We start from the raw sequence: 144,179 nt of genomic DNA on the forward strand, positions 1-144,179 counted from the left end.
TATTTAGAATTCAAGGCACACTTAACCAGCATGGCTACAGCAGCTTTCTGCAGCGATACTCCATCACATCTGGTTTGCACTTAGTGGGACTAGAATTTGTTTTTCAACAGGACAATGACCCACCACACCTCCAGGCTGTGTAAGGCTTATTTGATGAAGAAGGAGAGTGATGGATTGCTGCATCAGATGACCTGGCCTCCACAATCACCCGACCTCAACCCAATTGAGATGGTTTGGGATGAGTTGGACTGCAGAGTGAAGGAAAAGCAGCCAACAAGTGCTCAGCATATGTGGGAACTTCTTCAAGACTTTTGGAAAAGCATTCCAGGTGAAGCTGGTTGAGAGAATGCCAAGAGTGTACAAAGCTGTCATCAAGGCAAAGGGTGGCTATATTGAAGAATCTCACATTTAAAATATATTTAAACACTTTTTTGGTTACTACATGATTCCATATGTGTTATTTCATAGTTGTGATGTCTTCACTATTATTCTACAATGTAGAAAATAGTAAAAATAAAGAAAAATCCTTGAATGAGTAGGTGTGTCCAAACTTTTGACTGGTACTGTATGTCATGGAAAGAGCAGGTGTTCTTAATGTTATGTATACATAGTGTATACAGTGCATTCGGAAAGTATTCAGACCCCTTCCCTTTTTCCACATTTTGTTACGTTACAGCCTTATTCTAAAATGGATTAAATTGTTTTTCCCCCTTATCAATCTACACACAATACCCCATAATGCACATTTATTACAAATAAAAAACGGAAATATCACATTTACATAAGTATTCAGACCCTTTACTCAGTACTTTGTTGAAGCACCTTTGGCAGCGATTACAGCCTTGAGTCTTCTTGGGTATGATGCTACAAGCTTGGCAAACCTGTATTTGGGCAGTTTCTCACATTCTTCTCTGCAGATCCTCTCAAGCTCTGTCAGGTTGGATGGGGAGTGTTGCTGCACAGCTATTTTCAGGTCTCTCCAGAGATGTTAGATCGGGTTCAAGTCCGGGCTCTGGCTGGGCGACTCAAGGACATTCAGAGACTTGTCCCGAAGCCACTCCTGTGTTGTCTTGGCTGTGTGCTTAAGGTCATTGTCCTGTTGGAAGGTGAACCTTCGCCCCAGTCTGAGGTCCTGAGCGCTCTGCAGCAGGTTTTCATCAAGTATCTCTCTGTACTTTGCTCCGTTCATCTTTCCCTCAATCCTGACAGCATGATGCTGCCACCACCATGCTTCACCATCGGGATGGTGCCAGGTTTCCTCCAGATGTGACGCTTGGCATTCAGGCCAAAGAGTTCAATCTTGGTTTCATCAGACCAGAGAATCTTGTTTTCATGGTCTGAGAGACCTTTAGGTGTCTTTTGGCAAACTCCAGGCGGGCTGTCATGTGCCTTTTACTGAGGAGGGGCTTCCGTCTGGCCACTCTACCATAAAGGCCTGATTGGTGGAGTGCTGCAGAGATGGTTGTCCTTCTGGAAGGTTCTCCCATCTCCACAGAGGAACTCTGGAGCTCTATCAGAGTGACCACGCTGTAACATAACAAAATGTGGAAAAAGGGAAGGGGTCTGAATACTTTCCGAATGCACTGTATACATATAAACAAAAACAATATCTAAAGAAATCCTCTCTCTCATACACACCCTAGAGTAATTTGACAGTATTTCTCTTTCTCAGATCTTAAACATGTTCAAATCGTAATAACTTTCTGGACCAATATATATAAAAACTATATCTGAAGAAATCCACACACACACTCCTAGAGTATATTATACAGTACAGTGTTCAAATCCAATGCACGTCAATGGAGAGTGAGGCTTGCTACAAATTCTAAGATGTTTATTGTCACACACCGGATAGGTGCAGTGTAATGTGTTGTGTTACAGGGTCATAGTAGTACAGCACCCCTGGAGCAAATTAGGGTTAAGTGCCTTGCTCAAGGGCACGTTGACCGACTTTTCACCTTGTTAGCTCCTGAGTGGCGCAGTGGTCTAAGGCACTGCATCGCAGTGCTAGCTGTGCCACGAGAGATCCTGGTTCGAATCCAGGCTCTGTTGCAGCCGGCCGTGACCGGGAGACTCATGGGCAGCGCACAATTGGCCCAGTGTCGTCCAGGGTAGGGGAGGGAATGGCCGGCAGGGATGTAGCTCAGTTGATAGAGCATGGTGTTTGCAACGCCAGGGTTGTGGGTTCAATTCCCACGGGGGACCAGTATGAAAAAAATATATATATTTATTCACTAACTGTAAGTTGCTCTGGATAAGAGCGTCTGCTAAAATGTAAATGTTAGCTTTGGTATTCAAACCAGTGACCTTTCGGTTACTGGCCTAAAGCGCTAACCCAAGGGGGGGGGGGGGGCACTTCAATCCGGCCCGTGAGCCATTTTTAAAATGTATTAAATATGATTATATTCGGGTTACGATTTTTGGCCTAACATTACTCATTCCATGATATACAAACAACCTCCAATAGATGGCGTTGTAGCCTAGCAGCTCGCTCTGTATTTGGGCCTACAGTCAGATTCAGAATGCGCTCAGTCATCATAGCCATTTCATTGCTTGACGACTTTTGACGTGAAAAATGAGTGCTGAGAAAATGAGAAAAGTGGACTCTGAACGTCGTATGTTTAAAGAAGAATGGACAGCAAAATACTTTTTTACTAATATTGGACATAAGGCTGTATGTCTGATATGCCAAGAAAGTGTTGCCGTTTTTAAGGACTATAATCTCAATCATCATTTTTCAAGCAAGCATGCTAACTACGCTAGGCAAAGAAGGCCTCAAAACTTGCCACAAACTTAAAAGCCCAACAAAAATACATTTACTAACCGGTGCTCTACTCAAGACTCCGTAACTAAGGCAAGCTACGTAGTAGCACATAAAATCGCAAAGCATAGCAAGCCTTTTGCTGAAGGGGAGTTTGTGAAAGAGTGTATGGTGGAGACTGCTGGTATACTTTGTCCTGAGAGTAAAAGCCAATTCGAGAAAATTAGCTTATCGCGCAGAACCATCACCAGGCGTGTGGAAGTGATAGGTGTGGAGCTAATCTCCGAGTTGAAGAAAAAAGCAAATGGCTTCAATCTTTTTTCTATAGCACTGGATGAGAGTGCTGACATCAGAGACACCGCTCAACTTTACATTTTTGTCAGAGAAATAAATTAGAACTTTGAAATAACAGAGGAACTTCTTGCGATGGAATCAACGATGGGAACAACCAGGGGCTCTGACTTATATGACAGGGTGTCTGCCTGCTTGGAAACAATGAATCTACCGTGGAGCAAACTGACAAACGTCACAACAGATGGATCACCTAATCTAAACGGTAAAAACATTGGCCTACTAAAAAGATTACAAGACAAAGTAAAAGAAGAAAGCCCTAAGGAGGAATTGATATTTCTTCACTGTATTATTCATCAGGAAGCCCTGTGTAAAATTGTGTTAAAGCTGGAAAATGTTGTAAAAGTGGTTGTAAAACTTGTCAACTTTATACGGGCAAGGGGGCTTAACCACTGTCAGTTCATTCAGCTGCTCAATGACACAGAGGCAGAGCACCAGGACTTGTTGTACCATTCAAATGTGCGCTGGCTAAGCCTGGGAAAAGTATTTCGCTGTGTGTGGGAACTGAGAGGGGAGATAGGTATGTTCCTTGATGCGGTCGGTAAAGCTGACGACTTCTCTGAGTTGAAAGACACAGACTGGCTGGGCGACTTTGCTTTCGGTGTGGACATATTGGGGCATCTGAATGATCTAAATGTGAAACTGCAGGAAAATTGTGTTTTTGTGCATGAACTGTATTCCAACGTGAAAGCATTCAAGGCCAAACTTATGTTGTTCTCCAGACAAATGAGCAGCCGGTCTCTCGCTCATTTTCCGACACTGGCCGCACTGAACGCGCCCACATCGCAGAGGCGCACTGAGACATACAGTAGCACTTTGATCGACCTGCATGCTGAGTTTTCCCACCGCTTCTCAGACTTCACCAATATTGAGACTGAGCTGGAGATTGTATCATGCCCCCTGTCTTTCGACAGTGAGAAAGCAGCACCAGACACGCAATTGGAGCTCGACATCCAATGTGACAGTGCTTTGAAGGAGAAGTACAAAACAGCAACAATAGACCAGTTCTATGGCTCACTGAATGAAACAAAGTTTCCAAACATTAAAAACCACATCCAAAGGATGCTTGTGTCGTATATGATGAATGGTGGCAATTATCGCTGTCAACAAAGAGTTCGCCATACTGCATCGTGTTAGAGGCTTTTATTAAAATCACGAATCTACAGCATAGATACAGACTCGCGATGTCCGGAGAACGGCTCCCAGATTGATATGGCCGTTCTGTCGTCTCATCGTTTACCCCCTATTTATAAACAATGCAAAGGGAGGGGCTACTCCCTTCTTCTGGCCAATCACCAGTCTCCCCTCGGCCGTCACCCTCCAAGCGGCACATTTCAAATAACATCATAAAACATCCCCCCCTTTGGCCTGAACAACCAACATTCCATTTCGTCATGAAAAACATTTAACAAAGGCATAATCTTCAGATACGATATTCCCCCCTTTCGAGACGAAATAAACGTCTCGAAACCAAACAGAATAAGATTATGACTATTAACCATTTATCTCCTTGAGTATCTTTAACATTAAACCAAACACATTCTCCTCTAGAGTGTAAATACCTTTCTTATGAAATATGAATAACTGTTGATGAAGTGTGAACACATTACTATGAATTATGAATAACTCTTTATGGAGTGTAAATACATTACTATGACATATGAACAACTGTTTATGAAGTATGAACACATTACTATGAATTATGAATAAATCTCTATGGAGTGTGAGAGCGAAAAACTGTCCAGCAGCCATCCATCCATATCAATCAAGACAGTAAAATTCTCTCACGGTCCCTCTGCCCCCAGGCAACCACCGTCGGTACTCCAGATAACCTCATAACTCATGTAAATGCATTTGAAACTATGATGTAATGAAATACCCATGTAAACAAAATCCTATCCATAAATATCCACTCTCAGGCTGGTCAACCCATAGGACCTGAAAGGGAATCTCTCCCTGCTTAAACCTTCTGTCCCTAACCCCATCGAAATAAACAAAAGCATCTAAGATCCTCATCTGCATTTAATAACATCAAACATCATTCTACTAAAATCAATACCTAAGAATATGACACAATTATGTATTACACATCAAATATGTCTATATTTCATTGCAGACACTGGAATGTAGTCCACTACACTTCATCTCCCTGTAATGTCCTCTTCCAATGGACTTGTTGATGATGGAATCAGCCACACCCTCCTTGTTTCATCTCCTCCAGTCATATTGTCTTTGTTTGAGTATTCCAATCTCCACATGTTCTCCCAAATGCCTCTGGAAGAAAAAAGAAAAAGACCAAACAGTATCTTTCCCAAAAAACACTTTCAAATTAAACATCACTATCCACTAAGACTATAAAACTGATATATAAATGATGCATGAATCACATAAACCCATTCCCCCCTTGATTCATAAATCATACTAAAATCATACTAAAAAAAAAAAAAAACAATTTGAAAAATCATAAAATAATCCAAAATGATATTTATCCCTCAGTTCCACTTGTCCATCTTTATCCAGATCAGGAACAGTCCACACCGGCATCTGAGTGTTGTCTCCAGGCACCACTTCTCCAACCTATCTCAATCTCATAACTTTCTCAAAAGTCAGTACAAACATCACACAGTGTTATCAAAGCTTAAACTAGAATCTGACCCATCACTGCCCCTACTGGCCTAATTGATCTTGCAACCAAATCCTTTCAAATGCATCCCTTATAATGCATCTATAACCCCAGTGATATTATCTGAACTATCTGGACTCACAGGATAACTAATATTTATCAATTTATCTTCCCAAATGTTACACCATACCATGAATGAAGTCCCCCCTTCTCCCTTAAACTTATTCTTCAATGATAGGCTTGAAGACTATGACATGTCGCCATGTGTCTGCTAAATGACTAAAATGTAAATGTAATGTCACCCTTTTAACCCTAGAGTTAGCTGTGTCCAATGCTATCCCTCTTATAATGGTAAAACCTCATATGGAAGCTTCAACGTTGACCTGTAACAACATCCTATAGGGTAAGAATATACTCTATCATAATTTCCCCTTATCCTCTAAAATTCCCATAGTCACATTGTCAGTCAAAAGCTAATCTTTTAACCATCAAAGTCCTGCTCTTCTTACTACCTGATATATAAAAAGTAACCTATTATTTGTCATTACTACCCTTAAGGTCATGCTTATCCAAATTTATCATACAACATCACCCTGATCTTCCCATAAACATACCCCTTACCTCATATGTTTTATTAGAGCAAAAACAACTTTTATCCCTCAATATTTCACCTGAATACTTCAGAGTTTGCAATTACCTGATTTTACTTTCCCTCTAACCAATGCTCATAGGGTAATCCCTTCACCCAAGAACACTTAAACCCTACTGTTTTGACAACAACATTATTTTATCTGTCAATGACTGTTGCCAATTCCACAGTCATGACAAAGCTCAAAACTGACCCACACCCGACAGAGGCTGCGCAACCGTCTAACAGGTTCGGGATGGAATTCTCAACAGACATGGACCCTCAAGATTCCCCACTGATTCTACAGAATGAGTTAATCTATCTCTAATTTCCACAACAGAGGAACGAGCAGCACTGATCAGATGCCCCCCCCCCCTCTGTCATCAAAATCAAAAGACCTCATCCTGCAGCTTCCATGATGAATCTCTCTTCTCCATTTCAGATTAATCTATATTGCTCTCTACTACTATCTGCTCTACTTTTTTAACCCTATTCGTAGTAACCTGAACCCCTGAGTCTCTCTTGCTGCCTCCTTTAATTTCAGAAAAGTTGTTGTCATCCTTCCTACATTTGCTATTACCATCATATCATTAATCCCTTCCCAAAGTTACCATTAACGTTGTGGATTTAGTTGATGAATTAAAACCCTTAATTCCCTCTAGTGGGAAACTACCAACATCCTATTCGATTATTCCCTGTTGGAGTGACTACTGTAATAAACTTATCCTTAACTCCCTCTGTGACTGTGGAAAGTTTTACAGACTTCAAATCTTCCGTTATAAGCATCACCTTACAAATTACATAGCCCTTTAACCAATAATTCTTAACCAGAACAACTTCTAATGCTTGCACTAGATAAGTACACATATATTCTCCCTAACCTTTCTCGGTAACGTTACGCAAAATAATCCCTTATTTGAGTAGGTGCAACAGCTCCTACTTCTGATCCTGCTAACAATACTTATCCTCCCTAATTATCTCTCTCTCTCTCTCTCTCTGTGAAAGAACAGTTATCATCCTAAATGGCATATTATAATTATTATTCTCCTAACCCTCATACCAGTATTTTCCCCCTATAATTGATGCTGGACCCTTAATCAAATGCGCTATATTTATGGCTTTAATACCTATCAATGTTGAAAGAGTTAAATTACTTCTCCCTGTTGTTCTAATAGACGGAAGTGTTAATGTCCTTATTTTTACTACCTCATCCCTAGTTTTCCCCTAAGCTCTGAACTCTTTCCTTGTACTTCCATCCATCACCCCTAGTGTCACTTTTTCCCCCTTTCAGTTCTACCTCTAAACTTTAAACCTCCTGATTATAACAAAATACACCTATAATGACCTTGATCTCCCTACTGGACAGTGTCATTCATTACTGTTCTCTCTCACTACTAACTTTAAAACTTAGCTTACTGTCTCAGAGTTCCTTCACCCCTAGTTCTCCTAACCTATTTTAATCTAATCTTTTCTCTCATAACATTTAAAACCTTTTCCCCTGACTTATTGACAAAATCTCTTACCACCCAATTTTAGAATATGTGATTGGGAAAGTTCCCCACCTGCTTCTGACTCATTACACACAGACTTGGCAAAACCGACTAAACACCTTTTATCCTAACCTCAAATCTCTTAGTGTAAGAATGTAACCCAAAATAACAGTCACCCCTATTAACTTTTCAGACAGACTGTCTGACAGTCGTCTAGTGGACATCTTATTGTACAATTCAATTCTCTTCCCAACACTACAATAACAGTATCTTCTAATATTAGTACTTTAAGAGTAATTACTACCTCAAATCCCTATCCTAAGTAGTTATCAATTAGTGAGATGTTTAACCTCTTTAGGCTGAACACAGATAAGTTTTCCCCTATTCACTATCACTTCTAATGGCCGGTGGTTTCAACTGTTAGCTATTTTCTCTTCTTCTCTAATCGAGGCTCTCAGCAATGCACCCCTTCCGGATATTCTCGGCACTCTAGAATATTTAGTGTTCACCTGAAGCACCGATGATCTTCACTTGCTCGTTGATCTTCCTCTGTTTCTTCTTCTCCAATTCTGTGTCTGTCCAGAAACTGACAGTCGATATGGAACATCTGGTCCCCCCTTGGTTGGTACAATTGCCTTTGATATTGTTCAGTTAAAGCTGTAACAGTGATTGTTGAGTTGATTCACTCTGATTCTTCATAACCAACACTTCTTTTCGTCTTCTCCACCACCAGTTATAAGTTGTATTTGATAGAGTTTTCTTCGTCCTGTTCCTTCTCGTCGTTGACATATCAGTATTCTTCAAACGGTTATCTTCTAAGTTCTGTTCTTGAAATATCATCTTCTTACCCGTGGCCTTTCCTTTAGCCTCACTGTATTATTCTTTTCCTTCAATTCTTGAGGTCTTCATCCAGTCGTGTTACTTCTTCCATTTCTCCATTTCGTCTTTCCTCTCTTGTACCTTCAACTTTCATCAGAGATCAAATCTCTAGTATCCATTTCTTCTTTCCTCTCTTGCCACTTCCTTCTGATCACAGAGTCACCTCCACCCATGACCTCTCATCATCATCATCCTCTTCTCCTTAAGTTCCCAGACATCTCGGTTTTCTTCCGTCTTCTGGATTCATCTTCATCGTTGTTTCTGCTCGTATTCGTCTTCATCTCTGATGCCATAATCACCCTGCTGGATGATGTCTTTCTGCTGAATCCATATGTGAGAAAGGTGTACTAACTTCTGCCATTAGTCTCTCCTAACACTACTCTAACCCTACTTTGATTACTTTGATTAAAAAAAGGACTATTTTACTCAATTTTCCCCTATACCAAGCCCTTTATATTCCTTTATTGTGAACTATCCTATTTTAGACTTATATAAGTTATATAGACTTCCCCCCTGTAATTCTTAATATACCCTAAACAAATCCATTAACCATCCTGAATAATTAACCCCAATTCCTATTCCTATGTCACCAATATCAATTAGTGTTGAGTATATTACCACAACCCATCAACTGCCAGTAAATGCAAGTTAGTCATCTTCAGACTAAAATACCCCTAAACAAAGCCTTTAACCCCTTGCTCTATTAGCTTTAATTATCATAAATTTACAGAAGAATCCTCAATCCATCCTGGATTCCCAACACATCTGTAATTAAACCCCAGTGATGCACATAGCCTCCAAAATGCAATTTTTAATGAATCAGTTTGCCACGCCTATGCGAAATGGTCACAACATCACATATCCTGTTAGGGAAAGATTTTGTAACCATAATCAGTACCAAAACCTTTTTGACTTGATCCTCTGCCACGTGACGTGATCACTTCCTGTATCTCCTCGCTCCTCTCGCTTAGCGTTCCTCTCATATGACAGAAGAACAAAGACACAACATAACATTTTAGTCGTTAATGCAGTCACTGAGTATTTCCAACCATTCAATATTCGTTTGTTCTACATGATTCACTGTAAGACTTTAACTCAGGACTAATTATAGATCGCCCAAAAACCTTTTGCTTTCAATCCGTCATTTAATTATTTAATTCAATCTATTATAATCCGTTATCCTATATTTAATTTATAAATTCAATAGGCTACAAAACAAGTTTCATCTTTAACCAATCGCAGTTTAAACTAGTATCATCGTGTTAAAATCTCTTTATGCGTATTTGTTCCGTCGTCTGTGTTCCTCTCCCTGCAGTTTAACCAATGTGTTGTTTTGCAAAATCCCACGCATGCGCAAATATCATTTATTACATAGATCGCTCCAAAATATTTCATTTAATTTTAATCGTCTTTTAATTTAATTAATTATACTCCGTCAACATATATTTGATTTATAACTTTACCACATCTCGCCAAATAGTTTCCCGTTCGAACAACAGCCGTTTAACACCTAAGAGATTTTTTCCCAAAATCTCTCTTATTCTGTGACTATTATCCCTTGCCGCGTCACATGGGACCTATGACCCTTACCCATAATGCCGTGCTTTGTAGGCTTAGCACATAACCACATGTTGTAGTTTTTAGCCCCGTAAAATCACGCATGCGCAAATATCATTTTAACCTCATACTTGAGTCTCAGCATCCCCTCATGGTGCCGTAAAACAAAACGTTCCCTAATCTCGTGCCATAAACTCCAACTCCCACGTTTGGTACTGTAGTGTCGCAAAATTAAACACATGCGCATACCCATTCCTCAATACAATTTCACCGTGGAAGGAAGATTCTCTACTCTCTCTCCCCAAACATAATAACAGTCCAGCTGTAATTCCCCATTTCCCCCTTATAGTCAAACAACATTTAACAGCGCTCACAAAACATACCACCTGACTTACAGACAGAGACAAATTTAAGAGACTTTAATCCATCGCAATGGAATCTCTAAGGATACGTTAGCATGTAGCACACAACACAATTAGCCTTTAGCCTCTAGCCTTTAGCTTAGCCTAAGGTACACCGTGGCACAAAACACAATTAGCCGTTAGCCTTAAGCATTAACATCAGCATTTAGCCACGATGTACCACGTAGCATGAAACACACTCCCATTTAGCCTTGTAGCCTTAGCCTCTAGCTAACGGCAGCCTACAACATGTAACAAACCCTGCACTGCCCTATCAAGTTTAACATATTTATCCTACCGTTTTTGCTACCGGGACTAATGACCATTACACCGAGAAATCAGACCCAATCAAACACCCCGTCGGACGAGAGTCAAATCATAATTACAATCAGATAAACCCCATGAATCCGAGCTCTCTTTACAAAAAAGAAACCCACCGTCCACCCATTCTATCGTGTAAACGGATTTGTCGGCCCGACATCTAAAATGGCCCCCCCTGGAGGTCTTAAGTGGTACAGTGCCCTAAAGAATGCGCATATCTGCCTTAATCGTCACTTCAATACTTAAATCCTACCGTTTCATGCTCTAAAAACTCCCAATTATCTGCCGTTTCCCCTGGGATAAATTTTAGCCGACTCTAGTTGACCAGCAACAACGCCACCGAGGCCGGGTCATAATGGAACATCCCCTCAATGTACACAAGTCATATCCAATCTAACAAACTCCGAAGCGGTAAGAACTCACCCTTTTTTTCCATGCCTCAGAGAGAGTTAGGCCGGCGGTTGACTGAAACAAGGAAGAGACGCAAAACCCAGGCCCCACGTTGGGCGCCATTATGTCGTATATGATGAATGGTGGCAATTATCGCTGTCAACAAAGAGTTCGCCATACTGCATCGTGTTAGAGGCTTTTATTAAAATCACGAATCTACAGCATAGATACAGACTCGCGATGTCCGGAGAACGGCTCCCAGATTGATATGGCCGTTCTGTCGTCTCATCGTTTACCCCCTATTTATAAACAATGCAAAGGGAGGGGCTACTCCCTTCTTCTGGCCAATCACCAGTCTCCCCTCGGCCGTCACCCTCCAAGCGGCACATTTCAAATAACATCATAAAACATCCCCCCCTTTGGCCTGAACAACCAACATTCCATTTCGTCATGAAAAACATTTAACAAAGGCATAATCTTCAGATACGATACTTGTTTTATTCGTGTCCACATATGTGTGTGAACAAACGCTCTCAGTCATGAATTACAACAAATCCCGTCACAGGTCAAATTTAACAAATGACCACTTGTCAGCTGTTCTGAGAATTTCTACATCAAAGATGACACTAGACTTTGATGCCCTTGCCAAGAGAGGTGACTAGACCCATTGTTCACATTAAGACTCAAATAACCGTGACTGGGGTAAGCAAGGATTATGCTTTTTCATGGTGATGGTTATGCAGTGAGAATGATCCAACAATGCACTTGGATACAGGTAATAACTAATCAGTCAGATTTGGGCTGAGGTGACTGGATGACTGTAATGTATGGCTCACAATGGAGATGTTAATTGTCCTTAATATGCTTTCAAAAACAGACCATTCCAAATGAAACGGATGCTCTTACCATATGTTTCACTCAAACTTTAGAATAGTTTTATAATATATATATCTATTTTTAAGTTAGCATATTGTGACTGTAAGTTTGATTGTACTTTACAAGGGTAGAGATGCAGGATATGTGTGTGTGTGTGTGTTTGACTGTGTCTGTGATGTTATAAATTATATCAATTTTGTGAAAAATGTGTTCACAAAAAACAAGGGTAGAGATGGTACAAGGGTAGAATTGTTCTGCAAGCATATGTACACCTACAGTACACTAGTAGTTACGTGTCAATGTGAAAATGAATAAAGACTTCACATGTTTTGTCACGCATATTGTATGTGGCCCTTCAAGTATTCATTAGTAGGAATCTGACCAATGAATACACCCCTGGTCTAGAGACCTTCCCTGTCTCTTGTCCACACTCCAGTCCACACAGAAAAAGAAATGACATGGCAAAATAGGCATCATGGACAGGACGGGTCAGGTTCAGAACATTGTGACACAAACAACTCTCCCAACAAATCACAAGGCAGACATGGCAGAATGTTGCGATTCGAACCCAAAGTTTGCAGGCAAAACCTTGGCAGTGTTTTTAGTGAAGGTAGTTGATGCAAACTAGCCACTTCCGAAATGCACACATTTAAAATAACCTATGTGATCTCCATGTTGTTAACTACTATTTTGTATTTTATTCAAGCCTATAAGGTAGTTCCTCTAGACCAGCCAAACTCAACTGGCGGACCGCGGTCCGGGTCCGTACCCAGAGAAGGGTAAATCCGGACCAGACAACATCGCATTGTGTTATATAAAAGTCAATACATTATTTTTAGACAGCTTTTTAAAAATCCACCGGGCGCAGCGGCCTCTTTAACTCAGCAAACTCTATTTCTCACGCTCTCTCTCTCTCTCTCGAAGCAACGCACACCTCTACTAGTGCCCTGTCTAATCCAATCGCGTGGTTATATGCAATACAAGAAACCGCGTCTTACCCAATCACATTAATCCAAATATCCTCCGCGGAACCTTGAGACAAGCAGGCAGAAAGAAACAGAAAGATTTGACCGTGGTTCAACTGTAAATATCACAGATAGAAGGAGCTTAGTTACTAGTATCTTTGTTAAAATGGCTTGTTCCTAAAAAAAAAGTTGACTCTGAAACCGTATATTCAAAGACGAAAGGACGGAACAGTATTTATTCATTCTCCCTGCAACTATCACAAAACCAATGTGCCTGATATGCAGTGAGTCCGTAGCTCTTGTGAAAAGTGCCAATGTTAAGCGCCATTATGACACCAGGTATAGTAAATTAGATCAGACATATTTCCCTGAACACAGAGGTGAGAACAAACAAGATTAACCAACTCAAATCCCGATATGAGAGGTCCACCAAAGTCCTTGTCAATTCCCTGACAGCCCAACAACGTGAAATGGAGTGTTCACTGAGGATAGCATGGGTTTTGGGAAAACACAAAAAAACATTTTCAGACGCTGAGATGGCAAAAGTATGCATGCGTGAAGTTGCTGACACCTTGCTTGAAGGTAAACAAAAAGATGAGCTCAGGGAAAAGATCAAACAGATCCATCCCACTGTCAGATTCCACAGCAATGAGGAGAACTGAAATATTAGCTTAAGATTTAACTTAATAATATAATAATAATAATATGCCATTTAGCAGACGCTTTTATCCAAAGCGAGAACAACTTGATGAGGCCATTCAGAATGCACCATGCATTTCATTAGCTGTGGATGAATCAACAGATAACACTGATAATGCCCAGCTTCTGGTGTTGGTCAGATTTTATAATGAAACAAAGAAGGAATTCTGTGAGGAGCTGTTGGGCTTAACAAATCTAGAAGCATAAACACAGGGAGAGGATATCCATGAGGCCATCAAAGGGATGCTGACAAAAAGGGGGATAGATCTGAAGTCAGTGGTCTCCATCACCACAGATGGAGCTCCAGCCCATGATAGGACAGATGGAGCTCCAGCCATGATAGGACAGATGGAGCTCCAGCCATGATAGGACAGATGGAGCTCCAGCCATGATAGGACAGATGGAGCTCCAGCCATGATAGGACAGATGGAGCTCCAGCCCATGATAGGACAGATGGAGCTCCAGCCATGATAGGACAGATGGAGCTCCAGCCCATGATAGGACAGATGGAGCTCCAGCCATGATAGGACAGATGGAGCTCCAGCCATGATAGGAAGAGGGAGGGGACTGGCTGCACGTTTGAAAGAGGACCACCTTGACCTGACATCTTACCGCTGCATCATCCATCAGTCTGGGAAAAGAGTATTCTGACGTCATTACAACAATGATGAAACTGATCAACTTTTTGAGAGCAACATCATCCCTTCAACACCGTCTGCTACGAGGCATTCTGACAGAGGCCAATGCCAGTTTTGATGACTTACTACTGCACAACAATGTCAGATGGCTCAGCAAAGGCAGGGGTTTTGGAACACTTTTGGGCCATTCAGGAGGAAATCAAAGCTTTCTTATCAGAGCAAAAGAGTGACAAGGCAACTCAGTTTTCTGTTTTTCGAAGATGAGGAGAAGATGGAAACAGTTGCATTTTCGACAGACATTACATCACACCTTAATCAACTGAATGTTAAGCTGCAGGGACGGGACAACACAGTGTGTGGTATGATAACAGCAGTCCGGGCTTGTCCGAAATGATCTCCAGGGAGAACTTCCCCAATCTCCTGGTGCAAACGCAGGGAGACAAAGACGTTCCCAACCAGGTTGATTTCATCCAGAAGCTGATGGAGAACTTCAAGGTTCGCTTTGATGACTTCACTGTTGGAAGAGAACTGCTGTTGCTCATCCAGAACCCCATCTTGGTCACAAATGTGACAAAGTTGTCAGAAGAAGCTAAACAGATCTTCAGATGGGTAGATGTTGCATCACTGCAAATGGAGTTGATTGAGCTGCAAGAAAATGTGGCTTTGAAGGAGCCGGCTGGTGATGGTGACCCTGTCACTTTCTGGGGAAAGATGGTGCCTGCAGCTGATGTCCCTGTTGACAAGAAACTGGCTCTAGACATCCTGACCATGTTTGGATCCACATACAGCTGTGAATCAGCCTTCTCCACAATGAACTTTATTAAAAAACAAATACCGCACCAGCTTCACCAATGAACACCTGCACCAGTGTCTCAGAGATGCTCTCACACCATTTTTGCCAAAGTTCAAAGCATTGGCAGGAGACAGAAAGTGTAATTTCTCTCATTAATACAGGGCAAGGCCCAGAGGGACTTATACGTGAATATTGCATGGCCCACAGTGACGTTCTGTGCATTCAGATTATTATTTTTGTTCAACTCTCCTTTGTTCTCCAGAAAACACACACTTTATTTAAAATATATATATATATATATATATTCAAGGCCCATGTACAATGGTTCACAGTGCACATTTTGCATAGACAATTATGCAACCACTTTTGTTCTTCAGCTATGTTGATGCAATGTTGCACCTGTTTACATTCGAAAGTTGTAATTCATTCAAATTCTTAGTCTCATTTAATGTATATTTTTTATAACAACATGTTTCCTAAGTCATAGATGATTGTGTTTGTTACTACGCTGTATCACAGCGCCGATAAAGGACGATATCCATCCGGACCTTTGCCACCTGGGAAATTTGTGTCACTGGACCTTCTCAAATAGTAGTTGAGTACCCCTGCTCTATACCAAAAGAGAGTCCATCATTGAGACCCGATCCTGGGCCTTTTCTCGTTTGGGGAAAAGTCCGTCCTGGAAACCGATCGATGAGTGTGTCAATTCGTTAGTACGGTCCTCCTTTTGGAGTTTTGATATCTGCCACACCCCCTTTGAATTAGCTGTTGTATTGTCAGAGGAGATCAGCATGCTACTTATCCTTTTATCTATAAAATGTCGTGCACAACTAACTAAATTAGTTCGAATCACTTTACAGATTTATTTTGGGATCCACCCCATTTCATACAAGCGCATTTTCATCCACATTCACTCTCCTTGATTACCTTTAACCTTTTGTTAAAGGAGGCGAGAGGACAGAGAGAGAACGCACGAGTTGAGCAAATTTAATTGCGGAAAAAGGCCCTAGTCACTGGGAGAATTTCAAACGGACTCCCATTTAAACACATTTACATTCACATATTTACAGAAAAATCCCGCAACAAATATCCTTTAAGTGCAGATAGAAAATAGGATGACAAAAAGATGGAGAGAGAGAGCTCAGTGCTTCAGATGTCCTGAGTGACATTCCATCATAGGGACAATGACTTGCTTTGCGATAGAAACAACAGCAATGTGGGTTTTACATGTTTTTATTGATACCAACATAAAGCTGAAATGACTGAAATGTAAACGGGCGCATTTTGAGAAAAGTTACAAATGGGCAATGCATAGACAATATAAATAAGTGAAATCCATGTTTTTATGGACCATATGAACCCACTTCCCTACCTCCTCCCACAATCCCAAATCCTGAGGTTGTTCACACAAGGGAGAAGGCGCACACACAAGGGAGAAAGCTTATCATTGCCACATATGTTGCAAAGCCTTCGACTGTAATTACAAACTAGACAGGCATGTGAAGAGTCACACAGGGGAGAAACCTTGAAGATATAATTCTAACTGACAAATTGTAGTGGATTGGTAAGTGCTCTCCAGAGCACTGTTTACACACCTTTTTCTATTTTGGGAATAGCTTTTACACCAAGCGTTGTTTACATAAGTGTTTTATGCTACTTGCTGCCCATCAACTCGATAGGTGTTCATTCTTCTTTTTGGCCACTACATTAGATGGGATCCCTCAGAAAGCTCATGGTGCTGCTCTCGTGGTGTCCATGTGCTTTCTGAGGGATCCCATCTGAGTAAAGCATTTGCCACAGATGTTGCAAAAATGTGGTGATTTAGATCAGAAGCTGCTACAAAGCGTTTTCCACACGCAGGTCACACATATGATCACTCCCCTGTGTGAGTCCTCATATGCTTTGTTAGACTTGACTTTTCATGGTAGCATTTGCCACAATCACTACAGCAATGTGATTTATTTCCTTTGTGAGTCCTCATATGGGCATCCAGGTATCCCTTGCTGTTGAAGCATTTGCCACGTTCATGGCAGCAAAAAGGTTTCTCCCCTGTGTGAGTCATCATATGCGTGGTTAGACGTTGCTTTACTTTGTAGCACTTGCCACATTCATTGCAGCAATATGGTTTCTTTCCTGTTGGTTTCTTTCCTGTGTGAGTCATCATATGACTGTCCAGGTACTTCTTGGTTTTGAAGCATTTGCCACATTCATGGCAGCAATAGGTATTCTCTTTAGAGTGAGTTAACTGGTGGCGTTTTAGAACATTAGAATACATAAAGGATTTCTCACATATAGGGCATTTAAATGATTTCTACCCTGTGTGAATCCTTATATGCCCTGTTAGACTGGGTTTTTCTCTGAAGCGTTTGCCACATTCATTGCAGCAATATGGTTTTTCCCCTGTGTGATTCTTCATATGACTGACCAATAGGTTACGCACTCTGAAGGATTTGCCACATTCTTTACATGGATGGTTTCTCCCCTGTGTGAATTCTCAGATGACTTTTGAAATCGCTTACCCTGAAAAAGCATTTACTGCACACAGGACATTTGTGTGATTTCTCCGTGTGATACTTCATATGAACGACCAGCAATCTCATACATCTGAAAGATTTGCCACATTCTTTACACTGATATGGTTTCTCTGTGTGCATTCTCTGATGCTTATCCAAACTGCTAATGCTAATAAAGGATTCACTGCACACAGGACACTTGTGTGGTTTTTCCCTTGTGTGAATCTTCGGATGAACGGCCAGGTATCTCTCGGCAATAAAGGATTTGCCACATTCTTTGCACTGGAATGGTTTCTCCTCAGTGTGATATCTTTTTATATGAATTTTTATTGGAACTGAGAAAGATTTATTGCACACGGGACAACTGAACGGTTTCTCCCCTGTGTGACTCCTCATATGCCTGTCTAGTTTGTAATTACAGTCAAAGGCTTTGCAACATATTTGGCAATGATAAGCTTTCTCCCTTGTGTGTGCCTTCTCCCTTGGGTGAATTCTCTGATGTCTTATTAGAAGGCTTGATAGTTTAAAACATTTACTGCACACGGAACACCTGAATGATTTCTCCTCTCTGTGAAATTTCTGGTGTTTTTTTAAATGTATTGCTCTGATAAAGCCCATACTGCACACACAACACATGTGAAGCTTCTTCCCTGTGTGAGTCCTCAATGGTGCTTTCAGCTCACTGGTTGTCTTAGCCTTTGTGCAGATATAAGAACTTCGTCCTTGCTTTGCCAGTGTCTTTAATCTTAATAGTAGTTCTTCACTCTCCTCCACATCAAGAGTTACAATGATTTCACTCTTTACTGCAGAACAGTCTGGATTTACTGCAGAGAGAAGCGGAGAGTCACGGGTCAGTTCTGATACTCTGTAGTCCTCTCCATCAGGTTCTGTTTTCATCACTTCAGTTGGGTTGGTGGGTAGAGAGTCCATGTTGCTGTCCTGATCACATTCACTTTCCACACAGGGAGAGGTAAAGATGAACTCTACAACCTCTGTGGTACCAGATTCACATCTTTGGAACTGCTCTTCCTCCTGAATGGTCCTGAGCTCCTGTTCCTCTGTAATCGGTGTGGGCTCTGGGTCCTCCTGCCCCAGACTGGGGCTCCCCTCCTGCTCACAGTGCTGCTGTGGGCTCTGGGTCCTCCTGCCCCAGACTGGGGCTCCCCTCCTGCTCACAGTGCTGCTGTGGGCTCTGGGTCCTCCTGCCCCAGACTGGGGCTCCCCTCCTGCTCACAGTGCTGCTGTGGGCTCTGGGTCCTCCTGCCCCAGACTGGGGCTCCCCTCCTGCTCACAGTGCTGCTGTGGGCTCTGGGTCCTCCTGCCCCAGACTGGGGCTCCCCTCCTGCTCACAGTGCTGCCACTCAGGGGGAACATCCTCTTCAGGGAGAGTTGGCTGCAGGGGGTCTGAAGAGATTGAAACAAACACATTCACATTACTCTATGCCCTGCTGAGATTAAAGGCCCGTGCAAACCACCAAGAATGCCATGCAGTCAAACGAGGGAGAAAGTTAAATTTACTTTAAAAAGGTCCAATGCAGCTGTTTTTATTTCAATATCAAATCATTTCCGGGTAACAATTAAGTACCTTACTGTGATTATTATTTACCATTTTTAATTGAAAACAAACAAAAATAGCTTCTTAGCAAAGAGCAAATAGCTTTCCAAATAGCTCTTACACTAAATGGGCATTATAATCATTTTCACAATATTTATTCCAACCTCATTGTGTGGAAATATATATTAAACACAGAAAAATCACGTTTGTGACTGAACTGGGCCTTTAACGTCTAAACCCAGACTCTGTCTACTACTATTACTAGTATGACTAATCCTAGACTACTAGGGCTGCGTTCATACAGGCAGACCAATTCTGATGTTTTTTTTTTGTACAGATTTGTTGTTGTTGTTGCATTTTAGCTAACCCTATCCCTTTTTCTAACCGTAACCTAATTATCCTAACCTGCTACATTAATTATCCTAACCTGCTGCGTAAGTTCTTCTAAACCTGCTACAGTGAGGGGAAAAAAGTATTTGATCCCCTGCTGATTTTTGTATGTTTGCCCACTGACAAAGACATGATCAGTCTATAATTTTAAATGGTAGGTTTATTTGAACAGTGAGAGACAGAATAACAACAAAAAAATCCAGAAAAACGCATGTCAAAAATGTTATGAATTGATTTGCATTTTAATGAGGGAAATAAGTATTTGGTAGGCAAAACCCTTGTTGGCAATCACAGAGGTCAGACGTTTCTTGTAATTGGCCACCAGGTTTGCACACATCTCAGGAGGGATTTTGTTCCACTCCTCTTTGCAGATCTTCTCCAAGTCATTAAGGTTTCGAGGCTGACGTTTGGCAACTCGAACCTTCAGCTCCCTCCACAGATTTTCTATGGGATTAAGGTCTGGAGACTGGCTAGGCCACTCCAGGACCTTAATGTGCTTCTTCTTGAGCCACTCCTTTGTTGCCTTGGCCGTGTGTTTTGGGTCATTGTCATGCTGGAATAACCATCCACAACCCATTTTCAATGCCCTGTCTGAGGGAAGGAGGTTCTCACACAAGATTTGACGGTACATGGCCCCGTCCATCGTCCCTTTGATGCGGTGAAGTTGTCCTGTCCCCTTAGCAGAAAAACACCCCCAAAGCATAATGTTTCCACCTCCATGTTTGACGGTGGGGATGGTGTTCTTGGGGTCATAGGCAGCATTCCTCCTCCTCCAAACACGGCGAGTTTAGTTGATGCCAATGAGCTCGATTTTGGTCTCATCTGACCACAACACTTTCACCCAGTTCTCCTCTGAATCATTCAGATGTTCATTGGCAAACTTCAGACGGGCCTGTATATGTGCTTTCTTGAGCAGGGGGACCTTGCGGGCGCTGCAGGATTTCAGTCCTTCACAGCGTAGTGTGTTACCAATTGTTTTCTTGGTGACTATGGTCCCAGCTGCCTTGAGATCATTGACAAGATCCTCCCGTGTAGTTCTGGGCTGATTCCTCACCGTTCTCATGATCATTGCAACTCCGCGAGGTGAGATCTTGCATGGAGCCTCAGGCCGAGGGAGATTGACAGTTATTTTGTGTTTCTTCCATTTGCGAATAATCGCACCAACTGTTGTCACCTTCTCACCAAGCTGCTTGGCGATGGTCTTGTAGCCCATTCCAGCCTTGTGTAGGTCTACAATCTTGTCCCTGACATCCTTGGAGAGCTCTTTGGTCTTGGCCATGGTGGAGAGTTTGGAATCTGATTGATTGATTGCTTCTGTGGACAGGTGTCTTTTATACAGGTAACAAACTGAGATTAGGAGCACTCCCTTTAAGAGTGTGCTCCTAATCTCAGCTCGTTACCTGTATAAAAGACACCTGGGAGCCAGAAATCTTTCTGATTGAGAGGGGGTCAAATACTTATTTCCCTCATTAAAATGCAAATCAATTTATAACATTTTTGACATGCGTTTTTCTGAATTTTGTTGTTGTTATTCTGTCTCTCACTGTTAAAATAAATCTACCATTAAAATTATAGACTGATCATTTCTTTGTCAGTGGGCAAACGTACAAAATCAGCAGGGGATCAAATACCTTTTTCCCTCACTGTATATATATATATATATTTGCGAGAAAAAAAAAAACATATGGAGGATTGGAAGTGATGCAGACAATTACATTGATGGAAGTTACAATCTATCTGCAATATTAAAGCTGATCTACCCCCCCCCCCCCCCCAAAAAAAAAAAAACTACTACAGAATGAGCACAAAAACATGCTATGATTTGTTGATATTTATTAAATTAGTGAAATTGTGGATATATGTTTGTCCTGGCTAGATGTAGCCATCTAGCTTGCTTTCAATACAACCTGGCTGGCTAAAATCTCTGCTAGCTCACGTTAGCTAGCTAGCTAGTATTCGAGGGCTGACTGTTCTCATAAATGTTTATGTGTAGTGCAAAAATAAATGAAAGATCCAGCTATGTTGGTAATTAAGTGTCATGTCTCTAGGCGGCATTCTGCCTTCTCCCTACAGTTGTCAGGGATTAGCTTCGCCCACGACTGGCTCATATGAACTACAATCCCGACGATGTGTTTTAAAGTTTAGAAACGTCAACAATCATTGCTTGCGATATGGCTTTCGAAACATATCTCCCTTATCTTTCATCAGCGAGAAAGAATCCTTCAAATAACAAAGATACACTTACTGTAGCAGTTACAGATCCATACAGCTATCGGTGCCTCCATCCGACGAAACTACACTTCCAGAGTTACTCTTAAGCCTCGATTACACCGACAGTGTCATTGCGTTTTGGTACACCAGAAGTACATTCAATTCCAAAGGAACGCTGCCCTTGCCTTTCAGCATTGCGTTGCAGAAGCAGTGTGTTCTGTGTTCAATATGGTGCATATGTTGGATTTATCCAATGTATGTATCAAATTGCATGCGAAGACTTGACAGAAATGGTAGCAAAAGGTGAATGTTGAACTTTATTTTTTAATATAATATTTAATTGTTCCTTTTTAAAAATGTAAAATAAAATTACACTCTGAAAACAAACTTACAGACACACCCAAACAATGATCTCATCTGCCCAGACCCACATGCTCCCCCACCCATCCCCAGTGTCTGCATTATTGTTTGCCACTTGGCCTTAAATTGTACCAATTTGTTTTCCTCGGTCACCCATGCTTTTTCAATATTTCAATAATAAATCATTATGTTTTTTAAATTGTGTCAATGATAGCGGATAGATTTTTTAGTATACGTTTTTTCATTCTGAGTGATGAGAAGAGAATCGTCCAGCCTATTTGGTATCTCACTGCACCCCCATATGCCATATCTTCAAATATGCAGACAGACGGATTAAAAGTAAATTTACATTGTAATACTTGACAGCCAACTTTCTAGTTTCGCCCACAACCTCTGGACATTATAGCATTCCCAGAAAGCATGGATTATTTTCATTTATATATTTTATATGCATGCTTCTTGTAATAATAATAATATAATAATAATAATTGTACATGATTTAGTATTTTTATTAGTATGTTATATATTTACAATGTTACTTCTTTCATTACCATGACACTATTGCACTGTGTGAGAAGACTGCAAGTACATGACAATAACATTAGACTTGACTGGGTTTGATTTGTAGTCACTAGTGGATCCACGTGACCAGGACTGCCCTCGTTATCTGATATATTTTGCACACACAATATTTTACAGTACTTTTCCAAATGAACATGGCATCCAATGCAATATATATATACACAATATATATATAAATAAGTAGCGATAGGGAGTAGGCATGCAGCTGGCTTGATGCTGAAACAGCGTCTTGGCTCCGACTAGCAGCTGTAGCGTCGCCGTTCGGGAGAAGGGCGGGTGGGCTGCGTGAGGAAAACAGCACGGTGAACGCGGGCTATATTACTATAACACCATTGTCATAGTAAGAGATTTGATGCACCTGTAGTGTACAACAGCAGAATTCCCCTTAGACGTTCGTTCTCCATCTTTGAACTGGAGATTTCATCCTGGTACTCTGCTATCGTCTTTTCCACTGCCCTGAAACTCTCACCAGCCTCTGTTGTTAATCGTTTCTAGTGCTCCTCTGCTACCTTCTTTCCCACTGTCCCAAATAATTCAACAGCTGCTGCTGTTAATCGCTCGGTGATAAACACATTCAACTGCTGTACTTTAAACATTTTGAGAAAATGTTAGGTACACTTCAGACGCTCATAAACAAATCCATTGAAGGTAGTCGTGTTGACCGCGGGCGCAGAGAATCACTTCCTGAACAAGTTTTTTGTATTGGCCTTCAAAATATAAAATAATCAAAAACATTGATTTATTCGAAAATATTAATAAAATTATTGTTATGTACAAATTCACTTTTATGTTGAACGCTTTTTAATTTGAATACAGGAAGTGACGCATTTTGGTTTTCCACCAAGACTTCCGGCTGAATTGTAACGTATTTAAAAATGGCGCTACCCGCTGTCACTCGTGCGTTCTTTGCTAATAGGAATCAAATAACACAATGTATGTCAGAGGGCTCCCGCAACCTGTCTTTAGGTATTCGAGTTCATGCGAGGACACAATCATTGCAATGTCTGAAAATGGCGAGTTCTCAATCGAATGCTGTACATGCTACTGTGCACCGAAGGTCACAGCTATTCCGCAGCTGCGAAAGCAATGGTGATGAAAACAGCCGTGCTACTAGTAACTGGACTTATGCAATGTGGAGTGGAATTGGTAAGTAATTGTCATGTTAGATATGTAAAAATAATCTTCCCTAGTGGGTGTCATTGTCAGTACATGAAATTGCTACCAAGAGACTATCATCGATAATGTTTTACATTGATGTATGTGCATGTGATTTGAATAATTGTGAGTACTTCAACATGTCATTACAAGAACGTGGTTAACGTTCATAACAGGTCATTTGAGTCATTGAGTGACCTAAATGTTCTGTGATATACATTCCCCCCTCTCATTCGTAGCGTTCTCTCTCTTCAGCAAAGCTGAGGAGGACACCAGAACTGAGGCCCAGAAGAAAGAAGATGAGATTATTTTACTTTTGAAGAGAGCCAAGGTAGCTAATTGTCATTGATGCTGGCAACTCCTCAGTACAGTTTCTACCTAGAATCTTAATCTAAACAAGAGAAGGACAGTACCATGCAACTGTATTTGCCATGAGATGATATGCAATGTTGTGAATCTAAGTGTCATGTCATATCAATTTAACAGCATTTTAATTGTATCAATTCAGACCCAACTGTTTGACATATCTGTCCTAGACATTATGTTTTGACTAAGTGTCATATGTCTTTACATTTGATGTCTGAGTAACATTGGTGTGTGTTGTTAAAGCTCAGTATGATGCGGGGGCAGTTGCATGGAGCCAATGGATTCCTCCACCAGGCCATCGCACTGGCCCACCAGACTCACAATACACAAGCTATCATCTACACCTACAGTTTGGTAAAAGCCTTGACTTTTTAACAGGAGGTTTTTAACTTGTTGAAATGTGCTTCAAACCCAGTGTTATTAGCCTACACAGTGAACTTGTGGGAACAAGTGATTGACTGGACTTATTTGACATGTGATTGGTCATGTCTTTTGCTGTGCATTACAGAGAGAATTTAAGTATCGCAGCCTCTTGCAATAGTGATATTGAACACACATCGATCCATGTTGCGATAACGATAGTTTTGAGATATCGTTCAATACACTTTGATGGAGTAAGGTGTAATGTGCTTACTCAGGAATTGTTGTAAGCATATTGAATGTAATGCCACAGTTGGCATAGAAACTCAGACGTACATCATTATTGTTGTTTTATTTTCCCCGGTCTCTACAGATGGCGAACCTTGCCTATGTCCAAGGTCAGCTGGATAATGTGAGTAACAGCAGAGGTCTCCACTTTCTCCACTCTTTCTCCACTCTTCAGTGAACCCCCCCCCCACCTGCTGGCCCACTTTTGGGATTTATTTTTAATGGTACACTCAGCAATATGACAATGTCACTCACTGCGGGGTGGCTTCCTGCTTATCGAAATCCAGAACATGAACAAAGTTCAAATCTGCAGGGAGGACTGCCACTATTGGCGCTTCCTAATGTGTGTATTCTTCAAAGGAGAAGAACCAATAGGGGAAGTATGGTCATTTTTAAATCCCATTTTTGTTGATGTCTGTAAGCTGGAGGTGAAGATGATGTCATATTGCGGAGTCTACCTTTTGAAACCATTCAGTTGTACTAAGCTCATGAGGCATTCATAAGTATATTCTTCAAGAATCAGTGGTACATCATTCATTGAAATGACCATTGAGCAGAGGTTAATTTGATAGATTGTACCTTTTTAATGTTTTGAGCTGTTTTGCCGACATCCAGTGACCCCTGTGCTCTTCTCCCCCAGGCAGAGAAACTGTTCAAAGCATCCATGAGTTTCATGTTGTCCGGAGGAACACCACAGGTGAGGGTTGGTCGTGTGTCTAAGTAAGAAGTTAATAGCGTGGTAAATATATTAAAATGTACGCACGCATTACTGTAAGTCGCTTTGGATAAAAGCGTCTGTTACATAGCATAGATTATTTTATTAATAGTAGAGAAATAGAATTGTTGTGACGTGCCTATTGTAGCAGCTTTCTGATTTTGAAATGAACAGGACAATCTGTAATTTGACCATCCATCTGACGAAAGAAGGACTGTCTGGAATAAATAGTATTGGGCTCAGCTCCGTCTATACCAAAACCATTGGCAGTGAATTGTTGTGGTGCGTCGTTGTCCAGACACTCAATGCTATATTGCTACTTCAGTCTTTTTCTCTCTCTCCGGTTCAAAGGATGACAATGGGGTTATTGAAATGTCCCTGAAGCTCGCTACCATATATGCCGGCCAGAATAAGTAAGTGGACTTCAAAAGTGGATGTCTTCATGTGGGTTTCAATGGACGTTGGCGCAATTGAATCAGCTTCACGGTTTAAAGCAACCAAATTAGTTCTAGTGGTCTTTACCTCTTAAATAATGGACATCATTTAAAGTAGGAGACACCGTTGCATCAAATTCCCTTTGATGCATCATTTAATAAAATGCAGATACGTTTCTGATAGGAGCCAGCCAGCTTAGTTGATGAAGAGTATTCAGCATACACCATTTAAAGAGGATCTCTAGCCAAACCCAAGGTTTTCAGTTGAGAATGTTTTTTTTCCTGCATTTGGTTGTAGTCCTGTATTATAGGACTACATTTCCCAAACCACCCTCAGGTTCTACATACCATTTACAAACTCTAACCTTTTTTTCTTTCTTCTCAGGAATGACTTGGCAGAGACTGGTTTCAAGTTTTGCATTGAATCCCTTGAAGCCAAGTTGGAGAAATTCAAGGAACTTCCTGCTGAGGAGCAATCAGGTATCTAACGACCAAACCTTCAAATAGTTATAGCTTTAATAGCATAAGATTGTGTGTGTGATTCTGGATGACAAAATCATTATGTTGTCATCCAGAGTCACATGTATTTATTTTCCAAGCTAAATCACAATATATTACATACAGCAGGTTTGTAAAGGACCAAAGAGTTTGGTCTGCTTAGTGTTTTAAATTTTTGCCATTGAAAAAATATCACAGCCCTAATCAGGATCCTCCTCTATATCCTATCCAACACTGCTTGTGTGTGTGTGTGTGTAGGGCACAACGCTGTCTACTAAAAATGCATATCACTTGACTCAAATTTGCCTGTAGCTCACATCATTATCACAAATCTAGGATGACATTTGACTCAAAACGGCATGGTCTTGGTCTGACCCGCAAAGCAACTCACACATCTTTAATGCTAAGAAAAATGTATTTTTATTTATAAGATGCAGAAAGAAATGAAGGTACAATCTATACCTTTATTATTTATTCGCCACAGTAATTAATTGTAACAAATTTGAAATGCAAGCTTCATAAGTAAATTATCAATTTCAAGCAATTTTGACATGCCAAAAAAGGCCTAAGCTAGTAATTGTTGATTGACATATTGCTGTTCCAATCAGAGGGCAGAGTGTGCCTTTCACAAGCCAGTTGGTTGCATGTTTTCTTTTGCAAGGCCGATGCTGCAGCTACTGTTTCTTGCTGTGTGGAGAGTAATCCACGGAGACTCTGTGCCACAAATTTCAAGTCATCAGATAATTTCAAGTCATCAGTCTTAAATCAAAGTCGAGTCTTGAGGCTCCAAGTCAATTCTCAAGTTGTATTTTATTTTCTATCAAGTCTCAAGTCAGACTCGAGTCCAAGTCATGTGACTTGACTCCACAACTCTGGTACGTTCTAATCGTCACTGTAGGAACAACATCTTCTATGCACTTCCTGGTGAACCAACCCAGAGACAGTCAGTATATTCCTCAATGTCATTCCTAGAGGCGGCTCGGAACATATCTCAGTCCGCGTGATCAAAACAGTCCTGTAATATGGATTACGATTGGTCAGACCAGCGTTGAACAGACCTTTAACATGGGTGCTTCCTGTTTTAATTTATGCCTATTGGCAGGGAAGAGCCGAATGGAGGCTGATTTGCCAAAGGGGTGATGGAGGGCTTTCCATCCATCTCAGTATAAAGAATAACACTGATCCAATGTATTATTCCCGCGAGTGAGGCAAGAGATGTGTTGGTGGAATTTTCCTTATATTTCCTTTGTTAAAGTCCACAATGGATGCGGCCTTGAGATATGCTGTTTCCAATTTGTTCAAAGTCCTGTGTAATTCTTCAAGTGCCAGCGCGGTGTCTGCTTGTGGGGGGGATGTACACAGCCGTGATACAAACAGCTGTAAATTCCCTCGGGAGATAATGGGGTCGGCATTTGATCGTGAGCTATTCTCGGTCAGGAGAACAAACTCTTAAGGCTTTGTACATTCCTAAAATCACACCATGAGTTGTTGATCATAAAACATCCTCTTCCGCCATTGTTTTTCCCCGCAAAGCTCTTTTACCTTGTCCGCGTGATGTACGGAGAACCCTGTAGGCTGTATAGCCTGATCAAGCTCCTCCCCCGATAACCAAGTCTCTGTGAGACAGATTATATTTAGTGTCTTGTAAATCTGGTAGGAAATCAGCGCTCTGAGCTCACAAAGTTTATTGTCCAGGTAATATAGTAGAAAGGGGAGGGTGGTTTAATCAGACTAGAACTCCAGCTCGCCTTCCCCTCTGGCGGCATCTTTTTGGAAAAGGGCTCCTGTAATCAATGGAACTGCTTTGGGTAGTCTAGACAAGAGTATCCCCCGCCGGTAAGACTAATTTGTGGTGAGTAATCTCGATCTGATGTCCAGAAGTGCTCGTCGGTGATAGGAAATAATACTATAAAGTTTTAAAAAAATCACTAAAGTAATCAAAAGACTGCAAAGTTGTCAGGGAGCTAGCAACAGGGCGACCATCGTCGGCGCCTTCTTGTTGTAAAAGCCAGTCCATTGTACTGTTCAGTAAACAACAGACTGTCAGTTCATTGTAAAGTGTAGACCTCCATCTTCTCTAGCTGTGTTGGGCCCTATGGTGTCTTCTCTCTAGTCTAGACTGTGTCTGCGCTGTCCTTCTGCTCCTTTTTTTTGTGTGTAAATGTTGTCCAATCACAGTATTTAAACCCCCAAAATATTGTCCATCGGTAATCCGTGACCGCACAATAAGCACATCACTGCTTCCTGTCAACTGAATTTCTCTCCCAAGTCTCAAGCAGACTGTAGTAGTTTTTCCTCTAGGACTTTCCATGCGCTTTGCTCAGTCCCTTTTTTTTTTTACTTTTCATTCTTAATCCTTCCTAAACAAGTCCCCACCAATGACGGGCATTACCATTTGCACAATGCAGCCACAACCATGCTTGAAATGATTGAGGGTGTGGCCTGGCTGGTCTAGTGGTCCTGTCCCGGGCACACATTATGTACCGTGTTGGCATAGCCTGGAATCCGGCCTACTACCCTGTGACATAGAAAGGGGATATCTTTCCTCTCGCACACTCTGGTCAATCAAATATGAAAATGTAAATAAAGAGGGCGACGTTATCTTCTGAAAAATTTTGTAACCTTGCTTTAGTATTGTGTGCATTCAACTTGTATGACCTTTTTGATATTGAGCTTGCTCGCTGACAGCATCCATGCTCATGTTTCTCTCTCTCTCTTCAGAGGAGTTGCGGAAAGAGACCCGGCTCCTGCTGGGCCTGACCCTGGACTCCCACGCCCGCTACATGGCCGCCACACACTGCCTGAGCCAGGCGGTGCTGGACTACAAGCGAGCTCTGCTGATCTGCCAGGAAGAGCAAGGAGAGACCCACCCCCAGGTACAAGGAGAGACCCACCCCCAGGTACAGGGAGAGACCCACCCCCAGGTACAGGGAGAGACCCACCCCCAGGTACAGGGAGAGACCCACCCCCAGGTACAGGGAGAGACTCACCCCCAGGTACAGGGAGAGACCCACCCCCAGGTACCAGTTGTCAAATGTTTAGTCATTCTAGTCAACGCTGCCTGAAGAAGACTGATGTAGTCGAAATGATTTGCAGTTATGCGTCCTGATGTTTTGTAACCTGTAGGGGGCAGTTATGTGTCCTGATGTTTTGTAACCTGTAGGGGGCAGTTATGCGTCCTGATGTTTTGTAACCTGTAGGGGGCAGTTATGCGTCCTGATGTTTTGGAAACTAACTTCATCTGCTCCTACTTTAATGTATATATTTTTTTGTATATTAACTGGAAATTGTTTTCTGCTGTCCTGTCTACAGTCCTTGGTGCTGCTGAGTGACCTGGCCACCATCCTGGACCTGCAGGGTCGCCACGACGAGGCTCTGCCCTTGGTGAAGCAGGCTGTGGAGCTGAGCAGAGAAGCCGGCCACCATGACCAGCACGTGCTGCTGGGAAACATGGCAGGCGTCCTACTGCACAATGGTAAGGAGGGGTGAAGATGAGGACAACCTCTAGGAGGGCCTTGGTTTCCTCTTTCCTCAACACAAGCCAGTTTTCAGTATCACAACATGAGCTTTTATTGTGAATTCTCTAAATGTAATGTAGCTCAGTTGGTAGAGCATGGCTCTTGCAACATCAGGATAGTGGGTTTGATTCCTGGAACCACCCATGAGTACAAAAAAAAAAAAATGGTTGCACGCATACAGCGGAACAAAAAAACGTTGTTGGGTTACGATGATCGCCGGTCATGGTGAAAAAAAGTAACACTCCCTATAGGCATACTTTCAATGTATTTTTCCATAAAAGGTGGGTAAACTGTTGAAAAAAAAAAAAAAAAAGAAGTGGGTAAACTGTGTTTACTTGCGTTTACCCTCCGTTACACCACTGCATGCATGACTAAGTCTCTTTGGATGAATGTGTCTGCTAAATGGCATATATTATATCTCTATGCATGTTATCCCTCTGACACAGGTCATTTTGACGAGTCGATGCAGCTGCATAAGTAACTGTACAGATATCAACACGAATGAATAACATTTAGTTCAAGGGGGTACAGTGAATACTTTTTACGACTGTTGATATCAGAGAACATGTCTGTAGTGTTCACTAGGGCGTGCAACAGAAAACGCTTCGAAGCGTTTTTTGCATTTCAGGTAGTCCCACCTGTTTTTCTTCCGTTTCGTGCCAAATGAACACAATCGTTGTCTCTTGTGGGTTTTCCTCCTTGTCCAGATCTGTTTGAGGAGTCTGTGAAGCTGTACAAGGAGGCTCTGGCCCTGGCCCAGTCTGCAGGAGATGAAGAAGCAGTGGAGCAGATCCAGGAGGGGCTGAAAGAGGTGGGCAACAGGAGGAAAGCACAGAAGGCGGAAGCCGAAGCAGCCAAGAATAAGACCGACTGACCCAGTTGGATCAACTAAACTAATATTAACACAACCCCAAGAAATCTCTCTTAACTAGTCTGTGCTTGCAGAGCTGAAGGGACCTAAATCCGATTGGTCGGTGTAAGCGCAAATTATGTAGTACAGGGCGTTTAGCTCAGGAAGAGGAGAAAAGGCAATAACACTGTCACATCACAACGGATGTCTTGAAAACAGTTTCTTACAATGGGCATGTAACAATTTAATCTGTGAAACCCCGGTGATGTTTTTTTGTCTGTATTGTGTGAAATCTCACTCCTTCAATGTGGAGTCCGTTTTGCTGTCAGATTGGCTGAAGATGTAAGGGGAACGCCTCAGGGCTAAATTAAGAAAGTCCATGGCCAGAATTCAAGCAAAGGTATCTTGTCGACAAGCGTATTGCACTTGACTTTTAAATTATGACTTTATATTTACGTTTGAGCTGGCATCTGCAGCGTTTGTCATGAATGCGATCTCTCCACGAACGTCGGGGGAAATGCCTTTTAAAAGGCACATTGTCGACAGTGCAGTGCGATTGATGGCAATGTGTCTTTGTTTGAATTCCATCCTGAATGATGGCGCCTTAGCAATGGCAAGTCATCAGACTGTCTGAATTACTATAAATGAAACCGTGTAAGATATGTAAATGTTATGTGTGTGTATACAAAACAATTGTATATGGGCTGGAATATGACATAGGACTTAACTGGCAGCTTTGAGTGAAATGCCAAATAAAGAATGTTCTTGTTTTCCCTTTGTGTGACAAACAGAGATACACTACCGTTCAAAAGTTTGGGGTCACTTAGAAATGTCCTTGTTTTCGAAAGAATAGCATTTTTTTTGTCCATTAAAATAACATCAAATTGATCAGAAATACAGTGTAGACATTGTTAATGTTGTAAATGGCTATTGTAGCTGGAAACGGCTGATTTTTTTATGGAATATCTACATAGACGTACAGAGGCCCATTATCAGCAACCATCAGTCCTGTGTTCCAATGGTATGTTGTTTGCTAATCCAAGTTTATCATTTTAAAAGGCTAATTGATCATTAGAAAACCCTTTTGCAATTATGTTAGCACAGCTGAAAACTGTTGTGCTAATTAAAGAAGCAATAAAACTGGCCTTCTTGAGACTAGTTGAGTATCTGGAGCATCAGCAACTGTGGGTTTGATTACAGGCTCAAAATGGCCATAAACAAATAACTTTCTTCTTAAACTCGTCTGTTCTTGTTCTGAGAAATGAAGGCTATTCCATGTGAGAAATTGCCAAGAAACGGAAGATCTCGTACAACGCTGTGTACTACTCCCTTCACAGAACAGCGCAAACTGGCTCTAACCAGAATAGAAAGAGGAGTGGGAGCACAACTGGGCAAGAGGACAAATACATTAGTGTCTAGTTTGAGAAACTGACGCCTCACAGGTCCTCAACTGGCAGCTTCATTAAATAGTTCCCGCAAAACACCAGTCTCAACGTCAACAGTGAAGAGGCGACTCCGGGATGCTGACCTAGGCAGAGTTGCAAAGAAAAAGCAATTTCTCAGACTGGCCAATAAAAAGAAAAGATTAAGATGGGCAAAAGAACACAGACACTGGACTTTTTCTTTGCAACTCTGCCTATAGTTTTGATGTCTTCACTTTTATTCATGTAGAAAATAGTAAAAATAAAGAAAAACCCTTGAATGATTAGGTGTTCTAAAACTTTTGACCGGTAGTGTATTTATATACAGTACCAGTCCAAAGTTTGGACACACCTACTCATTCAAGGGTTCTTCTTTATTTTTTACCAGATACTGACTGGTTTTCTGATCCACACCCCTACTTTTTTTTTTTTTTTTTTTAAAGGTATCTGTGACCAACAGATGCATATCTGTATTCCCAGTCATGTTAATTCCATAGTTTAGGGCCTAATTAATTTATTTAAATTGACTGATTTCCTTATATGAATTGTAACTCAGTAAGATCTTTGAAATTGTTGCATGTTGCGTTTATTTTTGTTCAGTGTAGATTAATGAATGAGTAAATGGCTTAGTCTGTGAGATGACTTGTATGAAGTTAATCTGACTGCTAGTCAGTAAATAAGCGTACCTACAGTGTAGTGAGTATGCTAGTCTTAAATGTATTGTATTAAAGTTATTTTGTAATATTAGAGTTGATATGATTTCAACTCCTCCAGGACTATAAACTAATTTTCAATGAATCCGAGGCAGGGTGCTCCAGAACCCTAAAGATAAAGCCAATGGCTGTGGGTCGGGATTTTTTTTCTATTTTCGATTAACGAAGGCCACAGTTGACGCACCAGACCTTCCGAAGCGTTTGGTGGAAGTGTCTTTTGAACGGGATTAGGCTTCATGTTGTGTTTGATGTGAAGAATGGCAGATCCGTGAGTGTAAAAGTGTCAAAAAACAGGCCACAGCTCAGCTCCAGATTTTCAAGAAGCAGTGTTGTTATCGCCTCTGCTATATTCATTAATACTTTTATTGTACAATATTTTACATGAGTCGTACAAACAGAACAAGGCAGAAGCAACTCGATACAAGGAGAGCTGTAATTTCACTGAAAGGGACTGAAAGGATGAGGATGTGTACATTCTTCTGGTATCGATGGTACAGGCTCATCCAAAATGTATTGAACACCCCTCCAAATTTGACCAAGAAGATGATCATTGTCTACAATATGGAACGTAGACTTAAAAATGTATAACATAGACACCAGGTATAAACAGGGCTAGAGTGACTTGGTTGTGCTCCAGTCAGAATACAGAAAGTTGCATTTCTGGCAAGCCCACAATGCAACTCAGACATCCACTCCTGTATACAGTGTGGACAGGACATGTTTGACCCCAAAAAAGGTCAACGGAGGTACCGACCAGTTATGGCAACTGAGTAACAAAGATTACATTTGATCAAATTAGTTTAACATTCATCATACAACAACATGCCAGCACATTGATTTTGATAAAACTGGACGGTTATACATCAGAATCAAGTAGATATTACAACGTAAGCAGTATCTGATAATAGTTAAAGCGGAACAGAACCCACAATGGTTTAAAAAAATCCATGGCATGAAGTGTCCTAAATGAATGCTGGCTTACAAATGGAAATTGAGGCTCATGCATGTATACAGCCCAACACGGGAGCTCAATGGCAACTAAAATTGCATTGAAGTTGGTTTGTGTAACACTAGTTCAGGGTTTCCCAAACTCTGTCCTCTGAACCCCAAGGGGTGCATGCTTTGTTTTTTGCCCTAGCATTACACAGCGAAACGCAAATAATCAACTAATCATCAAGCTTTGATTATTTGAGTCAGCTGTGTAGTGCTAGACCAAAACGTGCACCCAGGGGGGGTCCCGAGGACAGAGTTTGGGAAAACGCTACCGCTAGTGTATAGGGAGGCACTTGGGCTTGATTGCAGCTAAAATATGGATTAATAGTATGTCATGCATGTATAATGAACCATACAGTCAACAAGCTAAAATCTGAGGTAAATAATTAGCAACTACATTTCCATAGTGTAGCTTATCTGATTGAAAACAAAGTTAAAAACAATATTGACCTTTCAGCAAATGCAAAACACCAAAATTAATATTCCCATGTGGATCCATATAACAGCTGTCCATCCAGACCAGAACATACAGCAACATGGGAGGGGCATGTTGCAAGTTATGACTTAAGAAAATGACAATTCATAGTTCAAAAGGTACATTTCTCATCAGCGAATTGAATTCAGAAGCTCTTGTATGCCTTTCCACTGAAAGACATTAAGGACAGAGACAAAATCTTAAGATCGGTCGAATGATGATCAGATCAATGAGGCAGAAAACTGTATGAATTCAAATTGTGAGGCAAGTCTTCCTCGCAGCATGATAGGGGATAAGGTTTTCATTCTTTGAAAGAGAAACACAGCATAGCGTGTTAGGGATTGCTGGCAAATTATTCTATTGTCTCCAGTTTTATAAACAGAGCTACTTTCACAGGTTCAATGTCTGATATATAATAAGGAAGATCTGCAGTTAACCCAGACTTTCCCTGCAATTGAGCAAAGGTGTTAGGTCGGCCCCAAACACACAAAGGCAGAAGTAGTGTTTGGTTTTACGGTATCAACCCAGTGGACAATATTTGGCTCATGGTGTCTTTATGACTTCTGGTTGTTAACTAGTTTTCTGGTTGAGAAGATGTCATATAACCAGATTACAACCAACTGGTCTCTGTTACAACCAGGTAAAGTAAGAAACCGAGAAAATGTTTTCATGACAAGGTAAAGACTTAATGGGAAAGACGGTATATTTTGGTTGCAGTTTGGTCAGAAGCTATATTGCAACCAGATGAACACATTATTTAGTTTGCTAAAAAGACGTTAACAAAACATCCTTGTTCCATGATGTCAGTTTTGCCTGCCGGGAACACAGTCTCCTCAGAAACGGTGATGGTCATAGAGTGTGACCTATGAAAGACTAACACTTGCGGTGAGGTGGTCATGATTGGAAAGTAACAAAGCAATACAACATGCATGCTAATTTTGTGCATCTTGTTTGTAGCCTTATAAGATTAAAACATCCTGGGTGATATACATACGCAGCGTAGCCTCGCACTAACAAACAGTAACATTTGAAAAATAATCATTGCGATTGAATTACGCACATTTTAGTGTTATGTGCTTCAATGCTGGTTCAATAATCTGTGCTTTCTCAGACGTCGCAAAAGAAAAGTTACAACATGCATAAGGGAACGGCCACACCGAGACTAGGGTTGAATGGCGAGAACCCGGTTACCGCCCAAAACCACTCCCTTTTCCCGGGATAAATAACTGAGAAACCGGTAAATTATAATAAATTATTTATATGAACAGCATGGCGTGAATGGAACCGTTAAACGCAATGTCTAAATCTGTCTTCTCTTCGGCCTCTGCATGATGAATCAACGCTCAGCGTGGGGACAGACAACCCATCAGTAGATATATATATATATATATATATATATATATATATATATATATATATATATATATATATATATATTGCAGCTTCAGTTTTAAAACAGCCTATCACTCGAATATCGTTGCTTTAAAATCAGTGCACGCGCGAGCACTCTCACAGTCTCTCTATCAACTCCATTCAAATTGCATCCAAAATAGATCCTGTTCTAGATTGATATATAGCCCTATATATAGATGTCCTAGCCTACCTCTTTCAGGTAACACATTCACTGTAGTATTAGCCTTATATTTAGCTAATGAATGATGGGTTATGCATAATAAGCTTCTAACTTATAGCCTCTGTCTCTTGCGCAACACGCACGCACCTGTGCTCCACTGGCCTCTCTCCTTAAAAAAAAACGCTCCTTAGCTCTTGGAGTCCAATGCAGAAAAAGCTACACCAGAATACCTTGCTGGACATGTTTTTTTTGTTGTTTTTTTGCATTTCTTATACCAATAGACTATTCAAAGAGGGACACAAGCTCTTGTTTGCTTAACGGTAAATACAGCAGCCAGTAAAACTCGTAGGTAGTTTGAAAGAAGAGCGAAAGCGCGATGTCGGTAGGCTATAGCAGTTATTTATTCAGACCCATAACCATTCAGTCTTCATGAAGAGAAGTGAAAGCCTTCTGCATCTAATTCTAGTCCTGTTATATTCAAGGATGTCATTAGAATGATGAAGATAAGGACAACAAAACGTATTTCATTTAACTGTTGAACGCGAGGAAGGAATGAAGCAACAATAGAGAGAGAAAGAGGTTGGCTAATAACATTAGGGGAAATATTATGAAAAATATATGCGTCAGTCTACTAATTATACAAATAGGCCCTATTATATTTCCAAATTAAAATCAAATTTGCTAGCCTATACTGGTAACTTTGTAGGCAGCATGTGGTGCACCAGAGTCTCATGGTTTGAACGACGTGCGTAATTCCAGTCCATATAATACAGTATAATACAATACAGTAAAACAGTTCACTCACAAATATTAGCTTACTGGAGCTAGTTTAATTTATTTACCCAAAACAGCATATAGCTAGCTACATCTATGGGCTTTTATGTTTTTCTGTCGTGCTTAATGTGCAGTAGCCTACATCGTATATGTATTGGATAACGGCACAAGCATTTGGGCTTTTTTGTGCTCGGGCTCATTAAATGTCTTTAATGTAGGGCTCATAAAATGTCTTTAATGTATGGCTCATCAGGCTCAGGTAGCGTCAGACTTGAACTTTCGATCGAAGCGCTAATCAAATCCAGACACAGGCATATTTATACACTTTATAGTGCTTTTGAATGACACTTACGGTTTTGGCGGGAAATACCGGGTTACCCGGGAGAAAAGTGATTTATTCTCAGGATGGAACATTTGTAAAATACCGGGAAAATATTCAACCCTAACAGAGACGCATGAACACGGATAAAATGTATAGGCCGTACATCCTTGTCCGTTTTTGTCTATCATAAATTTAACTAATCCCTACTTTTTTGGGACGAGATGCATATGTACAAGGCAAACATATTGTGAGTTTTCTTTTGGCCGGACAATCATCTAAGTTGTCATTCATCCTGCAGAGGATGACTACCACTGAAAAACCATTGGCTCAATTCGGAATCTTCGGACACAAAATCTCAACGTGTCTGCCCTACCCTCACCCTGCATGGTATTGCGAGTTTTATATATACATTTTTTTTTTTTATGGGGTCACTGCCAATGCTGCGCTGCGTATGTAAAATGGAGCCCATTGGGTTATTATTAAAGGACACGTTAATAAATATGGACAAAATTGTAAAAAAATTATTGGCATTTTGAGACAGTAAAAGGCCTCCTTAATGCAGCAGTAATGTTGAAGACCTTCATGTTCCTCGTATTGCTTATTCTCTCTTGCTATACTCTTTCAATAGATATTCTAAACAAGGCCATTGACATCATCTGTGCTGAGAGACTGAGGCATTGAAGTGACCAAACATAGTAGCTCTCCTAGCGTAGTGTTATCTGGCTTGAGTTGGTTGGCACTTCTGTTTAGTAGAAAGAGAGATCACTTCTGTTTTGAGACAGCCTTTCTTGATGCTTTACATCTGCCACACAGACTGAAGCTCTGACTTGGTTCTCTTCCCTTACAAGCAGCACCAAAAAAAAAAAAAAAAAAAAAAAAAAAAAAATTATGCCCAGACTTAAGTCTGGCATTTCATATTTCATTTTGACCCTCTTAAAGTTCCCTCACTAATTTCCCAGGGTCCAGGCTCCAGATCCCCCTTCGGGGCAGCAGCAGGTGTCTCGGTACTTCGTCACTATGCCAGGGAAGACTCCTCCAGTGGCGGCCTGGACCAATGCTTACACAGGGCGTCTTCCAGAAAGCCTGCCAGCTTCTCACAGTCCTCCTGAAGAAACGAGAGACAGGAACAAAGGGGTTACATTAGGGACAATATTTGGTTGCACTTTATTTTAAGGTACAATGACCAGGTATTTACTAAAATGGGACCTGGTAAAATGGTAGTTACATAGTAATAAGCTATCTATAACACGTTTGATTCTTTGGGATTCATTCAAATAAGTCCCACTAGGCACCATTTGGTACCAGGTAATTATCAATGGTGTCAAATTCTTCAAAGTAATAACCAGAAAAATGAAAAATACTTAAGTATTGTTGTTTTGTATTGATATCTTATGTATAAATATGACAGATTCAAGGCTGGCCTGGGTTGAGTTTATTTCATCCCTGTCTTCATATCCACTCCACTTACCTCACTGATGAAGGCGAAGTAAACCAGCTCACTAGCCAGGTCTTTGGCGCTGTCAGCTAAATTGGAAAACACAAACAGCCACCACAAACCTTAATATATAAAGCTCCTCAACCAGTCCTACAGTTAAAGGGTCCCCTTTCACTCCCATAGATTTCTTTGCTAGCAGTTGCTGATGTTTGTAGTGGCTGTTTAAAGAAAACCAAAACACAAGATTCCAGTTTTTCCTGGCCCATAGACTACTTTCAGGGTGAGGAAACATCTAACATCAAATAAAATCCTGAACTTCCCCTTTAAAACTGCAAGAGATCTACTGAGAGTCACTTAATAATAAGTTCTGAATAATCCAAAAGATGGCGCTGTATATCTGCACTTGTAACAGCCCTTCTGTATATTGGCATGTGGTTGTTAATTACCTAGTAACTGATACCAAGCAGAGCAGAAGAACAATTTCTACTCTATGCTTTAGTCTAATTAACCTTCTTGTCTGCTTTCAATTACAGGTGGTCCCCTATTGTAATGAAATCAGTTTAGCTAATGTTTTCCCTCTATGTCCTGCTTTAAACTGTACAGTTGTCCAAATGCATTGTAACTTAGAGTTATATGTTGATCCACAGTGGAGTCTTAGCCTAATTCCATAAGTTAGTGACTGTTTCTTTTTACTGTACGACACATTGCCCTGTCAAGAACATGAACTCCAACCGTGCCACGTTACACCACAAGCTGTTTTTGAAAGGTCTCCGAAACCAGTTTACCCAGCCCATAGGACCAGAAGTTGCACTTATATCCTCCTGTTTGGTTAATATGACGTCAAAAAAAAGGTACACAATAACATTACAATAACTTTGTGGAACGTTGGATTGACTCACTAGGCAGCACATCACAGTTTAGCTGGCGTTGGAGCTTGTCGTCCATCTTCAGGAGGAGAGAGAGCTGCAGTCAAAAAGAGAGAATTAAAAGTTTAGGAAATGTATTTTATCATTCCTTGCATATTTTTATTTATTTAATTGGTTTTATTAGCTGTTATAAAAAGAGAGGTGCGAGTGCGCACTGGGTCAGATTTGAACCAATGCCAACTCTCGTGCATACTGTATGTGAGTGCCTGGGTCTGCAGCACTAACCACTAGACCACACAAACCATGGCCCCTAACCACTAGACCACACAAACCATGGCACTAACCACTAGACCACACACAAACCATGGCCCTAACCACTAGACCACACAAACCATGGCCACTAACCACTAGACCACACAAACTAACCACTAGACCACACAAACCATGGTCACTAACCACTAGACCACACAAACCATGGCCCCTAACCACTAGACCACACAAACCATGGCCCCTAACCACTAGACCACACAAACCATGGCGACTAACCACTAGACCACACAAACCATGGCCCCTAACCACTAGACCACACAAACCATGGCCCCTAACCACTAGACCACACAAACCATGGCCCCTAACCACTAGACCACACAAACCATGGCCCCTAACCACTAGACCACACAAACCATGGCCACTAACCACTAGACCACACAAACCATGGCCCCTAACCACACAAACCATGGCCCCTAACCACTAGACCACACAAACCATGGCCCCTAACCACTAGACCACACAAACCATGGCCCCTAACCACTAGACCACACAAACCATGGCCCCTAACCACTAGACCACACAAACCATGGCCACTAACCACTAGACCACACAAACCATGGCCCCTAACCACTTGACCACACAAACCATGGCCCCTAACCACTAGACCACACAAACCATGGCCACTAACCACTAGACCACAAAAACCATGGCCACTAACCACTAGACCACACAAACCATGGCCACTAACCACTAGACCACACAAACCATGGCCCCTAACCACTAGACCACACAAACCATGGCCCCTAACCACTAGACCACACAAACCATGGCCCCTAACCACTAGACCACACAAACCATGGCCACTAACCACTAGACCACACAAACCATGGCCCCTAACCACTAGACCACACAAACCATGGTCCCTAACCACTAGACCACACAAACCATGGCCCCTAACCACTAGACCACACAAACCATGGCCCCTAACCACTAGACCACACAAACCATGGCCACTAACCACTAGACCACACAAACCATGGCCCCTAACCACTAGACCACACAAACCATGGCCACTAACCACTAGACCACACAAACCATGGGCCCTAACCACTAGACCACACAAACCATGGCCCCTAACCACTAGACCACACAAACCATGGCCCCTAACCACTAGACCACACAAACCATGGCCCCTAACCACTAGACCACACAAACCATGGCCACTAACCACTAGACCACACAAACCATGGCCCCTAACCACTAGACCACACAAACCATGGCCCCTAACCACTAGACCACACAAACCATGGCCCCTAACCACTAGACCACACAAACCATGGCCCCTAACCACTAGACCACACAAACCATGGCCCCTAACCACTAGACCACACAAACCATGGCCACTAACCACTAGACCACACAAACCATGGTCCCTAACCACTAGACCACACAAACCATGGCCCCTAACCACTAGACCACACAAACCATGGCCACTAACCACTAGACCACACAAACCATGGCCACTAACCACTAGACCACACAAACCATGGCCACTAACCACTAGACCACACAAACCATGGCCCCTAACCACTAGACCACACAAACCATGGCCCCTAACCACTAGACCACACAACCATGGCCACTAACCACTAGACCACACAAACCATGGCCCCTAACCACTAGACCACACAAACCATGGCCCCTAACCACTAGACCACACAAACCATGGCCACTAACCACTAGACCACACAACCATGGCCACTAACCACTAGACCACACAAACCATGGCCCCTAACCACTAGACCACACAAACCATGGCCCCTAACCACTAGACCACACAAACCATGGCCACTAACCACTAGACCACACAAACCATGGCCCCTAACCACTAGACCACACAAACCATGGCCACTAACCACTAGACCACACAAACCATGGCCCCTAACCACTAGACCACACAAACCATGGCCCCTAACCACTAGACCACACAAACCATGGCCACTAACCACTAGACCACAAAAACCATGGCCACTAACCACTAGACCACACAAACCATGGCCACTAACCACTAGACCACACAAACCATGGCCCCTAACCACTAGACCACACAAACCATGGCCACTAACCACTAGACCACACAAACCATGGCCCCTAACCACTAGACCACACAAACCATGGCCCCTAACCACTAGACCACACAAACCATGGCCACTAACCACTAGACCACACAAACCATGGCCACTAACCACTAGACCACACAAACCATGGCCCCTAACCACTAGACCACACAAACCATGGCCCTAACCACTAGACCACACAAACCATGGCCACTAACCACTAGACCACACAAACCATGGCCACTAACCACTAGACCACACAAACCATGGCCACTAACCACTAGACCACACAAACCATGGCCCTAACCACTAGACCACACAAACCATGGCCACTAACCACTAGACCACACAAACCATGGCCACTAACCACTAGACCACACAAACCATGGCCCCTAACCACTAGACCACACAAACCATGGCCCCTAACCACTAGACCACACAAACCATGGCCCCTAACCACTAGACCACACAAACCATGGCCCCTAACCACTAGACCACACAAACCATGGCCACTAACCACTAGACCACACAAACCATGGCCACTAACCACTAGACCACACAAACCATGGCCCCTAACCACTAGACCACACAAACCATGGTCACTAACCACTAGACCACACAAACCATGGCCACCAACCACTAGACCACACAAACCATGGCCACTAACCACTAGACCACACAAACTAACCACTAGACCACACAAACCATGGTCACTAACCACTAGACCACACAAACCATGGCCCCTAACCACTAGACCACACAAACCATGGCCCCTAACCACTAGACCACACAACCATGGCGACTAACCACTAGACCACACAAACCATGGCCCCTAACCACTAGACCACACAAACCATGGCCCCTAACCACTAGACCACACAAACCATGGCCCCTAACCACTAGACCACACAAACCATGGCCCCTAACCACTAGACCACACAAACCATGGCCACTAACCACTAGACCACACAAACCATGGCCCCTAGACCACACAAACCATGGCCCCTAACCACTAGACCACACAAACCATGGCCCCTAACCACTAGACCACACAAACCATGGCCCCTAACCACTAGACCACACAAACCATGGCCCCTAACCACTAGACCACACAAACCATGGCCACTAACCACTAGACCACACAAACCATGGCCCCTAACCACTAGACCACACAAACCATGGCCCCTAACCACTAGACCACACAAACCATGGCCACTAACCACTAGACCACAAAAACCATGGCCACTAACCACTAGACCACACAAACCATGGCCACTAACCACTAGACCACACAAACCATGGCCCCTAACCACTAGACCACACAAACCATGGCCACTAACCACTAGACCACACAAACCATGGCCCCTAACCACTAGACCACACAAACCATGGCCCCTAACCACTAGACCACACAAACCATGGCCACTAACCACTAGACCACACAAACCATGGCCACTAACCACTAGACCACACAAACCATGGCCCCTAACCACTAGACCACACAAACCATGGCCCTAACCACTAGACCACACAAACCATGGCCACTAACCACTAGACCACACAAACCATGGCCACTAACCACTAGACCACACAAACCATGGCCACTAACCACTAGACCACACAAACCATGGCCACTAACCACTAGACCACACAAACCATGGCCACTAACCACTAGACCACACAAACCATGGCCCCTAACCACTAGACCACACAAACCATGGCCCCTAACCACTAGACCACACAAACCATGGCCCCTAACCACTAGACCACACAAACCATGGCCCCTAACCACTAGACCACACAAACCATGGCCACTAACCACTAGACCACACAAACCATGGCCACTAACCACTAGACCACACAAACCATGGCCCCTAACCACTAGACCACACAAACCATGGTCACTAACCACTAGACCACACAAACCATGGCCACCAACCACTAGACCACACAAACCATGGCCCCTAACCACTAGACCACACAAACCATGGCCACTAACCACTAGACCACACAAACCATGGTCACTAACCACTAGACCACACAAACCATGGCCACTAACCACTAGACCACACAAACCATGGCCCCTAACCACTAGACCACACAAACCATGGCCCCTAACCACTAGACCACACAAACCATGGCCACTAACCACTAGACCACACAAACCATGGCCACTAACCACTAGACCACACAAACCATGGCCACTAACCACTAGACCACACAAACCATGGCCCCTAACCACTAGACCACACAAACCATGGCCACTAACCACTAGACCACACAAACCATGGACAAGGAAATGTTTTATCGTGCAATTATTTTTGTATAGTTATAAAAGCTCGGACTCTTTTCACATTTCAGCAACAAATCTTTCTTCCTTTTAAAGTGTAAGTTCTGTAGATGAAAATAAACATGGGCCAAACTCACATGACTTCTGGTACCTTCATCAGCGAACTCTAAGTTACAATGCATTTGGACAACCTGTACAGTTTAAAGAAGGACATAGAGGGAAAACATTAGCTAAACTGATTTCATTACAATAGGGGACCACCTGTAATTGAAAGCAGACAAGAAGGTTAATTAGACTAAAGCATAGAGTAGAAATTGTTATTCCGCTCTGCCTCACAGACGACTCACAAACACACTATTTTAGTGCCTAAGTGTCTTGCTTAAGGGCACAACGGCAGAAGATGGTACCATCTGGTATCTAAAACCAGCAGCCTTCCGGTTGCCAGTTAAAGAGACTGTATAGATGTTAATTGTTTTTCCGCAACGTTTTGATTGGGTGTTGCCTGTATGGTTCATATACAGCACATATACTATAAAATGCTTTTATTGACTGGCCCGGGATTTGAACAAGCAACCTTCTGACTACTGGTCTGCCTCTCTACATGCAGCCCCTCGTATTGTGGTTACCTTTCTGGTCTCCATCTCCTGGGGCTCTGGGCTAGGAGTCTTCACCGTCTCCATGCGCTCCTGGAAGATGGACAGGGTCCGGGGCATGGTGAGGCCCCGCTGGAAGTTCATCAAGGGATAGATCCCATTCCTAGTGTATACGCACAGAAAGAGCCAATCCAATCCAATCAATTGAAAAACAGACTAAATGAGTTAAGTCATGTGATGTACAGTCTTTACTTTAAATACTAACTAAATGCCACAGTCAGTATGAAAAGGGGAAAGGGAAAACAGTCCCTTGGAAAATCTTATAGACGTAATTGAATTGAGTTTTTTTTTTTTTACATTTAAGTCATTTAACGGACACTCTTATCCAGAGCGACTTGCAGTTAGTGAGACAACCACTTATCACGGTCATAGTAAGTACACTTTTTTCCTCAATAAAGTAGCTAGCCGCAAAGTCAGAGCTAGTAAGGGGGAAGTAAGGGGGAAGTAAGGGGGAAGTCAGAGCTAGTAAGGGGGAAGTCAGGGGGAAGTCAGGGGGAAGTCAGGGGGAAGTCAGAGCTAGTCAGGGGGAAGTCAGGGGGAAGTCAGGGGGAAGTCAGGGGGAAGTCAGGGGGAAGTCAGAGCTAGTAAGGGGGAAGTCAGGGGGAAGTCAGGGGGAAGTCAGGGGGAAGTCAGGGGGAAGTCAGGGGGAAGTCAGGGGGAAGTAAGGGGGAAGTAAGGGGGAAGTCAGAGCTAGTAAGGGGAAGTAAGGGGGAAGTCAGGGGGAAGTAAGGGGGAAGTCAGGGGGAAGTAAGGGGGAAGTCAGGGGGAAGTAAGGGGGAAGTCAGAGCTAGTAAGGGGGAAGAAGTCAAGTGATATAGTTAACACATATGAGATGGCAGCCATCAGAGCAGAGGGTTCTAACATCCAACTGGAAAGTAGGACAAACCTAGGATTAAGAGGTTTACTATGTAGATCATATCAAATTTCGTATTTAAACCAGGCGAGTCAGTTAAGAATAGATCCTTATTTACAATGACGGCTGGCAAGTGGCGAGGAACAAGTGCAGCGCAGTTGGTAGAGCATGGCCAGGGTTGTGGGTTCGATTCCCACGGGGGGCCAGTATGAAAAATGTATGTACTCACTAACTGTAAGTCGCTCTGGATAAGAGCGTCCGCTAAATGACTAAAATCTAAATAAAATAGTGGACAACTCTAATAAACACAAAATGTATGTGTATAACCATCCAATTACAAAGCAGATAAGAGATGGAAAGAGGACACGACTGAATGCCAGTTGTTGGCGCAAGCTGCCCAGGTCCGATCTGGATCCAATCATAGGTCATTTGATTTGTTTATATCAGATATATGAGCTGCAGATGCACACCCATAACATTTGATGATGTGCAGACCAAAAGCAATTAGACTAAATTAGATTACCGTAATCAACAAAGGTTTGGGTACACAGTTTATTCCACCTTTAAATTGCATCCCTCCTTCCTATGCTTTATTCCTTCTTGAAAGAAAAAAAAAAAAAAGCACTGGGGTAAATGCCTAGCACACCAGGCCCTCATTGTCTGAACAGGATCCAGTCTTGATGGACAATATCAAATAAGAGGACCACAATGGAAATAAGCCTTTAAGGGCTTTATTCTGTTTATATCCTTGATCATTATGAATGTATGTAACGTCGTCTCCGGCTGGAGCAGCCTTCCACTTTTAACTATAAAATAAATTAAATCAAATGACCTTTGACCCAATATGTCCTCCAGCGCCCACACTTACTTGACGTCTTCCAGGAATTTGTCCAGTTCTAGCGGGGAAACATTAGAGTACCTTTAGGAAACAATGAGAAATGTGACAGCATGAGTACTATCAACAAATCACCTCAATCAATCATACAGACCTTGGGGTCTCTGCCTGGGGACAGGTTTTGCTCGATCCTTACTTGATCTCCACCCCGGGCCGGTCCCCATGCTTGATCTCAGCCATCACACCATTGGGGTCGAAAGTCCTGGTCTTCTCTTCTAGGCAGTTATCATGAAGCTGATCTGTTAAGAGGGAGTGCATTTAAGACTGCCGTTATGTGATTCATATGGAGACTTTATTTCATTTTATTGACCTCTAGAAGAGAAATCTTCAACTTTTTTAATGTGACAGAGTCAAAGGGATATTTGACTCCTAACCTGAAAAATAAATGTGGGATTGTATTCACAGTGGACTAATTAACAAAATCCTAAAACATTGTATTTGTGACCCCTTTCAGAAAGCTGGGTGTGTGACAGATGTCACTACTTCACAAGAGAGGCATTTGAACATTAAAAAAAAAACAATTTTTCCCCCTCCATATAAATGCATTTTTTTTGCAAAAGTGCCTTTTTGAGCATGTGAACTTTTATGTGCCATAACAAACTAATCTGTAAATATAAATACAAAATGTGAAATCACGAAGCTGTTCAGACGCTGAGAAAATGCCTAGCCATGATTGGTTGAGATAATGAGTGGGCTGGGACATTCACAAGAAAGGAGTCCATTCTGTCACTCAAGGCTTGTCTGTCAAATGGCGCATCCTGCTCTCTGCTACCGCGGACATTACAACGATCCATTGGATTTAATCATATTTTCCATCATGGACTCCATGCAAAGTGTAGCTACAGCTTTCAATACCAGTGTTGTCCTGAATACTGCTGCTGGTATCGACACAGCTCTGTCTTCTGGGGCTAATGCAGTCTGGACTGGTTGAAGCCGAGTGGGAAGGATCATTTTGAAAGTGTTTCAGTCTGCCGTGAATCATCATAATCCATACACCGGTAAGAGTCTACAGTTAAAATTCCAAGATAATAACGCATGTGCATGATGTAGCTGTCTCAACTATATCAAAAAGTAGTTTTCATTGCTAGCTATTGTTAGCTATATAGCTAGCTAGCTAGCTAGACAGCTGCATACAGGTACCGTTATAGATTGCTTCGTCCCTCAACGAGCCATTGTTTACAGATGGCTCCTTGCGGGACGAAGCAACGTTATAGCCAGCTAGCCAGTTGCATTCTGCTGTTAAATGTTGATTGCTGATGTGCTAAGCTATAGATGACATGATGATAATATTTGTCATGTTTTCCAGTTTAACTAGCGAACTATCGAAAATAGCCACTGTGGTGCGAATGCTAATCAAACCCCATTTTAAGTGATAGGGACACATGCTAAGTTGGCTAGCTAGCCACAATGACATGATAGCTAAATAGCTAACGTTAGCTAGCTATTGGATTATATAGATTGAAGTAATATTTTTGCATGCTCAACTAGCTGGCTAGCTAGATGAATTCCATTTACATCTAGCCAGCTGGTAATTAAGAATCTAAATGTTTGCTAAATCTAGCTAAACTCAGCAAAAAAAAGAAACGTCTCTTTTTCAGGACCCTGTCTTTCAAAGAGAATTCCTAAAAATCCAAATAACTTCACAGATCTTCATTTTAAAGGGGTTAAACACTGTTTCCCATGCTTGTTCAATGAACCATAAACAATTAATGAACATGCACCCGTGGAACGGTCGTTAAGACACTAACAGCTTACAGACGGTAGGCAATTAAGGTCACAGTTATGAAAACTTAGGACACTAAAGAGGCCTTTCTACTGACTCTGAAAAACACCAAAAGAAAGATGCCCAGGATCCCTGTTCATCTGCATGAACGTGCCTTAGGCATGCTGCAAGGAGGCATGAGGACAGGGCAATACATTTCATAAATAAACTGTGAGACGCCTAAGACCGCGCTACAGGGAGACCGGACGGACAGCTGATCGTCCTCGCAGTGGCAGACCACGTGTAACAACACCTGCACAGGATCAGTACATCCGAACATCACACCTGCGGGACAGGTACAAGTTAGCAACAACAACTGCCCGAGTTACACCAGGAACACACAATCCCTCCATCAGTGCTCAGACTGTCCGCAATAGGCTGAGAGAGGCTGTACTGAGGGCGTGTAGACCTGTTTTAAGGCAGGTCCTCAACAGACATCACCGGCAACAACGTCACCTATGGGCACAAACCCATAGGAGGTGGAGGGTCCGTCATGGTCTGGGGCGGTGTGTCACAGCATCATCGGACTGAGCTTGTTGTCATTGCAGGAAATCCCAACGCTGTGCGTTACAGGGAAGACATCCTCCTCCCTCATGTGGTACCCTTCCTGCAGGCTCATCCTGACATGACCCTCCAGCATGACAATGCCACCAGCCATACTGCTCGTTCTGTGCGTGATTTCCTGCAAGACAGGAATGTCAGTGTTCTGCCATGGCCAGCGAAAAGCCCGGATCTCAATCCCATTGAGCACGTCTGGGACCTGTTGGATCGGGGGGTGAGGGCTAGGGCCATTCCCCCTAGAAATGTCCAGGAACTTGCAGGTGCCTTGGTGGAAGAGTGGGTAACATCTCACAGCAAGAACTGGCAAATCTGGTGCAGTCCATGAGGAGGAGATGCACTGCAGTACTTAATGCAGCTGGTTGTCACACCAGATACTGACTGTTACTTAGCACCCTAGCTACCAGTAAAGTAGGCTGGTACGAGTACACTAAATGATTAATTAGCTGGATAAACCTATTATAAATCAACTTTGGCACTTAGCTTTTTCATTCAATTAAGCCGTAATTAGTTATAAAACAGCCACAGTATTATGGAAATGTTTACTTTTGCGGTTGGAGCTCGTGATAGGTTGTCACTAGTTACGACAGCCTCAATGTAAAAATAGGCTATATCGTAAAAGATAATGAAAACAAAAATGTGTTTGTTGATCTTAATTTAAGGTTAGGGTTATGCATAAGGTTATCAGTGTGGTTAAGGTTAGGTTTAAAATACGCTTTTAAGAAGATAGTGTACAAATAGGCGGCACACAATTGGCCCAGCGTCGTCCAGGGTAGGGGAGGGAATGGCTGGCAGGGATGGAGCTCAGTTGGTAGAGCATGGCGTTTGCAACGCCAGGGTTGTAGGTTCGATTCCCACGGGGGGCCAGTATGAAAAAATAAATAATGTATGCACTCACTAACTGTAAGTCGCTCTGGATAAGAGCGTCTGCTAAATGACTAAAATGTAAAAATGTTCAGGGACACATTATTCAATAAGATTCAAAGTCACATGTCTGTGGAACTTGTTCAGTTTATGTCTCAGTTGTTGAATCTTATGTTCATACAAATATTTACACATGTTAATTTTGCTGAAAATAAACGCAGTTGACAGTGAGAGGACTTTTCTTTTTTTGCTGAGTTTAGTTCTCTTGTAGTGTCTGCATTGCCATTGTTGGGCTGGAAGCAGGTTAACGCCTCAATCACACCGACAGTGTTTACGTTTTGGTACAGCAGAAGTACATTAATTTCCAATGGAACGCTGCGATTGCCTTGCAGTATTGCGTTGCAGAGGCAGTTCGTTCTGTTATGGTGCATACGTTGGATTTATCGAACGTATGCGTCAAACCGTATGCGTAAATGGGTTGACAGAAATGCTAGCAGAAGGTGAATGTTGAACTTTTGTTGCACACGTATCCAGATGATGCAGCGTACTATTTTGCGCAAGACACTGTCAGTGTGATTGAGGTGTAAGGCTTTGAACACACGACTGTGTCATTACGCAAAATAGTATGCTGCATCATCTAGATATGTGTGCAACAAAAGTTCAACATTCACCTTCTGCTATCATTTCTGTCAAGCCGTTTACGCATACAGTTTTTGATGCATACGTTCGATAAATCCAACGTATGCACCACACAGAGCGCACTGCAACTGCCTCTGCAACGCAATGCTGCAAGGCAATCGCAGCGTTCCATTGGAAATGAATGTACTTCTGGTGTACCAAAACGCAAATGACGCAGTCGGTGTGTTGGAAGCGTAAGTGTGTACGGGGCATTTTAGTACCGCTGTAGTATTCAACAGGCAATAACAAGCTATGGGACATTAATTAATTATTGTTTTAACCCATTTCTGGAATTTGTCTTCCAGCGGCTCTCTGCCACCAAGGAGATGATCGAGGGTGAACAAGCAACACTTCAGGTATTTTGTCTTTTGTACTTTGAGCTTATTGCTTGAACTTGGGGGTCAATTAATGTTATTGCTGGTATTCAAAACATTTTAATGTCTTGTCTATTTTTGTCTGCTTTCCTCCTTTACAGCTTTAATTGTCTGGATCCTGGTTTTGCTTTCACTCATTGCTGTGCAATATTCACCTCCTTCCTCCCAGAGATGTGAAGGCATACCCCAGACTGGACACAACCCGACAAACATATATTTTTGAGAAGATCAGGACTTTTGCAATGAAAAAGCCATGGACATTACATGTCCTTATTCAAAGGGCAGGACAGAAATATGCTCTCAGGCTAGATTCCTTTGTTCATATCATACATAACCTGAACCAAAGTTACTCAAAATGATCTTACGATATAGGCCTAGGTCTAGATTATGTTTTTACCTTTTGTGTAGGCTACTATCTTGCACTACCTAGCACTTGAAGTTAATAAAGTATTTTGTTTAAATCTTTGTTTTTTTAAGCACTACCTCACTGCTTTAGCACATGTCCACAGTCACGTGTTCCAATGTGAATTCTTTAAAAAGATGGGTGGGTCTAAAGGTGTGAGCATGCCGAACGAGTGTGCTCGAATACTCCCTTAAAGACCTTCGCTTGAAAAACAAGAAAGAAAGCGGCAATAGTACTGTTTGTCCATTTTGAGACGCCATAGCCAGTATACCCTTCCTCAAAATAGTCAGAATTAATATAAGATAACTCAAGAAATCTGTCATTAATTTTGACGTTTTTGCCTTAAGAGATTTTAGTCGTGCAATTTTACATCTAACTAAAGATGTTTGGTGTAGTATTTTTCAATGACAAAATGTGCATGAAAACAAGTCGTCTCTCGTTGAATGACAACAAAGACTTTATTGAAGAATCCCTTGCCTCCTGAAAAAAAACCTAATCGAAGTCTAAAACATCACAAAATGTTGTCATAATATACATATGCACAAACGAACTGTTTCGGCTGGGAAGCAAGCATGCCAATCGGGAGCCCCAAGCACTACACAGCTCATTCAAATAATCAACTAATCAATCAAGCCTTAAGGGTTTAAGGAGGATGTGAACGATGCTAAATGGGCGCTAACAAAGAGCTGTTCAATGTGAAAAGTTATCTTTATTATACAACAGTAGGCAATTTAACACTGTAAATGGTTTGCCTAATGGGTTAACTTGGTGAGATAATGTTCAGAGAATCCATTTTGGCGAAAGTATTCGTTTTCTAAATCTATACGTTTCCCAAGGATTGATGTAGAGCAGCGTTTCCAGAACTCAGTCCTGGCGACCCCAAGGGGTGCACGTTTTGCTTTTTGCCCTATTTTTTTATTTATTTAACTAGGCAAGTCAGTTAAGAACAAATTCTTATTTACAATGATGGCCTACACCGGCCAAACCCGGATGACGCTGGGCCAATTGTGCGCCGCCCTATGGGACTCCCAATCACGGCCGGTTGTGATACAGCCTGGAATTGAACCAGGGGGTCTGTAGTGACGCCTCAAGCACTGAGATGCAGTGCCTTAGACCACTGGGCCACTCGGGAGCCCCAAGCACTACACAGCTCATTCAAATAATCAACTAATCATCAAGCTTTGATTATTTGAATCAGCTGTCTAGTGCTAGGGCAAAAACCAAAACGTGCACCATTTGGGGTCCCCAGGACTGAGTTTGGGGAACACTGATGTAGAGCAAGTGTGAAATGTTTAAATGCCCTTTTCTCCTAAATGGGATAAATAATAATAATAATAATAATAATAATAATAATAATATGCCATTTAGCAGACGCTTTTATCCAAAGCGACTTACAGTCATGCGTGCATACATTTTTTGTGTATGGGTGGTCCCGGGGATCGAACCCACTACCTTGGCGTTACAAGCGCCGTGCTCTACCAGCTGAGCTACAGAGGACCATTTATCATTTATCGTGGTCCTCTGTAGCTCAGCTGGTAGAGCACGGCGCTTATAACGCCAAGGTAGTGGGTTCGATCCCCGGGACCACCCATACACAAAAAATGTATGCACGCATGACTGTAAGTCGCTTTGGATAAAAGCGTCTGCTAAATGGCATATTATTATTATTATTATTATTATATTATTATTATTATTATTATTATCAACTTTTAAAGCAGCATTTCTTCCATGTTTCCTCCATCTACAGTGTATGATATGCCATTTTGACGCTCTGAGTCTGTACTTTTATCCGATGTAAAAAAAAAAAAAACACAATTTCAAATTTTGGAACATGAGACTGAAAAGAGATTGTGGGATGTTTCTCAACCAATTGTGTCAGGAATGTAAATGTACCTCTCCGATGCGACATTACTCACACTGATAGTAAAATGTACCTCTCCGATGCGACATTACTCACACTGATAGTTGATAAAGCAATGGGCAGCCAGAAGCTTGAGAGAGTGCACCTCAAACAGAACCCTGTGAAACAGCAGGTCGTGGGCCGTGGGTCTCTTTTTGGCGTCCATGCGTACACACGACTGGGTGAACTCCTGTAATAAGAAAGGGAGGGGCATAGAGTTACTACTACTACTACTACTAGTGGTGGAATGTGGTGATTTTTTAAACAGGGAACCGCTGCCTTCATACGTGGTCGGGGGGGGGGGGGGGGGGGGTAACACCACTGCTAGACTCTGGCGCAAACACGTGGTGATTTAGTGTGAAATCATTTTGAATGTAAAAACGGCACGGTGAACCTTTGGTAGGATAGAGGAACTGTGTAAATTGGTAATTGGAGAGAGCCATCGCCTTAGTGACTGACGTGCAAAAAAACAAACACACATCTAACAATGTGCCTATATAACTGCCTGTCATCTTTCACAGAGTTAACTACAAACACTTGGTAGGAAGGAAGGAAGAAATGTGTCATGGCTATTAGCGAGTGCCGTGGCTTCAGTGACTGACAAAGATGGCACACCCAACAAAGATGGCACACCCAACAAAGATGGCACACCCAACAGTTTGACTCAATGTATTATAGCGGCTGGCAACTTTCCTTAACACATTTGCCACTACAGTACAATGAATCCTTAGGAGTTGTATAATTGGGGATTCTAATATTCCATAATTATTGGTTATTAAATCAAAAATTTTCCAGAATGAACACCCAGTGGTTAAAGTCATTGCAAACCACTGCATATGGCAGTGTCTCCTTCATTTACTTTAGAGAAAATACTGGCATCCTGGCAGGAGCAACTATTTTACTGAAGCAAAAATGAAGAAACTGAGAACAACCTATGTTGTGTGCGTTAAACTGCTGAAATAAGTGAGCGTTGCAAGATGGTAAGTGAAGGGAAGATGCCAGCTGATGTAGCACTAACCCAGCAGGCAAAATTTGGCACGGCATCTTAACGACGTTTTCTGGTTGAGAAGATGTCATATAGCCAGGGTTGTGGGTTCGATTCCCATGGGGGACCAGTATGAAAAAATGTATGCACTCACTAACTGTAAGTCGCTCTGGAGAAGAGCGTCTGCTAAATGACTAAAAATGTAAATATTAAGTCGTAAATACCTAATATGAAAGCAACCAGTTTTTTTGCCCTGTGGCAAATTACTTCTGACTTTATAGACTCCATCGCGAATGCCCACTACTCCTGCGTGACTTGCCTTTATGAGCGGGTCCTCTAATGACTGGGCAGCATGGGTTATAGCCTCCTTGGATACCACAGTGTCCCCGTTGGCCTGGATCTCCAACACTGCCATCTACAGTTGGGGAGGACCCAAAAAAACAAAAACATATGCTGGATGGTGTTTATTAAGGCACGCAACGGGGAAAACATTACAAACAGAAAGTGTAAATGTTATTCTAGTGGTCCCTCCCTCTTTCAGTCCGTTTTCTTCCGTTTGGTGCCTAATGAACACGACTCTGTATTGCATTTGTTGTTAATATTATCCATCAGTAGGCACAAAAAAAGGAGAAACATTTTTAAAAATCGGAAAATGAGAATGGCTTATTGGACGAGTTCAGGTAAAAAACATCCTTGGTTTCGGGAATGTTTTTTCCTGTTGTTTCGAGTCTATTGAACATAACATAAATATGGGTATCAATTAAACATCTGTGACCCTCATTTGTGATATACACACAAAAGTATGTGAACACCCCTTCAAATTAGTGGATTCGGCTATTTCAGCCACACCCGTTGCTGACCGGTGTATAAAATCCATCACACAGCCATGCAATCTCCATGGACCAAACATTGGCAGTAGAATGGCCTTACTGAAGAGCTCAGTGACGTTCAACGTGGCACCGTCATAGGATGCCACCTTTCCAACTCGTCACATTTCTGCCTTGCTAGAGCTGCCCCGGTCAACTGTAAGTGCTGTTATTATGAAGTGGCAACGTCTAGGAGCAACAACGGCTCAGCTGCGAAGTGGTAGGCCACACAAGCTCACAGAACGGGACCGCAGAATGCTGAAGCGCATAGCGCGTAAAAATCGTCTGTCCAACACTCACTACTGAGTTGCAAACTGCCTCTGGAAGCAACGTCCGCACAAGAACTGTTGGTCAGGAGTTTCGTGAAATGAGTTTCCATGGCCGAGCAGCCGCACACAAGCCTAAGATCACCATGCGCAATGCCAAGCGTCGGCTGGAGTGGTGTAAAGCTTGCCGCCATTGGACTCTGGAGCAGTGGGAACGCGTTCTCTGGAGTGATGAATCACGCTTCACCATCTGGCAGTCCGACGGACAAATCTGGGTTTGGCGGATGAAAGGAGAACGCTACCTGCCCCAATGCATAGTGCCAGCTGTAGAGTTTGGTGGGAGGAGGAATAATGGTCTGGGGCTGTTTTTCATGGTTCGGGCTAGGCCCCTTTAGTTCCAGTGAAGGGAAATCTGAACGCTACAGCATACAATGACATTCTACACAATTCTGTGCTTCCAAATTTGTGGTAACAGTTTGGGGAAGGCCCTTTCCTGTTTCAGCATGACAATGCCCCTGTGCACAAAGCGAGGTCTACACAGAAATGGGTTGTCGAGATCGGTGTGGAAGAACTTGACTGGCCTGCACAGAGCCCTGACCTCAATCCCATCTAACACCTTTGGGATGAATTGGAACGCCGACTGCGAGCCAGGCCTAATCGCCCAACATCAGTGCCCGACCTCACTAATGCTTGTGGCTGAATGGAAGTCCCCGCAGCAATGTTCCAACATCTAGTGGAAAGCCTTCCCAGAAGAGTGGAGGCTGTTATAACAGCAAAGGGGGGACCAACTCCATACTAATGCCCATGATTTTGGGATGAGATGTTCGATGAGCAGGTGTCCACATACCTTTGGTCATTTAGTGTATCTAAAGGGTATTTGGGTGTTTATTATTTGAATACTGCAAGAGAAAGAGTGTTTGTGTCAGCGTAGGGTGAAGTTGCCCCTAGACACTGAGCCTAAATGTATACCTAGGGAGGTGAAACCTCACCCCGGATTGTTTGTGTCTTACCTCCAGGGTACATATGCCAAAGGCAAAGATGTCAATAGAGCAAACATCCTCAGCCACTAAAACAGAATAGTGTAGGAGGAGAGAGAGGAGAGAGAGACAGACAGAGACAGAGAGAGAGAGACAGAGAGAGAGAGAGAGAGAGAGACACAGACACAGAGAGAGAGACAGACACAGAGAGAGAGACAGAGAGAGAGACAGAGAGAGAGACAGAGAGAGAGGAGAGACAGACAGAGACAGACAGAGACAGACAGAGAGCGACAGAGAGCGACAGAGAGCGACAGAGAGCGACAGAGCGACAGACAGACAGAGAGCGACAGAGAGCGACAGACAGACAGAGAGAGACAGAGAGAGAGACAGAGACAGAGAGAGTCAGAGAGAGACCGAGAGAGACCGAGAGAGACCCAGAGAGAGAGACAGAGAGAGACAGAGAGAGTCAGAGAGACAGAGACAGACAGAGAGAAAGAGAGAGACACAGAGACACAGAGAGAGAGAGAGACAGAGAGACAGAGACACAGAGAGAGAGACACAGAGAGAGAGTCAGAGAGAGAGAGAGAGAGAGAGACAGGGGAGAAGGAAAAAAGTTATTTATAGAGTATAGAGACCCTTCTTTGTCCAATTTACACAATTTGAAGACAATGTACACTCCACAAAAACAATTTACAAAACATAAAATATGATGCAATGTCCTTCACAGGAAAAAACTAATAAAAAAACAATGTAAATTAAAGCTGAAATATTTACTACAAACACAAGACAAAAAACAAAAGAATGACAAACTGAACAACTAAAAAGCACCCTGAGGAAAAGTAAAGCTAAAAAGATGCGTTTTAATATCTCTTTTAAATATGTCCACACTATCGGCCCCCCTCAGGTTCTCTGGCAGGCTATTCCAGAGGCTGGGGGCATAGTAAGTAAAGGCTGCCTCTCCATGCCTCTTGGTCCCAGGCTTTTGGATAGTTAAACGGCCAGTGCCAGCAGACCTGAGGGACCTACTGGGTACATAACTTAAAGTTGTATTGGGCTGCGCAATCGTGGATTGATTTAAAAACACAATAAAATAATCTTAAAATGTATTCTAAAACTCACAGGCAGCCAGTGCTGAGACCTTAAAACCGGTGTAATGTGTGCTCTCCGTCTGGTCTTGGTCAGTACCCGTGCTGCAGCATTCTGTATGTTTTGCGGTTAACCAATGGCTTTCTTGGGTAGACCAGACAGGAGAGCATTACAGTAGTCAAACCTGCTTGTAATAAAAGCATGGATGAGTCTCTCTGTATCAGCCTGAGAGATAAACGGACGCACCTTGGCAATGTTCCTCAGGTGGTAAAAAGCGATTTTGGTCACATTTCTAATTTGTGATTCGAAATTAAGTTCAGAATCTAAAATAACACCTAGGTTTTTTACCTGGTGTTTTATCTTTATTGCCCATGAATTTAAATGTGCGGCTAGATTCTCTCTCTGTTCTTTGGCTCCAACAATAGGTGAGCCATCCAAGTATTTAAATCACTAATACAGTCTAATAATTTATCCATGGATGTAAAATTCTCTGGTGACACAGAAATGTAAAGTTGTGTATCTTCTGCGTAGCAGTGAAAATCAATGATGTGCTTTCTGATAACGCTCCCAAGGGTTAACATATACAGTGGGGAGAACAAGTATTTGATACACTGCCGATTTTGCAGGTTTTCCTACTTACAAAGCATGTAGAGGTCTGTAATTTTTATCATAGGTACACTTCAACTGTGAGAGATGGAATCTAAAACAAAAATCCAGAAAATCACATTGTATGATTTTTAAGTAATTAATTTGCATTTTATTGCATGACATAAGTATTTGATCACCTACCGACCAGTAAGAATTCCGGCTCTCACAGAACTGTTAGTTTTTCTTTAAGAAGCCCTCCTGTTCTCCACTCATTACCTGTATTAACTGCACCTGTTTGAACTCGTTACCTGTATAAAAAGACATCTGTCCACACACTCAATCAAACAGACTCCAACCTCTCCACAATGGCCAAGACCAGAGAGCTGTGTAAGGACATCAGGGATAAAATTGTAGACCTACACAAGGCTGGGATGGGCTACAGGACAATCGGCAAGCAGCTTGGTGAGAAGGCAACAACTGTTGGCGCAATTATTAGAAAATGGAAGAAGTTCAAGATGACGGTCAATCACCCTCGGTCTGGGGCTCCATGCAAGATCTCACCTCGTGGGGCATCAATGATCATGAGGAAGGTGAGGGATCAGCCCAGAACTACACGGCAGGACCTGGTCAATGACCTGAAGAGAGCTGGGACCACAGTCTCAAAGAAAACCATTAGTAACACACTACGCCGTCATGGATTAAAATCCTGCAGCGCACGCAAGGTCCCCCTGCTCAAGCCAGCGCATGTCCAGGCCCGTCTGAAGTTTGCCAATGACCATCTGGATGAACCAGAGGAGGAATGGGAGAAGGTCATGTGGTCTGATGAGACAAAAATAGAGCTTTTTGGTATAAACTCCACTCGCCGTGTTTGGAGGAAGAAGAAGGATGAGTACAACCTCAAGAACACCATCCCAACCGTGAAGCATGGAGGTGGAAACATAATTCTTTGGGGATGCTTTTCTGCAAAGGGGACAGGACCACTGCACCGTATTGAGGGGAGGATGGATGGGGCCATGTATCACGAGATCTTGGCCAACAACCTCCTTCCCTCAGTAAGAGCATTGAAGATGGGTCGTGGCTGGGTCTTCCAGCTTGACACGACCCGAAACACACAGCCAGGGAAACTAAGGAGTGGCTCCGTAAGAAGCATCTCAAGGTCCAAGGTCCTCAAGGTCCAGTCTCCTGACCTTAACCCAATAGAAAATCTTTGGAGGGAGCTGAAAGTCTGTATTGCCCAGCAACAGCCCCGAAACCTGAATGATCTGGAGAAGGTCTGTATGGAGGAGTGGGCCAAAATCCCTGCTGCAGTGTGTGCAAACCTGGTCAAGACCTACAGGAAACGTATGATCTCTGTAATTGCAAACAAAGGTTTCTGTACCAAATATTAAGTTCTGCTTTTCTGATGTATCAAATACTTATGTCATGCAATAAAATGCAAATTAATTACTTAAAAATCATACAATGTGATTTTCTGGAGTTTTGTTTTAGATTCCATCTCTCACAGTTTAAGTGTACCTATGATAAAAATTACAGACCTCTACATGCTTTGTAAGTATGAAGACCTGCAAAATCGGCAGTGTATCAAATACTTGTTCTCCCCACTGTATAAACTGAACAGTACCGGACCCAAAATCTAACTTTGTGGAACGCCACGTGATATGTATTTTCTCTGAGTTATGTTCACCAAGGGTGACTCTCGACCGGTTAAATAGGTCCTAAACCCATTTAGAACTGGACTGGAGAGGCCAACCCACCTCTCCAGTTTGCCCAGAAGGACATCATGGTCAACAGTGTCAAATGCAGCACTTAAATCTAAGAGTACAAGGACAGAGAGTTGTTTGGCATCTGTGTTGGCTCTAAGATCATTTACCACTTTAACTAAGGCTGTCTCTGTGCTGTGGTGGGCACGAAAACCAGATTGGAATTTAAAAGAAATACAGTTGACACCTAAAAAAAACATTTAGCTGTTTGAACACCAATTTCTCCAGAAGTTTGCTTAATAATGGAAGATTGGCCGAAAATTGCTAATAGCTGAAGAATCTATACTGAACAAAAATATAAATGCAACATGTGAAGTGTTGGTCCCATGTTTCATTAGCTGAAATAAAATATACCAGAAATGTTCCATACACACAAAGCTTATTTCTCTAAAATGTTGTGCAAAAATTGTTTTACATCCCTGTTAGTGAGCATTTCTCCTTTGCCAAGATAATCCATCCACCTGACAGGTGTGGCATATCAAGAAGCTGATTAAACAGCATGATCGGTACACAGGTGCACCTTGTGCTGGGGACAATAAAAGGCCACTTTCAATGTGTAGTTTTGTCACACAACACAATGTCACAGTTGTCTCAAGTTTTGAGGGAGCGTGCAATGGGCATGTTGACTGCAGGAATGTCCACCAGAGCTATTGCCAGAGAATTGAATGTTCATTTCTCTACCATAAGCCGCCTCCGTTGTTGTTTTAGAGAATTTGGCAGTACGTCCAACTGGCCTCACAACCGCAGATCACGTGTAACCACGCCAGCCCAGGACCTCCACATCCAGCTTCTTAACCTGCGGGATCGCCTGAGACCAGCCACCCAGACAGCTGATGAAACAGGAGTATATCTGCCTGTAATAAAGCCCTCGTGGGGAAAAACTCATTCTGATTGGCTAGGCCTGGCTCCCCAGTGGATGGTTCAGGCTCCCAAGTGGGTGGACCTATGCCCTCCGAGGCCCACCCATGGCTGCTCCCCTGCCCAGTCATGTGAAGTCCATAGATTAGGGCCTAATTAAATTTGTTTCAATTGACTGATTTTCTTTCATGAACTGTAACTCAGTAAAATCGTTGAAATTGTTGAATGCTGCGTTAATATTTTTGTTCAGTATAGATTACTTTTCTTCAGAAGGGTTTTTACCATAGCAGTTTTTAGTGCAGCGGGGAATGTGCCTGTGAACAGGGAGTGATTAACAATAGCTTGCACTTCTTCAGTAAAAGAAGGTGGTGGGGATAGGATCGAGAAGGCAGGTAGAAAGCTTAAGTTGTGATATCACTTTCCTGACCATTTCTGTGTCAACCAGGGAAAATAAATCCATAGTGCCTTTGCATGGTAGACTAGGGCACATATCAAACATCTCATCAGGTCTTGCTTGACTGATACCCAATGTTTGTATCTTATCTCTGAAATATGCCGCAAACTCATCACATTTAGATGTGGAGGAAAGTTCACATAGGTTTACGGGGGTAGGATTTATCAGGCCATCAATGGTCGAGAAGAGCTCTCTCAAATTATTCTGATGAATCGTGATCAAGTTAGAAAAATGAGCCCGTCTGGCATTTCTAATTGCCTTGTTATATACTGTATGCCAAGTATCTCTCTCAGAATATCATAATGGACCTGCAACTTTGACTTTCTCCACTTCCGCTCTGCCTTTCTGCAATTTCTCTTTAATTGATTAGTTTGCTCACTCATCCAAGGGGCTCTCTGTTTTGGATGTGGACTTTTTCAACTTTACTGGTGCTATGGCATCAATGGTTGCCCTTAATTTGCTATTAAAGTTAACTAAATCATCACAAGAGGAAGGCACAATAGGTGGTGGAGTATTGTTCATATACACACACACTATGTATAAACTCCCAGTAATTTATTGGGTGAGAAACCACCAACGTTTCGGCATCACTGTGCCTTCTTCACAAGCTTAAAATAAGATCTACATCAAATGCATGGAGGAGTAGATGGAGTTAAAGGGAGAGTAAGGAAGATCGGAGATGCAGACACTTACAGCCGTATTCGGGAGCAAAATAGTGCTGGTTTGTTTCATCATCCCGATGATGCTGCACATTTCCGTAGATCGCCTCTGGGAAAACTGGGAACGGGACAAGCAGACCAGAGTAAAACAAATTATATACATTCTCTCCATCTCTTTCACGCTCTCTCAAAAAACAGATTATATTAAAAACTGTTGAAGAGCAGTTGTGAATAGGTCATCTAAAAAACAGAGTGAAGGGCTCTCTTGTAAACATACACACAAAGTCTTGAGAGCATAAACCACGACAGAACTTAGTTCCTAAAAAGTTTTTTAAAAAAGTTTTCCGATGGGCCGAGATTTGTTCTGCACAGCGCTCTTCTGAAAAGCCACAAGCACTTCAAATAAGTAGTGGATTGTAGACTAGAGGAAAAACAACTGCGACAAATAAGGATTCTTACCATTGACAAACAGCCTATGCCACACTGTAACATAACAGAAAGATAGGGAAAATTAAAAACAGAGCATTAGTGTAAAATTATCATGCCCCAAGAGAAAAATGGAGGAAAAGTTTTATATATTTATTCAATTATATAAGCCCCATTCAACTTGATAGAATATGTGATATCACTGTACAGTAGGTCTGTAGAGAGGTACATTAGTAACAGCTGACTGTTTATTACTAGAACTATGACTGTTGTTCATTGTTTTTGGTCCAGCACCTGTGCTTAGATAAAACACCTGTGTTCTAATTCTCCAATCTTTTCCCTGCAAGTGTCCCCTTGTGTACTACCTCCGATGGTTTTTAAAAGCATAGCATTGGTTAAACCTTTTTCCTATGCTTTTAAATTCAACTAGTGCAAACGTGGAGAACTGGGTCTTTATTTCCCTTGCCCTGTAGACCACATACCCGAGCCGATCTTGATGAGTCCGTTGTGCTGGATAAAGATGGTGTCACACGTCAAGTTGCCATGGACTATGGGCGGGTGGCAGGAATGCAGGTAACTACGGACATAAAAAAAAACTAGCCTTTTTGTGTGTGTGTGTGTGTGTGTGTGTGTGTGTGTGTGTCGCAGTAGAATCTTCAAGGCCATGTCAGCAAGCTGTATGTCTTCCCTGTGTTAAAATCAATGTGAGTAGTATATTATGTGTTGTCATGTGCTGTGTGTAATCTAAGCTATGTCATACTGTGGTAAATTACTTCATAAATCTTCTACAGGAGAAACACAGTTTCACATCGTTCAGCTTGATGCTGAATTTGCTCATTTTATAGTAGTTTATTATCATTCTAATTTAATTTAAGAGAAAACATGTAAACAACACGGTAGCCAGATCCACCCCTAAACCTGCTGGGATACTGCTTGGTGGAGCAACCATCTTCTTTTTATTTTATTTTGTGATCATGTGATCCTTCAGATATGTAATTGAATAAATAGAGTTCACACAGAATATGCTAAACCAATGTTCTATCACAGTCATCTGAACTGCAGTTGAACATCAATGGAATATTTGGTTGAAAACGCAAAAAGAGGTCAACGTCATTTTAACTAGATTTGAACCACAAATTGACTACAGGATTTCAAGAGTTGGTTTGTTTCAAGTAGAATTCACGTTTGTTGATAATCAATTTAAACAATCAAAGAAAAAGGTGCCGATTTCGTGTTACATCAGGCTTTTGCCCAGTGGGAAATAATTGCATAATTGGGGTGAGTGTTGAGTGACAGGATGAATGGTGCCGGGTTTCTTACCTCAGAGCTGACAGGATCTGAGTGCACCATCGCTTCCATGCCTAAAAACCGACCACACGCAAGACAAGAGACAAAAACAGGCAAACACAGCTTTACTGAATGACTGTTACATAGATACGTTACAGGCCGTCTACATTGCAGTCATGCAACCAACCTCACACCGTCTGGATAAGTGTTTAACATATTAGTGCAATCTGATGCCCTACTGCAGATCATTCTAATTGGTTAGTATGTACAGCGCGACTGCTTTGCAGATGGTCTAGAATGCGTCCAGAGACAAATACAGGCTAAGTGACTACTAGCAACCTCCTGAATACTATGTGTTGTGGTAGTTTTAAAACCACACACTAGATGGGGGTGTGCCCAGTTTTGAGGTTTGATGGTGGGGGAGGAAGACTAGTGGGAATGGACCATAGAGATAGATAGTCTGTGACAGCATTGGTAACGCCATTGAAGCTACAAACAATAGGAATCCCCACCCACTTGACTACTTTAAAAAATGGTGGAAGCCCTCAATGGCGCTGCCCATGCTAAAACGACCTTTTGGCCACTAGAGGCCTCTATCATTCTCTATGGAATGGACTCGCCTTGGCATTCTCTATGGCAGGGTTCTTCAATTCCGGTCCTGGAGGGCCGAAACACCTCTGTTTTTCATCCTCTCCTTCTAATCAGGGGCTAATTCAGACCTGGGACACCAGGTGAGTGCAATTAACTACCAGGTAGAAATAAAAAACAGAAGTGTTTCGGCCCTCCAGGACCGGAATTGAAGAACCCTGCTCTATGGAATTGACTCGCCTTGGCATTCTCTATGGAATGGACTCGCCTTGGCATTCTCTATGGAATGGACTCGCCTTGGCATGCTCTATGGACTCGCCTTGGCATGCTCTATGGAATGGACTCGCCTTGGCATGCTCTATGGAATGGACTCGCCTTGGCATGCTCTATGGAATGGACTCGCCTTGGCATGCTCTATGGACTCGCCTTGGCATGCTCTATGGAATGGACTCGCCTTGGCATGCTCTATGGAATGGACTCACCTTGACATTCATGGTCTTGTGGTTTTTCTTGGTTTTCTTTAAGAACTGCTTAAGACTGCCTGATGACATGTACTCTGTGATGAAGATCACCTGAGTTCGGAGATAGACATGGAGATCTAATGAGTGGGGGTGTGGGGGGGGGGACGTCAGTGTCATGGGAAAACCTTGTTAATCCAAAAAGTAAAAAACAATATATCCGTGTACTGTAGTCATGGAAATTCACAAGCCATTTTGAATAGACTTTGAAAGAGGTGAATTACTTTCCCAGGACGCTGACGGTTTGTTCCTGTGTATTTACAATATGTGCTGGTTACATGTATGTATGTATGTATGTATGTATGTATGTGTGTGACCAAGGTCATGCATGGTCATGTCCCTCACCCTTGCCCGACTCTCCCTGGTGTCCAGCCAGTACTTATGGAACTTGACAATGTTGGGGTGATCTACATGCATCAGGCTCTCAAACATCTCCCTCATTCGATCCTGCAAGACAAACAACCACGAAGACCCCCACACTTCTGACATTAGCTCACGCTCTCAAAGCTGGTTATCCATATCACCTCTGTCATTCACACACGGTCATAACCAAGGGTGGGATTCAATAAAATATGCCGTACAAATGTTAAGGTAATATCAGATGAGAAAAAGTTAAGTTACACTTCATAGACAAGCACTTAAATCACCAAAACCCTCAACGATGTGAGCAGGGCAGGCAACTTGTGATCTAACTTTCGTCCCCCATGGCCATAGGATGAAATGCACAATCAATGCTCAAACACACAAACTTAGTTCCATGTAGGCCAATCAGTGCACAGTATAATGACAAAGATCGACCTTTTTAGTCCTGCCGGGTCAAACTTTTTTTGTGCCTTTAAATAGGGAAAGGAGTATCAAAAAGATACCTCGTGGGATTTGAAGACCTTCTTATCGGAGAACTGTACTTCGTTCCACACCACCTCCACCCCCTCCTCTGTGTCCATGGCCAGTGAGGCAGTCTCGATGCCCGGGACATTCCCCTGACTCACCTACAAAACAGAGAGGAAAGCGTAGGTCAAAAGGTATTAGTCAGCCCTCTTTGAAACGGTTAAATTGCTTCCCTCTGTGGCCTGGCTGGTCTAGCAGTAACGCCCCCGTCTCCAGCACACCTCTACAGTGTCGGCATTGGTTAGAATCTGGCCTACTGCCATATGACAAAACCATCTTGTCATCCTCTATCTGTTCAATAAAGTCAGAATAATATATAGGGCTTCCTTCCTTGAAGCAATCTTACTGACACAAAACAATTGAATAGGTGAAAGCAAGGGTCCCACCTCTTAGTTTTCACCAATCCAGACATGTCAGATCAGTGATTACTTAAAAGAAAATGAGGAATTTCAAAGTATTCAAAATGGGCCCTGGATTCCTGTTGCATGTTAGTGGTTCATTAAAAAAGAAAAAAAAAAAAAGTACAGAAGCAAAGCTTGGACTGACCATTAAAATTAACAAACATTGTTTACAACTTCTAATACGTTCTAGTATAGAATATACACTGAGTGTACAAAACATTAGGTTCACCGTCCTAATATTGAGTTGCAACCCCTTTTGCCCTCAGAACAGACTCAATTTGTTGGGGCATGTGTCAAATGCGTTCCACAGGGATGCTGGCCCATGTTGACTCCAATGCTTCCCGCAGTTGTGTCAAGTTGGCTGGATGTCATTTGGGTGGTGGACTATTCTTGATACGGGAAACTGTTGAGCATGAAAAACCCAGCAACGTTGCAGTTCTTGACCCACTCAAAACCGGTGCGCCAGTCCGGTACTACCCTGTTCAAAAGGCACTTCAATCTTTTGTCTTGCCCATTCACCCTCCGAATGGCACACACATACACAATCCATGTCTCAACTGTCTCAAGGCTTAAAAACCCTTCTTTAACCTGTCTCCTCCCCTTCATCTACACTGATTGAAGTGGATTTAACAAGTGACATCAATAAGGGATCATAGCTTTCACCTGGATTCACCTGGTCAGTCTGTCATGGAAAGAGCAATGTTTTGTACACTCAGTGTATGACTCAAGTATCCCCAAAATATGTCTGGTGGTTGATCAACTGAACCATCTGCAACTGCAACATAAGAGCATAAAAGTTAGAAAAAAATACTACATTTACATTAGTTCTATTTGAGTAAATGAGTCTACATTTAATAAATCAATGCTCTTCTGACTCACCCTGTAAGGGATCAAAAGGAAATGATCCCGTTCCAAACTGACTGCACGCTATCCTGTCTTATGCGCAAAACGGGTCACACAAGGAAGATAGTCGCTAGTGAAAGTCTACACACCCCTTGCACAGTCTTCACATTTTCTGCCATAAAATGTAATTTAACAAGGGATGAAATTCGATTTTTTTCAAATGATCTACACAACCTACTCCACATTTTCAAAATGAAAGAAAAATTAAAAGAACATTTTCCAAATTACACTGAACAAAAATATAAACGCAACATGTAAAGTGTTGGTCCCATGTTTCATGAGCTGAAATAAAATACATTTTCCATATGCACAAAAAGCTAACTTCTCACAAATTGAGGTTACATTTGTTTACATCCCTGTTAGTGAGCATTTCTGCTTTGCCAAGATATGCAATACCTGTCAGGTGGATGGATTATCAAGAAGCTGATTAAACAGCATGATCATTACACAGGTGCACCTTGCGCTGGGGACAGTAAAAGGCCACTAAATCGTGCAATTTTGTCCCACAACACAATGCCACAGATGTCTCAAGTTGAGGGAGCGTGCAATTGGCATGCTGACTGCAGGAATGTCCACCAGAACTGTTGCATGTTCATTTCTCTACCATAAGCCTCCTCCAACGTCGTTTTAGAGAATTTGGCAGTATGTCCAACCAGCCTCACAAGTGAAGACCACGTGTATGGCGTTGTGTGGGCGAGTGGTTTGCTGACGTCAACGCTGTGAACAGAGTGCCCCACGGTGGCGGTGGGGTTATGGTATGGGCAGGCATAAACTACAGACAACGAATACGTTTGCATTTTATTGATGGCAATTTGAATGCACAGAGATACTGTGATGAGATCCTGAGGCCCATTGTGAGGCACATTGAGGCATCATGTGTGAGGCATCATGTTATGGGTATGCTTGCCATCAGCAGGGACTGGGGAGTTTTTCGTGATCAACACCTCTTGGAAAGCCCTGGAATAGATCTTTATTTTTCAGTGAGACAATTACATACATTTTTATGCCAAAGACACACCAGAATGGCTTTCCAAGAGGTGTTGAGTGTTCCTGAGTGGTCGAGTCGGAGTCCTGACTTAAATTTGCTTGAATATCAGAGACAAGGTTTGAATATTGCTGCCCTAAGAGTTGTACAAAAAAAATGCTTCCATATACTTAAATGTGAAGTAGGTTGTGTAGTACTGTAGAAAAATAAAAAATATATAATTTAATCTAAAAAAATGATAAAATGTAAGACAGCAAAATGTGAATAGTGTGCAAGGAAGGGGTGTGTGGTCAAAAGTTGAGAATGACACAAGTATTGGTCTTCAAAGTTTGCTGCTTCAGTGTTTTTTGATATTTTTTGTCAGATGTTACTATGGTATACTGAAGTATAATTACAAGTATTCCACAAGTGTCAAAGGCTTTTATTGACAATTACATTAAGTTTATGCAAAGAGTCAATATTTGCAATGTTGACCCTTCTTTTTCAAGACCTCTGCAATCCGCCCTGGCATGCTGTCAATTAACTTCTGGGCCACATCCTGACTGATGGCAGCCCATTCTTGCATAATCAATGCTTGGAGTCTATCAGAATTTGTGGGTTTTTGTTTGTCCACCCACCTCTTGAGGATTGACCACACGTTTTCAATGGGATTAAGGTCTGGGGAGTTTCCTGGCCATGGACCCAAAATGTCAATGTTTTGTTCCCCGAGCCACTTAGTTATCACTTTTGCCTTATGGCAAGGTGCTCCATCATGCTGGAAAAGGCATTGTTCGTCACCAAACTGTTCTTGGATGGTTGGGAGAAGTTGCTCTCTGAGGATGTGTTGGTACCATTCTTTATTCATGGCTGTGTTCTTAGGCAAAATTGTGAGTGAGCCCACTCCCTTGGCTGAGAAGCAACCCCACACATGAATGGTCTCAGGATGCTTTACTGTTGGCATGACACAGGACTGATGGTAGCGCTCACCTTGTCTTCTCCGGACAAGCTTTTTTCCGGATGCCCCAAACAATCAGAAAGGGGATTCAGAGAAAATGACTTTACCCCAGTCCTCAGCAGTCCAATCCCTGTACCTTTTGCAGAATATCAGTCTGTCCCTGATGTTTTTCCTAGAGAGAAGTGGCTTCCTCGCTGCCCTTCTTGACACCAGGCCATCCTCCAAAAGTATTCGCCTCACTGTGCGTGCAGATGCACTCACACCTGCCTGCTGCCATTCCTGAGCAAGCTCTGCACTGGTGGTGCCCCGATCCCGCAGCTGAATCAACTTTAGGAGACGGTCCTGGCGCTTGCTGGACTTTCTTGGGCGCCCTGAAGCCTTCTTCACAACAATTGAACCTCTCTCCTTGAAGTTCTTGATGATCCGATAAATGGTTGATTTAGGTGCAATCTTACTAGCAGCAATATCCTTGTCTGTGAAGCCCTTTTTGTGCAAAGCAATGACGGCACGTGTTTCCTTGTAGGTAACCATGGTTAACAGAAGAAGAACAATGATTTCAAGCACCACCCTCCTTTTAAAGCTTCCAGTCTGTTATTCTAACTCAATCAGCATGACAGAGTGATCTCCAGCCTTGTCCTCGTCAACACTCTCACCTGTGTTAACGAGAGAATCACTGATATGATGTCACCTGGTCCTTTTGTGGCAGGGCTGAAATGCAGTGGAAATGTTCTTTTGGGATTAAGTTCATTTTCATGGCAAAGAGGAACTTTGCAATTAATTGCAATTCATCTGATCACTCTTCATAACATTCTAGAGTATATGCAAATTGCCATCATAAAAACTGAGGCAGCAGACTTTGTGAAAATGAATGTGTCATTCTCAAAACTTTTGACCACGACTGTACACACCAGAACTACCTTTATTTCTGGTATTATTAACCATTCACTTTATTGCACTGTATGCACGTATCAAAATCCTGTGATTGGACGTGAAGTAGAAAGAAAGTAACAGTATCCTTTATTTATTTGAGATTGTAAAACATGAGAATGGGCCATTGTTTTGAATAGACTAATTATATTTCAGGCAATACCAGGTCACCTTTGAAAATCACTCCGACAATCCTAATAGAATTCCTGATAAAAAGCTTTAAAAAAAGGGACAAGCTGCAGTTCAAACGTCAACAAAGCGGAATATAGAATATGCCATTTAGCATACACTTTTATCCAAAGCGACTTAAAGTAGCCACCCCACCACTGCTTTGGGAAACAGCTGAGGGATGGGGTTGGACTAACCACTCAAATTCATAGACAGAGTTATTGATGCAAGGACTGACCTTCCATGAGATTCTTATTATTTGGAGTTCTGATGGGGTACCACAATTGAACTAATGAGGCATTTATAAATTATAGTTTCAAATGTTTTTGTGTCTTACACAGGTACAGTGAAATGCCTTTCTTGCAAGCTCTAAACCAAACAATGCAGTAATCAATAACGATGTAATACTAAAAATAACAAAAGTAGAACAAAAAAACACACAATAAATAATAAAAACACAACAAAGTAAGTAAGCTAGCTATATAAAGGCTCAGTCAGTTCCAGTACCATATTTACAATGTGAAGGGATACTGGATTGATAGTATATTCATCAATAATCATGGCTAGTATCAGTCCAAAAATGGATGACCCAATCACAGATGAAGGACATTCACACCTCCGCTTCACAGATAACCCTATCCCATATTGAGGATGCATAAACAGTCTTCAGACTGTAAATACAGGTCCTCTTCACAGTTTACGCGAACACACAATCCATTTTTTTTTTTACACTCAGAACTCACTCCCCGTTCGCATGACAGCGTCAACAGAAACCTTTTTTTTTTAAGTATCCTAGTCACACACTGCAAGTTGGTTCATACCATCAAAGAGAGGGTCACCAACAAAAAGTGTCATTGGGGACGTTACGTTCTCCCCTCGGGTGTAGCTCGTCTGAGGAGGAGACGTAAATGCCCGTGCCTGCGCACACAATGTAAACTAGATGGATGGGGAAGAAATGTGGGGTGTAGCTAACTAAAATAAGCAGACAACAACAACAAGAACTCAATGTTATCTCCTCTGGGGACGTTTAGTAAGGTACTAAACAACATAATATACAACAGCCATAAAGAAGCAGTAATAAAACAACGACCAATCAAACAAACCAGGGAAGGTAAGAGAAGGGAATGTTCTGGAACCGGGGTCCAAGTAATGAAAATAAACAAAAAGGTCCCTCCTCTTCTACACACCTAATCCTTCCTAACACACTCTAAGCCTTAACCCACTTTCCTACCTGTTACCACAAATACAGGGGTGGCACCCGCCCGGCTAACCTAGTGTGTAAAACAGTGGATTATCTACGTGTGAATGTACTCCCATGGGCAGTTTGACTGGCATGTGTATGAAGAATGGCATTGGCTTTAATAATATAATACATTTGCCATTTAGCAGACGCTTTTATCCAAAGCGACTTACAGTCATGTGTGCAAACATTTTTACGTATGGGTGGTCCCGGGGATCGAACCCACTACCCTGGCGTTACAAGCGCCGTGCTCTACCAACTGAGCTACAACTTTTTACAAGTTGCAGTTCATGATGTCACAACTCTAAACATTGGATACGGGAAACTATCTGGAGCCAAACCGGAAATCCTTGAAATGTTACGAGCTGCAAAATGTAAAAAGTGGTCATTGTCAAATGAACAATAGTATCCAGAATTGTAGCCAATCCAGCACATTATTTAGAAGTTCTCTCATTCATGAACTAGTAGAGTGGCTTGTAGTTCGGTCTTGCACAGCGATGTAAACAGTTTGTTGGACCACTGCGGTCTTCAATACGCATTACGGCAGGTTCTGATTACTATGCTCCCCCTAAAGGTTGCAGGATAATCGCTCACTCACACACACATCCCAAAATGGCACCCAATTTCCTATATAGTACACTACTTTTCACTAGAGCCCTATGGGCTCTGATCAAAAGTACTGCACTATAAAGGATTCCATTCTGGATTCATACATAAATCACTCAGTGGGAGGGCTGTTGTTGAGAAGAAAAATCTATAAACCTTTTTTACTGCGAGGTTTTCACCAGCAAACCCGTAAAACGTAACTTATTCAAAGTCTGAGTCATCCACTTTATCAAATGTAATAGGCTGTGGTTGAGATTTGAGTTGTATGGGCATCTATTCTTTGTGACGTGTATTGTACACAATCTGCCTCACACTCAGTGGGGTCTCAGTGGGACAAATGGTGGAAAATATTGTTTTTCCCAGACCTCCACACATGCCACATACCCAACTGTGAGCGACTGGATATCGAACCAGTGTTGTCTGCAGGCCTCCAGATGGTGTTAGCCCTCTGAGTTAAAGCCTAGAGCACAGAACACAAGTTAGAAATAAACCCTAAAGAAGTAGATATTGGTTATCAACAGTACACCAACTAAAATTGACAATATTATAGCTATATATTTGAGGCAGAAGTATACATTAGGGGCCTCTGGTTATTGCATGCAATTCTAATGTTCATGCGGCTTCTCTTTACCACACACAAGGTTGGTAGGCACAACAAACCAGGGATTGGAATTATTTTTACATTGTAGAATAATAGTGAAGACATCAAAACTATGAAATAACACATATGGAATCATGTAGTAACCAAAAAAGTGTTAAACAAATCAAAATATATTTTATATTTGAGATTCTTCAAATAGCCACCCTTGATGACAGCTTTGCACACTCTTGGCATTCTCTCAACCAGCTTCATGAGGTAGTCACCTGGAATGCATTTCAATTAACAGGTGTGCCTTCTTAAAACTTTAATTTGTGGAATTTATTTCCTTCTTAATGCGTTTTAGCCAATCAGTTGTGTTGTGACAAGGTAGGGGTGGTATACAGAAGATAGCCCTATTTGGTAAAAGACCAAGTCCATATTATGTCAAGAACAGCTCAAATAAGCAAAGAGAAACGACAGTCCATCATTACTTTAAGACATGAAGGTCAGTCAATCTGAAAGTTTCTTCAAGTACAGTCGCAACAACCATCAAGCGCTATGATGAAACTGGCTCTCATGAGGACCGCCACAGGAATGGAAGACCCAGAGTTACCTCAGCTGCAGAGGATAAGTTCATTAGAGTTACCAGCCTCAGAAATTGCAGCCCAAATAAATGCTTCACAGAGTTCAAGTAACAGACACATCTCAACATCAACTGTTCAGAGGGGACTGTGTGAATCAGGCATTCATGGTCAAATTGCTACAAAGAACCCACTACTAAAAGGACACCAATAAGAAGAGACTTGCTTGGGCCAAGAAACACGAGCAATGGACATTAGACCGGTGGAAAAGTGTCCTTTGGTCTAGAGTCGAAATTGGAGATCCAACCGCTGTGGCTTTGTGAGACGCGTGTGGGTGAACGGATGTTCTCCGCATGTGTGGTTCCCACCGTGAAGCATGGAATGTAGAATTCAAGGCACACTTAACCAGCATGGCTACCACAGCATTCTGCAGCAATACGCCATCCCATCTGGTTTGGGCTTAGTGGGACTATCATTTGTTTTTCAACAGGACAATGACCCAACACACCTCCAGGCTGTGTAAGGGCTATTTTACCAAGAAGGAAAGTGATGTAGTTCTGCATCAGATGACCTGGCCTCCACAATCCCCCGACCTCAACCCAATTGAGATGGTTTGGGATGAGTCAGACCGCAGAGTGAAGGGAAAAGCAGCCAACAAGTGCTCAGCATATGTGGGAACTCCTTCAAGACTGTTGGAAAAGCATTCCAGGTGAAGCTGGTTGAGAGAATGCCAAGAGTGTGCAAATCTGTCATCAAGGCAAAGGGTGGCTATTTGAAGAATCTCAAATATAAAATAGATTTTGATTTGTTTAACACTTTATTGGTTACTACATGATTCCATATGTGTTATATCATAGTTTTGATGTCACTACTATTCTACAATGTAGAAAATAGTAAAAATAAAGAAAAATCCTTGAATGATTAGGTGTCCAAACTGTTGACTGGTACTGTACAATATATACACTGCTCAAAAAAATTAAGGGAACACTAAAATAACACATCCTAGATCTGAATGAAAGAAATAATCTCATTAAATACTTTTTTCTTTACATAGTTGAATGTGCTGACAACAAAATCACACAAAAATGATCAATGGAAATCAAATATCAACCCATGGAGGTCTGAATTTGGAGTCACCCTCAAAATTAAAGTGGAAAACCACACTACAGTCTGATCCAACTTTGATGTAATGTCCTTAAAACAAGTCAAAATGAGGCTCAGTAGTGTGTGTGTGGCCTCCACGTGCCTGTATGACCTCCCTACAACGCCTGGGCATGCTCCTGATGAGGTGGCGGATGGTCTCCTGAGGGATCTCCTCCCAGACCTGGACTAAAGCATCCGCCAACTCCTGGACAGTCTGTGGTGCAACGTGGCGTTGGTGGATGGAGCGAGACATGATGTCCCAGATGTGCTCAATTGGATTCAGGTCTGGGGAACGGGCGGGCCAGTCCATAGCATCAATGCCTTCCTCTTGCAGGAACTGCTGACACACTCCAGCCACATGAGGTCTAGCATTGTCTTGCATTAGGAGGAACCCAGGGCCAACCGCACCAGCATATGGTCTCACAAGGGGTCTGAGGATCTCATCTCGGTACCTAATGGCAGTCAGGCTACCTCTGGCGAGCACATGGAGGGCTGTGCGGCCCCCCAAAGAAATGCCACCCCACACCATGACTGACCCACCGCCAAACCGGTCATGCTGGAGGATGTTGCAGGCAGCAGAACGTTCTCCACGGCGTCTCCAGACTCTGTCACGTCTGTCACATGTGCTCAGTGTGAACCTGCTTTCATCTGTGAAGAGCACAGGGCGCCAGTGGCGAATTTGCCAATCTTGGTGTTCTCTGGCAAATGCCAAACGTCCTGCACGGTGTTGGGCTGTAAGCCCAACCCCCAGCTGTGGACGTCGGGCCCTCATACCACCCTGACCGTTTGAGCAGACACATGCACATTTGTGGCCTGCTGGAGGTCATTTTGCATGGCTCTGGCAGTGCTCCTCCTGCTCCTCCTTGCACAAAGGCGGAGGTAGCGGTCCTGCTGCTGGGTTGTTGCCCTCCTACGGCCTCCTCCACGTCTCCTGATGTACTGGCCTGTCTCCTGGTAGCGCCTCCATGCTCTGGACACTACGCTGACAGACACAGCAAACCTTGCCACAGCTCGCGTTGATGTGCCATCCTAGATGAGCTGCACTACCTGAGCCACTTGTGTAGGTTGTAGACTCCGTCTCATGCTACCACTAGAGTGAAAGCACCGCCAGCATTCAATAGTGACCAAAACATCAGCCAGGAAGCATAGGAACTGAGAAGTGGTCTGTGGTCGCCACCTGCAAAACCAGTCCTTTATTGGGGGGTGTCTTGCTAATTGCCTATAATTTCCACCTGTTGTCTATTCCATTTGCACAACAGCATGTGAAATTTATTGTCAATCAGTGTTGCTTCCTAAGTGGACAGTTTGATTTCACAGAAGTGTGATTGACTTGGAGTTACATTGTGTTGTTTAAGTGTTCCCTTTATTTTTTTGAGCAATGTATTAATTTTTTACATTTAGCGCAACATTAAAATTACTTCACCAATCAGTGTGGCTAGAGCAGCGGGCAAGCTATAGTTGTTTACATGCACTGGACAGACAAGTGTAGGGCGTTGGATGCGACTGAAATGTTGAGGGTGTGGAGAGAGCAAGAGAGAGTGGAGGAGGAGGCTTGGCATCTTATGACAGAATTATACCTACGGAGGAGCAGCTTCTATGAAGGAACTTTGAATGTCTTTGAACTCCAGAGAGTTGGCTTAACGTTGGACCAGAGCTAGCTAACAAGCTTGTGTTTGCAGAGCGGCACCAGAATAACAAATAAAAAGAGTACCTTTCTGTAGTTCATAAATCCAATGTGAAATGTGATAACTATAGTATCCTTAACCGGCAATGAAAAAGTTCATCCATTCTTCTCTCTCCCTAATTTCCCATTTTGATTCTGAGAAACCCCAATATTGCCTTATTTTACATGACCCATTTACAAAATGTAATTCCTTTGGTGTGTCACATTGATCCACTTTGGCTGAAAGCTTATGGAATGTTAAAGTGCCCTTCAAATTGTTATTTCATGCCCACTTTTTGGCCGTAACCTTCATACTGGTTGAATAATGCAGCATATCAAGCACACAAAGCATGTGAGTTCATGTACGCATGATGTGACCCGCATGTCAACAAATATCAATTTGCCACAGTAAGTCACTGGCTAATTATCTCAGGCAGGCTATCACAGTCACCACGCTTCCTAGTTTTTCCTTTGCCAAGGAATGCATTGTGCCAGAGAACTCAAGCAGTAAATGAAAAACTTTCAGCTCACTTTAACAGGGTTGGGTCAATTCCATTTCAAGTCTGTTAATATTAAAGCCATTTGTTAATGAAACATTTGTAAACAAACCCATGGAATACGTCATAACGCGAGTTTCTCACGCGGCCCATCGGCCAGCCCCCCTTCTGACTCAGTATCAGACTGTCTGCAAGCATAAAGGCCTACTACTGTATAAAAATAACTACACTGAACAAAAATATAAAACACAACATGCAACAATTAAGGATTTTACTGAGTTACAGTTCATATAAGGAAATCAGTAAATTGAAATAAATTCATTAGGCCCTTATCTATGAATTTCACATGACTGGGAATACAGATATGCAGCTGTTTGTCACAGATACACTACATGACCAAAAGTATGTGGACACCTGCTCGTCGAACATCTTATTCCAAAATCATGGGCATTAATATGGAGTTGGTCCCCCCTTCGCTGCTATAACAGCCTCCACTCTTCTGGGAAGGCTTTCCACTAGATGTTGGAACATTGCTGCGGGGACTTGCTTCCATTCAGCCACAAGAGCTTTAGTGAGGTCGGGCACTGATGTTAGGCGATTAGGCCTGGCTTGCAGTCGGTGTTCCGATTCATCCCAAAGATGTTCGATGGGATTGAGGTCAGGGCTCTGTGCAGGCGAGTAACCGATCTCGACAAACCATTTCTGTATGGACCTCGCTTTGTGCACAGGGGCATTGTCATGCTGAAACAGGAAAGGGCCTTCCCCAAACTGTTGCCACAAAGTTGGAAGCACAGAATGTTCTAGAATGTAATTGTGCTGTAGCGTTCAGATTTCCCTGGAACTAAGTTAGGGGCCCGAACCATGAAAAACTGCCCCAGATATAATTTCTCCTCCACCAAACTTTACATTTGGCACTTCGCATTGGGGCAGGTAGCGTTCTCCTGGCATCCGCCAAACCCAGATTTGTCCGTCGGACTGCCAGATGGTGAAGCGTGATTCATCACTCCAGAGAACGCGTTTCCACTGCTCCAGAGTCTAATGGCGGTGAGCTTTACACCACTCCAGCCGACGCTTGGCATTGCGCATGGTGATCTTAGGCTTGTGTGCGGCTGCTCGGCCATGGAAACTCATTTCATGAAACACCTGACGAACAGTTCTTGTGCGGATGTTGCTTCCAGAGGCAGTTTGTAACTCAGTAGTGAGTGTTGGACAGATGATTTTTACGCACTATGCGCTTCAGCATTCTGCGGTCCCGTTCTGTGAGCTTGTGTGGCCTACCACTTCGCGGTTGAGCCATTGTTGCTCCTAGACGCAGTGATGCCAACTTAGCAATTTTGTTGCTAGATTTAGCAACTTTTCAGACTACCCTGGCAACTCTTTTTTCAAACAGCACCTAGCAACAAATGTAGCTACTTTAAAACATTTTTTTTGAACTTTTAGCAACTTTTGAAAAGTGACTAAAACGCTAAAATATATATATACACACCTTGTCATTAGCTTGTACCTATAATTGTTGATCAGTTAGGTAGCATGTTAAACTAACTACCAATACACTGCTTAAAACTAATTGTTCAGAATGTGTAGGTTTACTAGTTAATAAGAAAATAAATAACATGTAATTGTTAAATAATTCAATGTGTTGTATTTAAAAATATCTGATCATATAAAATGTGTTATGTTTATATTACTTTTACAAATAAAAATAATGTGATAATAAACAAACAAAGCTAAACTAACAAATGTCAAATCATATTTGTCGCTGAGACGCCAGTCAATTTGAGTAACGTTATTGTGTATTCTACGTAATGACGCAGTTTTACGTTATTACGTAATGACGTCATCACGCAATGACATCACAACTTCATTTAGCAACTTTTAACAACAAAATCGACCTGCCTCTAGCAACTTCCCCTGAAAATTTGTTGGCAACACTGCCTAGATGTGTCCACTTCATAATAACAGCACTTACAGTTGACCGGGGCAGCACTTTGACGAACTGACTTGTTGGAAAGGTGGCATCCTCTGTAGCTCAATTGGTAGAGCATGGCACTTGTAACGCCAGGGTAGTGGGTTCGATCCCCGGGACCACCTATACGTAAAAATGTATGCACACATGACTGTAAGTCGCTTTGGATAAAAGCGTCTGCTAAATGGCATATTATCATTATTATGACGGTAACACATTGAAAGTCACTGAGCTCTTCAGTAAGGCCATTCTACTGCCAATGTCTATGGAGATTCCATGGCTGTGTGCTTGATTTTATACCTGTCAGCAATACGTTTGGCTGAAATAGCTGAATCCATTAATTTGAATGGGTGTCCATATACTTTTGAATATATAGTGTACCTTAAAAAAAAAAAAAAAAAGGTTGGGGCTTGGATCAGAGAATCAGTCAGTATCTTGTGTGACCACCATTTGCCTCATGCAGCGCGACACATCTCCTTTGCATAGAGTTGATCAAGCTGTTGATTGTGGCCAGTGGAATGTTGTCCCACTCCTCTTCAATGACTGTGCTAAGTTGCAAAACGCTGTCGTACATGTCGATCCAGAGCTTTCCAAACATGCTCAATGGGTGGTGACCTGTCCGGTGAGTATGCAGGCCATGGAAGAACTGGGACATTTTCAGCTACCAGGAATTGTGTACAGATCTAAGCGACATGGGGCTGTGCATTATCATGCTGAAACATGAGTTGATGGTGGCGGATGAATGGCATGACAATGGACCCCTGGTTCTCATCACGGTATCGCTGTGCATTCAAATTGACATCAGCAAACCGCTCGCCCACACAACGCCATACACGCCGACTGCCATCTGCCCGGTACAGTTGAAACTGGGATTAATCCGTGAAGAGCACATTTCTCCAGCGTGCCAGTGACCATCGAAGGTGAGTATTTGCCCACTTAAGTCAGTTACGACACCGAACTGCAGTCAGGTCAAGACCCTGGTGAGGACGACGAGCACGCAGATGAGCTTCCCTGAGACGGTTTCTGACAGTTTGTGCAGAAATTATTTGGTTGTGCAAACCCACAGTTTCATCAGCTGTCCGGGTGTCTGGTCTCAGACGATCCCGCAGGTGAAGACGCCGGATGTGGAGGTCCTGGGCTGGCGTGGATACACGTGATCTGCGGTTGAGGCCGGTTGGACGTACTGGCAAATTCTCTAAAACGACATTGGAGGCTGCTTATGGTAGAGAAATTAACATTCAATTCTATAGCAACAGCTCTGGTGGACATTCCTGCAGTCAGCATGCCGATTGCACGCTCCCTCAAAACTTAGACATCTGTGGCATTGTGTTTTATGACAAAACGGAACATTTTAGAGTTGCTTTTTTTTTTGTCCCCAGCACCTGTGTAACGATCATGCTGTTTAATCAGCTTCTTGATATGCCACACCTGTCAGGTGGATGGATTTATCTTGGCAAAAGAGAAATGCTCACTAACAGTGATGTAAACACATTTGTGCACAAAATGAGAGAAATAAGCAATTTGTGCGTATGGAACATTTCTGGGATCTTTTATTTCAGCTCATGAAACATGTCGCGTTTATATTTTTGTTCAATATAATTACAAGTCATGTGAACATTACAGTGGAAGCCACGTCGTCATTCAAATTAATAAAGGAACCCCTTGGTCATCTTGAGTGCTGTTTGCATCAATATGTATACATTTTCAAAAACATTGTCCTCCACACTCTTTCATCCCCTGATAGACATTTACTCCCTTCGTTGGCATTAATTAGATTAATTTATTAATATAATTGTGTCTTTGGAGTCATGTCTTGAAGCAGCATCTGCGGAGCCTGTAGAGTAACACTCCGACTTGGACACATTTAGCACATTGGACGGCATGCCCAGATGAAGACCCTGGCCTAGTTCCTTCAACATTGTAAAAAATCAAATTTCCCTTCAATAAGCCTTGAGATAAAAAGATGAGATACTCCCTCCCTCAACATATGACTCCAGCTCATACGGTCCTCTTGATCCTGAAGCGCCCGGCTCATACATAAGAGTGGCGAGTTACTGAGTTTAGATCCTGTTGGCTTGTACGAAAACCCAACCTAGTGTTTCGGAGAGGCATTTCGCTCCCTTCTTGATACAGGTCTCTCTTGTACCCAATATTTTTCAAAGAATGGATCATAGAAAATATTTAATAACTGTGTACAGACTTCAAAAACATCTTGAGGGTTACAACAGAAAAAGAATTGCCAAGTTATGCCCCATAGCAACCATATAATATCATGCATGGCGATATTCCAGTAGTGTAGCTAGCCTCTGTTGTGTAATATGGTATTGTCCATCTTAAAAGGATTGCTGTCATCATGTCTCAATCAAATAGTATATTTTGATGATGTCCTTGAGAAGGTGGGGATTATTAAGCGCCATTCCGTATTTTCAAAACGTTACGGTCATTCTTGGCAACTCACTGTGCACTGTTTTGTAGACATACGTCACGTGTCATTATCTCACAGGACCTACCACTATTGACTGTAAAGAATGTATTTGGGGAGAGGTTCAGGTGCGGTAAAAAGGATAATATTGACGTTCAATCTCAAAGACGGGCCACATTATTGATTGCCCCGCCGACCTTGGTGTCAAGGCAGTCATCTGGAAGCAACCCGCTACAAACGTTGAGCGATGACTCATGCATCACGTGTGTTTGGCTGGGACATCTGAAGGCAGAAAAACAAACAAACAAACAAACAAACATATATATATATATATATATATACACTCCTGGGGGTGAAAAGTTGATCTCGGCTACAGTAATGACAGATCTGAACAAATATTTTGTTGAAAAGGTCTTAAATTTCAAAATTCTACTTTCAAACTGGCGCCAAGAAAAAATTAATAAAAATTTAAAAATTTAAAAAACAAGAGGGACTGAGGTAGTGTGACTTCTCCCTCAATTTGCTTACATCCCCCCACTTCTTAGCTTGGGCATTTCCCCCACAATGTGATGGAAAGGGAGCATTTTGGGGGAAGGATTTTTTTGGGAATGGAATGCAGCACAGGAGAGGGGTGACATGCTCCTCTAAAGTGAGAGCAGGCCTGGCCAATCAGACAAGTGGACCAATAAGTACAGTGGTGTATTCATTAGACAGATTCCGTTGGAAAAACGGTTAGCAACGGAGACTGTTTACAGTTTACTCTAGGAACCAACCGGCAGCAAACAGAGCAAACGGGAACAGAGAGGTACCTACCTGAATTTGACCAATAGAAACTCTCGTTTTCGTTGCGAAACATTTTCCGTTTGGCGTAAACGGTTTCTGTTGCAAAACGTTTTTGCAACAGACCATACGTTTTGCGACGGAATCCAACTAATGAATACACCCCAGGACAATCACTCTTTACTTCTTCTTCCTCCTCCTCATCCTTATTTTCACATTGCTTATAATTCTCAACTTTCATAACTGTAGTTCTATGAAGTAAACCACATTATAAATTAAAGGGATAGTTCATCCAAATTAGGCCTATTGATTTTACTTATTTGGGTGAACTGTCCCTTTAACTCTTGCTTAGACAAGAATAATAGCTGTAATATATTAATAGCACCGAGGGTGAAAACACAATGTTCCCTCAAGACATTGAGGATACTCTCTGGTACGGATATTCCACATCTGGGATTCTTTGCATGGTGCTAAGGACGACGACAGCATTACAGCGAACTGTAGCACATAACATAAGGTTGCTGTTAGTCGCAGACAAACAGTTCTTTTAAAGTTGAAGGAGGTCCAGTGAAGTAAAAAATAAATAAAAAATTAACATTTGGTTTCCTAAGACTCTATACATTGACAACACTGTATGTAAGAGGGAAGTGGGGCTGATTAGTGTAACCAACACAAACAGATGACAGTGCCGTATATATTGGTGAATGTTACTTGACGTGTCTGGATGTGTGTATTGTATGGTTTCCATGTTAGGTTAATTTCCCTCTGGCACAATAAAGACTAACTTGTTTTATCCATCTTGCTAGAAATAGAGAGAACACAGGGTTAACAGCATCTCTCCTTGGTGAAAAACAAGATCTGTGAGAAAGTGCCTTTTGCGAGAGGCTATGGACCTGCTAACCAGAGGATTTGAATCCATAGAAAATCCATCCAATAATTTTGTCTGGAGAAACTGCACATACATACATACATACCAAGCCATGAACATGAGTGAGTGACATGTTTGCTGTGTATATTCCGATGGGTGCAAAGCAAGGCCCTGGGTTTAGAGACATGAGTAAAAAACGCCCACATTTCGTTGCCTTTCCAAGAAACCCGGGGAGTAGAAAAACACAACAGGAACAAGGCCATCTACAGAGCCCCATGATGCAACACAGATGTCTTTCTGGTTGTACTTTTTCGCTGGCAGTGAGCCAAGAGGGTGACGAAGGAGAGAAAACCCACGTCGGACTTGCTTTGCTTTCCTAAAAGGGGGGGGCTGTTCAGGTTCAAACTAGCTGGTTGTCCTCAAAACATTGCGGGTTCTAGAAAAACATAATAGGAATGTTATCATGTTGATGTGGGTTCCTGACAAAATCTGATTACAAATCTGAGGAACTCCTCCTCAGGATACGCTCATGACTAGGGCTGTTGCGGTGACCGTATTACCGCCACACCGGTAGCCAAGAGTCATGAAGGCAGTCAGAGGCGGATCCCATCAGCTTTTCTATAGGCTAGGCCTACTACCTTTATTAATATTAAGCACATTGCTCGTCTTTACAACAGGAGTATAGCCTACCTGGCTGGCATGAAAATGAACCACAGGGAAAAGCATCCTCCAGTCACTATTTAAGTGCAGAGATTACATGTATTTCTTCCCTTGCCCCCTGTTTCGAGACAGGTGCATGATAATGGTCCATTCTAAATCAAAACGAATTTCACACGTATATTATTTAGTATATGTAAAGACAAGATTAAATCAAGAATAGTCTGATGGGTGACTATTAGCCTATCACTTGTGAATTATATATTATGGCCAGCATAAGGCAAGAAACAATGCCTTTTTCGAATCATAGTTGCACACCTCATGTAGCCTAGCCCACAGGCCTATATGTTTTAATAAGGTTTGCGTCACAACTAAAGTGGCCTAATAACTCCTTAAAATGAAGCACATTAATCCGCTTTACAACCGGTGTAGAGCCTAACTGGCATATATAAGCAGCACGTGAGTTTCAAGCTTGGGGAAGATAATTATCACCATAAAAATGCACCTTTATAATTATAACCTTTATAAAAGCATTACATGCATAATCACATTTGCGGTCTTTTGATAATGGTGTTTTCCGCTAATGGAACATTTGCGCTTATAGCCTACTACCATGTGCGCATTGCTGCGCTTATAATGTGAAGAAATAGCCTAATAGTTTATCAACATTAAACGTTCTGATCTGTTGCATCAGACTCATTGCTTTTTAAATGTTTTTGATGCTAGTGGTTGTATTAATTTGGGATCTATCGCATCCCACAACTGTCCCAGACTATGTTTGGAATATTTATTTCTCGCACAAAATAGGTCAACTTTTGTACTATGGGGGATAGTAGATTGACATAGGCTAGTGCTTTTGCTGTTCGTTAGGCCTACTCATCTTGTTGGCTGACTTAAAGTAAATGTGGACAGTTCTTCCATATGCACCTATGCATTGGATAAGAACCCGTGCAGTTTCATCCCCGTTGTGTCTGTCTTCACTTGTAGCCTGTTAGAAAGACCCGATCACGTGATGGAGAGCCGTGTGAGTGAGATGAGAGGTGCTTCAGAGCAGGCAGCAAAAGGCATGGATTTTTTTGGGGTGCATTATGACCACACAAAGGGGATGCCGCTGGGAAATTCGAGGAATTATCAAGTACTTCTCAAATTGTGAATGACAGACTGATGAAGTGTGTACAGCAAACAACAAAGCAGAGCTCATGCCTTTCAAGCAACTTTTTTCAAATCATCATTAGAGACGCATCATGCAGCCTTTCAATGTATTAAAAATCAAAACATATAGCCCAATGTTTGTAGAACAACTAAAGTTACATTAATAACTCTAAATTAAGCATATAGGAATAACTATTTCTTTGTTAACCGCTCAACACAGAATTGTATTTATTTATTTAACTAGGCAAGTCAGTTAAGAACAAATACTTATTTACAATGACGGCCTACACCGGCCAAACCCGGACGACGCTGGGCCAATTGTGCACCACCCTATGGGACTCCCAATCACGGCCGGTTGTGATACAGCCTGGAATCGAACCAGGGGGTCTGTAGTGACGCTTCAAGCACTGAGATGCAGTGCCTTAAACCACTGCGCCACCCCCTCAAATCGTTTGGAGAAAATATCCTATTTTATTCAGCTATGTTCAATTGTATTCTTCATCCTATAAAATAATGCCAAGGAATTCTAAGCAAATCTTGTCTGCTAAATGAACTAGTGTAGCCCACAGCCATATGGCATAGCCAGATCAGGGCCTAACATAAGGACAACTCAGAGTACGCTATTCTGTCCTTCTGAAATAGACTACATTTTCTTCATATCATGTTTCTTTAAAATGGATTTATTGTGAAGGTGTAGGCTTTATTACATGGATTTACATTACATGGATTTAAAAATGTAGGTGTTCCAAATATCTGCATCAGTGGCTTGGAAGCCAGGAGATACTAAATGTGTTTGTTAAATGAACAGTCAATTACCGTGAGACCGACAGTTATTTGCTTTACAATCACCGGCTGACAAAATTGTGACTGCCACAGCCCTAGTGATGACTAGAGTCATATCGTCCAGAGGCAAAGCAGTCATGGAAAACAATGTACATTTACAGAAAATGTGCCTAATTGATGTGCCTAATTGCCTAAAATGTGCCTAATTGCCCGGGTGAAGAGGTCCCCTATATAGGCCTCTCTCAAATTGCCCACAAACTGCCATGAAGGTCATGGTGTGAGGCAGTAGCCTTCCCAGCATACTACTGTTGAACAGACAGTTAGATACTCCCATGTAATTCTCTCTTGAGTATCAGCTCGTCCCCTCAGGCAGACCCTATAGGGTCCCTACGTGTAAACTGAACAGGTATAAGCACTCCTTCGTGTCCATCAAATACCTAAACAGCAATAAGTTAAGCTGAGCAGTGATACTGGAGTCACTGACTAAATGTGTCAGGGCAGTTGTGCCAGGGAAGCGCGCAATATGTATGTGGTTGTAGTCCCGTGTAGCTCAGTTGGTAGAGCATGGCATTTGCAACGCCAGGGATGTGGGTTCGTTTCCCACGGGGGACCAGTATGAAAAAATAAAAATAAGAGCGTCTGCTAAATGACTAAAATGTAAAAAGTGTTGTATGTGACATGGGTAATGCGCAATGGATTTTTTTTAAATGTCGAGTGTGTAATGTACAGTATCTATTTTATACACAGCAGTACTGTGCATCTAAGACAGTTTTCCCCTCAGGGACATTAAAATTCTTCCTATCCTGCTGTACCACTTAACGGATGGTTCATCCAATCATACAATACATGTTTGGGTGAAATTAATTTTACGTTGAGTTGTGACAGCACCCACAATAATCCTTTATTTACTTTTACCCATTTTATATTGTAAATACAGTCATACTTACATTTGAGTCATTTAGCAGACGCTCTTATCCAGAGCGACTTACAGGAGCAATTAGAGTTCAGTGCCTTGCCCAAGTGCACAGACAGATTGTTCACCTAAATCGGCTCAGGGATTAGAACCAGCGACCTTTCAGTTACTGACCCAACGCTCTAAACCGCTAGGCTACCTGCTACTCGACATAGTACGTTCATGATCTACTCTGTATATCCTATTGTGTACATATCAGGGTATTACCTCGTGTATTACTGGTTCTTTGTTATTTGACTATACTCCCTATTGTTGATTTTTGTAGTGCAATGTTGAGGGAACTAGTACACAAGCATTTCGCTGCACCTTTTACACCTGCTGTAAACTGTGTCCACAATCGATTAGTTAACACTTCCCTGATATTAGCAAAAGTAAAAATAATGGATTATCGTGGATGTTGTATCTACTGGCCTACATAGGATAACTCAAGCTACAGCTCAAACATTGGATTAACTCACTCTGGTGTCAAAACATGTCATTTAAACATCTAATAAAATTACCTGATGTTACTTTGTGATGACACATTATCGTTATCTTGGGATATGGGTTGAAAACCCATGGGATTGTTTTGCTGTGACGCTAACTTAAGCCATCAATTGAACCCTTGCAACAAAAAGAACCATACATGCATCTGTTCGGGAAAACTTGAGTGATATGACATTTCTAGTTGTATACTCAATATGAATCATCCAGTTATTCATATCTATAAAACTAGAAATGTCATATCCCCAACATTTCCCAAAACATAGATTTAGGTTCTTAGTTGCAAGGGTTCAATTGCCAACCTTACTAACTACAACTATAATGGATATAATTCATGCTTGTTTAATACAAGCAGGCCAGGAAAACATTTTCGCCAGACATTATGGAACAGTTTACGGTTCCCGAAAAATAACTTTTCTATAATTGAATTTGGCCAGAGAGAGAGAGCGCGAGAGAGAGAGAGCGAGAGAGCGAGAGAGCGCGAGAGAGCGAGAGAGCGAGAGAGAGAGCGCGAGAGAGAGAGCGCGAGAGAGAGAGCGCGAGAGAGAGAGCGCGAGAGAGAGAGCGCGAGAGAGAGAGCGCGAGAGAGAGAGCGCGAGAGAGAGAGAGAGAGCGCGAGAGAGCGCGAGAGAGCGCGAGAGAGCGCGAGAGAGAGCGCGAGAGAGAGCGCGAGAGAGAGCGCGAGAGAGAGCGCGAGAGAGAGCGCGAGAGAGAGCGCGAGAGAGAGCGCGAGAGAGAGCGCGAGAGCGAGCGCGAGAGCGAGAGCGAGAGCGAGAGCGAGAGCGAGAGCGAGAGCGAGAGCGAGAGCGAGAGCGAGAGCGAGAGCGAGAGCGAGAGCGAGTTAGTGTGGGGTTGGAGACATCAATGTAGATTTCGGCTCCTCAGTCATGTCCTTGCCTATGAGCACTTGAAGTTAATATTTGTCTTCAGGCTGGTTAATGTGGATTGGGTATTGTTATACAGGCTGGTTTATGTGGATTGGGTATTGTTATACAGGCTGGTTAATGTGGATTGGGTATTGTTATACAGGCTGGTTTATGTGGATTGGGTATTGTTATACAGGCTGGTTTATGTGGATTGGGTATTGTTATACAGGCTGGTTTATGTGGATTGGGTATTGTTATACAGGCTGGTTTATGTGGATTGGGTATTGTTATACAGGCTGGTTTATGTGGATTGGGTATTGTTATACAGGCTGGTTTATGTGGATTGGGTATTGTTATACAGGCTGGTTTATATGGATTGGGTATTGTTATACAGGCTGGTTTATGTGGATTGGGTATTGTTATACAGGCTGGTTTATGTGGATTGGGTATTGTTATACAGGCTGGTTTATGTGGATTGGGTATTGTTATACAGGCTGGTTTATGTGGATTGGGTATTGTTATACAGGCTGCTTTATGTGGATTGGGTATTTTTATACAGGCTGCTTTATGTGGATTGGGTATTGTTATACAGGCTGGTTAATGTGGATTGGGTATTGTTATACAGGCTGGTTTATGTGGATTGGGTATTGTTATACAGGCTGGTTAATGTGGATTGGGTATTGTTATACAGGCTGGTTAATGTGGATTGGGTATTGTTATACAGGCTGGTTTATGTGGATTGGGTATTGTTATACAGGCTGGTTAATGTGGATTGGGTATTGTTATACAGGCTGGTTTATGTGGATTGGGTATTGTTATACAGGCTGGTTAATGTGGATTGGGTATTGTTATACAGGCTGGTTAATGTGGATTGGGTATTGTTATACAGGCTGGTTTATGTGGATTGGGTATTGTTATACAGGCTGGTTAATGTGGTTTATGTGCGGCTGCGCTCCCGAGTGGCACAGCGGTCTAAGACACTGCATCTCAGTGCTTGAGGCGTCACTACAGACCCCCTGGTTCGAATCCAGGCTGTATCACAACCGGCCGTGATTGGGAGTCCCATAGGGTGGCGCACAGTCGGCCATTGTAAATAAGAATTTGTTCTTAATTGACTTGCCTAGTTAAATAAAAGGTTTAAAAAAATAAAGCCGTACACAAACCTCATTAGGCTGCTATCCAGATTTTTGGCAATATTGCCCAATTTTGGGATGTTGACTGTACTACAGTAAATACAAAAAAGGGCCAAATTCATGGAGGCTGCAAAGTGTCGGACTTCAAGATAGTCTGGCTGCACAACAATACAACAGCAGTTTGTTCGACTGGTCATTCATCAAAAAAGGACCCAAATAAAATCCATTACCGGGAGGAGAATGTCAACAAGTGCCTCCTTGAGTAAATACCTCTTCTTAAAGCCAATTGCAACATTAGCCAATGCCATTACAGTAGAGTAGAACCTCAAAGATTCTAACCTCAAGAGTTATGTACTGCCGGGTCAACCCAACATGTAATATGAAAACAGGAACATTAAAAATGGAGAGAAAAAAAAATATTCTGGAGGCTACAGACAATCGTAAACATTGCTCAAATTCCATCGGATACAATAATTGGCTAAATGGTTAGAATACCCATGTAAATACCAGCTAGGTCGTTCAAGATTGACGTCGAAATTGGACGACTATCCATGTCCTGAGGACGTCGGGAAATGCCTTCAAAACCGGCCACTAGGAGAAACGGTGAGTGTCATAACCATCAAGTAGGCTTGGGTTTTGCTAGGGTGTTGTGGCCAGGGGTGGTGGATGAGCGTAATCCCGTGACTCTGGATCAGAAGGTTGAGCGTTTGATCCCAGTCACGGACATTTATTTGTATTTTAACCCTATCCCAAACCTTAACCATTTGGAATGACTGCCTAAACTTAACCAATCACTTTGAAACGTGACATTTGGAGAACGTGGATGAATGTCTAATTCTGCAGTAAGACAGAGCTTGTTGGTAAATACGCAATTAATATTTTCAATAAAAATGTTTGATGCGGTTTAAGTGAATTTACCTGACATTTCAGTGTTCCAAAATGACCTCCATTCCCGACATGTTAATATCTCTAAAAGGTCCCATTTTATTCCCCAAGTATTGATGTTCTTTTCGCAAACAAGTAAAGCTTTTTGAACAAAATCCTGTTTTTCCCCAAATAAATTAAAAACGCTCCCCATAAATGTTTATCCCCCTATACGGTAGAACCTGCAGATGATAGAATGATGATGTACTGCGTTTATTCCGGTCTTCCTCAAAAATCAGTAAACCTTGAGTCCACTACAAGCATGAGGGCTTTCCTGATGGAAAGTTGGAGGTGATCTCCAGCCATAGCTCTATGACTCTGCAATGGGGCTCACTCTGCTGATCGGCTGCCAAAAGGGAAGGTTAGACTAAGAGAGCGAGTGTCCGTGCAAGTTTAAGAGTCTGGGTCAGTCTAAATGTCGCTTAATTTCAATAGTGCCCACATTTGAGAGGATTACGTTTTTAAAAAAAGTCTCAGTTGCAAAGGCTTGTGTACACTAACCATTTGAAAAAGTTGTATGAGTTTACTTGGAACGCCTTGTCAAATGTGAACAGAGGTGGCCCGATCAAAGCTAATGTCCTGGAGAATGATGACAGCTGGATTTTCGAAAGATTGAATCTACTCTCATTTAATTCCCCTGGCCCAGCCAGGCATCCCTCCATCCGGTCCGAGATCAGATCCGCCAGCTAATGGTAGTCTTGTGATGCTGCGTGTTTGCTGTCATTCGACGAACAAGGATTTCTATTGTGCTACTATGGTGCTTTCTGTGGTCTCAGATGCTAACGACGATAGCGTCTGCCTGAATTATTGAATGCATTTGGAAACATCAGCAAAAATAAAATTTTCTATGTATCAGCTGTGTGCTAAATTAATGATGTATGCAGTTTGTATATGAATCATCTAATGTGCAAACTCTGGATGACTCAGATCTAAAAACCTAGAAATGTGTATATAGGCTGCCTGTTCTGTAGAATACTGTCTTATAGACAGCTACACATTGGCAGAGGAATGTGGTGTTTCCTGTTATGTAGTGTCAGTCAGTACCTTCCAGTAGTCCCAGTTTACAACACTCGCTCATTTAATTGCAGGGTACACTGACAGGTTGTCTAAATTGTCGGCTTTGTAAATAGCTAAAAAAGGTAAAATAAAACAATTCTCATTGCTATGGTAATCTGCCGACCCCTCTGTAGCGTAAAGCAACAGTATGTCAAATACGTGGAAAAGAGAATTGGCTAACAGATAACTGCAGTCATTTATTATAATAAATAACATAATTGCAGTCTTTTGTGTTGGATTTGTCATTCAAATCTGAACAATGCTGATCCCTCGTCAAGGTTGACAAAAGGAGTGCTGATGCCCCCAAGGGTTAGGTACAGTGGGGAGAACAAGTATTTGATACACTGCCGATTTTGCAGGTTTTCCTACTTACAAAGCATGTAGAGGTCTGTAATTTTTATCATAGGTACACTTCAACTGTGAGAGACGGAATCTAAAACAAAAATCCAGAAAATCACATTGTATGATTTTTAAGTAATTAATTTGCATTTTATTGCATGACATATGTATTTGATACATCAGAAAAGCAGAACTTAATATTTGGTACAGAAACCTTTGTTTGCATTTACAGAGATCATATGTTTCCTGTAGGTCTTGACCGGGTTTGCACACACTGCAGCAGGGATTTTGGCCCACTCCTCCATACAGACCTTCTCCAGATCCTTCAGGTTTTGGGGCTGTCGCTGGGCAATACGGACTTTCAGCTCCCTCCAAAGATTTTCTATTGTGTTCAGGTCTGGAGACTGGCTAGGCCACTCCAAGACCTTGAGATGCTTCTTACGGAGCCACTCCTTAGTTGCCCTGGCTGTGTGTTTCGGGTCGTTGTCATGCTGGAAGACCCAGCCACGACCCATCTTCAATGCTCTTACTGAGGGAAGGAGGTTGTTGGCCAAGCTCTCGCGATACATGGCCACATCCATCCTCCACTCAATACGGTGCAGTCGTCCTGTCCCCTTTGCAGAAAAGCATACCCAAAGAATGATGTTTCCACCTCCATGCTTCACGGTTGGGATGGTGTTCTTGGGGTTGGACTCATCCTTCTTCCTCCAAACACAGCGAGTAGAGTTTAGACCAAAAATCTCTATTTTTATCTCATCAGACCACATGACCTTCCCCCATTCCTCCTCTGGATCATCCAGATGGTCATTGGCAAACTTCAGACGGGCCTGGACATGCGCTGGCTTGAGCAGGGGGACCTTGTGTGCGCTGCAGGATTTTAATCCATGACGGCGTAGTGTGTTACTAATGGTTTTCTTTGAGACTGTGGTCCCAGCTCTCTTCAGGTCATTGACCAGGTCCTGCCGTGTAGTTCTGGGCTGATCCCTCACCTTCCTCATGATCATTGATGCCCCACGAGGTGAGATCTTGCATGGAGCCCCAGACCGAGGGTGATTGACCGTCATCTTGAACTTCTTCCATTTTCTAATAATTGCGCCAACAGTTGTTGCCTTCTCACCAAGCTGCTTGCCTATTGTCCTGTAGCCCATCCCAGCCTTGTGCAGGTGTACAATTTTATCCCTGGTGTCCTTACACAGCTCTCTGGTCTTGGCCATTGTGGAGAGGTTGGAGTCTGTTTGATTGAGTGTGTGGACAGGTGTCTTTTATACAGGTAACGAGTTCAAACAGGTGCAGTTAATACAGGTAATGAGTGGAGAACAGGAGGGCTTCTTAAATAAAAACTAACAGGTCTGTGAGAGCCGGAATTCTTACTGGTTGGTAGGTGATAAAATACTTTTGTCATGCAATAAAATGCAAATTAATTACTTAAAAATCATACAATGTGATTTTCTGGATTTTTGTTTTAGATTCAGTCTCTCACAGTTGAAGTGTACCTATGATAAAAATTACAGACCTCTACATGCTTTGTAAGTAGGAAAACCTGCAAAATCGGCAGTGTATCAAATACTTGTTCTCCCCACTGTAGGTGTACTGCCATGGGCTAGCTAGGTATACTGCCAAGGGCTAGCTAGGTGTACTGCCAAGGGATAGCTAGGTGTACTGCCAAGGGCTAGCTAGGTGTACTGCCAAGGGCTAGCTAGGTGTACTGCCAAGGGCTAGCTAGGTGTACTGCCAAGGGCTAGCTAGGTGTACTGCCAAGGGCTAGCTAGGTATACTGCCAAGGGCTAGCTAGGTATACTGCCAAGGGCTAGCTAGGTATACTTCAAAACTCTAGTATGTGAAGTTTACAATTATTAGGCCTTTTCTATGTAAAGTCTTAATCATACTGGGTCCTAGCAGGAGAACAGTACTCTAACCAGCACTGTAAAGGTATACCTACGTAGAGAACAGACCGGAAAATACATTTTATGAAATATACAAACTGGGGTTTCATGCCTGGACGAAGAAGGAAACACACTGCCCATGAAAGCAAAAGACAAGAGGCTAATGTTGGCAATTTCTGAGATCTGTTTTCACCAGGACTCATTCATTGCCCTTTACTCATACTTGCGGTCTCCTAGAAACACAGAGGTGCTGCCTTTCAAGCCTCCTCGTAAAACCTAACAGGCATTCCTCCGAGCGACGGCGCTAAACATCCTGAGCAAAAAATCACTGCAAACAAACCTGGCTTTCAGCCTTTGTATGAGTGGCTCGTTCTAACACGACACTCCCTGCCCTCAAGCCCCTTGACAAACTAACACACATACAAGTATGAGGGGAAAACAGTGACATCACTCTGCCTTCACACAGACTTTATGGGAGGGGGACAGAGAGGTATGGTATCATAGGTGCCGAGTTAGGGGGTGACTGGGTCAGACAACCCCCATTATCGGCCACATTTGTTTAAACATGATAAGTTTGTATACATATACACACACACACACACACACATATATATATACACACTTTTATCTAGAGAATGCAATGGGCGAACACATTAAACTCAGCAGCCCTGTGTAGCTGCCATTGTTGTGTAAAAGTTACTCATAACATGCTGATTTGATTGACTGGACGCTCATTGGCCCATATTGGTATGACCATGACTTTGCCCAGTTGTCAGAGCACCGAGTAAGCCCGCAGGACCACTGCTGAATGTAAAAGATGTGAGAAAACATGGAAGGGAGGAACGAAAACCTGCAGATCATCATCTCTCTAAAGTTGGACAATTTTTGCAACAGAGGCCTACTATGGCTATGCCCCCTTCGCCCAATGTTGATGACAGCGTGCCACCTACACGTGGTATGCTTGGGCCCCTCAGTACTTCCATCATAGTTATTGGATTTCACAGGGAAGTGTCTGTCTACGTACATACCACACTTCAGCACCCATTCACAGGTACATTATTACCCCAGCCGCAGTTACACACCCAATCCCTATGCTGTCATAGTCTGTCAGGGGGCAGGTTCTCTAGTCAGTTGCACAACTGAATGCATTCAACCAAAATGTGTCTTCCGCATTTAACCCAACCCCTCTGAATCAGAGAGGTGCGGGGGGGCTGCCTTAAATCGACGTCCATGTCATCGGCGACCGAGGAGCGGGTGTTGTTGGGGGGTTAACTGCCTTGATCAAGGGCAGAACAGCAGATTATCCCCCCCTTGCCGGCTCAGGGATTCGAACCAGCGACCTTACTGGCCCAACATTCTTAAACGCTAGGCTACCTGCCGACCCCATCTACCTGCCGCCCCATCTCTTGAGTCTCCCGAGTGGCGCAGTGCTAGCTGTGCCACTAGAGATCCTGGTTCGAATCCAGGCTCTGTCGTAGCCGGCCGTGACCGGGAGACCAATGGGGCGGCGCACAATTGGCCCAGCGTTGTCTAGGGTAGGGGAGGGAATGGCCGGCAGGGATGTAGCTCAGTTGGTAGAGCATGGCGTTTGCAACGCCAGGGTTGTGGGTTCGTTTCCCACGGGGGTATAAAAAAATAATAATAATGTAAGTCGCTCTGGATAAGAGCGTCTGCTAAATGACGTAAATGTAAAATGTAAATGTACACAGCCAGGCCTAAATGATTCCCCGTCACTGCAGAACAGCACTGCTACATCAGCTGCACAAGAGAAAAGGACAGTAGCTCATGAGGCTCACATCTCTGAAGCCTAAAAAGGTGCAATCTGTAATATTTACTGCTGTTCAATTGTCACTTCAACACCCAATAGCCTAATTTCAACTGTCGAGAATGCGCTACTACCATTTTGACATGGAACCGTTTTCACACAATTGTTGTTGTCCATAATCTTGCCTATGTATATACTTTGTAGACATAGTGTGTTCTGCTATTTGCCCATGGGATCCTACTTGGATGTTTCCAAGCATCAGAACAAAATTAAAGTGGATAAAGGGCAACCTAAGATTGCTGATTATTGCATTGTTTATTGAAGAATAAAACTTATAAATGCCTAATGAGTTTAGTAAAACTGTCCTACCCCATCAGAACCCAAAATATAAGCATGTTTTGCGCCAACGTTTGTAAACAATTTAATTATAAACAAACACCGTATAGCCTCAAAACAAGGTTAAAACTATAATTATGATCTCATGGATGGTCAGTCTTTGCATCCATAGCGCTGTCAATTAATTTGAGATTGGTTACAATTTTCCAGCCCCATCCTTTAGCTATTTACCAAAACAGAGGTGGGGTGTCGCTTTATTGTTTTAACTGCAGATTTCCCCTTTAAAGGCATTGTGTGTTTGAGGTACACCTGTTCTGCATAGATCAACAGATCTTCAAATGCCCAAAGAACCATTTTACCTATCAATTTGATATAATAATCCTATATTCTGTGCATCCCAAACAATGTCTTAAGAAGGGAGATCTTAATGAAATGAGTTGGACTGGAGTGTTTGTAAGGCGTTCTAGACATATTTTCATAATAAATGATGCAATGACAAAACAAAATATGACAAACATATTTGTAAGAATGTTAAGAATTTTGAGCATTTTTGTTGTAAGCTAACTACAACAATTCAGAACATTCAAATATAAAAAGACATTGAGTTGAGCGGACATATTTCTCTGTCATGTAAGGCTAGTGGAACAGAGAAATGCATAGAGCTGACATAATGATTCAATCTGCAACATTGCACCCACCTGAACGTGACCCTTATTGCGCAACTGAAGACTTCGGCATTCAATGGCTAACTAAAACAAGCTGTACTTTGGGCATGTCATCCATGAATTTAACAATTATCTGAGCAATACAGTACCTGCTCCTTTCGCTTCTGCCAGCGGCCGCAGGGGCTTTCTTCCAAGATTTCACTCTCATCCTCGCTCTCTTCCTCTTTCCCTCCGGACCCCGAACTCTTCTCCTCGGACATGGTCATTTCAATCCAGTCAGTCCCCCTTTTTTTTTTTTTTAGGAACGCGCGCGCATAAACTCAATTCCTGTGTTTAGCCTACCAAGATTCATCCGATTTGCATAGGTTGCAAAATGTGTGTCCCCTTCTTTAGAATATAGTAGAAACTGCTACGAATGCTACGGTTTAACCTGCAGTCCGTGTCGTCCTCTCAAACCATATCAAACAAGTTGTCAAAAGAAGCGCATTCCCCAAGAAAGAGCCAAGGGTGGATCTTCCAGCACGTGCTGAAACACGCACAGCCGCCGCTGAACTGTGCTTGAAGTAAGAGCGGGTGGTATGCCACACTATAGTCTTTCTGTAGCGGCCTCTGCGGCTTTTGTAAAAAAAGGATCAATGAGAAGATCTCAATCGCATTCTTCTTGTGCCCTCTCTCCTCGTCTCCTTCTCAAAATCCATTGGAGGAGAATGTCAGAGGGGCGGGACCTCTGACTTTTTCATCCAATTGGTTTTGAGAAGGATACGAGGAGAGAGGACGCAAGGAGGGTCCAATTGAGATCTTCTCATTATTTCCTTTCCATCGGACTATTTTCTGCGATCTTTGGCCTCTTCCTGAGTTTCTTCTAATGTAAATACTACCGTAAAGACTGAAACGAAAGCGCACACCAATTTAAAGGAGGTGCAGTCTTTTTTTTACCCACCTCCTAGCATAGCTACCTCTCATGCAGTTCCCTCTTTTTTTATTTTACATTGTCTTTCATAGTCTATTTATGTTTAATAGGCTATTGCAATGATTCGCAATTTCCTTTGGGTTGTACAGGAGAGATTACATTCCATAATGTGTTCACATTAGGTCTAATGCGTATTTGTCAATACCCATGGTTCTTTAGGATCCCAAAACCACAAACACAGGCCGGGGGCAGACAGTCAGAGATTACCGTTTTTCTTTTCTCTTGAACTGGTTACAGGTAAATAACAACAAATCCAAACAACAGGGCCGTTCTTGAATTGCGGTGGCATTTGCGTCCCTTGCTTTTGCAACCATGATAAAATTACTAATAGTTACAAATCATCAATGTTTTTTTTGTTTATATTGAACTGTTTATCAATGATAAAACATAATGCAAGTCATTTTATACTGGAATACTTTGTTTATGCATTGTTTAAAGCACTTAGGGTAAGCAAATTGGTTTGCTTAGTGTGGAGTTGAAGTGTCATGTTTTGGGGATTTAGACATCTCAAATTTATTTGAATGGTAGAAAGTGAACACAAGTATTTAATATATTGTATAAATCAATAAAAACAAAGGCTATTTCAAGACCAATTTTTTTTTAACTAATATTATGTGTGTCCCTCAGTTTTGTCATTGGTGTTACCGCCTTGAAAATCACTCATTAATGATATAAGGAACTTGAGCATTCTCTCCAGTGGCAAACAGCTATAGGGTTCTCACGTTTATGACTTACTAAAAGGGTGTGATTGGCTAATATTCTTTAATACAGGTGTGTCTAAATCCAGTGTCACTTGGTGTTACTCCATTTAAATGAAGGGAAATAACAATTGTGAGCAAAATGATTAATCATATCACTTTAGTAAAAATTTTTTTTTTAAGGGAATGACAACCTTAGATTTGAGCATTTATGGCCTCCATTTCAGAAAATCCTAATTTACCAAAAAAAATGTCTCATTGGTGATACCATCATTGGTGTTACTATTCCTCAGGGCCTAGCCACATTTTGGCATCTGCGGACAGATGGCGGGTGGTCAGGGCTCCACAGTGCAAGCATTTCGCTCGCATTTGAGAATACAAATAGTTAGCAGTCAAGTATGAGCACATTTACAGTGAAATAAATCCTGCAGTAGCACGAATCCTGTAATGACGCGCAGTAACACTGCCTGGCTAGGGAGCTGTGCGCACTGTGACTGAAGTGCTGAAGAGTCGTTTTTAGAGGCTTTGTAACACAGACATAAAAGTTGGTATAATTTGCCGAACGTCTACTAAAGGGAGACTTTGTCCTTGTGTTTCTTGACTATTCGCATTGTTTTGTTCACAAGCTAGGTTGTTTTTCAATGTTTGAGGGTACTAGTCAGATATCAAAGATATTTATAACTAAACCAAGATAATTAATCTGTGTTGTTTACAGTGGGAGCAAATGAAGCATAGTGAGCAGAACAAGCAAGGAGGCGGGCAAAGCCAAGCACGAGCTAGCGAGATCCTATTGGCCTGTTGTAGCATGTATTTGCATATTTCTGTTAGGGACTCTGTGAAGTGCATGTGTGCTCAAACTCAATTCGACCTTGCACTCCTTCTAAACAACGCAATTTTTTAAAAACTTTGGCAAAACATAAAGTCTATAAAACTTAGTGCACTGGGTTCGTTAACAGATTTTATTTTTGGGAACAGAAAAATATATGAGTTACCACACCAGGTCTCAGGGATGGCTAACTCTGGAAATTCCTTTGGTCTGTACTGAGTTAGCTAATCAGCTTTTAGTTTTCTTGCAGCTTATTTGTGGAACAATCTTCAAAATGTTCTTAAATTTGATGTTCTGTTGCCTCTAGGGCAATTCAGAAAGCTGATTGTGGACCTTATTACTGATGAATGTGTTTGTTTTTTATGACAGTGTTTTTCTTTCTGCTTGCATTTATATTTTGATGTGTGTATTTTCTGTAATTTATGTAATTCAAGGTTCATCTGTAAAATAGACCTTGGTCTTAGTATGACTCCCTGATAAAATGAAGGTAAAATAAATGCATTTTTCCTAAACCTGCCACGAAAAGTCAATTCTGACAAAAGCTTTTAGCCATGACCCATTTTTTGTCTAATCTGTGATATTTTGGTTAAAAGACTCAAGTCATGCTCATCCATTCCACCATTGGCTGGTAAAAAAAATCTTAGTGCTGCCACAGTGGGTGGTGGATGAAAAAGTTAGTTTCAAGCCCTGCTTCTCCTACTGGTGGTAATTATAACTAATGTTATCATAATGGTAAAAATGATACATACTTATTAAGCAACCATACTAGTTGATTTAGAATGGGAAGATGTACCCAAATAAATTGAGATAAAAACAAATATAGGAAAATTATGTTGCCCAAATCCCACCTTAATTCAAGAATGATCCAACACAGAGACATTGACAGGCCCGTCCACACCAAATGCACGCTACAGCCCATGGTTCCAGTCATTTACCGTTCGTCGATTCTGCGGTGGCATCACGGGGTTCCGACCAGGTAGTCATGGCCTTGGCGGTGTCGTCTCGGCAGGCCACGTCTGGAAAAGGACATTGGTAAAAATAATTTAAAGTACTACTTAAGTCGTTTTTTTAGGGTATCTACAGTGGGGGGGGGGGGAAGTATTTGATCCCCTGCTGATTTTGTACGTTTGCCCACTGACAAAGACATGATCAGTCTATAATTTTAATGGTAGGTTTATTTGAACAATGAGAGACAGAATAACAACAAAAAAATCCAGAAAAACTAATGTCAAAAATGTTATAAATTGATTTGCATTTTAATGAGGGAAATAAGTATTTGACCCCTCTGCAAAACATGACTTAGTACTTGGTGGCAAATCCCTTGTTGGCAATCACAGAGGTCAGACGTTTCTTGTACTTGGCCACCAGGTTTACACACATCTCAGGAGGGATTTTGTCCCACTCCTCTTTGCAGATCTTCTCCAAGTCATTAAGGTTTTGAGGCTGACGTTTGGCAACTCGAACCTTCAGTTCCCTCCACAGATTTTCTATGGGTTAAGGTCTGGAGACTGGCTAGGCCACTCCAGGACCTTAATGTGCTTCTTCTTGAGCCACTCCTTTGTTGCCTTGGCCGTGTGTTTTGGGTCATGCTGGAATACCCATCCACGACCCATTTTCAATGCCCTGGCTGAGGGAAGGAGGTTCTCACCCAAGATTTGATGGTACATGGCCCCGTCCATCGTCCCTTTGATGCGGTGAAGTTGTCCTGTCCCCTTAGCAGAAAAACACCCCCAAAGCATAATGTTTCCACCTCCATGTTTGACGGTGGGGATGGTGTTCTTGGGGTCATAGGCAGCATTCCTCCTCCTCCAAACATGGCGAGTTGAGTTGATGCCAAAGAGCTCGATTGTTGTCTCATCTGACCACAACACCTTCACCCAGTTCTCCTCTGAATCATTCAGGTGTTCATTGGCAAACTTCAGAGGGGCCTGTATATGTGCTTTCTTTAGCAGGGGGACCTTGCGGGCGCTGCAGGATTTCAGTCCTTCACGGCGTAGTGTGTTACCAATTGTTTTTTTGGTGACTATGGTCCCAGCTGCCTTGAGATCATTGACAAGATCCTCCCGTGTAGTTCTGGGCTGATTCCTCACCGTTCTCATGATCATTGCAACTCCACAAGGTGAGATCTTGCATGGAGCCCCAGGCCGAGGGAGATTGACAGTTATTTTGTGTTTCTTCCATTTGTGAATAATCATACCAACTGTTGTCACCTTCTCACCAAGCTGCTTGGCGATGGTCTTGTAGCCCATTCCAGCCTTGTGTAGGTCTACAATCTTGTCCCTGACATCCTTGGAGAGCTCTTTGGTCTTGGCCATGGTGGAGAGTTTGAAATCTGATCGATTGATTGTTACCTGTATAAAAGACACCTGTCCACAGAAGCAAGCTGAGATTAGTAGCACTCCCTTTAAGAGTGTGCTCCTAATCTCAGCTCGTTACCTGTATAAAAGACACCTGGGAGCCAGAAATCTTTCTGATTGAGAGGGGGTCAAATACATATTTCCGTCATTAAAATGCAAATCAATTTATAACATTTTTGACATGCGTTTTTCTGGATTTTTTTGTTGTTATTCTGTCTCTCACTGTTCAAATAAACCTACCATTAAAATTATAGACTGATCATTTCTTTGTCAGTTGGCAAACGTACAAAATCAGCAGGGGATCAAATACATACTTTCTTCCCTCACTGTATACTTTGCTTTACTATTTATATTTTTGACAACTTTTAATCCACTACATTCCTAAAGAAAATACACTACATAACCAAAGGTATGTGGACACCTGCTCGTCGAACATCTCATTCCAAAATCATGGGTGTTAATATGGAGTTGGTCCCCCATTTGCTGCTATACCAGCCTCCACTCTTCTGGGAAGGCTTTCCACTAGATGTTGGAACATTGCTGCGGCGACTTGCTTCCATTCAACCACGAGCATTAGTGAGGTCGGGCACTGATGTTGGGCGATTAGGCCTGGCTTGCAGTCGGCGTTCCAATTAATCCTAAAGGTGTTCGATGGGGTTGAGGTCAGGGCTCTGTGCAGGCCAGTCAGGTTCTTCCACACCAATCTCGACAAACCATTTCTGTATGGCCCTCGCTTTGTGCACGGGGGTATTGTCATAATGAAACAGGAAAGGGCCTTCCCCAAACTGTTGCCACAAAGTTGGAAGCACAGAATAGTCTAGAATGTCATTGTATGCTGTAGCATTAAGATTTCCCTTCACTTGAACTAAGGGGCCTAGCCCGAACCATGAAAAACAGCCCCAGACCATTATTCCTCCTCCACCAAACTTTACAGTTGGCACTATGCATTCGGGCAGGTAGCGTTCTCCTGGCATCCGCCAAACCAGATTCGTCCGACGGACTGCCAGATGGTGAAGCGTGATTCATCACTCCAGAGAAGGCGTTTCCTTTGCTCCAGAGTCCAATGGCGGCGAGCTTTACACCACTCCAGCCGACGCTTGGCATTGCGCACTGTGATCTTAGGCTTGTGTGTGACTGCTCGGCCATGGAAACCCATTTCATGAAGCTCCGGACGAACAGTTCTTGTGCTGACGTTGCTTCCAGAGTCAGTTTGGAACTTGGTAGTGAATGTTACAACCGAGTACAGACGATTTTTAAGCGCTACTTGTTGCTCCTAGACGTTTCCACTTCACAATAACAGCACTTACAGTTGACTGGGGCAGCTCTAGCAGGGCAGAAATTTGACAAACTGACTTGTTGGAAAGGTGGCCTCCTATGACGGTGCCACGTTGAAAGTCACTGAGCTCTTCAGTAAGGCCATTCTACTGCCAATGTTTGTCTATGGAGATTGCATGGCAGTGTCCTCGATTTTATACACCTGTCAGCAACGGGTGTGGCTGAAATAGCCGAATCCACTAATTTGAAGGTGTGTCCACATACACTATATACAGTTGAAGTCGGAATTTTACATACACTTAGGTTGGAGTCATTAAAACTCGTTTTTCAACCACTCCACAAATGTCTTGTTAACAAACTATAGTTTTGGCAAGTCTGTTAGGACATCTACTTTGTGCATGAAACAAGTCATTTTTCCAACAATTGTTTCCAGACAGATTATTTCACTTATAATTCACTGTATCACAATTCCAGTGGGTCAGAAGCTTACATACACCAAGTTGACTGTGCCTTTAAACAGCTTGGAAAATTCCAGAAAATGATGTCATGGCTTTAGAATCTTCTGATAGGCTAATTGACATCATTTGAGTCAATTGGAGGTGTACCTGTGGATGTATTTCAAGGCCTACCTTCAAACTCAGTGCCTCTTTGCTTGACATCATGGGAAAATCAAAAGAAATCAGCCAAGACCTCAGAAAAAAATGGTTAGACCTCCACAGGTTTGGTTCATCCTTGGGAGCAATTTCAATCTGTACAAACAATAGTACGCAAGTATAAACACCATGGGACCACGCAGCCGTCATACCGCTCAGGAAGGAGACGCATTCTGTCTCCTAGAGATGAACGTACTTTGGTGCGAAAAGTACAAATCAATCCCAGAACAACAGCAAAGGAACTTGTGAAAGATGCTGGAGGAAACAAGTACAAAAGTATCTATATCCACAGTAAAACAAGTCCTATATCGACGTAACCTGAAAGGCCGCTCAGCAAGGAAGAAGCCACTGCTCCAAAACCGCCATAAAAAAGCAAGACTACGGTTTGCAACTGCACATGGGGACAAAGATTGTACTTTTTGGAGAAATGTCCTCTGGTCTGATGAAACAAAAATAGAATTGTTTGGCCATAATGACCATCGTTATGTTTGGAGGAAAAAGGGGGTTACTTGCAAGCCGAAGAACACCATCCCAACCGTGAAGCACTGGGGTGGCAGCATCATGCTGTGGGGGTGCTTTTCTGCAGGAGGGACTGGTGCACTTCACAAAATAGATGGCATCATGAGGAAGGAAAATTATGTGGATATATTGAAGCAACATCAAGACATCAGTCAGGAAGTTAAAGCTTGGTCGCAAATGGGTCTTCCAAATGGACAATGACCCTAAGCATACTTCCAAAGTTGTGGCAAAATGGCTTAAAGACAACAAAGTCAAGGTATTGGAGTGGCCATCACAAAGCCCTGACCTCAATCCTATAGAAAATGTGTGGGCAGAAGTGAAAAAGCATGTGCGAGCAAGGAGGCCTACAAATCTGACTCAGTTACACCAGCTCTGTCAGGAGAAATGGGCCAAAATTCACCCAACTTATTGTGGGAAGCTTGTGGAAGGCTACCCTAAATGTTTGACCCAAGTTAAACAATTTCAAGGCAATGCTACCAAATACTAATTGAGTGTATGTAAACTTCTGACCCACTGGGAATGTGATGAAAGAAATAAAAGCTGAAATAAATCATTCTCTCTACTATTATTCTGACATTTCACATTCTTAAAATAAAGTGGTTATCCTAACTGACCTAAGTCAGGGAATTTTTACTGGGATTAAATGTCAGGAATTGTGAAAAACTGAGTTTAAATGTATTTGGCTAAGGCGTATGTAAACTTCCGACTTCAACTGTATACAAAATAATGTACTTTTTACTCCCATGCATTTTCCCTGACACCAAAAATTATTCATTAATGCTCAGGCAGGACGGAATTATGGTCCAATTCATGCAACTATCAATATAACGCGTTGTCATCTCTTCTGCCACTGATCTGGTGGACTCACTAAACACAAAATACTGCGTTTGTAAATTATTGCCTGTCTGTCCGTAAAAATAAAATAAAAAAATGGTTGTCTTGTTTGCGTAATATAAGCAATTTGATGTATAGCATTTATTTTTAACTTTTACTCAAGTGTGACAAATTGGGTACTTTTTCCACCACTGTACTTAAGTACATTTAAAACCAGATACTTTTAGACTTTTACTTGAGTACTTTTCTATTAAGGTATCTTTCCTTTTACTTAAGTATGACAAATGAGTACTTTTTCCACCACTGGAAATGGAGGAAAAAGTTTCATCAGTAACGTAAATCAAAGGAAACCCTAAAAAGTAAAAGAAAACTTTTAAAGAAAAGTATGCACTCAAAACAGATCAGATTGACGTCAATCTCCCCCTTTAGGCAGACTAGAGAGCAGAGGTTCACTGTTGTCGTTCAGCGAGCAGGGTCATTCCGTTCGGGTCACACGCTATATTTATACATTGAACAAAAATATAAAATGCAATTTGGGGGGGGGGGGGGGGGGGTGGGGGGGTGTTAATTCTTACTTTATTTGCTCAAAACGTTTATGGTATAATTTCCTATAACCGACAAGAACTTCTGGAAATTAGAGCCCCACAAATGACTTCCCAAAACCTCTGTTTGGACTACCCAAAGCAGCTCCATTCATCCCGTGTGCTCTACCAAAAAGACGCCATAGGAAAGCTGGCGTTCTAGTCAGACTCCGAAGGAGGGCAAACCACACACCGCTTCTGACTACATTACTTGCTAATGTACAGTCTCTGGACATTATGACGAGCTCAGGGCGAGGATCTCCTTCCAAAAGGGACACGAGAGATTGTACAAAAAAAAAAAAAGGTCTTACTGAGACATGACTCTACCAAATTACACAGTCTCCGTCCATAGAGTCTGCTGGGTTCATTGAGCGGACAGGACGAAATAACTCTCCAAGAAAAGTAAAGGTGGATGGGGTGTTTCATTAATAACTCATGGTGTGACCGTGGTAACGTGCAAAAACGGAATACCTTTTGCTCTCTCGATCTGGACTACCTCGCCATCAAATGCAGACACCATTACCACCCAAGAGAATTCTCATCGGTTCTTGGCATGGCCGTTTATATCCCCCCTCAAGCCGACACCATGGTGTCGATGGCTCAGACACGAGACACATGTGGCAGGGACTTATAATTATAAAGGGAAAACCAGCCACATCGCGGACACCGACGCCTCACTCCCAGACAAGCTAAACACCTTCTTCGCCCGCTTCGAGGAAAACAACACAGAGCCGCCGTCGTGAGCCCTGCTGCTCACGAGGCCTGCGGGCTCCCGATCTCTGTAGCCGACGAGAGTAGGACTTTCAAGTGTGTTAACCCTTAGATGTGTGTTTGATGTGTGTGTGTGAGTGTGGACATCTTCCATGAAACTCCCCTTAACCTGGACATCCACTTCATCCTTGTTCTGACCGGACATTCAGTAGTGGTTGTTACCGGCCTTAAGCCAGCACCTAAGGTTTCTTATTATATTCATGGTCCTTCGATTCTCTACAACCCTACCCCTATTTTTCAATAACGCTACACAAATTCTGTTGGCCATAACATAAGAATGGTGGGTAGGTGTGTATTTTCGGTTCAGTCAGTCGTAGCCCAATTTGGTGAGAAAATCGCAGACATGGCAACCCCGAGTCGAGACGAATGGATTCGGTTCAGTCAGTTGTCCTAATAAGTCCTACCCAGCAACAACAGCAGCAAGACGTTAGTTAAAACTTAAAGTGATGTTTATTTTGATGGGCGAGGGAGAAATAACTTGTAGTATTGGTCACCATCTGGAATCTGGATGTCACCATGACATGCCAATTAGCTAACAACGACAAGCAGGTGTGAATGACCAGTGCTTCCCACTGTTGTTTCCCACCAGGCAGCTGTATTACATGTTGCTGGTGGGAGCTAACGTAGCCTATTTGCTCTATCCACCTTGATTATATTTAGAGTAGAATAGCAGACAAGTTTCACATTCTCGCTGAAGTTTCTAACCACAAGCACATTAACTAGCTAGCTGGGGAGGACGAGGTCATGCCTAAAGGCTTTTGTCAAATAACGTCAGATTTTACTTACGCAGCAGGTAAGGAGAATTAGGTTCAAGTTAGGAAAAGGGTTAGCTAAAATGCAATCTAAAGCTTTTGATGTTAATTTGACAAAAGCTGGATCCTTCTAGCCATGACAAAAGCTGGATCCCTTCTAGCCATGACCGGAGGACGACTGACTCAGCTGAATCCGTTCATCCCCACTCAACTCTAGCTGTGAGACATACGATATTGTGGTCTTATTCTGTAGATGCTACAAATCAGGAATTGGTGTAATTGGTCGGCAGGTAGCCTAGCGGTTAGATTGTGGGCCAGTAACCGAAAGGTCGCTGGTTCAAATACCTGAGCCAAATCGGATGAAAAACATCATCCATGATATGTGATACAGCCTGCGCAAACCTAAAACACAACAGTAAACGGGATAAGATGTTTCCATGCCATAGTACTCCATCTTAGATTAGTATATCCTAGGCATCTTATCTGGGTTTCCCATAACTGGGATACAAGCTTTTTGGGGTTGTTGTAAAACAGGATATGATGTTTATATGCATCAACTCAAAAACACAATACTTGAGTATCCCGAATAATTACTGGATATTGGTGTGCATGTAAATGTACTCATTGCCTAAAATGCCAATTTCTCAGTATAAAATGGGTCCCAAACTTAAAAAAACAATCAGATATCCATCTCTGGAACTGGAGTAGGCTCATATTGTCAAACAATAGGACTACATTAACTATTAAACCAGAAGGAGTGTTTTTTAAATGAGAATGTTTGTATTTTTTCAATATTCAGTAATTAATGTAAGGACCTTATCAAAATCTAAATACACATTTACGAACACATTGTTAACTTTTAAATTACAGAAGGAAAGAAATTCCACAAATTAACTTTTAAGAAGGCACACCTGTTAATTGAAATGCTTCCAGGTGACAACCTCATGAAGCTGGTTGAGAGAATGCCAAGAGTGTGCAAAGCTGTCATCAAGGCAAAGGGTGGCTATTTGAAGAATCTCAAATATAAAATATATTTTGATTTGTTTAACACTTTTTTGGTTACTACATGATTCCATATGTGTTATTTCATAGTTTTGATCTCTTCACTATTATTCTACAATGTAAAAATAAAGAAAAACCCTTGAATGAGTAGGTGTGTCCAAACTTTTGACTGGTGCTGTATATACACACATACACTGAACAAAAATAAACGCAACATGCAAAAACGTCAAAGATGTTACTGAGTTATAGTTCATATACGGAAATCAGTCAATTGAAATAAATAAATTAGGCCCTAATCTATGGATTTCACATGACTGGGAATACAGATAAGCATATGTTGGTCACACAGATACTTTTTTTTTTTTAAAGGTAGGGGCATGGATCAGAAAACCAGTCAGTATCTAGTGTGATCACCAGTTGCCTCATGCAGATCAGGCTGTTGATTGTGGCCTGTGGAATGTTGTCCCACTCCTCTTCAATGGCTGTGCAAAGTTGCTGGATATAGAAAACTTGAGTCTACTTTGTGGACGACATGGGTCCCGACATGTCTGGCGAAAACCGAACAATGCATTCCACAGTAAGAACCTCATACCAAGTGGTAGTGTGATGGTAAATGTGATTTAAAACCTAACCTTAACCACTCTGCCTAACCTTATGCCTAACCCTTCCCGTGATTTTTAGTGCTATCTAGTGGAAACCACATGTTGTGTTCAGCGCATGTGACAAATTACATTTTCTTTTCCCCTACCTACGCACCTACAGTGGGGAAAAAAAGTATTTAGTCAGCCACCAATTGTGCAAGTTCTCCCACTTAAAAAGATGAGAGAGGCCTGTAATTTTCATCATAGGTACACGTCAACTATGACAGACAAAATGAGAAAAAAAATCAAGAAAATCACATTGTAGTATTTTTTATGAATTTATTTGCAAATTATGGTGGAAAATAAGTATTTGGTCAATAACAAAAGTTTCTCAATACTTTGTTATATACCCTTTGTTGGCAATGACACAGGTCAAACGTTTTCTGTAAGTCTTCACAAGGTTTTCACACACTGTTGCTGGTATTTTGGCCCATTCCTCCATGCAGATCTCCTCTAGAGCAGTGATGTTTTGGGGCTGTCGCTGGGCAACACGGACTTTCAACTCCCTCCAAAGATTTTCTATGGGGTTGAGATCTGGAGACTGGCTAGGCCACTCCAGGACCTTGAAATGCTTCTTACGAAGCCACTCCTTCGTTGCCCGGGCGGTGTGTTTGGGATCATTGTCATGCTGAAAGACCCAGCCACGTTTCATCTTCAATGCCCTTGCTGATGGAAGGAGGTTTTCACTCAAAATCTCACGATACATGGCCCCATTCATCCTTTCCTTTACACGGATCAGTCGTCCTGGTTCCTTTGCAGAAAAACAGCCCCAAAGCATGATGTTTCCACCCCCATGCTTCACAGTAGGTATGGTGTTCTTTGGATGCAACTCAGCATTCTTTGTCCTCCAAACACGACGAGTTGAGTTTTTACCCAAAAGTTATATTTTGGTTTCATCTGACCATATGACATTCTCCAAATCCTCTTCTGGATCATCCAAATGCACTCTAGCAAACTTCAGACGGGCCTGGACATGTACTGGCTTAAGCAGGGGGACACGTCTGGCACTGCAGGATTTGAGTCCCTGGCGGCATAGTGTGTTACTGATGGTAGGCTTTGTTACTTTGGTCCCAGCTCTCTGCAGGTCATTCGCTAGGTCCCCCCGTGTGGTTCTGGGATTTTTGCTCACCGTTCTTGTGATCATTTTGACCCCACGGGGTGAGATCTTGCGTGGAGCCCCAGATCGAGGGAGATTATCAGTGGTCTTGTATGTCTTCCATTTCCTAATAATTGCTCCCACAGTTGATTTCTTCAAACCAAGCTGCTTACCTATTGCAGATTCAGTCTTCCCAGCCTGGTGCAGGTCTACAATTTTGTTTCTGGTGTCCTTTGACAGCTCTTTGGTCTTGGCCATAGTGGAGTTTGGAGTGTGACTGTTTGAGGTTGTGGACAGGTGTCTTTTATACTGATAACAAGTTCAAACAGGTGCCATTAATACAGGTAACAAGTGGAGGACAGAGGAGCCTCTTAAAGAATAAGTTACAGGTCTGTGAGAGCCAGAAATCTTGCTTGTTTGTAGGTGACCAAATACTTATTTTCCACCATAATTTGCAAGTAAATTCATTAAAAATCCTACAATGTGATTTTCTGCATTTTTTTCCCTCAATTTGTCTGTCATAGTTGACATGTACCTATGATGAAAATTACAGGCCTCTCTCATCTTTTTAAGTGGGAGAACTTGCACAATTGGTGGCTGACTAAATACTTTTTTTCCCCACTGTATCTCCTCATATTTTGGTGACGTACTGCAATTTTAAGGAGCTTACAGTGAGGGAAAAATGTATTTGATCCCCTGCTTATTTTGTACGTTTGCCCACTGACAAAGAAATGATCAGTCTATAATTTTAAATGGTAGGTTTATTTGAACAGTGAGAGACAGAATAACAACAAAAAAATCCAGAAAAACGCATGTCAAAAATGTTATAAATTGATTTGCATTTTAATGAGGGAAATAAGTATTTGACCCCTCTGCAAAACATGACTTAGTACTTGGTGGCAAAACCCTTGTTGGCAATCACAGAGGTCAGACGTTTCTTGTAGTTGGCCACCAGGTTTGCACACATCTCAGGAGGGATTTTGTCCCACTCCTCTTTGCAGATCTTCTCCAAGTCATTAAGGTTTCGAGGCTGACGTTTGGCAACTCGAACCTTCAGCTCCCTCCACAGATTTTCTACGGGATTAAGGTCTGGAGACTGGCTAGGCCACTCCAGGACCTTAATGTGCTTCTTCTTGAGCCACTCCTTTGTTGCCTTGGCCATGTGTTTTGGGTCATTGTTAAGATTTGACGGTACATGGCCCCGTCCATCGTCCCTTTGCTGCAGTGAAGTTGTCCTGTCCCCTTAGCAGAAAAACACCCCCAAAGCATAATGTTTCCACCTCCATGTTTGACGGTGGGGATGGTGTTCTTGGGGTCAGAGGCAGCAGTCCTCCTCCTCCAAACACGGCGAGTTGAGTTGATGCCAAAGAGCTCCATTTTGGTTTAATCTGACCACAACACCTTCACCTAGTTCTCCTCTGAATCATTCAGATGTTCAATGGCAAACTTCAGACGGCCCTGTATATGTGCTTTCTTGAGCAGGGGGACCTTGCGGGCGCTGCAGGATTTCAGTCCTTCACGGTGTAGTGTGTTACCAATTGTTTTCTTGGTGACTATGGTCCCAGCTGCCTTGAGATCATTGGCAAGATCCTCCCGTGTAGTTCTGGGCTGATTCCTCACCGTTCTCATGATCATTGCAACTCCACGACGTGAGATCTTGCATGGAGCCCCAGGCCAAGGGAGATTGACAGTTATTTTGTGTTTCTTCCATTTGTGAATAATCATACCAACTGTTGTCACCTTCTCACCAAGCTGCTTGGCGATGGTCTTGTAGCCCATTCCAGCATTCCAGCCTTGTGTAGGTCTACAATCTTGTCCCTGACATCCTTGGAGAGCTCTTTGGTCTTGGCCATGGTGGAGAGTTTGGAATCTGATTGATTGATTGCTTCTGTGGACAGGTGTCTTTTATACAGGTAACAAGCTGAGATTAGGAGCACTCCCTTTAAGAGCGTGCTCCTAATCTCAGCTCGTTACCTGTATAAAAGACACCTGGAAGCCAGAAATCTTTCTGATTGAGAGCAGGTCAAATACTTATTTCCCTCATTGAAATGCAAATCAATTTATAACATTTTTGACATGCGTTTTTCAGTTTTTTGTTGTTGTTATTATGTCTCTCACTGTTAAATAAACCTACCATTAAAATTATAGACTGATCATTTCTTTGTCAGTGGGCAAACGTACAAAATCAGCAGGGGATCAATTACTTTTTTCCCTCACTGTAGGTATAATATAATAATATAATATGCCATTTAGCAGACGCTTTTATCCAAAGCGACTTACAGTCATGCGTGCATACATTTTTGTGTATGGGTGGTCCCGGGGATCGAACCCACTACCTTGGCGTTACAAGCGCCGTGCTCTACCAGTTGAGCTACAGAGGTAGCTCATTAGTTGATCAGGCCTAGGTGTGTCAGACCTGAAGACGAGCCAAGTGGGAGGAGTCTGCAATAAACACACATTTTAAGGTCAAGTTTAGTTGACTTCATTAAAATAAATGTTAGTTACACCATTTACTCGCACACACAAACTCAAAATACAAAAAGGGCTGGTATCCAATTTGGGGAAAATATAAAGGAGGGCAACACGTGACATATACATTTGGGGAAGACTGATTGTTCCCATTGGACCACATAAATGTTGGCATATACCGGGGGAAATGTCTTACCCATAGCTGTGCCATGAATTTGGAGAAAATGCTTAAGAGTTTAATTCAAAGTCATTCCTTGTTATGCTAAATTCTAGGGGGACCAAACGGGTCGAATCTGTTCAGGCTCCCTGCTTAACTTTTTCCTCCCCCCTCTGTCACCGGACCGGACCATGGGCTGGGTGCCACAGACGCTTGATGACAAAGGACGACGAGGTACGACTGACAAATGACTACCGATGAACTAAAGGAACAAACCAAACGGCAGATGAACGACCGACGGGTAGTGGCGGTGGCCATCTTAACGACCCTCCAGCAGCATGGACCATCTCTGGGACTGAGCATATGGTGTGTTATGTGTCTGAGTGGTGTGAACCCGAGATTGTTTTATTAAAAACCCTTGAAACCTTATTAGCCTTGCCTGTGTGGTGGTCTGGAATAAAGAAATCTGTTTTTGACACACATCTTTATCTACATCCCCCTCTCAGAATTTATGGAATTTGGGCAGATTCTGAATACACACGCCGTCCGTCAATCACGATTAAACAATGTTCAGACGGAACAAATATAATTTTGGGATACTAGGTATTTTTTTGTAGAAGTGCATGAAGCAACTGGCAACAAAGATTCATTTCAAACATACGGAGACTTATGCCCTCTTAACGTTGTCCTAGGGTCAAAATGACCCGCCACTGTGTTGAACCAACTTTATTTAATTTTTATATTTTGGGGATCATTTGTGAGAAGGAGGCAGTGAGACTTTAAAGAAAGTATCACTGCCTCCCTCTCACAAATGATCCAAAAAATATAAAAATTAAATAAAGTTGGTTCAACACAGTGGCGGGTCATTTTGACCCTAGGACAACGGGAGGGTTAAACAAATCTAGCTTTCATCCAAAACACACATACAGAGGATAGATTTCACAGGATTTGTACACAGGAAAAACATGTGGAGGGAAGTTACAGGAATAATTTCTTTAGGCTGTTAGGTCCAGAGGCTATTCCAAACAGTTTTTCTCCGTACCATAAGAACAGAGGTGGACAGTATGTTTGGAACGGAACCTGTGCATGAGGGGACCACTAATGATGTAAATATCATCCCATTTGTCACCACTTACTGTCTTCTATAAAGTTTAACTCTAGTAAAGGATAATGAGGTTCTACAACAATGATGAGTAATATCAGCATATCGGCGGAACTTAAAAAATATACTCTGGATTCAAGGATAAGCCAGTACAGAGTGGCTCACATTTTAGACAGGTTAAGTATATTCAGAACAAATTGTCAGATTCAGGGCTTCAGTATGGCAGGGTTTTCAACTGAAGACCACCAACATTGTGTATTGTATTGAAAGCCTAGATCACTATCCTATACGGAAAGAGTCTAGCACAACCACACTTTAGAACTCATACAGTAGCACAGCAGTGTTGGAATCTAACCTAGGGTGGTAACTAGCACAGAGACAGACTTAATGAGCATTTTTTTTGTTTAGAAATGTGGAGTACAATTGTCTGGTCTGAATGAGAAGTATCAAAGAAAGGACACACTGGGAGTCCTGGACAGTATTGAGCAGATAGGTGGACCCGTTGTTTTCTTCTGATCTCAGCACTCATGAAGCGCTGCTCTACCTTCTTAACAGCACTATCAACAAGGCATGTCCTACAGGCTCTAGTTTTGTCGCACCTGGACTACTGTTCAGTCGTGTGGTCAGGTGCCACAATAAAAGGACTTAGGAAAATTGCAATTGGCACAGAACAGGGCAGCACGGCTTGCCCTTTGTCACGCTCGTCGGATACAGAGGACCAAGGCGCAGCGTGGAAAGTGAACATACTTATATTTATTAGAGTAATCACACGAACAAAATAACAAATCGATACGTGACATCCTTAGTGCAAACCACAAACCTACACAGGAACAAGATCCCACAAACACTGTGGAAAAACAGACTGTTTAAATATGGTTCCCAATCAGAGACAACCAGCAACAGCTGACACTCATTGCCTCTGATTGAGAACCACTCTGGCCAACATAGAAACACAATAACTAGAACTACACCCTAGAAACACAAAACTAGAACAACACAAAGAACACTCACACCCTGGCTCAACATACAAGCGTCCCCAGAGCCAGGGCGTGACACCCTTGGATGTACACAGAGAGCTAATATTAATAATATGCATGTCAATCTCTCCTGGCTCAAAGTGGAGGAGAGATTGACTTCATCACTACTTGTATTTATGAAAGGTATTGACATGTTGAATGCACCGAGCTGTCTGTTTGAACTACTCATGCACTTAGTTAGAGGTTACTAGGCGAGGTCTTGGTCTCTTATGAAAAATTGTTTCGTTTTTTTCCGAAAAGAAAATGCATCTGCCACATCAGCGAGCAGTCATGAGGCAGTCAGGCCTGGTGTTGGACCTTGGACCTGATTGACCAGTCATGAAGCAGTCAGGCCTGGTGTCTGACCAGTCATTAAGCAGCCAGGCCTGGTGTCTGACCAGTCATGAAGCAGCCAGGCCTGGTGTCTGACCAGTCATGAAGCAGCCAGGCCTGGTGTCTGACCAGTCATGAAGCAGCCAGGCCTGGTGTCTGACCAGTCATGAAGCAGCCAGGCCTGGTGTCTGACCAGTCATTAAGCAGCCAGGCCTGGTATTTGACCAGTCATGACGCAGCTAGGCCTGTTGTCTGACCAGTCATGATGCAGCTAGGCCTGGTGTCTGACCAGTCATGAAGCAGTCAGGCCTGGTGTCTGACCAGTCATGAAGCAGCCAGGCCTGGTGTCTGACCAGTCATTAAGCAGCCAGGCCTGGTGTCTGACCAGTCATGATGCAGCCAGGCCTGTTGTCTGACCAGTCATGAAGCAGCCAGGCCTGGTGTCTGACCAGTCATTAAGCAGTCAGGCCTGGTGTCTGACCAGTCATGATGCAGCCAGGCCTGGTGTCTGACCAGTCATGAAGCAGCCAGGCCTGGTGTCTGACCAGTCATTAAGCAGCCAGGCCTGGTATTTGACCAGTCATGATGCAGCCAGGCCTGGTGTCTGACCAGTCATGACGCAGCCAGGCCTGGTGTTTGACCAGTCATGATGCAGCCAGGCCTGGTGTCTGACCAGTCATGACGCAGCCAGGCCTGGTGTCTGACCAGTCATGACGCAGCCAGGCCGGTTGTTCGACCAGTCATGAGGCATCCAAGCCTGGAGGGGAAGAGGAGTGTGTTGGACAGCCACGCTGGTGCACTAGATGCCCACTGACTTGACAAAAAGGTGCTGCGTTACTAAGAGGCTGGAGTGGGCATCAGCATTTTTGCCTGACAGGAGCTAGGTTTCCATCCAGTTGGCGACAGATTTTCATGCAGCTATTCTACAATCCGCATAAAAACAATACGCACATTTTCCCACCAGAGACGTAGTGCACATAAAATAACTTTTGCGGTTAAATTCCCATGTACCGAATAAAAAATACAAGTTCAATGGGTTTCCATCCCATTTAACTCTACTGATGTTTTTGTCACCCAAGAAATTGTGTAAAATAGCGAATGTGCCCACTCTAGTGTTGGCAAGTGCGCTCTACAGTTTGCAGATACCATGCGTGTATAGCCTAGGCTACACGAGATTATTATGGACAAAAGAGTGAGATTATTTTTATTTGTCAAAACGGCAGCCAAGCATCAATAATCATGTACCAGAAAACACATCCCACCTTGTCTAGTGCATTTTACAGACACATTTGCTGTTTCCATCAGGACTGTCATGACATTTTTTTATCCAACGTACTTTACTCGCATCAAGAAGTTGGATGGAAACCTGGTTACGGAGGCAATTTGTTTTGATGCCAGGATCCATGTGGTTGCCAGAGAACTGCGGAATGACTTATGGTGTCAAATCCAATTCAAAAGTCGTAAAGGGCGTGAGATGACGAGCAAGATTAAACATCATTGCACTAGCAAACCCTTGAGTCGAGAGACAAATGTGGTCGCGCGAGCAGAGGACGGGTCCAGCGAGTGCATGCTATCGTGGTGTGCGCAAATTAAATTTCTGAGATTGCCAATGTGACTGAGCGAGCACAACTGCATTTTCGCACGCAGTACATTAGATTTTTGTTCGCCTGATTAAATCCATACTACATACACTACCGGTCAAATGCCAAGAGTGTGCAAAGCTGTCATCAAGGCAAAGGGTGGCTATTTGAACAATCTCAAATATCAAATATATTTTAATTTGTTTAACACTTGTTTGGTTACTACATGATTCTATATGTGTTATTTCATAATTTTGATGTCTTCACTATTATTCTACAATGTAAAAAAAATAAAAAAATAATAGTAAAAAAACAAACAAAAAAAACTCTAAGCCTTTTCCTCGCTCGTTTGTGAGAACCAGTTATAGCCTTCAGTCCTAGTTTTGTTTCACCTGTCTGTTTGCCTGCCTGTGACCACGATTCCTGCCTTCTGTGAAGGCGAAATAAACACCTGCTGCGCTCTGCGCGTGAATCTACACCTTTTTCTCCCTGAGTATTCATTACAACTGTAGGCTACCATTTGATACAATACATATGTTGAAACCACTATATCACTGGAGTCATTGCAGATCACTTGTGTAGCCTACCTGGAGCTGGCAAACATATTTAATAAATAGCCTATAACTTCCGTGTATTGTTCTGACCAGTTTCCCAGTCCCTGCCGATAAAAAACATCCCCACAGCATGATGCTGCCACCACCATCCTTCACTGTGGGGATGGTGTTCTCGGGGTGATGAGAGGTGTTGGGTTTGCGCCAGACATAGCATTTTCCTTGATGGCCAAAGAGCTCAATTTTAGTCTCATCTGACCAGAGTACCTTCTTCCATATGTTTGGGGAGTCTCCCACATGGCTTTTGGCAAACACCAAACGTGTTTGCTTATTTTTTTCTTTAAGCAATGGCTTTTTTCTGGCCACTCTTCCATAAAGCCCAGCTCTGTGGAGTGTACAGCTTAAAGTGGTCCTATGGACAGATTCTCCAATCTCCATTGTGAAGCTTTGCAGCTCCTTCAGGGTTATCTTTGGTATCTTTGTTGCCTCTCTGATTAATGCCCTCCTTGCCTGGTCCGTGAGTTTTGGTGGGCGGCCCTCTCTTGGCAGGTTTGTTGTGGTGCCATATTCTTTCAATTTTTTAATAATGGATTTAATGGTGCTCTGTGGGATGTTCAAAGTTTCTGATATTTTTTTATAACCCAACCCTGATCTGTACTTCTCCACAACATTGTCCCTGACCTGTTTAGAGAGATTCTTGGTGCCGCTTGCTTAATGGTGTTGCAGACTCAGGTGTATATATACTGAGATCATGTGACACTTAAATAAAGTCCACCTGTGTGCAATCTAACTAATTATGTGACTTCTGAAGGTAATTGGTTGCACCAGATCTTATTTAGTGGCTTCATAGCAAAGGGGGTGAATACATATGCACGCACCACTTTTCCGTTATTTATTATTTAGAATTTTTTGAAAAAAGTAATTGTTTTCATTCCACTTCACCAATTTGGACAATTTTGTGTTTGTCCATTACATGAAATCCAAATAAAAATCAATTTTAATTACAGGTTGTAATGCAACAAAATAGGAAAAATGCCAAGGGGGATGAATACTTTTGCAAGGCACTGTACATCTTGCCTAGGCTACTGTAGACTATCTGAAATAAGATAGGCCTATCAGGGGCTATAGGCTACCTGCATCTATCAAAGCAAACCATGGCAACATTGAATTACAATCATAAACCCAGATTTTTGTCTGTAGCCTATTGAAATGCCAAGTCAATCTGGCAAATGGGCTATTTATAACTGTTTGTAGTTAACATCTGGCACACGATAAGGGCAGAATTGCCAGAAAATAGCTTAACATTCGTTTTTTGAAGTTCCTCAAAGTGTTCCTTACTCAGAGATTGAGATCTTCTGTCCCACTTTCATCACTCAAACTCTCCTGTCGGATGTATTTATAGTTATGCACAAAAGGGATTTATTTACAATTATAAACCGGGTTTGAGCCCTGAATTGGCTGAAAGCCGTGGTGTGTCAGACTGTATACCATTATATTATTATGACAAAACATTTATTTATTTTTAGTGCTCTAATTACGTTGGTAACCAGTTTATAATAGCAATAAGGCACCCAGGGGGTTTGTGGTATATGGCCAATATACCACGGCTAAGGGCTGTATCCAGGCACTCTGGGTTGCGTCGTGCATAAGAACAGCCCTTGGCCCTATCCCACACCACCTCGTGCCTTATTGCTTAATCATAGCAGGCAAAACAAGTTAAAATCGACATCCATTGATGGAAAATGAGTTTAACAAGTGCAAATTATATTTTCTCTTGCGACATTGAAATGTGTTTATTACGTCATGTCATAGTTCGCAATAATAATAAATTTTGATGAAAACCAAATTTTGCTTCTAACATCATTACAAGTTACATCGATATTCCTTCTTATTTGGCTCAATAACGTAATGGAAAAAAGGTTTATTGTACTAATGTGGCAACTCCTCTCTTGCTGTGGGAAAAAAAATTTGAGCTAGTTTTCAGCACTTTTGGGCAGGTTTTGAGTGGCCATTTGACTAGAAATGTTTCTTGGACCTGGCAACCCTGCTAATGGAACCCTTTGATTGCAACGCTGCTATCCAAACCCTGTAAAGCCAACACCCAGATGACAAACCCTGAAGCACGGGGGTGGCAGCATCATGCTGTGGGGGTGCTTTGCTGCAGGAGGGACTGGTGCACTTCACAAAATAGATGGCATCATGAGGAAGGAAAATTCTGTGGATATATTGAAGCAACATCTCAAGACATCAGTCAGGAAGTTAAAGCTTGGTCGCAAATGGGTCTTCCAAATGGACAATGACCCCAAGCATACTTCAAAGTTGTGGCAAAATGGCTTAAGGACAACAAAGTCAAGGTATTGGAGTGGCCATCACAGAGCCCTGACCTCAATCCTATAGAAAATGTGTGGGCAGAACTGAAAAAGCGTGTGCGAGCAAGGAGGCCTACAAACCTGACTCAGTTACACCAGCTCTGTCAGGAGGAATGGGCCAAAATTGCTTGTGGAAGGCTACCCGAAACGTTTGACCCAAGTTAAACAATTGAAAAGGCAATGCTACCAAATACTAATTGAGTGTATGTAAAACTTCTGACCCACTGGGAATGTGATGAAAGAATTAAAGCTGAAATAAACAATTCTCTACTATTATTCTGACATTTCACATTCTTAAAATAAAGTGGTTATCCTAACTGACCTAAGACAGGGAATTTTTACTAGGATTAAATGTCAGAAATTGTGAAAAACTGAGTTTAAATGTATTTGGCTAAGGTGTATGTAAACTTCCGATTTCAACTGTATATAAAAAAAATGCATGTGTTTTTGGTATGAATTTACTTACCATATGCCCTTTTTCAAGAAGAAACACTGTTGAGGGGCCTCCCGAGTGGTGCAGCGGTCTATGGCACTGCATCGCAGTGCTAGAGGCGTCACTACAGACCCAGGTTCGATCCTGGGCTGTTTCACAACCGGACGTGATCGGGAGTCCCATAGGGCGGCGCACAATTGGCCCAGTGTCGTCCGGGGAGGGTTTGGCCGGGGGGGCTTCACATGGCTCATCACGCTCTAGCGACTCCTTGTGGCGGGCCGGCCCGCCTGCAGGCTGACTTCGGTCGTCAGTTGAACTGGGTTTCCTCCGACACGTTGGTGCGGCTGGCTTCCGGGTTAAGCGGGCGGGTGTTAAGAATGCGCGGTATGGCGTTTCGGAGGACTCAACCTTCACCTCCAGAGCACGTTGGGGAGTTGCAGCGATGAGACAAGATTGAAAAAGGGGGTAAAGAAAAAAGAAACGGTTTAAAAGTTAGTTACATTTCATTTGAACTACAACTCCCCCCAGCTTGACAGATCTACAATTATTTTATATTAAAAAAGTACTAGCTGGCAACGTTCAGTATAAAAACACATATAATGGGTTCAACTTCTTACCATCCTGTGAGTCCTCAGCTCGAGCAGGCACGCTCCAGCATGCTAACAAAGCTGCAGGAGTTGTAGTTGAAATTAGCCTTATCTAACTTTCGGCAATGTCTTAAAGGGTTAATAATCCACCCCATAACTGAAACTCCTGTCAATTTGAGGATAGCCTACGTTCCATGAGTGGGTGAAATAACTATTTTCACCATGATTTAATTTCTTGGTGATACTTACGTTCTCATTCTGTGAAAAAAAGGTTATTAGAAATTTCAGTGTCAAGTTCTACACAAAAAAGTGCGAACTCAGAGAAAGATACAGTATGAAATCCATGGGGAGGGTCCTCGCCATTTTAGCTGCCGTACATCTAACATTTCCCAGCATTTGCCGGAACTAGTTGTTTCTAGGCGACGCGACCACGTGTTAAAATAGATGACAGATCTACACACATGTAAGAGGCATATCTCACTCGATACCAAACATGGATTTTCTTTCCCCGAATTTTCTATGTTTTTTGTAGAACGACAGTTTTTGTAGTTGACGAGAATGAATTGTGAGTATACTCATGGTAATTATGTGCCCGTAGCCAGTGGTAACCGTTCCGCTTCTCCCATGGCACGTCGTCCTAGGTAAACTCTATATATAGAAAAGTATATGTGGACACCCCTTCAACTCAGTGGATTCGGCAATTTCAGCCACACCCGTAGCTGACAGACGTATAAAATCGAGCACACAGCCATGCAATCTCCATAGACAAACATTGGCAGTAGAATGGCCTTACTGAAGAGCCCAGTGACTTTAACCATGGCACCGTCGTAGAATACCACCTTTCCAACAAGTCAGTTCATCAAATTTCTGCCCTGCAAGGGCTGCCCTGGTCAACTGTACGTGTTGTTATTGTGAAGTGAAAACATCTAGGAGCAACAATGGCTCAGCCGCAAAGTGGTAGGCCACACAAGCTCACAGAACGGGACCACAGAGTGCTGAAGCGCGTAGCACATAAAAAAATAGTCTGTCCTCGGTTGTAACACTCACTACCGAGTTCCAAACTGCATCTGGAAGCAACGTCAGCAGCAGCAGCAGCAGCAGCACACAAGCCTAAGATCACCATGCGCAATGCCAAGTGTCGGCTGGAGTGGTGTAAAGCTCGTCGCCATTGGACTCTGGAGCAGTGGAAACGCGTTCTCTGGAGTGATGAATCACGCTTCACCATCTGGTAGCCCGACGGACGAATCTGGATTTGGTGGATGCCAAGAGAAAGCTACCTGCCCCAATGAATAGTGCCAACTGTAAAGTTTGGTGGAGGAGGAATATTGGTTATGGTTCGGGCTCCTTAGTTCCAGTGAAAGGAAATGTTAACGCTACAGCATACAATGACATTCTAGACGATTCTGTGCATCCAACTTTGGCAACAGTTCAGGGAAGGCCCTTTCCTGTTTCAGCATGACAATGCCCCCGTGCACAAAGCAAGGTCCATACAGAAATGGTTTGTCGAGATCGGTGTGGAAGAACATGACTGGCCTGCACAGAGCACTGACCACAACCCCATCAAACACCTTTGGGATGAATTGGAACGCCGACTGCGAGCCAGGCCTATCGCCCAACCTCACTAATACAAATCCCACTGAGGAAGCGTGGCTCTAGGCATTGGCTTAAGCCGCCGCGTTCCCAACAGGAAACGTTTAACCAAGAGGGTGGCTGAAGACAGGGTCTCTACCAAACCCCTCATGACAAGCCGAAATCGCCGCTGCAAACACCTTAATGGTGGCGGGCGATCGCTGCTTATCAGATAAAAACTGTGTATGAAAAATGTGAATGAAAAATGTATGCACTCACTAACTAAGTCGCTCTGGATAAGAGCGCCTGCTAAAATGACTAAAATGTAAAATGTAGGAACGAGAGTACCCTCAACCCGACAGCACACGGGGTCCACATTCTCTGGAACACACCACTGTGAAAACACGTTCCATTTACTGGCATAAACCCTGGAAGTGGAACGTGAGCCCTGTATGGTTCTGATTACTGAATCAGATAACCCACGGCGCTCTAGCCTGTCCCTCTCAGGAGCCAGACCATCAGTGGTTGGCCGATTATGGGCAACTGCCCTATCGTACCTCCCGCCTGAGACAGCGCATCCCGTTGATGTGGAATTGGCCAAGGTGGCGCAACCAACATCTGAATCATCTCCGCGAACCATGGAGCCCCTGGGCGATCGGGAGCCACCAATATGATTGAGAATGCAGGACAGCGGTGGAAATGCGTACAGGAGAACTGTCGGCCACGGTCGGTGCGCAGGAGTCCCAGCAGAACCACGAAATGGGCCGACGACATGAGACCCAAGAGTGACATGACCGAAAGCGCCGTTACCGTGTGATTCGGATGAAATCTTCGTATGGCAGCCTGTCGAGGATCCGAAATTCGAGCCCTCATCGTCAGTGTCTAGCTGTATCCCCAGATAGACAATCTGATGACTGGGCCAGGGCGCGCTCTTTTTCCAATTCACAGCGAACCCCAGACGCGTGAGATGAATCACTGTCTGTGTCATGTGTGTGATCGCCAGCTCTGCTGACGGGGCAAGAACCAGTAAGTCGTCTAGGTAGGCTAAAACCCTTATCCCCTGATGATGTAACGGTTCTATTACCGCCTCCACACATTTGGAAAACGTGTGCGGTGCCAGGGCGTACCCGAATGGCATCCTCGCGAATTTGTACGCCACCCCTTGAAAAGCGAAACACAGAAACTTCCTGTGATGCGGCTGTACCAGCACATGGAAGTACGCGTCCTTCAGGTCAATGCTCGTACAAAAGTCTCTCCTCTGGACACTTTCCAGTAGATGTTTTGTCGTCAGCATTCGAAAGGGCCGTTTGGCTAGGTTGTGTACGTTGAGAACGCGTAGAGCCAATATTGGCCTCATTCCCCCAGTCTTTTTGGGCACCAGGAAGTAGGGCGAATATAGCCCCATGTTCCTTCGCTCCCAGGGAACTACTGTGACCGCCTGCTTTGCCAAAAATTCCGTAATCTCTGCAACGAGAGCGGCTACTTTTTCTGGCGCTTTCATCACCGTCTCCACCACCCCCCTAAATGGGGGAGGAGTCCGATGAAATTGGATGGCGTAACCCTTCTCCAGCGTCTGGTCTAGCCAGGAGGAGAGGGTACAGCTTCGCTGCCACTCCCAATAATGCTGAGAAAGCGAAAGAGCGCGAAGCTGTGGTGCATTCAGTAGGAAGGACCAGTATTCCCCGACAGTGAAGTGGTGGAACAGCCCAAGGCGGGCCTCCCATGAAAGGGAGAGGATACATGAGCTCGTTCTGAGAGAAACGGGGGCGCCGATACGTTGGTTATACTCGTAACCTCGTTGACCCAGCCCTCCGTGAACGCAGCACGGGTCTGAACTGCACTGACTGAGGCGCTCGCCTGAGTCAGAGCGCCGTCCCCCAATAGCGATTGCGTCATCATTCCATTAACTGGCTGTGTACGCAGTCTGCTATGTGAAACCTCCACTACAGCACTCCTAGGAGTCTGTGGTGTGAGGTGTTTATGAGGTATAGCAATGCGGCTCATCAAAGACGTCTGTCCTGTTACCTTATTCACACCTGCCTCGAGTGTGCTCAGCTACGCACCCGTGGTGGGCTGTGCTACACTTAGAGTGGTGAGAAGGAGAGAGAGAGAGAGAGTGAAGGAACCTGAACGGTCTCGGGTGTATCATGGAAAAGGGGCTCTCGTGTCTCTTGTGACAATTGGAGCAAACTCTTTATTGTACACATCAAACACAGTTTCATCCGTACCCTCAACAGAAGGGGGGGGGGGGGGCACAGTCGAACCAGGGGGGGGCACAGTCGAACCAGGCGCTGTGCCGTCTCCCATTCTCTCCCCCTCGCCATGTCATAGGCGGCATCTCTTCTGGCCGCCCCTCGGGTGATGCCAGGATGACGCACTGATGACCTCTCTCGCTGGCGGAATGGTCGGTACCTCTGGCACTGCAGGAGGGGCGGGGCCCACTCCCTTGCTGCTGGAGGCCGCCATCTGACGCCGGGCACGACGCCTAGCAGTAGATTCAGGTCTACTGGAGGTGGTGGAACTCGACGGTCTTCTTGGCGTAGAGCTAGATCGCCCTGCCAGTGGCAGGTGTCTAGATAACTGCTTCCTCTCCTCGTCGAGTTTGATAAAGGCCGTCGTCAGAGATAGGGGTGTTTAGTAGCGTGGCTCTATCAGACTCTTTTATGGCCGTCAGAGACAGCCAGAGGTACCGCACAAATGGCCAACGCCTGTGTCAGGTGGAGAATGGCGCCAGAAATCCTGGATGCCTCTTCCACCTCCTCCCCCGTGAGCTCAGTCTTACCCGTGGTCAGATGGGACAGAGAGGGCAATATTATTTGCCGCTGCTACGGCCTGGGCTCCCAACAAAAAGGACTTCTCAACCAGCTGTGCTGTGAATCAGTCCTTCTGTGTAGGCAGAGTGGCCTTCTTAGACGAGGGCCAAGGACTCGAACCCGGCACGTGGTACGCAGCTATGGTGCTCTCGAGTCTGGGGATTCCTTTTGAAAAGCCCTACTGTCTCCCTTCCACTCTGGTAAATGGGAGATACGCCTTGGCCGGCGAACGCACCGCCAAAGGTGCCTTCCATGAGCCCTCTACATACTTGCAGAGTGAGGGCATGGCAGGAGCCAAGGGCTCTGCCGCCCTCCCAGGCAGAGAATAAGGGTCGCCCTCCATCATATCCACTTCCGGGTCGGAGGGAACGGGGGGCAGTTTAATCTCCAGCCACTCGGCAGCCCTCTCAATGAGCCCTGGAAAATCAGAGCGCAGAGAGGCTGTGGCGTGAGACGGGGCTGCTGACAATTCAGAGCCTGTGTCGTCGTCACCCAGGGATGTAAATGACCTTGCACTTTCCAAGGGAAAGGGGGTCTTGAATGTCTGGGACAGTAAGACGGATTGTTCCAACGGAATAGCTATCTCCTCCCCAATATCCCTGTCATCTCCTGAGTCGGTGCCCTCGGATCACGCCTCAGAAGCTGAGGCTAGCACCGATAACGTCCTCAAGAGGGATGTCCTCCCTAAAAAATGCCCAACGCTGTTTCCTCTCCTTTAAAGAAAGGAGGGCGCAGCTGGCGCATAGTGGGGGATCCATGAGGCCGCTCCTGGCGTGCTGTGACCCTGGGCACACGAAACATAGGTCGTGTGAGTCCACAACCGCGATGGAGGAGCAGCGACATTGAGCTCTGAAAAGAGCTTTTGGGGGTGGAAAATCTCTGGGTGTGCTCATTCAGAGGACGACGTCGAGACTTGGAAATCGACGGCGGTTTTCGTCCTGAGTCTTCTCTTTCCTTCTCATCGGCTTCTTCAGTCCAGTCCAGTCGCTGAAGATAATGGGAGGCTGATTGAGGGGAAGCGTCCCCTCTTCTAGGGACACCTGTACTCCTATTGGCTGCAGGTGTGTGCATCATTTTGTCTCAGGCTGTTCGTTGCCTAGGCAGCGGGGTAAACCAATAGGAGCAGAGCTCCCCTATGGGGCGGAGCTCCACGATATAGAACATATACATTCTTGAGAAACTGCGTCGCCTCTTCCCCTGTGTGTTTGGTCGTGGTAGTCGAGCAAGCGTTGTAGTAGTTTTCTGTAGTCCGTAGCTAGTGCAGTAATGCCCACAAGGATGGGGTTAAGACTCATTTGTGGCCCAAAAACAAGACGCTAGCTTTGAAGTGGGACCAATTTGTCCGGTTGAAGCGAGTGGATTGTAGTAAGGGAACCACGTGCACATCTACTGTATGCTGTGCTCATTTCAGCCCGGAGGAGTTCGATGGCTTAGTATAACCAGTGGAAGGTAGAATTCGGAATGAGACTCTGACTGAAACCAGGTGCTGAGCGTGAATGTGAAGCCTGCAATCTCTGTTTTGTACCGACCTACCAGTACATCGCAAGTGTCAGCAGTGATGAAGGTAAACCAGGTAAATTTAATTCCCAACCGTTTAGACTGGGATGGCATTTATCTTTTTAAAAAATATTGATTTCACTTCGACCTGCTCAGTGGCAATTTTAGCATGTAAATCTTGGTGGGGCAAACTCCCCAAAAATTGTTTTCTAGATGCATGCCAGCAAAGCCACTACACAACACAACACTAAACAATACATTAATTGCACCATAACGGTGAGAAACGGTGCCCACAAACTGTTAGGGCCTACATAAAGCTGTCCCAACATCTTAACACTGCTACACCTGGCTTTCAGCAGAGCCTTGTCTGGCAGCGAAACAGTTCATTCAGCCTAATTTACTGCCTTTAAAAAAAAAAACATAGCTGATATGGCTGACTTGCTAAAACAAATGTGGTTTCGACTGACAATTGAGATGTACAAACTGTGGCATAAGGGGACGACAAGCGGATAAGAGGCAATCCGTAATTTTAATTAAGACATTAATGAGAGAGCTAGAACAGACGTAGTCTATATAACTATTTGTTCAGCACTTTTGAAATGTGTAGCGACAGAATTCAGAACATGGGCCGTTCTTACAGTATTCTCCCAAGTCAGAACCGTAGGATAAATAAAGGGGGCATATAAGCAGACAATGAAAGCACTTACAATATTCGATGATTACATTTCTCTAAAACAGGCTATAGGCTACATGTGCACCACCAAGTCAGAACAGTAGGCGAAATTAAGAGACCGGGGAAAAGGGTGAGGCACACATGGGCTACTAACAGTTTACTACACAACACACACTTAGTATTACTTTCTTAGCTACAGTATACATATCTCCCTGGCATATTACATCATTTATACAGCAGCATACAATACATTTTTTGGACTCACTTTGTTGTGCTGTGCTGTGGGCACACTTTGTCATCAAAGTCTGGCATTCTCTGGATTTATGGTGCTTTCACGACAACTGGGACCTTGGAAAAAAACAAGGTTGAATCATGATGATGTTAGTGATCTTCAGGTCGGAGCTCTAGAAAGAGGCCTGAGTTGCAATTCCGAGTTGGATGACCGTTCAAAACGTATTTTCCCAGTCAGAGCTTGTTTTTTTCTGAGTCGTCTTAAACTCACTGAAGTCAGATTTCCCAGTTCTGAGTTTACAGTTGTTTGAGCGCGGCAGAAGTCATGCTGGATTGACAGTAGGGCTGTTGCGGTGACCGTATTACCGGCAGTGTCACGGACGTTGAAGGACGGGTCAGACCAAGGCGCAGCGTGAAATGCATACATGTTTATTATAAAGATAAACACAAAAACAACGTAACGCAAAGTCCTCAGGCTAAACACAACTACAAGCCTCTACACGGAACAAGATCCCACAACTAATGATAACAAACAGGCTACTTAAGTATGATCCCCAATCAGAGACAACGAGCGACAGCTGCCTCTGATTGGGAATCACACCCGGCCAAACATAGAACCACAAAACTTAGAATGAGAACATAGAAATAATAACATAGAACTCCACACCCTGACTCAACATACATGAGCCAGTTGGTAGAGCATGGCGTTTGCAACGCCAGGGTTGTGGGTTCGATTCTCATGGGGGGCCAGTATGAAAAATAAAAATAAAATTAATAATGTATGCACTCACTAACTGTAAGTACCTCTGGATAAGAGCGTCTGCTAAATGACTAAAATGTAAATGTAAATGTAAATAAGTCAGGGCGTGACAGGCAGTCACGAGTCATGAAGGCAGTCAAAGTCCACATGACCATTTAGTCACGGTAATTAGGCTTCTCCAAGTGCTGGTCATTAGTAGCCTACCAAACTTGCTAACTGTCCCCCCAAAAATAAAGCCCCACCTTACATTGCTGATGTAATCATAAACAATTCTATATTGGGGACTAAAACAAAATAACTTTGCCAACACAACCAAAAAAATTTTATTTTGATTTTGATGGTGTTACGTTGGTTCAACCTAAGGCTGTTGTTAAGGCCTACCGCAAAGACAACCTTCTGGGTGGTGGGATGGGGCCATCAGTTTGTGAATATCTATGGAACGTGCTTGCATGGCAGGTCAGCTTCTGGAGAGGAGCTGTGTCGGTGGTGTCAGTAGTTGCGGTGGTGGAGGCCCTACTGTTGGAAATATTTGGGGACTCAGAATGGGCATTTTCTGTAAGCATTTGCTTGTCAACAGAATGACCCTTCATCACTTTGTTCCCCGTAATGGCCACTGTATGAATGTGTGTCAGTGTGTATCAGTTGCTCCCCTCCAGGAGACTCCGCTGGTCTCGCTATCTCGGTGAGGCTCCGCTGTGTTGGCTATGGTTGGAAGTTGAGGAACCAATGGCTCGACCAGACTCCCTCACTGTGTTCCCTCTGGAGAATTTCCAACCAGGGATTTGAGCGTAGTAAAAGAGGGGGTCAGTTTGTCTTTATCTAGACCTTTCCTAGCCATATCCAAGGCCTTCAGGAAGGTCAGAGTTAGGTGACAATTACTTAATAAATGTAGTGAGCTTAGTCACCTGCCTGACCATTCCCGCTGGTTGCTCCATGATCTCGCCATCACGGTTGACAACTCCATTTTTTGTGAGAAGGAGGCAGTGAGACTTTAAAGAAAGTATCACTGCCTCCTTCTCACAAATCATCCAAAAAATATACAAATTAAATAAAGTTGGTTCAACACAGTGGCGGGTCATTTTGACCCTAGGACATGGGAGGGTTAAGGCAGTTATACAATTTTTTAAAACATTACATTCATAAGATTTCACAACACACTAAGTGTGTGCCCTCAGGCCCCTACTCCACCACCACATATCTACAACGCAAAATCCATGTGTACGTGTGTATAGCGCGTGTGTGTATGCATGTGTCTGTGCCTATGTTTGTGTTGCTTCACAGTGCCCGCTGTTCCATAAGGTGTATTTTTATGTTTTTTTTTAAAAATCTGATTATACTGCTTGCAGTTACCTGATGTAGAATAGAGTTCCATGTAGTCATGGCTCTATGTAGTACTGTGCACCTCCCATAGTCTGTTCTGGACTTGGACTGTGAAGAGACCTCTGGTGGCATGTTGTGGGGTATGCATGGGTGTCTGAACTGTGTGCTAGTCGTTTAAACAGACAGCTCGGTGCTTTCAACATGTCAATACCTCTCACAAATACAAGTAGTGATGAAGTCAATCTCTCCTCCACTTTGAGCCAGGAAAGATTGACATGCATATTATTAATGTTTGAACTCTGTGTACATCCAAGGGCCAGCCTTGCTGCCCTGTTCTGAGCCAATTGCAATTTTCCTAAGTCCCTCTTTGTGGCACCTGACCACATGACTGAGCAGTAGTCCAGGTGGACGGACTTCTCCCCATCTTAGCTACTGTTGTATCAATTTGTTTTGACCATGACAGTTTACAATCCAGGGTTACTCCAAGCAGTTTAGTCACCTCAACTTGCTCAATTTCCACATGATTACAATATTTAGTTGAGGTTTAGGGTTTAGTGAATGATTTGTCCCAAATACAATGCTTTTAGTTTTTGAAATATTTAGGACTAACTTATTCCTTGCCACACATTCTGAAACTAACTGCAGCTCTTTGTTAAGTGTTGCAGTCATTTCAGTTGCTGTAGTAGCTGACGTGTATAGTGTTGAGTCATCCGCATACATGGACACACTGGCTTTACTCAAAGCCAGTGGCATGTCGTTAGTAAAGGTTGAAAAAAGTAAGGGGCCTAGACAGCTGCCCTGGGAAATTCCTGATTCGACCTGGATTATGTTGGAGGCGCTTCCATTAATGAACACCCTCTGTGTTCTGTTAGACAGGTAACTGTTTATCCACAATATAGCAGGGGGGTGTAAAGCCATAACACACACGTGTATATAGGTTGAGCTTGAAATCGCACTTCAGCTGACGTGACGTGTAGCTTTCCCAACATCTCTCAAGCTCAACTGGAGCACTGGGCCAGCCACTCCTAAATAGCACATGGGCCAACACAGGTGAAACACCTTCACACTAACTAGATGGCAACCAGCACAGGTGTAACACATAATGACTGACGAGGTGACGCCAATCGGTGCGCCCTACGTGTTAAAATGCTATACGTGCTAAAAGTCCAACCTCAAAATATAAATGGAAAAACCAAAACCTTTTTAATATTATATTTAATATTAATATGATTTTTACAAATTCATTTACGTATATTAAATCAATTTCAGGTCCAGAAGATTATCTCTGTTCATTCTCCAAATTGTATTTTCTATTGGCGTAATTAAACATGATACCGGAGATCCGTGATGTCATCAATTTTGTTGAGTGCATTTTCTTTTTTCTTTTCTTACATTGAGAAAAAAAAGTATTTCGTAGTTGGGAATCATTTGTAGTGATAAAAATGTTCAGCCTCTTTGGAGGTTCCCTAAATTTGCCTTTTTTATTACTACATAATATTAATAATTTATAGACTCAGAGGGGGTCTGTATGAGTCATTTGGGGTGCCCGTCAGTTCAGGTGGGGTGATACCTTTACAAGAGTACAGTAGGTAGCGGTGTATGCACCTCACGGTTGCGATCTGCCAATACAAATGTAAAGAAGAAGACACTTGACTGGCGAAAGAATGGAAGTTGTGCAAATTGCCCGGGATCTACTAGATTTGCTTTACCTAGCATCACATACTGTATAATAGGTGAGATATGGAGAAGATGGTCAGTGCGTCCACTCAACAGAGAAAGAACAACAAATGCACGCCATTAGCTAGGTTTCCATCTAATTTGCGACAGATTTTCATAGAGCCAAATTAAAATACAAGTTAAATGGGTTTCCGTCACATTTTCAACTCTACTGATGGTTTTGTCACAAAAACTGTTGCGTTATATAGTGTGTGTGCGCTCTAGCCAACAGCTGGCAGATACGGTGCGGGTAGGATACCTACATTATGAGATTATTATGGATAAGAGCGATATTATTTGTATTTGTCAAATAGCAGCCAAGCATCGATCATCATGTCACCAGAATAAGGCCCTCGATATTTATTGGAAAGCAGCATTAAGCTCATCACCTTGCACATTCACCACCCTGTGACGTTCATCATAACGTATTCATCTGTAGCCTAATAAACCGCATGCTTTCCCGAGTCGTAATGGGAGGACCACACAACATATCATCACGTGACTCCAAGTTAACTTCCCATATGATGGTTATTATATCAATATTTGCGCATAAAGGTGTTTCCACCGTCGTTTTTCGCACAATTAATTTTACAGACACAAAAAGATCCCATCATATTGAACGTACAAATTGTCTGTCTGCATTTATAAAATTGTACCAGCATTTCATGTTTCCATAAACCCGGTCGTTTAAAAAAAAAAATTATGCGTCCGGTAATTCTTCCACCTGAAATGGCTGGATAGAAACCTGGTTATTGATGAGGAGCAGCATTTTGTGTACTTCAGGATAACTGCTTGCCGTTTCGATGATCATGTGCGTCGCATTGCCCCTTTTCATCAATCAAACACACCGTTCCCCAATTGATGTTGCTGAAAGATTTTCCCTTACTGTATATCCCAGCACATGGACCGAGAAGGCCGTTTTCTAATGTTGAATTGTACCTTACATGGTGAAAAATACACATAGGGTGTTTCTCAATATGCATACAACCGTGCTCCACACGCTCATGCTCCAAGTGCATTCTCTGATGACGTTCTCGAGTACTTTCTTATGAGGACGAGAGCGTGGAGAACGCATAAAACATTTAATTTGAGAAGCACTTGCACTCCCCCTACTGTATTACCTCACGCTGCATCTCTCCATTCACTGAACCTTCTTCCTGCCAGGACAATGGCAACAATAGAGACAAAACAAGATATACTAAAAGCAAAAGTTTTACTTCATAATTATCAGCTAGATATACAGTGGGGAGAACAAGTATTTGATACACTGCCAATTTTGCAGGTTTTCCTACTTACAAAGCATGTAGAGGTCTGTAATTTTTATCATAGGTACACTTCAACTGTGAGAGACGGAATCTAAAACAAAAATCCAGAAAATCACATTGTATGATTTTTAAGTAATTCATTTGCATTTTATGGCATGACATAAGTATTTGATACATCAGAAAAGCAGAACTTAATATTTGGTACAGAAACCTTTGTTTGCAATTACAGAGATCATACATTTCCTGTAGGTCTTGACCAGGTTTGCACACACTGCAGCAGGGATTTTGGCCCACTCCTCCATACAGACCTTCTCCAGATCCTTCAGGTTTCGGGGCTGTCGCTTGGCAATACGGACTTTCAGCTCCCTCCAAAGATTTTCTATTGGGTTCAGGTCTGGAGACTGGCTAGGCCACTCCAGGACCTTGAGATGCTTCTTACGGAGCCACTCCTTAGTTGCCCTGGCTGTGTGTTTCGGGTCGTTGTCATGCTGGAAGACCCAGCCACGACCCATCTTCAATGCTCTTACTGAGGGAAGGAGGTTGTTGGCCAAGATCTCGCGATACATGGCTCCATCCATCCTCCCCTCAATACGGTGCAGTCGTCCTGTCCCCTTTGCAGAAAAGCATCCCCAAAGAATGATGTTTCCACCACCATGCTTCACGGTCGGGATGGTGTTCTTGGGGTTGGACTCATCCTTCTTCTTCCTCCAAACACGGCGAGTGGAGTTCAGACCAAAAAGCTCTAATTTTGTCTCATCAGACCACATGACCTTCTCCCATTCCTCCTCTGGATCATCCAGATGGTCATTGGCAAACTTCAGACGGGCCTGGACATGCGCTGGCTTGAGCAGGGGGACCTTGCGTGCGCTGCATGATTTTAATCCATGACGGCGTAGTGTGTTACTAATGGTTTTCTTTGAGACTGTGGTCCCAGCTCTCTTCAGGTCATTGACCAGGTCCTGCAGTGTAGTTCTGGGCTGATCCCTCACCTTCCTCATGATCATTGATGCCCCACGAGGTGAGATCTTGCATGGAGCCCCAGACCGAGGGTGATTGACCGTCATCTTGAACTTCTTCCATTTTCTAATAATTGCGCCAACAGTTGTTGCCTTCTCACCAAGCTGCTTGCCTATTGTCCTGTAGCCCATCCCAGCCTTGTGCAGGTCTACAATTTTATCCCTGATGTCCTTACACAGCTCTCTGGTCTTGGCCATTGTGGAGAGGTTGGAGTCTGTTTGATTGAGTGTGTGGACAGGTGTCTTTTATACAGGTAACGAGTTCAAACAGGTGCAGTTAATACAGGTAATGAGTGGCGAACTGGAGGGCTTCTTAAAGACAAACTAACAGGTCTGTGAGAGCCGGAATTCTTACTGGTTGGTAGGTGATCAAATACTTATGTTATGCAATAAAATGCAAATGAATTACTTAAAAATCATACAATGTGATTTTCTGGATTTTTGTTTTAGATTCTGTCTCTCACAGTTGAAGTGTACCTATGATAAAAAAGTACAGACCTCTACATGCTTTGTAAGTAGGAAAACCTGCAAAATCGACAGTGTATCAAATACTTGTTCTCCCCACTGTATGTGAATCAAAATTTAGCTAGCCAGCTAGCTAGTTAAACAGGCAAAAATGACCTAAAAGTAATGTTATGCAAGGTAGATGTAAATTCTTCGTGGGTAGCTAGTTAACAATTATTTGTGGCTAGCTAGCTAGCCAGTTAGCCCTATTGACTTACTATGGACTCATTTACTGAACATTCCTTCTTCTAGGCAGCAGAATGGCAATAGAGACAAAACAAGATGTGCACAAAGCAAACATTTTACTTCATAACTATCAGCTAGCTATATGTGAATCGTAATGTAGCTAACCAGATAGTATAACAGGTAAAAATGACCTAAAACCAATGTTATCCAAGGGAGCTAGCTAACAAATCTTTGTGGCAATTGGTTAGCTAACAGTAGTAACTAGCCAGTTAGCTCTATTGACTTACTACCTACCAGTGGTGGAAAAAGTACCCAATTCTCATACTTGAGTAAGAGTAAAGATACCTCAACAGAAAATGACTCAAGTAAAAGTGAAAGTCACCCAGTAAAATACTACTTTAGTAAAAGTCTAAAAGTATTTGGTTTTAAATATACTTAAGTATCAAAAGTAAATGTAGTTGCTAAAATATACTTAAGTATCAAAAGTAAAAGTATGAATCATTTAAAACTCCTTATATTAAGCAAACCGGCGCAATGTCTTTATTTACGGATAGCCAGGGTCACACTCCAAGACTCAGACATAATTGACAAATTAAGCATTTGTGTTTAGTGAGTCTGCCAGATCAGAGGCAGTAGGGTTGACCAGGGATGTTCTCTTGATAATCAATCAATCAATCAATTTTATTTTATATAGCCCTTCATACATCAGCTAATATCTCGAAGTGCTGTACAGAAACCCAGCCTAAAACCCCAAACAGCTAGTAATGCAGGTGTAGAAGCACGGTGGCTAGGAAAAACTCCCTAGAAAGGCCAAAACCTAGGAAGAAACCTAGAGAGGAACCAGGCTATGAGGGGTGGCCAGTCCTCTTCTGGCTGTGCCGGGTGGAGATTATAACAGAACCATGCCAAGATGTTCAAAAATGTTCATAAGTGACAAGCATGGTCAAATAATAATCAGGAATAAATCTCAGTTGGCTTTTCATAGCCGATCATTAAGAGTTGAAAACAGCAGGTCTGGGACAGGTAGGGGTTCCATAACCGCAGGCAGAACAGTTGAAACTGGAATAGCAGCAAGGCCAGGCGGACTGGGGACAGCAAGGAGTCACCACGGCCGGTAGTCCCGACGTATGGTCCTAGGGCTCAGGTCTCTCAGTTGGCTTTTCATAGCCGATCATTAAGAGTTGAAAACAGCAGGTCTGGGACAGGTAGGGGTTTCGTAACCGCAGGCAGAACAGTTGAAACTGGAATAGCAGCAAGGCCAGGCGGACTGGGGACAGCAAGGTGTCAGCATGCCCGGTAGTCCTGACGTATGGTCCTAGGGCTCAGGTTCTCAGAGAGAAAGAGAGAACGAGAGAATTAGAGAGAGCATACTTAAATTCACACAGGACACTGGATAAGACAGGAGAAGTACTCCAGGTATAACCAACTAACCCCAGCCCCCCGACACATAAACTACTGCAGCATAAATACTGGAGGCTGAGACAGGAGCGGTCCGGAGACACTGTGGCCCCATCCGAAGAAACCCCCGGACAGGGCCAAACAGGAAGGATATAACCCCACCCACTCTGCCAAAGCACAACCCCCGCACCACTAGAGGGATATCCTCAACCACCAACTTACAATCCTGAGACAAGGCCGAGTATAGCCCACAGAGGTCTCCACCACAGCACAAACCAAGGGGGGGCGCCAACCCAGACAGGAAGATCACGTCAGTAACTCAACCCACTCAAGTGACGCACCCCTCCTAGGGACGGCATGAAAGAGCACCAGCAAGCCAGTGACTCAGCCCCTGTAACAGGGTTAGAGGCAGAGAACCCCAGTGGAGAGAGGGGAACCGGCCTGGCAGAGACAGCAAGGGCTGTTCGTTGCTCCAGAGCCTTTCCGTTCACCTTCACACTCCTGGGCCAGACTACACTCAATCATATGACCTACTGAAGAGATAAGTCTTCAGTAAAGACTTAAAGGTTGAGACCGAGTCTGCGTCTCTCACATGGGTAGGCAGACTGTTCCATAAAAATGGAGATCTATAGGAGAAAGCCCTGCCTCCCGCTGTTTGCTTAGAAATTCTAGGGACAATTAGGAGGCCTGCGTCTTGTGACCGTAGCGTACGTATTGGTATGTACGGCAGGACCAACTCGGAAAGATAGGTAGGAGCAAGCCCATGTAACGCTTTATAGGTTAACAGTAAAACCTTGAAATCAGCCCTTGCCTTAACAGGAAGCCAGTGTAGGGAAGCTAGCACTGGAGTAATATGATCAAATTTCTTGGTTCTAGTCAGGATTCTAGCAGCCGTATTTAGCACTAACTGAAGTTTATTTAGTGCTTTATCCGGGTAGCCGGAAAGTAGAGCATTGCAGTAGTCTAACCTAGAAGTAACAAATGCATGGATTAATTTTTCTGCATCATTTTTGGACAGAAAATTTCTGATTTTTGCAATGTTACGTAGATGGAAAAAAGCTGTCCTTGAAACAGTCTTGATATGTTCGTCAAAAGAGAGATCAGGGTCAAGAGTAACGCCGAGGTCCTTCACAGTTTTATTTGAGACGACTTTACAACCATCAAGATGAATTGTCAGATTTAACAGAAGATCTCTTTGTTTCTTGGGACCTAGAACAAGCATCTCTGTTTTGTCCGAGTTTAAAAGTAGAACGTTTTCAGCCATCCACTTCCTTATGTCTGAAACACAGGCTTCTAGCGAGGGCAATTTTGGGGCTTCACCATGTTTCATTGAAATGTACAGCTGTGTGTCATCCGCATAGCAGTGAAAGTTAACATTATGTTTTCGAATAACATCCCCAAGAGGTAAAATATATAGTGAAAACAATAGTGGTCCTAAAACGGAACCTTGAGGAACACCGAAATGTACAGTTGATTTGTCGGAGGACAGACCATTCACAGAGACAAACTGATATCTTTCCGACAGGTAAGATCTAAACCAGGCCAGAACTTGTCCGTGTAGACCAATTTGGGTTTCCAGTCTCTCCAAAAGAATGTGGTGATCGATGGTGTCAAAGGCAGCACTAAGGTCTAGTAGCACGAGGACAGATGCAGAGCCTCGGTCTGACGCCATTAAAAGGTCATTTACCACCTTCACAAGTGCAGTCTCAGTGCTATGATGGGGTCTAAAACCAGACTGAAGCATTTCGTATACATTGTTTGTCTTCAGAAAGGCAGTGAGTTGCTGCGCAACAGCTTTTTCTAAGATTTTTGAGAGGAATGGAAGATTCGATATAGGCCGATAGTTTTTTATATTTTCCGGGTCAAGGTTTGGCTTTTTCAAGAGAGGCTTTATCACTGCCACTTTTAGTGAGTTTGGTACACATCTGGTGGATAGAGAGCTGTTTATTATGTTCAACATAGGAGGGCCAAGCACAGGAAGCAGCTCCTTCAGCAGTTTAGTAGGAATAGGATCCAGTATGCAGCTTGAAGGTTTAGAGACCATGATTATTTTCATCATTGTGTCAAGAGATATAGTACTAAAACACTTAAGTGTCTCTCCCGATCCCAGGCCCTCGCAGAGCTGTGCAGATCCAGGACAGCTAAGCCCTGGAGGAATACGCAGATTCAAAGAGGAGTCCGTAATTTGCTTTCTAATGGTCATGATCTTTTCCTCAAAGAAGTTCATGAATTTATTACTGCTGAAGTGAAAGCCATCCTCTCTTGGGGAATGCTGCTTTTTAGTTAGCTTTGCAACAGTATCAAAAATAAATTTTGGATTGTTCTTATTTTCCTCGATTAAGTTGGAAAAGTAGGATGATCGAGCAGCAGTGAGGGCTCTTCGGTACTGCACGGTACTGTCTTTCCAAGCTAGTCGGAAGACTTCCAGTTTGGTGTGGCGCCATTTCCGTTCCAATTTCCTGGAAGCTTGCTTCAAAGCTCGGGTATTTTCTGTATACCAGGGAGCTAGTTTCTTATGACAAATGTTTTTCGTTTTTAGGGGTGCAACTGCATCTAGGGTATTGCGCAAGGTTAAATTGAGTTCCTCAGTTAAGTGGTCAACTGATTTTTGTCCTCTGACGTCCTTGGGTAGGCAGAAGGAGTCTGGAAGGGCATCACTCAGAAAGGAACGCTGTATATGGCCCAGGAGGCCTGTAAACAGTAGCTATAAAAAGTGATTGAGTAGGCTGCATAGATTTCATGACTAGAAGCTCAAAAGACGAAAACGCCATTTTTTTTTTTGTAAATTCAAATTTGCTATCGTAAATGTTAGCAACACCTCCGCCTTTGCGGGATGCACGGGGAATATGGTCACTAGTGTAACCAGGAGGTGAGGCCTCATTTAACACAGCAAATTCATCAGGCTTAAGCCATGTTTCAGTCAGGCCAATCACATCAAGATTATGATCAGTGATTAGTTCATTGACTATGACTGCCTTTGAAGTGAGGGATCTAACATTAAGTAACCCTATTTTGAGATGTGAGGTATCACGATCTCTTTCAATAATGGCAGGAATGGAGGAGGTCTTTATCCTAATAAGATTGCTAGGGCGAACACCGCCATGTTTAGTTTTGCCCAACCTAGGTCGAGGCACAGACACAGTCTCAATGGGTATGGCTGAGCTGACTACACTGACTGTGCTATTGGCAGACTCCACTAAGCTGTCAGGTTGGCTAACAGCCTGCTGCCTGGCCTGCACCCTATTTCACTGTGGGGCTAGAGGAGTTAGAGCCCTATCTATGTTGGTAGATAAGATGAGAGCACCCCTCCAGCTAGGATGGAGTCCGTCACTCCTCAGCAGGTCAGGCTTGGTCCTGTTTGTGGGTGAGTCCCAGAAAGAGGGCCAATTATCTACAAATTCTATCTTTTGGGAGGGGCAGAAAACAGTTTTCAACCAGCGATTGAGTGCTGAGACTCTGCTGTAGAGCTCGTCACTCCCCCTAACTGGGAGGGGGCCAGAGACAATTACTCGATGCCGACACATCTTTCTAGCTGATTTACACGCTGAAGCTATGTTGCACTTGGTGACCTCTGACTGTTTCATCCTAACATCGTTGGTGCCGACGTGGATAACAATATCTCTATACTCTCTACACTCGCCAGTTTTAGCTTTAGCCAGCACCATCTTTAGATTAGCCTTAACGTCGGTAGCCCTGCCCCCTGGTAAACAGTGTATGATCGCTGGGTGATTCGTTTTAAGTCTAATACTGCGGGTAATGGAGTCGCCAATGACTAGGGTTTTCAATTTGTCAGAGCTAATGGTGGGAGCCTTCGGCGTCTCAGACCCCGTAACGGGAGGAGTAGAGACAAGAGAAGACTCAGACTCAGACTCCGACTCGCTACATAATGGGGAAAACCGGTTGAAAGTTTTTGTCGGCTGAATGAGCGACACCGGTTGAGCATTCCAACAGTATTTCCCTCCAGAAGCCATGAGAAAGTTGTCCGGCTGCGGGGACTGTGCGGGGGGATTTATACTAACGTTACTATCTGTACTTACTGGTGGCACAGACGCTGTTTCTTCCTTTCCTACACTGAAATTACCCTTGCCTAACGATTGCGTCTGAAGCTGGGCTTGTAGCACAGCTATTCTCGCCGTAAGGCGATCGTTCTCCTGTATATTATGAGTACAGCGACTGCAATTAGAAGACATCATGTTAATGTTACTACTTAGCTTCGGCTGTTGAAGATGTTGACGAACCATGTCCAGATAAAGCGTCCGGAGTGAAAAAGTTGAATGAGGGAAAAAAGTTGCGATGGAAAAAAGGAAAATAAAATAAAGTTGGCAGCAAAAACGCACAGGAAAATGACTCTTCTGTCTCGGGATAAAACGTCCGGGGTGAAAAAGTTTAACGAAAAAAAGATGAGTGAGGACAAAACTAAAAAGTTGGTAAATTTGTTGAACACAGAGATTGATTAAACGTTTATTAAAAGTAAAACGTGAATAGTTTGGCAGGTAGCCAAGTAGCAACAAACAGCACAGCAGCACGGAGACAATGCGGAAGCGAGACGGAAGCATTCAAAATGTAACAAGTACTTTTGGGTGTCAGGAAAAATGTATGGAGTAAAAAGTACATCATTTTCTTTAGGAATGTAGTGAAGTAAAAGTTGTCAAAATTATAAATAGTAAAGTAAAGTACAGATACCCAAGAATACTGCTTAAGTAGTTCTTTAAAGTATTTTCACTTAAGTACTTTACACCACTACTACCTACACTGTGGGTATTGTAGGCAGGTAACCATGCCAAAATTAACACAGCATTTATTTATTAACGTATCAAGATCAAAAATATTGTAGTCGGGCAACATACAGTATGAGATGTGAATAAGCAACATTTCATGCCGAAGTCGGATAATGACCGCCATTGATTTCAAGAAAATTAGCGTCATTTTTACGTGATTGCGTCATATTTCTTTGCATACTTTCCGTTGAAGCTTGCATCGATGCATGCTTCAAAATATGTATGAATAGACTCGTTCAAGAAGTGCCCTCCATGCTCCGTTTTGCATACTCTGATTTGGACTCATACTCCGACCCTCCCGTGCTCCAATTTGTGTGCTCGGAGCACGGTAGTTTGCATTTTGAGAAACATCCATTGATTTCATTGTAGATCCCACCAGGAGCAAATCTGGTGTTTTTTGATAGAATTCACGCTCTATATTAGATCAAATCCAGACTGGAACTATTTTAGCAGGTGACCTAAATTAAACATTCGATATGTGTGATTTACAGGATACCTGGAGATTATTATTCCCAACTACAAAAGACTATGCAAAAATATATCACTAAAATATTTACAAGCTAAAGAAGAGAATACAATTTTGGAATGTATGCAGGAATACAATCTTTTACTTATGAAGAGAGTCAACAACTACAGGTTAAACTCAAATATTATACAACTTAATGGTAAATAAACCTGGTAAATATTTTGCAGCTGTCACAAAACAAATACATGCGAAACCAGTTATAGTTTTAAAAGATAAAGATAGAAAAGCAGTAATTAGAAACAACGCGATTAATGACAATTTTAAAGCTTCTATGAAAATGTATAGAAATCTGAATTATCAAGACGGATCCTATAGCCTTCTTGGTATCCAATTGGTAGTTACAGTCTTGTTCCATCGCTGCAACTCCCGTACGGACTCAGGAGAGGCGAAGGTTGAGACTGTCGTATATGATGAATGGTGGCAATTATTGCTGTCAACAAAAGGAGTCTGCTCATACTGAACATTGATCATAAGGTTTATTCAGACCACAAGCTTCAGCATGAGTTTACAGACACGCGTTGTCCGGAGAGCAGTGTCGTCCAATTTTCATGTCTGCTCTGTCCTATCTTCTTCGTGTACCCCTATTTATAACCAATGCAACAAGATGGCTCCCTCTGCTGGCCAGTTTACAATACACTTCCTGTCTATTATATGTTACATTATACTAACATAACCAACATTCCATTTCGTCATGAAAAACATTTAACAAAGGCATAATCTTCAGATACGATATTCCCCCCTTTCGAGACGAAATAAACGTCTCGAAAACAAACAGAATAAGATTATGACTAATAACCATTTATCTCATTGAATATTCTTAACCTTAACCCCAAAAACATTCTCCTCTAGAGTGTAAATACCTTTCTATGAAATACCTGTTTATGAAGTGTGAATACATTACTATGACCCATGAAGAAATCTCTATGGAGTGTAAATACATTACTATGACATATGAACAACTGTTTATGAAGTATGAACACATTACTATGAATTATGAATAAATCTCTATGGAGTGTGAGAGCGAAAAACTGTCCAGCAGCCATCCATCCATATCAATCAAGACAGTAAAATTCTCTCACGGTCCCTCTGCCCCCAGGCAACCACCGTCGGTACTCCAGATAACCTCATAACTCATGTAAATGCATTTGAAACTATGATGCCATTAAATACACATGTAAACAAAATCCTATCCATAAATATCCACTCTCAGGCTGGTCAACCCATAGGACCTGAAAGGGAATCTCTCCCTGCTTAAACCTTCTGTCCCTAACCCCATCGAAATAAACAAAAGCCTCTAAGATCCTCATCTGCATTCAATAACATCAAACATCCTTCTACTAAAATCAATACCTAAGAATATGACACAATTATGTATTACACATGTCTATATTTCATTGCAGACACTGGACTGTAGTCCACTACACTTCATCTCCCTGTAATGTCTTCTTCCAATGGACTTGTTGATGATGGAATCAGCCACACCCTCCTTGTTTCATCTCCTCCAGTCATATTGTCTTTGTTTGAGTATTCCAATCTCCACATGTTCTCCCAAATGCCTCTGGAAGAAAAAGAAAAAGACCAAACAGTATCTTTCCCAAAAAACACTTTCAAATTAAACATCACTATCCACTAAGACTATAAAACTGATATATAAATGATGCATGAATCACATAAACCCATTCCCCCCTTGATTCATAAATCATACTAAAATCATACAAAAAAAAAAAAAAAAAAATGTTTTCCTTGAAACAATAAAAATAAAATGATCAAATAATCAAAAAGGATATTTATCCATTCAGTAGTCCATCTAGACCCCCTCGTCCGTCTTCGTCCAGATCCGAAACAGTCAACACCGACATCTGAGTGTTGTCTCCAGGCACCACTTCTCCAACCTATCTCAATCTCATAACTTTCTCAAAAGTCAGTACAAACATCACACAGTGTTATCAAAGCTTAAACTAGAATCTGACCCATCACTGCCCCTACTGGCCTAATTGATCTTGCAACCAAATTCTTTCAAATGCATCCCTTATAATGCATCTATAACCCCAGTGATATTATCTGAACTATCTGGACTCACAGTATAACTAATATTTATCAATATTATCTTCCCAAATGTTACACCATACCATGAATGAAGTCCCCCCTTCTCCCTTAAACTTATTCTTCAATGATAGGCTTGAAGTCTATGACATGTCGCCATGTGTCTGCTAAATGACTAAAATGTAAATGCAATGTCACCCTTTTAACCCTAGAGTTAGCTGTGTCCAATGCTATCCCTCTTATAATGGTAAAACCTCATATGGAAGCTTCAACGTTGACCTGTAACAACATCCTATCCCCCCTAGGGTAAGAATATACTCTATCACCACAAACGCACCAAATATCTCTAAAATTCCCATAGTCACATTGTCAGTCAAAAGCTAATCTTTTAACCATCAAAGTCCTGCTCTTCTTTACTACCCTTAAGGTCATGCTTATCCAAAGTTATCACACTGATCTTCCCATAAACATACCCCTTACCTCATATGGCTGGGCTCCCTGCCTGTGCCATTAAACCCCTACAACTCATCCAGAATGCCGCAGCCCGTCTGGTGTTCAACCTTCCCAAGTTCTCTCACGTCACCCCCCTCCTCCGCACACTCCACTGGCTTCCAATTGAAGCTCGCATCCGCTACAAGACCATGGTGCTTGCCTTTGGAGCAGTGAGGGGAACGGCACCCCTGTACCTTCAGGCTCTGATCAGTCCCTACACCCAAACGAGGACATTGCGTTCATCCACCTCTGGCCTGCTGGCTCCCCTTCCTCTGCGGAAGCACAGCTCCCGCTCAGCCCAGTCAAAACTGTTCGCTGCTCTGGCACCCCAATGGTGGAACAAGCTCCCTCACGACGCCAGGACAGCGGAGTCACTCACCACCTTCCGGAGACATTTGAAACCCCACCTCTTTAAGGAATACCTGGGATAGGCTAAAGTATTCCTTCTAACCCCCCCCCCCCCCCCCCCCCAAATTGTAAAGTGGTTATCCCACTGGCTATAGGGTGAACGCACCAATTTGTGAGTCGCTCTGGCTAAGAGCGTCTGCTAAATGACGTTAATGTGCCCTTGAGCAAGGCACTTAACCCTAATTGCTCCTGTAAGTCGCTCTGGTTAAGAGCGTCTGCTAAATGACTAAAATGTAATGTAAAATGTATATGTTTTATTAGAACAAAAACAACTTTTAGCCCTCAATATTTTACCTGAATACTTCAGGTTTCCACTGTTACCTGACTTTACATCTAACAATTCCCATAGGGTAATCCATTTACCCAAGAACACTTAAACCCTACTGTTTTGACAACAACATTATTTTATCTGTCAATGACTGTTGCCAATTCCACAGTCATGACAAAGCTCAAGACTGACCCACACCCGACAGAGGCTGCGCAACCGTCTAACAGGTCCGGGATGGAATTCTCAACAGACATGGACCCTCAAGATTCCTCACTGACCCTACAGAATGAGTTAATCTATCTCTAATTTCCACAACAGAGGAACGAGCAGCACTGATCAGATGCCCCCCCCCTCTGTCATCAAAATCAAAAGACCTCATCCTGCAGCTTCCATGATGAATCTCTCTTCTCCATTTCAGATTAATCTATATTGTTTCTATTAATATCGGCTCTCCTTTTTTAACCCTATTCGTAATAACCTAAACCCCTGAGTCTCTCTTGCTGCCTCCTTTAATTTCAGAAAAGTTGTTGTCATCCTTCCTACATTTGCTATTACCATCGTATCATTAATCCCTTCCAAAGTTACCCTTAAAGTAGTTGATTTAGTTGATGAATTAAAACCCTTAATTCCTTCTAATGGAAAAGCTACACATATCCTATGTGTATTATTCACTGTTGGAGTGACTACTGTAATAAACTTATCCTTAACTCCCTCTGTGACTGTGGAAACTTCTACAGACTTCAAATCTTCCATTATAAGCGTTACTTTATGAATTACATAGCCCTTTAACCCATAATTCCTAACCGGAACAAATTGTAATGCTTCCCCTAAATAAGTACACATATATTCTCCCTGACCTTTCTCTGTAACATTACGCAACATCAGTGAACAGTCACTCCTAACCCTCTTCTAAACTATACCTCCTTTTACTCCTGGTCCTGATAACAATACTTATTCTCCATAATTATCTCTCCATATGAGAGAAACGTCCCCATCCTAAACCCTAATAAGTGTTTTTCCCCCTAAAATTGGTGCTGTATTGGTTCCCTTATAATCAAATGCAATATATTTATGACTTTAATACCTATCAATGTTGAAAAAGTTAAATTGCTTCTCCCTGTTGTTCTAATAGACTGAAGTGTTAATGTCCTTATTTACTCCTAGTTTTCCCCCAGTTTTCCCCTTTTCAGTTCTACCTCTAAACTTTAAACCTTCTGATTATAACAAAAGGTACCCACAATTACCTTGATCTTCCTATTCTAAAGTGTCATTCATTACGGTTCTCTCTCACTACTAACTTTGAAACTTAGCTTACTGTCTCAGAGTCCCTTCACCCCTAGTTCTCCTAACTTATTTTAATCTAATCTTTTCTCTCATAACATTTAAAACCTTTTCCCCTGATCTATTGACAAAATCTCTTACCACCAAATTTTTGGAATATGTGATTGGGAAAGTTCCCCACCTGCTTCTGACTCATTACACACAGACTTGGCAAAACCGACTAAACACCTTTTAGCCTAACCTCAAATCTCTTAGTGTAAGAATGTAACCCAGAATAAACAGTCACCCCTATTAACTTTTCAGACAGACTGTCTGACAGTCGTCTAGTGGACATCTTATTGTACAATTCAATTCTCTTCCCAACACTACAATAACAGTATCTTCTAATATTAGTACTTTAAGAGTAAGTACTACCTCAAATCCCTATCCTAATTAGTTATCAATTAGTGAGATGTTTAACCTCTTTAGGCTGAACACATAAGTTTTCCCCTATTCACTATCACTTCTAATGGCCGGTGGTTTCAACTGTTAGCTATTTCTCTTCTCCTCTAATCGATGCTCTCAGCAATGCACCCCCCTTCATCTCTTCTAGAACAGGTGATCTTTTTCCTCCTTCATCTTC

The 144,179-nt window shown here is 42.8% G+C and overlaps 2 protein-coding genes and 1 long non-coding RNA gene across 5 annotated transcripts; 2 read left to right on the forward strand and 1 right to left on the reverse strand.

Annotated features, from left to right (window-relative positions):
• The first annotated feature begins 23,854 nt into the window (after window positions 1–23,854).
• Window positions 23,855–31,940, forward strand: LOC311146559 (tetratricopeptide repeat protein 19, mitochondrial-like). 3 transcript variants are annotated; one of them, XM_084183076.1, is made up of 10 exons: window positions 23,855–24,129; window positions 24,378–24,469; window positions 24,748–24,858; window positions 25,238–25,276; window positions 25,793–25,849; window positions 26,219–26,280; window positions 26,687–26,781; window positions 29,521–29,675; window positions 30,112–30,274; window positions 31,025–31,940. In XM_084183076.1, the coding sequence occupies exons 1-10, from the start codon at window positions 23,859–23,861 to the stop codon at window positions 31,189–31,191; spliced, it is 1,212 nt and encodes a 403-aa protein (XP_084039202.1). In that variant the 5' UTR covers window positions 23,855–23,858; the 3' UTR covers window positions 31,192–31,940. The 3 variants fall into 3 exon arrangements, with proteins under 3 accessions (XP_084039202.1, XP_084039201.1, XP_084039203.1); XM_084183075.1 differs by having other exon boundaries at window positions 23,861–24,129; window positions 29,521–29,699; window positions 31,025–31,266; XM_084183077.1 differs by lacking the exon at window positions 23,855–24,129 and having other exon boundaries at window positions 24,396–24,469; window positions 24,753–24,858; window positions 29,521–29,699; window positions 31,025–31,266.
• Window positions 31,941–37,230: 5,290 nt separating this feature from the next.
• On the reverse strand, window positions 37,231–95,824 carry LOC311147166 (nuclear receptor-binding protein 2-like). Its single transcript, XM_084183802.1, has 18 exons — window positions 95,391–95,824; window positions 65,541–65,663; window positions 65,020–65,121; window positions 64,639–64,728; window positions 63,602–63,642; window positions 62,764–62,858; window positions 62,315–62,338; window positions 61,890–61,973; window positions 56,484–56,539; window positions 54,661–54,756; window positions 53,414–53,546; window positions 46,954–47,056; window positions 46,791–46,841; window positions 45,043–45,172; window positions 44,554–44,607; window positions 39,773–39,836; window positions 38,907–38,962; window positions 37,231–38,543 (listed from the first exon to the last, which is right to left on the reverse strand). Exons 1-18 carry the CDS (start codon window positions 95,505–95,507, stop codon window positions 38,454–38,456), a joined length of 1,509 nt encoding a protein of 502 aa, XP_084039928.1. The 5' UTR covers window positions 95,508–95,824; the 3' UTR covers window positions 37,231–38,453.
• On the forward strand, window positions 47,546–51,511 carry LOC311147167. Its single transcript, XR_014614762.1, has 3 exons — window positions 47,546–47,815; window positions 50,985–51,035; window positions 51,155–51,511. It is a non-coding gene; the product is annotated as an uncharacterized lncRNA (long non-coding RNA).
• Window positions 95,825–144,179: the final 48,355 nt, after the last annotated feature.

This window comes from Coregonus lavaretus (assembly GCF_964263955.1).
Source record: "Coregonus lavaretus genome assembly, chromosome: 19".
NCBI lineage: Eukaryota > Metazoa > Chordata > Actinopteri > Salmoniformes > Salmonidae > Coregonus > Coregonus lavaretus.

Coding starts and splice junctions, on each gene's coding strand:
- LOC311146559 (XM_084183076.1), top strand. CDS start 23,859: ATGGCGCTACCCGCTGTCACTCGTGCGTTCTTTGCTAATAGGAATCAA. Junction 24,859..25,237: donor TCATCTACACCTACAGTTTG/GTAAAAGCCTTG, acceptor CGGTCTCTACAG/ATGGCGAACCTTGCCTATGT. Junction 25,850..26,218: donor TGTCCGGAGGAACACCACAG/GTGAGGGTTGGT, acceptor TCCGGTTCAAAG/GATGACAATGGGGTTATTGA.
- LOC311147166 (XM_084183802.1), bottom strand. CDS start 95,507: ATGACCATGTCCGAGGAGAAGAGTTCGGGGTCCGGAGGGAAAGAGGAA. Junction 64,729..65,019: donor CCAGGGAGAGTCGGGCAAGG/GTGAGGGACATG, acceptor CTCCGAACTCAG/GTGATCTTCATCACAGAGTA. Junction 56,540..61,889: donor TTTTGCTCCCGAATACGGCT/GTAAGTGTCTGC, acceptor ATTCTGTTTTAG/TGGCTGAGGATGTTTGCTCT.